General features: G+C 41.0%; 5 protein-coding genes across 6 annotated transcripts; 2 read left to right on the plus strand and 3 right to left on the minus strand.

Annotated features, from left to right (window-relative positions):
- Positions 1–595: 595 nt before the first annotated feature.
- On the minus strand, positions 596–1,892 carry LOC139470258 (uncharacterized). 2 transcript variants are annotated; one of them, XM_071252604.1, is made up of 3 exons: positions 1,423–1,892; positions 1,092–1,324; positions 596–743 (listed from the first exon to the last, which is right to left on the minus strand). In XM_071252604.1, exons 1-3 carry the CDS (start codon positions 1,890–1,892, stop codon positions 733–735), a joined length of 714 nt encoding a protein of 237 aa, XP_071108705.1. In that variant the 3' UTR covers positions 596–732. The 2 variants fall into 2 exon arrangements, with proteins under 2 accessions (XP_071108705.1, XP_071108704.1); XM_071252603.1 differs by having other exon boundaries at positions 596–1,324.
- A 513-nt stretch (positions 1,893–2,405) lies between these two features.
- On the minus strand, positions 2,406–6,665 carry LOC139470466 (uncharacterized). Its single transcript, XM_071252875.1, has 3 exons — positions 3,752–6,665; positions 3,018–3,508; positions 2,406–2,807 (listed from the first exon to the last, which is right to left on the minus strand). Exons 1-3 carry the CDS (start codon positions 6,663–6,665, stop codon positions 2,406–2,408), a joined length of 3,807 nt encoding a protein of 1,268 aa, XP_071108976.1.
- A 10,964-nt stretch (positions 6,666–17,629) lies between these two features.
- On the plus strand, positions 17,630–92,650 carry LOC139470267 (mediator of RNA polymerase II transcription subunit 1-like). Its single transcript, XM_071252614.1, has 15 exons — positions 17,630–17,888; positions 29,027–29,139; positions 59,949–60,027; positions 63,921–64,108; positions 70,011–70,039; positions 70,579–70,650; positions 74,913–74,987; positions 76,210–76,277; positions 77,421–77,507; positions 80,640–80,751; positions 81,876–82,000; positions 82,724–82,824; positions 83,559–83,751; positions 84,492–84,693; positions 85,895–92,650. The coding sequence occupies exons 1-15, from the start codon at positions 17,834–17,836 to the stop codon at positions 90,741–90,743; spliced, it is 6,348 nt and encodes a 2,115-aa protein (XP_071108715.1). The 5' UTR covers positions 17,630–17,833; the 3' UTR covers positions 90,744–92,650.
- Positions 92,651–107,724: 15,074 nt separating this feature from the next.
- Positions 107,725–126,365, minus strand: LOC139470080 (biorientation of chromosomes in cell division protein 1-like 1). The gene is made up of 12 exons (XM_071252370.1): positions 126,218–126,365; positions 125,467–125,621; positions 124,948–125,133; positions 122,576–122,623; positions 121,663–121,720; positions 120,795–120,865; positions 118,439–118,463; positions 116,539–116,806; positions 115,775–115,934; positions 113,250–113,404; positions 109,184–111,892; positions 107,725–109,081 (listed from the first exon to the last, which is right to left on the minus strand). Exons 1-12 carry the CDS (start codon positions 126,246–126,248, stop codon positions 107,977–107,979), a joined length of 4,971 nt encoding a protein of 1,656 aa, XP_071108471.1. The 5' UTR covers positions 126,249–126,365; the 3' UTR covers positions 107,725–107,976.
- A 2,356-nt stretch (positions 126,366–128,721) lies between these two features.
- Positions 128,722–130,924, plus strand: LOC139470079 (WD repeat-containing protein 74-like). The gene has a single exon (XM_071252369.1). It carries the CDS (start codon positions 128,728–128,730, stop codon positions 129,913–129,915), a length of 1,188 nt encoding a protein of 395 aa, XP_071108470.1. The 5' UTR covers positions 128,722–128,727; the 3' UTR covers positions 129,916–130,924.
- The last annotated feature ends 12,287 nt before the right edge of the window (positions 130,925–143,211 follow it).

Here is a 143,211-nt window from a genome sequence, read left to right on the forward strand (position 1 = left end):
TCGCCTTTTCAGACACCCACTCGGAATCAGTGACATCTCGGGAGGATGACATGGCATTCATAGAACGTCTTTGCTCCATGATGACGGTGACTTCACTGAAAGAAGGTCTGAGGGTTCGCCTGCTTTTATGAAACTCTCCACCCTACTCCCTTCCACGGAAGGTCATGACCTTAGCTTCCACCTCCTCCACCTCATCATGTGACGTCATCCTGTGTTTGGGTTGACGGACACACGGCATGATTCGTGACACGATCCATGACATGACATGGTACACGGGGAGGGGGTGTGGGGATCGATGCGTACTGGAATGACCGACACCAGGCAGCTGATCTTTCAAGCATGGCCTTTCTCTTTTATCTATTTTTTATTTTAATTTTACACTTGGGTGTGCACTGACATGACAGATGCACAGACAGACAGACGGACAGACAACGTCAACGACATCTCAACTCAACCTCTACCCTCGGTTCGGCACTCTATTGGAGTTGAGATCAATCAAGACACAAAGAGTCAGTTCAATCAATCACTGTTTAATCATGAAAAAAACCAATCACAACCAGATACAATGGAAATACGAAAAGTCAATGGAGGAGGGAGTGCTTTGCATGTCCCTACAACAACCACAACAACAACAACAATAACGCGACAACGTTTTCCTCTTCCATCTTCAAGCCCATAAGAGGTGGTCCTCCCTCAACCCTGTGAGAGGTCCATCCGTTCAACACGTACAGTCTATGGTCTCCCTGAAACAGACATGACACATCACTTGATCACGGTTGCAGCTTACGTGTTGACAAGTTCTTCGAGTGAAGAGGAGGATCACCATAAGATGTGATCCTCAGCAGATGTGATAGGCATGTCATCATGTGTCATTATGCGGTCATAGGTCAACATACTACAAGTACAGTCTATGAGCTCCAGACCACAGGTATGACACATCACTTGCCCGCTGTTGCAACTGATGTATCTTAACATGTTGTTGTGTCGGCAAATACGACATCCGCGTTGTAGGGGAGTGAGTTGAGCTTCTCCATAAGGATCCAGGTCAACGTCGTTGTCATCTTCATTATCATCGCAAACCAGGGGCGTACCTGAGGAGTAGACATGAACATCTTCCGGGGATGTTGGTGACCAAGAAGCCTCAAGCAGGGGGAGCGTGTCCAGATCCATGGAAGGGAGAGTGGCCAGCTTGAGCGCTTCATGATCCTCACGGTCACCCGTCGCCATCGTCACAGCAGGGGCATTCGGTGAATAGGTGGGCTCCCGAGGGGTTTGTTCCCACCACTGTTCTAGCACGCCCTGGACTGAACTGACATCAGGGGTCCTGTCAATCATAGGACAGAGTCCATTTATCATAGGAATAGGTCATGAATATGAATCACATCAAGAATGACTGAGACAAAGAAGAGCAAGGGTACTTACAGCTGTTCTTGAGGAGAGATCTTCAGAGATAATTTCTTCCGTGATCGTCTTTTTGCAGGTGTTGCAGGTTTCAAAAAGGATGTCCCCATCGTTTCGATGTCTGTGGTCGCTGCAGCCGTTGTTGCTGTTGCTGCTGTGGTGGTGGTGGTGGTGGTGGGTGTTGCTGCTGATGTGGGGATCACAACGACTGTGGGTTTGCTTGTCTTTTTCTTCTGGATCTTCTTTATCGTCTTCTCCGATGTACCTTTCTCGGGTTCAGTCAGCTTCCTCATCTTTGAACGTATCTGTTCGCACATCAGGTTGTCGCCCTTCGCACGTAACTTGGCGTACGCGTCGTCGGTCTTCATCTTTAAACACAGCAAGTCGTACACTTCACCCCACAGTTCAGCAGTCATGTCACCGTTCCCATCTCCACTGCTTCCTTGGCCACTCGTGTCGCTTCGTGTCTTGTCATTCAACCGTTTCGACATGATGTTGTCCGGATGTTCTGTTCGTTGTTGTTGTTGTTGTTGTTTCTTTCCAAGTCTTCACGGAGGTGCGTCAACACTTGATGGTACTCTCTCCAAACACGTGTTTCTTCCAGATAAAACGCCAACAACCAACACAACGTGAGGAACATCAATCAGAGGGGGACGATGTGGTTGCTTGGTCCGTTCAGTGAAAAGTGATGACCGGAGAGCATCGGTCGTATTAAAAGCCACGGAGGTCCTGCTTTCTGATTGGTCCGTTCCGGTGTCTGGTCTGAGTCTCCATTTTTCCAAACTGGACCGACCCTTGTGTTTCTTTTCCATAGGGTTAGGCTTGTAGCGTGAGAGAGAAAGCACAACCTCGGTTCGACCAATCAGAGCCCACCATGGCTCGAGCACGGTCTCTGATTGGTCGACAACCCAGGCTTCGGATTGGTCCGATTTCGATCCGTTTTTTTTTTTTTTTCTGTCGGGGTTCATGTCGATTCAGTTTCGATCCCCTTGTCATGCAAAAAATTATAGAAAGTCGTCTCTGTACCCAAAGGGGAGCGTGTCTACAGGTAGGCCTGTGGTGTCGTCGTAGACGACACGTCGCTTGTCGTACACGGTACGATAGTCTTTTCGGGTGGGACGGGTCACGAGTGCGTTTTCGTGCCGAGGTCCTTTTCGAATGATCTGATGAGGGTAATCCAAACTGATTTTCTCTTCCTCCTCTTTCCCAGACCGTTGTCCCAGTATCAGTCCTTTCATGGTGTCAAAGTTGAGATGGCGTTGGTTTCGGTAATTCAAAGTGAACCCTCGCACTTTGCAGGTCGTGCGCGTTCCATCGGGTCTGGGGTTCATTAACTCATAGCCATAGTTTTTGGGACCTCCTGACACAAACGTCTTGATGGTGTTTCCGTCCAGTTCATCCGTAAACTCACCCAACGAATGACCCAGCTCTGGATTCGCGTCGTGGGGTCGATGAATGTAAATGACACTGTCCGTGTCAAAGTACAAGACCCTGCGGCCCACCAGGGCAAGGGTCTCGTACAGCTTGAGACGTGCTTGGGCGGTGACCCAAGCAGCGATGGCGACATTGAAATGAGAATGAGGGGTTTGGAATTCTTTCTGCTGGGTATAGGTCACTTCCACCATGTGTTCGTTGACAACGGTCACATCCTCGATGGTATTGCGGTCATCCCTCCACAAGGCAAAGTACTGTGCAGGATCGTTCATATAGACGTTCTGACTGTAGTCTACCCGTTGCCCAAACTTGCCCCAGAGCGAATTCAGTTGCATCTTGGCAATCGTGCGGCGTCCTGGATTTTTTTCGATGCGGTCCTTGTCCAACCGAATGCCTTCTTTGTCGTAGATCTCCTGGATGTAAGCGTCGTGATCCGTACATCCTTCGGGGTATCCGCTGGCTTCGAGCTTCTCCTTGAAATGCCGATCGATGTAAGTGTCAAAGAGTCCCACTTGCTGGGTGTCGGGGTCATGCTGTGCAAAGGTGTCAAAATGCCAAACGTCGTAGATCTGAAGCACCCGGTAGTCATACTTCTTCACGGCTTCCTGGAGTTCTACGGTGGCGTACGTCCCCACCCATGACCTCTCTTCGTCCGTGTGCTCGCAGGGGAAGTCTGACCGGGTATCGGCACACGTACGGCACAAAGGACAGAGCAGTTTGCCACCCGATCTGTAAGGCAGTAGCGGATGGTAGAGTCGTTTCGGGGGTAGGACACGGCATTGGATCAGGCCTTTCAGTTCAAACAACGTGTCCACAGGGGGTTGATGGAGAAGGGTCGGGTGTCCCGTGGGAAACGCTCCGGTCTTACAAATGTAGGGATAAAGGGAACAAATATCGATGTACTTGATGGTTTCACCTTCTTGGGCTTCGTAGCATAATCGCGTGGCATTGGTGCGTCCTCCATAGAAGGCGTCGCGAGGGTTGAGCGGCCCGGGGACGTGACGACAGTGGGGTCCCTGCAAGAAAGCACGTAGAGCGGAGTCCTCCCGTTGCATTTTCGTAAACTCGTGCTCCCACAGGGCGACGACCCGTTTCACCTCAGGGTGTTGACTCAAGAGACTCAAGCGGTAGTGGGTGTCATTGTAACGGGCTCCCAACGACGTGCCCAGGACGGGATGCGGTTCTCCACGTCGGGTCTTGTGACAGGTCTTGCACCCATGCCAGAAACAGCCCAGGAATTCGTAGACGGTGCCTGTCGCTGGATCGTACCCATCCACGCTGTACCGATGTTGGCCCTCTCCACAGGTGAACTCTTTTTCACCGCCATTCCTGGCGTGCTGGAGGTGCAGATGGGGGTCCCTTTCCATCAGAGAGTGGAGCCAGTGCATACAGGCCTGGGAATAGTTTCTCTTGGGTTGGTAGCCTTGAGGTGGAAGAATGGCGATGGTATTGGGTTTCAGGTCGTGTTTTCGGAAGGATTTCATGGTGAACGCAGCAGCTGTCATCACTTCCACAAAGGGATCCATGCCCACCGAGTGGATGGCGTTCTGTCGGAAGTCGGCGCATCCCCGTCTCAAAATGTCCACATCGCTCTGGCAGTAAGCTAAAAGTTCTTCTTGTAAGTCGAACAAGGCTCCTTCTTGCACTTTTTGGGTATGCCACTGGAGGAAGGCTGAGCGTTCCGCGGGAGACATGCCATCGGGATCGTACGTGACGGCTGGTGGATAGGGACCTCTGTAGGTCTGATTGACTCTCGTATTGAAAAAGTGTGGAAAGTACCCTTTCTTCATTTCTTTCAGCCCAAAGCTCTTGGGAAAGGCTTTCAGGGGGTAAGGGATGAAATTTAAGCTGTCTTCGAAACACAGCCGTCCCAGGGTCATCTGCAAAATTTGTTGGCCATGTCGAATCTTGGTGGGGAGTGTCACCAGGAGGGGGGACAGGCCCTTCAGGATTAAGTGTAAATCATAGGATCGTGCATTGTGGGCCATCACATAAATGCGATCCTCCTTCGGGACTGTATGGCAGGAGGTGTTCTTGTTCTTTGGCTTCTTTGTATTCTTCACTTCCAAGACCTCTTCCACCTCCTCCACCTCTTCCGTCTCCTCCGCCTCCTGCTGGGGTGATGCATGCCGTTGACGTTTGGTAGCGTCCTTTCTTGAGGGGGTGTCATTCCGTTTTCTTTTTTTCCCCAGGGGGGCTGTTGTCCCCTTGCGTGTGCTGCCCTCCTCTTCCTCCGGGTTGGGCTTCTTCTTGGGTATTTCACACAACGTGGTCAACCACACACACACATCATGTCGCGTGGTGGGCCCTCGAAACACGATCTCACGGCTGGGACCATACCCTTCTTCTCTCCATGGGCAGTGTTCGCACAAGTTCTTGCTCACTTCACTGATGCATCGTCCACATCCTAGTTGCACCACGCACAAATTTGGAATGTGCTCCCCCGTGTCTTGCATGCATTCAAAATCGTAGAAGACGTATTGGACGTCGTCTCGTACGTGATGTTGTTCCTCTTCCCCCTCCTTCTCCGTTTCCTCTCCCCCCTCCCCCTCCCCCTCCCCCTCCTCCTCCTCCACCTCGTTTTCTTCACGGAGAGGCGTCATGTAACAGCGATGGTCTGGGGTCATGGGTTCTCGGCACACCAAGCAGGGATGTTCTTCGTCGAAGCACTCGTGGTGAACCATGGGGGTCTCCAAGACGCGGACCAGCTGAAAACAGTTCGGGCACCTGTGAATCGATTGACAGGCGCTGGGTTTTCCCTCTGACGGTGACTGGAGATGCCGGGTGTAACACGTTGGATTGGGGAACCAACCTTGACATGTCAAGCAAGGGATCCCGAGCTCTTCCTGGGGTCCGCAATAGCTAGAGTAGAAGCAGCGGTAACAGCGGTATTCCTTGGTGCAGGGATGTTTTTCGGGATGGTCGTAACGTTTGTCGCAGCGTTCGCAGTAATGGACAGAGCCATAAAAAGCGGACATGGAAGTGATGACATCGTAGTGCTGATCATGATGGTATAAATGCAGCACCCTGGCGTGAGGTGGAGCCTCATCACACTTGTACAACAGTCTCTGACCCACCTCTTGACTGTAGACTTTCAGTTGATAATGCAGGAGGGTCAAGGCCCGTCCCACGCGTGCGAGGTCGTCCAGCCCCCGACAGGGACCTTCAGGCAGGCCAAGGCGTCGAAACAAGGCCCGTGCCCGTAGGCCTTGAACGTCGACGCGATTCGTTCTCGTCAGTCTCACTAACTGGGCTTCCCATGCTGGGGTCAGAGGATGGGGTTTGTGGGCATAATGCTGTGCCACCACCAGGGCCCGTGCCAAACAGGATTGATCTTCGTTCTTGATCCGTACGATGCACTTTTTGCGTGTTAAAAAAGCTTCGAGTCCAATCACGTTTTTCAGCCGGGGAGCACCACTGCCCGATCCTAACCTGTCGGGATCTGCGACGTGTACTAAAGTCACATCCATGGTGGCATCGATGTTCAGGTCTTTGTTGGACTGTTGGACTTTTTCCACGGCCTGCAAAATATCTGGCCCATGGAGATCTTCAAAACGTCGAAAGGGAATCCGTATGGGGGTGTTCAAAGCGGGATGATCGATACCTAGACCAATACGATCTCCCTTCTGACCTGACATCTGTTCATAAAAGTCATCGATCACCCTGTCAAATAAAGCTGGCAGTTCCAGGGGGGCGCGTTCCGGTGGTACGGTGTCCAAGTAGTCTGGGTTGAAAGTCAAACGATAGGTATGATTAGCAGTTCTTAACCGTCTGGAGCGGGTGGTATCTTTCCTCTCCAAACGATAGGGCGTACTTTGGTTGCTCGTCATGATAGCGATGTGTGTCTGATGAACGCCTGTACTCTAAGAGGGTCTGAACGTCTGATGGATGGATGGACAACCCTTCCCCAAAACAGGATCGAAATCGGACCAATCCGAAGCCTGGATTGTCGACCAATCAGAACACAGCCTCGACCAATCAGAACACAGCACCCGACCCGAGTTGTGCTTTCTCTCCCATGGTAAAATCCATTTCCTATGGAAAAGAAACACAGGGGTCGGGTCGTTTTGGAAAACCGAGGTGCAGGCCAGGCCCCGAAACGAACCAATCGGTGCGTTGCGTTTTGGACCAACCAGGAAGCAGCCCATTTCGATCCGGTTCTTCCCCCATAAAACAAGAGTGGATTCGAATGGGTCAGTGTCACTTGTAAAATTGATGTGATAAAATCAAGAATGGCTGAAACAAAGAAGAGTGGTACGACGACGACGACGCGTGGCGAAGATGTGGGAATGGAGGGTACAGATACTCGTGGATGTTGGAGTAAGAGTCATGCCGAGGAGGCGGTGTCACTGCTCAGTCAAACGCCATCGCACTATTATCTGCGCTTTGAAAGAAGGCTCGCTTCGTTTGAGACGTGGCCCACGCAAATGTATCAGACTGCTGAAGAGATGGCTCATGCGGGCTTTGTCTACACTCAGGGTGCCGATGGTGTGTGCTGTTTCCAATGTGGTGTGCGGCTGAGACAATGGGCACCCCACGACAATCCTTGGGCGGCACATCACAAGTGGTCCCCAGACTGCGATTACCTCAAGCTAACCGGGCTGGTGAAACACCAGAAGCAACTACAACTACACTATCTCTGCGAAGAGAAACAGAGGTACACGAATGACGTAGCAGAGCCGGCTGCCTAGGAGGACGACGTTTCCCGTGTCCTGCGTTCCCGTTCAAGTTCCCGTTCCAGTTCCCCGTTCAAGTTCCCGTTCCAGTTCCCCGTTCAAGTTCCCGTTCCAGTTCCCGTTCAAGTTCCCGTTTGTCTACTGCTGTTGTTGTGTATGGTTCAATCTGTTTCCGCTTCCTGTTTCCTACAAGCTTTTCTTTTTTTTGGACCCTACAAGTGGTGTCACGGTGGTCACCCCGATGACATACCCAGATGACAGCAAGTACCCCTTCGACGATCCTTGTCTTGTCATAAGCTTGGACATGATGATTCTTCTTGGACAGCAGCAGAAAAGTTTTCTTCTTCCCCAAAACGGCCCTTTTCAGGGCCACCCATCTCACCCAAAAGACAACTTTCTACCTTTGCTTTGCCAAACAATGACAATCCAAAACAAAGAACCCACACCCTCCCCTAGGCCTCTTGGAGGCACACGTCTAAAAATAAAATAAATAGATATAAATATAAATATATCAATAGAGACACGTGGTACACTACGTGTGCATGGAGACACGAGTCAAACATCACGTGTGCATGAAAACACGTGTTGCAGTACGTCTGTCGACTTACACGGGTGTCAACACCTCGGTATCCTTAAATAATCATAATAATAATAATTTGAAGACACACACACACACAGGACACCACGTTTTGCCTGACCACACGCTATTCTATGCATCAACGTCAACGTCTGTTTGAAGACATACCCACACACACACACACACACACATACCCACACACACACACGCACACATGACATTCCGATTGGCATGGGAGTGACACACACGTACATCATGTAGACATTCCCACGTTCATGTCTACCTATGAAGGTCCACCTTCCTTTAGCATTCAGACGACCGTCTACCTCAAAAAAATACCAAGGCTACCCAAGAAGAAAAAAACCGGATCGAAAACGGACCAATCCGAAGCCTGGGTTGTCGACCAATCAGAAGCGGCGCTCGGACCAGGTGGGGCTCTGATTGGTCGAACCGGGGTTGTGCTTTCTCTCCCATGGTAAAATCCATTTCCTATGGAAAAGAAACACAGGGGTCGGTCCGTTTTGGAAAACCGAGGTGCTGACCAGGCCCCGGAACGAACCAATCGGAGCTGCGGCCTGGCGAACCAACCAGGAGGGTGGGTGTCAGTACCTCTCCTATAAAACAACAGTGGATTCGAGTGGGTCAGTGTCACTTGTAAAATTGATTCATCATGATGAGCAGCAGCAACAGCAACAGCAACAACATCAAGTCTGAAAACTGGGATTTAGAAATCGCCACAGTGAAACAACCTTTGCCCGGGTGGAAAGAAGCATCACCACCACCACCATGGTCTCCAGCATGGCAATGCGACAGATGCCAAGGGGGCCTGCCTGTGTACGCCCTTGGCACAAGGGCACGGGATGGAACATTTCAATGTGTGTACTGTAAGACCATCCTCAAGGACACCTACGTGCGTCGGTTAACGCACACCAGTAGGTGTCCTGTCAGACGTCAAATGAAAGTCCACCCGTGCCTTTGCACCATGGCGTGCACATGCATGTAAATATCAAAACGGCCCTTTTCAGGGCCACCCATCTCTCCCGAAAGACAACTTTCCTCCTTTGCTTTGACGACCCTCCCACCCACCCACCCACACCATGAACCCGTCTCCTCCTCCTCCTTTCCTTCCTCCCTCCCTTCACCACCACCACCCTCCCTCCCTCCCTCCACCACCGCCACCCCCTGGAGGCGCGCGCCACCGGACACGGAAGCGCCACCCTCTTGGAGGCGCGCGCCTCCGGACACGGAAGCGACGGCCTCTTGGAGGCGCGCGCCTCCGGACACGGAAGCGACGCCCTCTTGGAGGCGCACGCCACCGGACACGGAAGCGACGCCCTCTTGGAGGCGCACGCCACCGGAAACGGAAGCGACGCCATCTTGGAGGCGCACGCGCAGAGTCCCATCATGCACTGCGCAGGTCACGTGACCGGAAACGGATGTGCCGCCATCTTGGTTCCAGAATCCTGAGTGGTTCCAGAATCCTGAGGGGGTTCCATACAGAGGTCCACAACTACTGTTCTATATCAGCAAATGACCTGACCACCCGGTCCATTTTGTCGCCTTTTACGACCTGCATATAGGTTGCGGGGGACTTATTCTAACCAGAAATCCCACGGGGTGACATCATTATACAGATGTTTACTACGTAGAGACCTTTATAAACATCTGATGCATTTACAGAATGATTCCCGGTTATAATAAACCCCCAGCAGCCCGGTTGGTCATAAACAGGCGACTTAGTGGATCGGGTGGTCAAGCACGGTGAGATGACTGACATCCTAGCATACATCACATCCTGCACGGGTGGCCCAGTCGTCTAAGGCGCAGCGATTCGCTGTGCAGAGTTGCGTCCCTTGGGCACGCCAGAAACCTATGATTGTGGGTTTGAATCCCGGTTGGCCCCGATTATGTTTCTAGGTTTGTCAGCACCATACCCATGCTCGTGGGTTTCATCGAAGTGGTAAACGTCTGAGACCTGCATCACTTCGGGCTTTCATCCCACATTAAGCTGACACGCCGTGATATAACTGTAATACTGTTAAAAGTGGCGTTAAACCCAACTAACTCACTCCTAATATCAATCACTGGATTGTCTGGACCAGTCTCGATTATTTCGGATAGATGGAATGATTGGAGAGCATACATCATAAACATACAAACAATTAAAGTTTTACCAAAATTAATGCTCTAAAGATTACATGAACATACTTTGAATGCCTAATACAAGTTGAAATTTCGATGGATTGAGTGTAGTAATTTAGATCTTTGTACAGTAAAATAATTACATAGACTGACGGACAAAAGAAAGTATACACCCATGTTTGGTGGTGGGTAAAAATGAACCAAACAAGAAATGCACATTCGATGGTGATGTCATGTCAATGAATATCTCACAACAGGGGCCAGCCGAGTAACGTTTTGATAAAGTTTGCAATGTTTTGTTCAAATCCAAATTTAAAGTTCTTTTGCCTGGCAGTTTACAAAAAAATATTTTTAAGAGGCGACTAACGGGATCGGGTTCGCTGACTTGATTGATGCATGTCATTGTATCCCATTTGCGTGGACCGAAGCTCACTGGATTGTCTAGTCCAGACCCGATTATTTACAGACCGCCGTCATATTGCTGGAATATTGCCGAGTGCAGCGTTGAACAACAAATAAACTAACAATAAATAAATAAATATGATTGTCTTCTCCAATATCACCTGTGTTACAAAGTGGAAACGTCCTTAATAACATTTAGAGGAATATCAATCCATGTCATGTCGACGGAGTACGGAAATAGAAGAGACTGATACGACTGTAATTACTTTAGTTAATAAATTAATCCGATAAACAAGCGCCACGCGGTTGCATCGTTTATGACGGTAGACTGGCGAATGTTCATGCGTGAGATTAGCTTCAGCGGCAACACGGCTTTGAAGTCGCCATAAACTTTACATGGCGCTCGTAAACATGTCTGTGTCAAACGCTCATCTGTGTATCAATCCCACAAAATGTTCAAACCCGTTTCGGGGGCAGGGGTGACCCAGTCGTCTAAGGCGCCGCGATTCGCTGTGCAGAGTTGCATCCCTTGAAAACGCCAGAAACCTATGTTTGTGGGTTCGAATCCCGGTTCGCCCCGATTATGTTTCTTGGATTTTCAGCACCATACCCGTGCTCGTGGGTTTCACCGAAGCGGTAAACGTCTTAGACCTGTATCACCTCGGGCTTTCTTCCTACATTAAGCTGACACGCCGTGATATGACTGGAATAATGTTAAAAGCGGCGTTAAACCCAGCTCACTCACTCAAATTTAATTTTCATGTTCATATTTACTTAGCGACCACGCTGTGACAGGGTAGGTTAACGTTCTGGAAAACAGGTAATATTGATTCAGAGAGGTCAATTGAAATGGGGCTAACGTCGCATTCGAGTGAGTGAGTATGGTTTAGCAATATTCCAGCAATATCACGGTGGGGAACACCAGAAATGGGCTTCACACATTGTACCCATGTCGGGAATCGAACCTGGGTCTTCGGCGTGACGAGCGAACGCTTTAACCACTAGGCTACCCGACTGCCCCGTCGCGTTCAAGATAATTGCACTTATATCATGGCGTGCATGCTTAGTCTGGTCCCACTCAACCACGTGAGAGCCCTTCGCAGAAACACATCAAGATCACATGCACGTTCAACATCACTTGTTAGGCTATAAAAACTTATAGACTTGGGTTTTCATTTGCAATCTTACAATCTTACAGCAAGCGAACAGCGAAAACATGCCACGAATGACAGAAGCCCAACACAAAAACACCATCGGCCGACATCAAACAGGTGAAACATCTTTGGCCGCCGCCAGGTTTTACCATATAGCAGCAAGCACCATTACAAAAATGCAGGAACCATTATCAGACACACGGGTGAACACATGACCTTCCCAGATCCGGTCGACCACGTACCACTAGTAGAGCACAGGACAGATTCATACGGTTACGTCAGTGACACCTAATGTTCCAGTGTACATTGTTTGATGTCAGTGACACCTAATGTTCCAGTGTTTGTCGTCAGTGACACCTAATGTTCCAGTGTTTGACGTCAGTGACACCTAATGTTCCAGTGTTTGTCGTCAGTGACAACTAATGTTCCAGAGTACATTGTTTGTCGCCAGTGACGCCTTATGTTCCAGTGTTTGTCGTCAGTGACACTTAATGTTCTAGTGTTTGACGTCAGCGACATCTAATGTTCCAGTGTTTGACGTCAGCGACATCTAATGTTCCAGTGTTTATCGTCATTGACACCTCATGTTCTAGTATTTGTCGTCATTGACACCTAATGCTCTAGTGTTTGTCGTCATTGACACCTAATGTTCCAGTGTTTGTCGCCAGTGACACCTAATGTTCTAGTGTTTGACGTCAGCGACATCTAATGTTCCAGTGTTTGACGTCAGCGACATCTAATGTTCCAGTGTTTATCGTCATTGACACCTCATGTTCTAGTATTTGTCGTCATTGACACCTAATGCTCTAGTGTTTGTCGTCATTGACACCTAATGTTCCAGTGTTTGTCGCCAGTGACACCTAATGTTCCAGTGTTTGTCGTCAGTGACACCTAATGCTCCAGTGTTTGTCGCCAGTGACACCTACTGTTCCAGTGTTTGTCGTCAGTGACACCTAATGCTCCAGTGTTTGACGTCAGCGACACCTACTGTTCCAGTGTTTGTCGCCAGCGACACCTAATGTTCCAGTGTTTGTCGCCAGTGACACCTAATGTTCCAGTGTTTGTCGCCAGTGACACCTAATGTTCCAGTGTTTGTCGCCAGTGACACCTAATGTTCCAGTGTTTGACGTCAGTTACACCTAATGTTCCAGTGTTTGTCGCCAGTGACACCTAATGTTCCAGTGTTTGTCGCCAGTGACACCTAATGTTCCAGTGTTTGTCGCCAGTGACACCTATAATGTCCCAAATTTTGTCGTCAGTGACGCAGTTTGTCAGGAACAGCTATGATGGGATCATATTGTGTGTGTGATGTGTATATTGTGTGTGTGATGTGTATATTGTGTGTGCTGTGTATATTGTGTGTGCGCTGTGTATATTGTGTGTGTGCTGTGTATATTGTGTTTGTGCTGTGTATATTGTGTGTGTGCTGTGTATATTGTGTGTGTGATGTGTATATTGTGTGTGTGCTGTGTATATTGTGTGTGCTGTGTATATTGTGTGTGTGCTGTGCATATTGTGTGTGTGCTGTGTATATGGTGTGTGTGCTGTGTATATGGTGTGTGTGATGTGTATATTGTGTGTGTTCTGTGTATATGTGTGTGTGTTGTGTGTGTTGTGCATATTGTGTGTGCTGTGTGTATTGTGTGTGTGCTGTGTATATGGTGTGTGTGCTGTGTATATGGTGTGTGTGCTGTGTATATTGTGTGTGTGCTGTGCATATTGTGTGTGTGCTGTGTATATTGTTTGTGTGCTGTGTATATGGTGTGTGTGCTGTGTATATTGTGTGTGTACTTTGTATATTGTGTGTGTGCTCGTATGTGTTGTGTATATTGTGTGTGTGTATGTGTGTTGTGTGTGCTCTGTGTGCTGTGCATATTGTGTGTGTGCTGTGTATATTGTGTTTGTGATGTGTATATTGTGCGTGTGCTGTGTGTGTTGTGTATATCGTGTGTGTACTGTGTATATTGTGTGTGTGCTCCGTATGTGTTGTGTATATTGTGTGTGTGAGTGTTGTTTTTGCTCTGTGTGCTGTGCATATTGTGTGTGTGCTGTGTATATTGTGTTTGTGAGTGTTGTTTCTGCTCTGTGTGCTGTGCATATTGTGTGTGTGCTGTGTATATTGTGTTTGTGATGTGTATATTGTGTGTGTGCTGTGTGTGTTGTGTATATCGTGTGTGTACTGTGTATATTGTGTGTGTGCTCTGTATGTGTTGTGTATATTGTGTGTGTGAGTGTTGTTTGTGCTCTGTGTGCTGTGCATATTGTGTGTGTGATGTGTATATTGTGTTTGTGATGTGTATATTGTGTGTGTGCTGTGTGTGTTGTGTATATCGTGTGTGTGCTCCGTATGTGTTGTGTATATTGTGTGTGTTGTGTATATTGTGTGTGTTGTGTGTGTGCTGTGTATACTGTGTATATATTTTGTGTGTGCTGTGTATATTGTGTGTGGATGTTGTGTGTGTTGTGTATATTGTGTATGCGCTGTGTATATTGTGTGTATGATGTGTATATTGTGTATGTTGTGTGCTGGCTGTGTACATTGTGTGTGTGCTGTATATACTGTGTGTGGTGTGTATATATTGTGTGTTGTGTGTGTTGTGTGTGTGCTGTGTATATTGTGTATGTGTGGATGTTGTGTATATTGTGTGTGCTGTGTATATTATATGTTTGAGTGTTGTGTGTGCTGTGTATATTGTGTGTGTGCTGTGAATAGTGTGTGTTGTGTGTATGCTGTGTGTGTGCTGTGTATATTGTGCGTTTCCGTGTGTGTTGTGTGTGTGCTTCGTATTTTGTGTGTGTAAATGTGTGTTGTGCGTGTGTACTGTGTTTCGAGGTGTGTTGTGTATATTGAGTGTGTGATTGTTGTGTGTGCTGTCCATATTGTATGTGCTGTGTGTAGCGTGCGTATTCTGCGTGTGCTGTGTATATATTGTGTGTGCTGTGTATTTGGTGTATGTACTGTCTATATTTTGTATGTAGCGTGCGTACTCTGTGTGTGCTGTGTATGTGAGTGTGTGCTGTTTATATTGTGTATGTGCTCTGTATATTGTGTGTGTATATATTGTGTGTCATGTGTATATTGTGTGTGCTGTGTGTGCTCTTTATATTGAGTATGTGCTGTGTATATTGTGTGTGTATCATATATTGTGTGTCATGAGTATATTTTGTGTGTTGCGTGTGCTGTATGTTTTGAGAATGTGCTGTGTATATTGTGTGTATATAGTGTGTGTCGTGTGTATATTGTGTGTGTTGAGTGTATGCTGTGTGTATTGTGCTTGTGTGTTGTGTTTCGATGTGTGTTGTGCATATTGTATGTGTGCTGTGTATATTGAGTGTGTCATTGTTGTATGTGTTGTGCATATTGTATGTGTTGTGTGCTGGCTGTGTGCATTGTGTATATTTTGTATGTCATGTGTGTGTGCTGTGTATATTGTGTATGTGCTGTCTGTATTGTGTGTGTGTACTGTGTATATTGTGTGTGCTGTGTATACTGTTTGTGCTGTGCGTGTGTGCTATGAGTGCTCTCTGTGTGTGCTGTGTGTATTGTGTGTGTGCTGTGTACATAGAGTGTATGAGTGTTATCTGTACTGTGTGCATTCTGTGTGTATTGTGTGCGTACTGCGTATATTGTGTGTGTGTGTGTGGTTGTTTGTGTGTGTTGTGTATATAGTGTGCGTGGTGTGTGTGTGTTCTGTTTATATTATGTGTCGTATGTATGTGTTGTGTATATTGTGGTGTGGTGTTTATACTGTGTGTGCTGTATGTTGTGCTGTGTGTTTTAAGTGTGCTGTGTATATTGTGGTGTTTTGTGTATATTGTGGTGTTTTGTGTATATTGTGTGTGTCATGTGTGTGTGCTGTGTATATGGTGTATGTGCTGTGTATACTGTTTGTGCTGTGTGCATGTCCTCTGTGCTCTGTGTGTGTGTGTGTGTGTGCTGTGTGTATTGTGTTTCTGTACTGTGCATATTGTGTGTTTCTGTGTGTATTGAGTGTTTGAGTGTTGTGTGTGCTGTGTGTATTGTGTGTGTACTGTGTATATTTTGTGTGTCATATTTGTGCGCTGTGTATATGGTGTATGTGCTGTCTATATTGTGTGTGTGTACTCTGTATATTGTGTGTGTTGTGTATACTGTTTGTGCTCTGTGTGTGTACTGTGTGTCAATTGTGTGCGTAATGTGTGTTTCTGTGTGTATTTTGTGTGTGTGCTCTGTACATTGAGTGTGTGGTTGTGTGTGTTTTGTATATTGTGTGTGTGTGATGGGTATATTGTGCGTGTGTGTGTATTGTCTGCATGCTGTGTGTATTGTGTGTGTGTACTGTGTACATTGTGTGTTGTGTGTGTGCTGTGTATAGTGTGTGCGTGCTGTGTATAGTGTGTGTATATTGTGTATATTGTGTGCGTGCTGTGTATATTGTGTGTATATTGTGTATATTGTGTGTGTGCTGTGTATATTGGGTGTGTGCTGTGTATATTGTATGTGGTATGTATGTGCTGTGTATATTGTGGTGTGTTGTGTATACTGTGTGTGTTGTATGTGTTGGCTGTGTATATTATGGTGTGCTGTGTATATTGTGTCTGTTGTGTATATGGTGTGTGTCATGTGTGTGTGCTGTGTATATGGTGTGTGTGCTGTGTATACTGTTTGTGCTGTATGCGTGTCCTCTGTTTGCTGTGTGTGTGTGCTGTGTGTATTGTGTTTCTGTGCTGTGCATATCGTGTGTTTCTGCGTGTGCTGTGTGTATTGTGTGTGTTGTGTATATTGAGTGTGTGACTGTTGTGTGTCCTGCGTGTTTTGTGTGTGCTGTGCGCATGGTGTGTGTATTGTGTGTATTTTTTGTGTCTGTGTATCCTGTGTGTGAGTGTTGGGTGTGTTGTGTATATTGTGTGTGTGCTGTGTATATTGTATGTTTGTGTGTGCTGTCTGTGTGCTGTGTATATTGGGTGGGTGCTGTGAATATTGTGTGTGAGAGTGCTTTGTATATTGTGTGTGTGAGTGAGTGTTGCGTGTGTGCTGTGTATATATTGTGTGTGTTGTGTGATGTGTATTCAGTGTATGTGCTATGTACACTGTGTGTGTGTGTGTGCATGCTGTGTGTTCTGTGTATATTGTTTGTGCTGTATATATTGTGTTTGTGCTGTGTATATTGTGAGTGCTGTATATATTGTGTTTGTTCTGTGTATATTGTGTGTGTTTGCGTCCGTGCGTTTCAGTCAAGGACACAAATTAGCCACACATATTTTCTCTTTGACCATGAAATTGCCTCAGGGCTCATAACTATCTTTGTTCATTCATTTTGATTCATATTTTATTTATGAACCAAAATTGTTTCCGGAAATGTCTTTGACTGGAGAAACTATCCCGGAACATGGATATATTTGTTTTCTAACTAAAACAAACGATGACACGAATAACAAAACAAACACTGACTACACCATGGGGTGCTGTACGTCTTGTCGATAGTATATAGCGGCGTGCACACAAATTTAAGAAAAAATATGTTCGTGTAAACGTTTCGCCACTAAACCTATGACTATGTTTGTACACAAATGTTGACGTGGAGGTATGTTTACTACATTGGAACAATCATATATAGACAGATCACAATGGTCTTTCAGTGTCCGTAAAGATATTTGTGATTCTGAGTAAATTTAGAAATAGATGTGACATTTATTTTGTCTTAGTCAGCAAAACGACGTTTCGATCGATTTCATTGTAAACGCAGAAGAAGGGACGTAACTGTGTACGTTTTACTGTCACTGACAGGTATTTAGATAGTTGTTCGGGAAATAGTGTCTCAGTGCCCGATGACGTCAGAGCGACCCAGCCAGTGACCCCGGCGACCGGGGATTGAAGTGCGTTTGTACACCAGTGGAGTTTTTCTTCCTGGGAATTTGCAGAGATCGTGCAATGGATTCATTAAATTTACCGATCACTTAACTGCATATTCGACTAATGAAATGTGAAGTTTACAGTTGCAATGCCTTGGAATATTGTTGGTTTTGAAGGCAGTGCGTGCCTGTAGGCTTGTTGTACTGGATCCAAGATGGCAGATCCAACGGGGATATTTCCCGTTAGTTTGGAGCAAAATAAACCCGAAGGTAAAGTTGCACGACCATATTACATGCAAAGTCATCCTATTTTGCCTAAATCAGTTTGTAAGCTTTCCTGGCTTTCAATTCTAAGAAATCTCATTCGATTATATATGTGACAATGAGAAACTACATCAAAATTTTCCATTTTCTTCAGTCAATGAGTAATTTACATCTGTCAAGTTTTAATTATTCACACTAGTGCTATGTTTTTTTATAAATAGATTGCTTGTTTTTGTTTATGTAGTTCTATTCATCACTCTCAGTGTGATCACATTAAGCCCTGTGTTACTCCAGCTACAATGTGTGAGAGTTTGTAAGATATCTTCCATATGTTGATTTCAGAGGCTAAAAATATTCAGGTGAATGTACATTGCAATGATACGTTTTGAAATAGACTTGATGTAATGATATTTACAAAAGTTTTCAGACACCAAAACAAAGATGGCATCTGCAGAAAGTGGAGTTGAACCAACACTCTTTATTATTTTAAGAAGGGTGTCTTACATTTGTGGATTAAGTTTCAGCTTGCCTCTTCTGGGTCAGGCTTTATGTAGGTCAGAGCTAGCTTGCACCTAGCAAATATTATTTTCTCACAGATCACATACACTTGCAAGCATGATGGATAACCATTCGAAACTCGAAGTAAAGTGTGTTGTTGTTTGTGCAAGTTAAGCTTCTAAATTTCATTTTGAGCCTCAGAAAAATTGTATGACAGTTAATCTCAGAAGCATCACAGCGGTGTACCCATTGACATTATAAAAGGGGTCATGGACAAATTGTACATTCCTGTCTTTGCATGTTTTATCAATTCTTTTGTATTTGGTGAATTTTTTGCAGTATTTTTCATTCAATTGAATGTGCAAAGCTGTGCTGATAATGTGTATGGGAATAATGTTAATGAATAATATTATCTCCCCTGATGAGAGGTCAAGAGGTTAATGTGAAAGTATGTAAACAAACTGACAACATGGCCGAGACTTGGGTTATGAAAAACTCTGGGCTATTGTTAGGATATATAAAGGAGTTACCTCAGAAATTCAACAAATTCCATCAGTGAGTCATTGCGAAAGTTTATCTTTTGAGTATCTTTGCAATGATTTGAGGATTATTTCTTTGTGCACGGGATTATTGCTTAGACCAGCTGATATGATATTAAGGTGACACAAGTATTATGCTCTATAGTCTGTTAAACTGAGTATTGTTTATCATTGGTTGTCAACTTTTCATACGTTTCATGGACTGAAAATCAGATGTAAAGATATTTGATAATTTGTATTGTTTTCACATTCCAAAAACATGAAGAATAATTGCCTTGTTGATATAAATTACCGGCATCCTATTTATTTAAAGTTTCCTCAGCATTGCTTCGCAACATATTTGCGAAGACATGATCCTTTTTATGTTGTTGTTAAAATGCAGATGTTAAAGAAAGTTTTTGTTGTGTATCCACTTTGTTGCCATGGTTACCTAAAGGAAGTATAATGTTTACATATTTTGATAATATTTTCTGTATTGGTAATAATTGAAACCTTTTTTCCACTTTGGAGATGCACTAATCCATCAGGCTAAATAAAAGTTTTGTGTTTAAAGTAACCAACCTGACCCATTGTTTCACATGCAACCCAAATGTTTTAATCACAGCTGGAAGCAGCCATAAAGAAACCCATATATTATTTTCGGAAACAAATTAGTTATTTCCGCATATATAATTGTATGTTTTTTATGTACGAGTGAGAGAAACATTGCAACAGCAACCTACCTTTTGACCCATACACCTTTTGTCTGTGTTAAGCTTGCTAAAGCAGCATCCATTAAATTTGATGGGGAGGGATTTGTTTTCAGACTTATCTATTTTTTTCCTAGCTGTATTAAACAAACAGCTGTAGATCCTGTGTCAGCTGTCTATCCAGCCAGGCTAGTCAAACTGTCACTAGTCTGAAGCCAGCCATCAGTCAGACTGTTTTGTAGGGCGGTGGGGTAGCCTAGTGGTTAAAGCGTTCGCTCGTCACGCCGAAGGCCCGTGTTCTATTCCCCACATGGGTACAATGTGTGAAGCCCTTTTATGGTGTTCCCTGTCATGATATTCCTGGAATATTGTTAAAAGAAGCGTAAAACTCACTCAAATTGTTTTGTAAAGTCAATCTGTAATCAGATAATGAACTGTATGTTAAGCTGACTTAAGGCTAAAAGTAAAATCAGGTGGAAATTGGCCCTTTCAATTGACCTATTTTTTTTCAATTTGTTTTATTTTATTTACGTGGTAATGGTATATGAATTATTCGTGTGTTCTAACATTTTTCTGTGGAAATCTGAAAATCACTTTGTTTTAAATTCAGCGAAGAGCAATCTGCAACTAAAGCCATTAGTCTGAAACCAGTGTCTTGTATCTTCATATTTTTCTTTCTATATGTTAAACTGTGAGACTGACTAGACTTCATCATAAACATTTTACGCATGGCAGCATATTTAAATAGCCTCTTGAAGAACTAAACTAGAAATCTAAAAAAAACATTTCTCACCAACCAACCTTGATTTTTGACAAAATAATCTGTTATCCAAGAAAACAATGTGCAAAGGTTGCTGAGCACGTCCTGGTACACAAATCATTACATAGTCTAATGTTATCACCAACATAACATTATATATAATCACCATATCCATGACAGTACATCATAACTCAGCTTTATTACCTTATCATTGGAGTCAGTAGAATGATCCTGATATAAATCAAGGTATGGGTTTCATATGATATTAACAATACAGTCCTTTGAATAATGAGGTTTGTATTGATTAATCGTAATTTTCTCAGAATGGAGACAGCACGGAATTGCTGGTTACATGTTTGCTGTAGTTTGTGTGAAATACACACCTGCGTTGATACACTGCTATTTTCCGATCATATTGTTAATGATTCTTGTACTTTGTTTACTCAATGTACTAAGGGTACTAAGACAGATGGGGAGTTAATGTACTAGCCTGACAACTATTTACCACTACCCAACTAGAGCCCGTGGGCATGTTTAGGTTTTTCACAAGGTCCATTAATACTAAAACAAGTCTGTGACTTGAGTTTAGTCCAAGGTTAGCTAATACAGTGGTCCCTCGCTACAACGCTACCAATGGGGTCCAAATAATTGGTGGGCGTTATAGACGATGAGTCCATATGATAACACTAAATTCTACTAAAAGTGATGCAAGGGTCCCTATTCGGGTTAGTAGACTCAAATGTTTTTGACTGCAAAACCAGTAGCCACCTGCTTGTGTAGAGATGATATGTGTCAGTTGGGTGGATCGATGCTCTTAACTTCAATCAGTGGATTGTCTGGTCCAGAATCGATTATTTACAGACCACCGTCATTTAGCTGGAATATTGCTGAGTGCGGCGTTAAACAACAAACAAACATTATATGTAGAATAAACATTTGTATTGCAATGTGAAGCATGAAATTACCAGTGCATCTGTTTGAGCAAAACAACCAACTCATTATGATGAGGATGATGAAGACATGCCGATACTAATCTCCATTCTATTATCATAAATACCCTGGGCTCATTTGCAACAATTATTTTAGCCTTGTTCAAATGACACCATGCTGTAGCTGTCCAGTCGAATTACGCTCATGAATGACAGGAATTCTGTGCTTGGCTAATGATGATGGAGATGTCCAGGGTTCGAAATTAACATGAGTCTGTGCATCAGAGACTAGTAAAATTCAGGAAAGACTAGTGACATTTTCTTGTGGACTACCAGTTTTACCTTAAAGTAGATGGTGTCTCTGAAGCAGGTCAGTTTTTTTAGTGAAAATAAAAAGTTCATTTCCTCTACACTGGACAATGTTTGGGTTTTGGGTATTAGAAATGTTCAATCCGTGGCTCCCTGAATCGGAAAGTGTTAAAAGTAATGTAGGAAAATTCCTTGAATATCATACTGCATTTCAAGCACTGCTTTATGCAAGTATCTGGGTTAGAATAGGTCCCAATACCTCATGCTTGATGTCAATATACATACCTGGGTTAGAATAGGTACCAATACCTAATGCTTGATGTCAGTACATGTACCTGGGTTAGAATAGGTCCCAATACCTAATGCTTGATGTCAATATACATACCTGGGTTAGAATAGGTCCCAATACCTCATGCTTGATGCCAATACATGTACCTGGGTTAGAATAGGTCCCAATACCTCATGCTTGATGTTATTATACATACCTGGGTTAGAATAGGTACCAATACCTCATGCTTGATGCCAATACATGTACCTGGGTTAGAATAGGTCCCAATACCTAATGCTTGATGTCAATATACATACCTGGGTTAGAATAGGTACCAATACCTAATGCTTGATGTCAATATACATACCTGGGTTAGAATAGGTCCCAATACCTCATGCTTGATGCCAATACATGTACCTGGGTTAGAATAGGTCCCAATACCTCATGCTTGATGTCAATATACATACCTGGGTTAGAATAGGTACCAATACCTAATGCTTGATGTCAATATACATACCTGGGTTAGAATAGGTCCCAATACCTCATGCTTGATGCCAATACATGTACCTGGGTTAGAATAGGTCCCAATACCTCATGCTTGATGTCAATATACATACCTGGGTTAGAATAGGTACCAATACCTAATGCTTGATGTCAATATATGTACCTGGGTTAGAATAGGTCCCAATACCTCATGCTTGATCTACAATTTTGGGTTTGAATAAGTCCCTAGTAGCTTATGCTTGGTGTAAATATGCCAGTCAGAAGATTGCTAAACCATCTCATGCTTGATGTTAAGATTTGACTGAAATGTTGATTTTTGCTGGCTGATTATGTCATTGGAATTGTTGCTCATGCTATCAGTCATTGGTTTAGCCTTGACTCAAGTATGTACATCCTGCCTTGATATAGCTGGAATATTGCTGGCTGCGGCACAAAACTACATACACTCTTCTACATTTGTAGTTTTTGAAAAGTCTCCTAGCTCACGTAAGTAAAAAGGGCCGTGGGTTGGTCTAGTGGTTAAAGCGTTCTGTTGTCACGCTGAAGACCCGGGTTCTATTAGCCACATGGGTACAGTGTGTGAAGCCATTTCTGGTGTCCCCAGCTGTGATATTGCTGGAATATTGCTAAAAAGGGGCGTAAATTCCAACTCGCACACAAGTAAAAGATAAGGTAGCCTGACAAATGTTAACAATTTGACTAGCTCTCATAAACTTTCACATTAAGTTTGTTGGAGCTAGCAAATTCCAAACCTAGTCGGTAAACATTTCTTACATGGTCCAGTAGGCACAGCTAGTATTTGTCGTAATGTTTAAACTTCATCTGCTGGAAATGATGCTTTAGGACAGGTTCAGACTGATTTTGTTCTTCATTGTTTGCTGTAAACTCATACTTCAAAGATACAGGAACCCGTTTTGTAGGTGCATTTTGTAATTGGAATACATTTTATCATAAAGACAGCGTGAAATACTCTGTGTAAGTTGCCTCATGCTATGATGCTATATGACATTCCAATTAGGTAGACAGAGTAAATAGAAATCAGGTGGTATTCATTGGATTAAGATCAGATCCGGGGTAGAATAGGTACCATGCACTTTATTTACACCTTATACGGTAAAGCAAGAGAGGAAAATAGATACAATTCAACATAAAATAATGCACCGCCGTCGTATAGCTGGAGACCCGTGAAGATGCGGGCTAGAATTGGTCTTCAGCACCCTGGCTTGCCCTAACTTGTCGTAAGAGGAGACTAATGGGATCGGATGGTCAGACTCCCTGACTTGGTTGATGCATGTCATCGTATCTCAATTGTGTGAATCAATGCTCATAATGTCAATCACTTGATTGTCTGGTGCAGACTCGATTATTTACAGACAGCTGTCATACAGTTGGAATATTGCTGAGTGTGGCGTTAAACAACAAACAAACAAACAAAGAACAAAAGGAAAGGAAAGGATACAGATCCTAGATGTGTAATCATACTACTCAAAAGAAGTTTAAGAACACCCGATTCTTTCATTTTGCTACAGTTGATATGTGACCCGTGAAGATTCCGGGGTAGAATAGGTCTTCAGCAACTCATGCCTGCCGTAAAAGGCAACTATGCTTGTCTGAAAAGGCCGGGATCGGGTGGTCAGGCTCGCTGACATGGTTGATGAATGTCATCGATCCCAATTGCGTGGATCGATGCTCATGATATCAATCACTGGATTGTCTGGTCCAGACTTGATTATTTACAGACCCCCGCCATATAGCTGTAATATTGCTGAGCGCAGCATAAAACAACAAACAAACAAACAAAAAACATTTGATATGTCATACCATGATAGATTAACTATAGTACTGTGAAAGAATTGAGTGTTCTTTAACTTCTTTTGAGTAGTATATATACATCTGTCAGCAGTTGATGGAAAGTGTATCATAAGTTTTTTAGAGTTGTTGTGATGAAAAGTGCACAAACCTTTAGTTTGAGTGTGACCTGGATAATTATGTTGACAACTTCCTGCTGTAAACTGTTTGTGAAATTTCACATCCTGAATGTTTAAGTGTTTGTGTCTGTGTGTTTCATTTGGAAATGTGCCTCCATATTCTGTATAATTACCATCTTTACAGTTGGAGACTTTAGTTGCTGGTCCACAGTCTGAGTCAAGTAATGTTTATCTCGAACAAGTTTCCTAAGAGGAAGATGACAGAAAGGTTTTTAGGATTACTTTTGAAAGCTGATGAACCAAAGCCAACTAGTCCACAGTTGAAATCAGTCAGCTCTGTGTGAATTCCTGGTTAGAGTCATCTTCCCAAGGCAAGGGCGTTAACTGACTATAAAAGTCCTGTTCCCACCCTTACTGAACTAGGCTGGAATTTCCAGGTTTGATTGTAGCGCCACCAGTGGCTATAACAAGTTATGTCCCTTCTATGTCCCTCCTATTGACCAATCAGATTCCATCAAACAAAATGGCAGTGCCCAGTCAAAACGATCTGATTGATAATCAAGATCTATATTGTAAGATACTGTTCCCCCTCAGGGTGGATCTAATCACTTGAGCCCTTTGATTAAAAGCATTAAACGATTTGCAAAATATCTGTTGACGACGAGTTGCAGGTACACATGCTTTACAAATCCTGTAATAGACCGAAATCTGCACATTGTAATTCATGTTGTTTACGAATCGGATGTCTAGTTTGTTACAGGATTTTGACTGGATTATGAAAAAAACTCTTGAGTTCCAGCCTAGTTCGACAAGGGTGGGACCTGGACTTATGTAGTCACTAAAATTGTATAGGAAGATGGGTTAGAATTGGTACCCAACAACCCATGCTCCATCCTACAAGATGACTTAATTGAATGGGTGGTCAGACTCAGTGACTAGGGTTGATTGCCATCATCATCATGACCTGTTGTCATGGATTGTTGCTTGTGATATCAATCACTAGTTTGGCAGGTCTAAATGTATAGCTGGAATGCTGAGTGTGACACTATATAAAATAACAAACAGACATTATTTTTGATTGGTTGTGTTAATTATGGTATGAACATAATGAATATTTTGACAGAAAACCGTTAGTACTTTTTAGCTCTTGTAGTGAAAGTCGTACCACATTTTAAGCAGTTTGATTCTGTCATAATACTATTATATATGTATGTGATATGTAGGTCATTTTCATGACTGCTCATGACAGACATTCTTTAGAATGGGCTGACTACATTGCAGGCACACTCAAATGTCAAACAAGTTGCATGTAGGTGTCTGACGAGAGGACCAATAACTGTTTTTTAAGGTCATCTGGCTTAGCCATAGCAAACACAGTTGTTGAATAAATTCATATGAATGAAATTTGCAACAACCAAGTAGCATGCCTAGGATTCATTGTAAGAAATATTTAATCCATCTCCATATCGATGCACCTTGTGGAGATTCCGAGTTAGAACTGGTCCCCAGCTATGCTAGTCATAAGAGTGAGTGAGTTGGTTTTACGCCGCTTTAAGCAATGTTCCAGCATTATCACGGCGGGGACACCAGAAATGGACTTCACACATTGTACCCATGTCGGGAATCGAACCTGGGTCTTTGGCGTGACGAGCGAACGCTTTAACCACTAGGCTACCCGACCGCCCCTAGTCGTAAGAGGCAACAAAATGGATTGGGTGGTCAACTTGGTGATTTGGTTGATGGCGTGTCATCGTACCCCAAGGGTGGATCGTTGCTCACAATGTGAATCACTGGATAGTTTGGTCCAGATTATTTCCAGGCTGCTGTCATATAGCTGGAATACCTCTGAGTGACCTTCAACAACCAACAAATAATTTCTATGATTTATGCAGTCTGTGACTTTAGCCACAAGCTGGAGTCGAGTAATATTCTGTTTGGTATAGTCGGTAAGATCTGCTGGTAAATGCCATGATAACTGAAATCTGCTTAAGATGATGCTATAAGCCTGTTCAGGCTAGTGGACAACGGTTTTGGCACAGACTGTATCTTTATGCTATCATGTAAGTTGAGGTTCTGTGCTGTATACATGTGAATGTTAGGGCCCTATAAATCTTTATGTTCTAAGGTGATATTTTTGACAATCCTTTGATTTTCATTCTTGATTTTGAAACAGTATTTCACATGCTGGTCGTTCTGCACTCTAAGCATGGCTGTTTTCATGAATCATGTGGAACTATACAATCTACATTCTTGGCAGCTGTTGAGGATGTCTATTGTTATTCCCAGCAGACCCTGTCTAGACAGTCATGTCTATTGATAATATTGATCTATCATCTTTTTTGCTCAGTTTTTTATATATTTTGTTTCAAATCTTAGACCAGTGGTTTAGATGTAAACAAAATTACACATTCAAGTTTATTTATTTTGGGGGTTAGGCATAGATCTGTAGGATGAGAAAAGTACGATTTCAAATTCTCTGATTTTCGATTGGCATTTTTGTGAAATGTGACAGGATGGTAAATGTTTGATAGCATTTCTAGAACAAGTCTACTGCTTGGATAATTATTGACTTAGAATATTTGGGAGAACATTTACAATTTTGTATCAATTGTCTGAGTTAAGAAGTGAAAAAAATAATTTCTGAATTAATCTGTAAACCTATAAACTCAAATGTAGCCATAAAACATGTGTTTAGCGCATTGGGCCGTAATATGGTGTGAATTCAGCTTACAGTCTACAGGCAAAGCCTTTGAACATGTTGTATTGAGCATGGTATAAATGTTTCATATCCTGGTGCAAAGGTTAATTGCATGGTATTATATTTGGGCGTGTTGTGATACCCTGAGTGATAAAACACAATTGTGACGACGAAAACCCGAAGATAAGGTCTATATATGTTCACTCAAGTAAATCATGAATTTTCTCGATACACCAGGTCAGCATGACCTGGTCCGTCGACGGAGCTTACAACTTGTTTCTGCTTTGGTGAAGTTTCTTCAAATGGCCAATTTTCCCTGTGGACATTTTATTGAGGAGATGACACAGTTTCTGTGAGATTATTTGGCATGGCTAATGAGCTGGGGTGGTATTTGGCCAGTGCTACTTGTTGGATGTGCTCCCAACAGTGATAGTGTTTGCGGTGTTGTGTCTGCCTGGAGAGGGGAAGGCCGGTTGGTCGTTCACCGCCACGTCAAGTCGAAAGATGTTCAAAGAAGGTACTTGTTGTTACCCTGCCTGGCACTTAACATTAAGGGGATAAAAAGAATGGTCAGTCTGGAGTCTGTAGTACACTGTGTAGAGAAGTGTCTGTGAAGTCTGGTGTCGTATCACAGAGGGCTAGCAGTGTAAAACTGGCATCTGTTGGGACTAGTACAAGCAGCCACACACACATATGCATGCAGTTGCTATATGCATGCAGTTGCTATATGCATGCAGTTGCTATATGCATGTGCATTGCTGTAATAATCTGGACCTCAGGGTTTAACTGTAACCCCATTTCATTTCACCTCCACTAAGTGATATGGCAGAGTTGCGTCCCTTGGGCACGCCAGAAACCTATGATTGTGGGTTCGAATCCCAGTTGGCCCCGATTATGTTTCTAGGTTTGTCAGCACCATACCCATGCTCGTTTGTTTCACCGAAGTGGTAAACGTCCGAGACCTGCATCACTTCGGGCTTTCCTCCCACATTAAGCTGACACGCCGTGATATAACTGTAATACTGTTAAAAGCAGCGTTAACCCCAACTCACTCACTGATATGATAAGGGGACTGGTTGGAATATATCGTCCTCTTTATTGCTTGTAGTTAGTAGTGACCAAGTTCGATCAGGTGGCATGACAGTAGCCTGATCAATTGTGTATCTTTGACAGTGTGGGATGTAGCTCATATAAGCAATCACTGGTTTGTCTGACCCAGGCTGATCAGTTGGAATATATGCTGACTGTGCATATAACAAGAAAAAGCGCAAACATGCTATGAATGACATTGACATGTATTTAGTAACATTCTATTTGGTTTTATAAGCTCAGCTAATAACAGGAGGATTTTAAAAAGGGGGTGGGGGATGTGCATATACTGCCCAAGTATAACATGTAAGGTGTCTGAAAAAAAGTGTTATTATGTTAATTGTTATTCACTGGTGGATCCAGAGGTACAAGGTGGGGCTGGGATGGGCAACTCAGGTACTCTGGCCAGGCGGGTCCTGAAGACGCAGGTACCCACACGACTACTACACGTGATTAGTCACATGATATATTGTTCAATGACATTAACAATAAAACTTTATGGTTACACAAGTATAGCTAATGGTCACGTTTCTTTCTGACTATGCAAGCATTCGTTCTGACTTTTATATGTTCAAGTCAGGATAAGGATCTGTCATCTTCAGTGTATGCATAACCAGATCGTTTTTATATGTGTATCTAAATAGTTTTTGCCAGGGCACCAGTAAAACAATTCCCATTCGGACATTATGTACAAAACTCTTGAGACGGGTTCCCAGGTAGGGTCAGGCAATAGTGTGTCGGGTACCTGGGTAATAAATTTGGTCCCCAGTCCTAGTGCAAGGGGAAGCGCATTAATACACCCACCCACCCACCCCCACCCTCCTAGCCTAGGTAATTAGAAACAAAAGTTTTTTGCGCAGATTTATGTTTAGAAGCAAGTTTTGATGTACAAAAGTTGAATGTGTTTTGTAATTAATGTATGGTTTGTTTCAGGGGAACGGGACAAGCGCCGGCGTCTCACCACCCTCATGGAATCGCTCCGTAGCCGCACATCTCAACACAAGACATGGGTAGATTGTGTCAAGGCTGTGCGCACCGCCATATCGGTACGTGCTAAATACTCTTTTCTTCCTGCTGAATATTGCTGGAGACAACATTGCTTGATTACATTCACTGGTGTTCAGTTTTAGTTGACGTTAGTTTTTTACTTCAGGAAATATGACCTTTTCTTCAGGATGTGATATAGAGAAATTTTCAAAAATGCTATCTTAGCACTAAGATTGCCCTAAATCTATGCTACAGTATGGGAGTTACGATGGACTTAGTGCTAAGATCGCTTTATTGAATGGAGCCCTGTGCAGAGTTGCGTCCCTTGGGCATGCCAGAAACCTATGATTGTGGGTTCGAATCCCGGTTGGCCCCGATTATGTTTCTAGGTTTGTCAGCACCATACCCATGCTCATGGGTTTCACCGAAGTGGTAAACGTTTGAGACCTGCATCATTTCGGGCTTTCCTCCCACATTAAGCTGACACGCCGTGATATAACTGTAATACTGTTAAAAGCAGCGTTAACCCCAACTCACTCACTGATATGATAAGGGGACTGGTTGGAATATATCATCCTCTTTATTGCTTGTAGTTAAAGCGGCGTTAAAACTCACTCACTCACTCACTCACTCACTCACTCACTCACTGAAGCTTTTGCCATACAAAGCTGAAACACCCTGATAAAACTGAAAGGCTGTTTAAAGCAGTGTTAACTCCAACTCACACACGCACTAAATAGGGTTGGACACCATTGGTCATATCCAACTTGTTCGCAGCTCAATTCAGACAAGTGGTTTATGTAAAAAAAAACTAGATTTGAGATGAAAGAAACAAGTCCCTATAAATTTTCCCCGGCCTTCGACAAGTGGCCATGTCTATCCATGGTGTCATATGTTGCAGTGGGGCACTGCATGCCCTATAACAGGATCTTAGTGTGCAGTGCGTGGATAAGACAATGGTTTAGATACTTATGTTGCTGTCACATTTAATACATACAGTGGAGAGGGTGGCATGGGTCACAAGTCACAGACTATGAAAGTCAAGTTGCCATCCTTGTCGAACTAGGCTGGAATTTCCACTCTTGGCCATTAAAAGTTTTGTCCCTTCTGTGTCCCTCCTTTTGACCAATCAGATTCCACCTCTCACATCACTTGCATTTGCTTCAAACAAAATGGTGGCCCCCAGTCAAGATGATCTGATCGATGATCAAGATCTTATATATTGTGATAAAACGGGTCTTACATCGCGAAGTGCATCAAGTCACTTGAGCACGTTAAATAAAAATATGAAAAGATTTGGAAAATATCTGTTGACACCGAGTTGTCGGTGCACATGCTTTGCAAATCCTGCAATCGACCGAAATCTGCATGACAGTTTACGAACCGGATGTGGATTCTGTTACACAATTTTGATTGGACTATGCATAGACTCGAAAGACCAACCAAAATATAACTCCATCATTCCAGCCTAGTTTGGCAAGGGTGGAAACTGGACTTATAAGTCAGTTAACTCCCTTGCCTCAGGAAGATGGGGTCAAATGGATAAAGTTAACAACTGCTTCCAGTTCGACTTCTGTTTCGAACATTTCAATGTCATGAAACCACGAACGTCTATGTCCAAAGCTCAATGGACAAAGTCAGCATTTTCCATTGAATGATTTTGGTATATGAAAGTGTGTACCTTGCCTTATCATGTATATGTCAAGTATGGTTATGTTTGCTAACATGGATTTAGAATATATCTGCAAAGTGTTGACCCATAAATAACCATTAATATTTATTCTCATTCTCGAGCATACAATAGTTGTAGCGCTATGTACAGCAAAGCCCAGCCAGACCATGGATATCAGTCATATTCATATCCTAATTGTATGAATGATAGAGAACGACATACAAAATGTGGTGGCTATTACTGCTAAGAAGCCCTATGGGGATTCTTTGATGGAATGGTCCCCAGTTCCAAATCTTTCAAAGGAGTTGGGGCGGTCGGATAGCCTAGTGGTTAAAGCGTTCGCTCGTCACGCCGAAGACCTGGGTTCGAATCCCGACATGGGTACAATGTGTGGAGCCCATTTCTGGTGTCCCCAGCCGTGATATTGCTGGAATATTGCTAAAAGCGGCGTAAAATCATAATCGCTCACTCAGAGAGTTGGTCCCCAGTTCCAAATCTTTCGAAGGAGTTGGGGCGGTCGGATAGCCTAGTGGTTAAAGCGTTCGCTCGTCACGCCGAAGACCTGGGTTCGAATCCCGACATGGGTACAATGTGTGGAGCCCATTTCTGGTGTCCCCAGCCGTGATATTGCTGGAATATTGCTAAAAGCGGCGTAAAATCATACTCGCTCACTCAGAGAGTTGGTCCCCAGTTCCAAATCTTTCAAAGGAGTTGGGGCGGTCGGATAGCCTAGTGGTTAAAGCGTTCGCTCGTCACGCCGAAGACCTGGGTTCGAATCCCGACATGGGTACAATGTGTGGAGCCCATTTCTGGTGTCCCCAGCCGTGATATTGCTGGAATATTGCTAAAAGCGGCGTAAAATCATACTCGCTCACTCAGAGAGTTGGTCCCCAGTTCCAAATCTTTCAAAGGAGTTGGGGCGGTCGGATAGCCTAGTGGTTAAAGCGTTCGCTCGTCAAGCCGAAGACCCGGGTTCGAATCCCGACATGGGTACAATGTGTGGAGCCCATTTCTGGTGTCCCCCGCCGTGATATTGCTGGAATATTGCTAAAAGCGGCGTAAAATCATACTCGCTCACTCACACTCCAAAGGAGTTGACTAAATTGGATCAGGTGGTCGGGGACATTGTTCGTTGAATGTCATCATATGGTGAGGGATGTTGCTTAACACTTAATTCACAGGCTTGTCTGTACCAGATGGTAGTATTAACAGAGTGTGATATAGCCTGAATACTTAATGGACTATCCTGAATATGTTTCACAAGGTCACAAAGCAGTGTTGGAAATGAATGAGTTGGTCCTTGCTGCCTTGTCAAAATACAGGATTTCAGATTGGTTTGTTTCCCAGGACAATGATAGGTATCTAATGTCCCGAAGATATGTTTCCGAATTTCGTAATAATATAGAAGAATGTCTTATAAAAAGTTGATAAAATTATGAAAATGTGCTCTTGCCATTTGCCTCAAGCAAAATCAGAATAATACGTATGTCAAAGGATACAGATTTAGATGACTTCAGATTTTAATACTATATCTGAAAAAACTCAGGACCCTGTAATCCGCTTAATTCTAAACGCTTCTTTGACTTCGTTGTATATTATAAAAATTCAAAACTATTTTGTCTGCTTGTCCGAATCCAGCAAAGTGTGGATAGGATTTATGGATGGACAACTTCTTTATTAGAATTAAGAGCGACGTTTCGGTGTAGGTTCTGACACTGTTATCAAGCAAGTTGTTTGATAACGTTAGAACCTACACCGAAACATGTAATAATTGTAATAAAGAAGTTGTTCATCCATAAATCCTATCCTTCCTTTGTACTCCAACTTCTGAATGCCTATCAAAGAAGCGGAAGCAGTAAAGTTCAGTTATGGACTAGTGACGATTCCTCCTTGCAGACCGCCACTCTTACTATTTGGTAGGTGGCAGCTTGGTAGCAGATCATTTATGCTGACTTGTGGAAATAAGAATACAATTTTTAACCCTGGCATATGAATTGTCTGGAAGCAGTCAGCCAGGCAGGTAACTTGAATAATGATATTGCTGATTTTCCGTAGTCTCTGCAGCAGTGGAAACATATAGTGATAAGATATAGCCAAACCCTTAAAAAGGGCATATTTCTAGTTCTACTAGTCCTTATGATACCTTACCTATTGGGCAATTTGGCAATGACTACAGGACTAGTGCCAATTTCTAACGCTGCTCTGATGGTTTAGTCATCATGTTGTGGACTGATTCGTCCAGCCCATGATTTTGATCTTAAATGGTTGATTACTAGAACTAGAAGAACTGTGTTGTTCTCGTAGTATGTTTACCATGTTGAACTGTATATAGATCATTTGTACAAATTTAGAAAAAATCTTTTTCTTTCAATGAAACAGGCTACAAATTGGGGATGTAATCATATATCATGATACCATTCAATCAATCATTTTTGTAATGCTGATACCGTATTGGTACAAATTTATGAATATCAGTGTTAAATGAATAAATCGCTGCCACAGTAATGTATACGTTTGTTAGATTACCAAGATTATGATGGACAGTAACAGCAGAAAATTCAATTTTATGCATTTATTGAATCAGTCTGGTTCATATTTCGCATTAAGTTGATTAGTTGCAGGATTTCTTTTATCTATACAAATACAGAACAACTAATTTTATTATTAAGTGCTATATTGATACTAAGCTTTACAATCAATGAAATGGACTTGGCGTAAAAGGCGACTATGCTTGTCGTAAGAGGCTTCTAATGGGATCGGGTGGGATCGCTGACTTGGTTAATGCATGTCATCGTATCCCAATTGTGTGGATCGATGCTCATGTTGTCAATCACTGGATTGCCTGGTCCAGACCTGATTATTTACAGACCGCCATCATATAGCTGGAATATTGCCGAGCGCATCGTTAAACAACAAACAAATCAACAGAGAGGTGTGTACAATTAATGAAAGTATCCACCCTTCACAAACATATGACAAGCACCATACTGTGGAATTAGGACCAACCTGTCTTTTCTTCAACACTATGTAGTTTAATGTTGTGAGTCGACTTCACAAAGCTTCAACTGGTCTGTTGGCTTCATCTTCAGAAGATGTTTGTGTCAAAATTTGGCTATTATTAGCTGAGCTTTAATTTTAGAGAGACATATTTCTTGATTAAGTCACATCTATGAGCCTGTCGGTCAACAAAGTTTTAAGTCTACTCTCCTGAACTTGTTACATCTCTTTCTGAAATGTATTGTTATTAGTTGAGCGAGAAAATAATTGTAAATGGCTTGGTCTAAAGGCACAGACTACGTTTTTATATTAAACAAAAAGTTTTGAATTCTTTAGTATGACTGTATGTTATTTTCAAGCTGTCTTGTTCACTGGTAGGGATTTGTCAAGACCTACTCAGAGGCCGTTACTTGGCCCCAAGTTAACTGCAAATGGCAGTAAAAATTCCCAATTTTAAATACAAATTTCTCATTTCCTTGGAATTTAAGAAAATAAGAACACTTAAAAAATCCAATTTTGAAGCATATCACATGTTTTTTCCCCAATTTGCTTGCAAAAGTATTGAGTTGGGAATCCTGGTTAATTCCCCGACTGGATTTGTTTTTTATTTGGCCTGTAGTCATTCCCCTTAATGATGGAATCCTTCCCTTTAACATGACTGAGATTGTGTGTGAAATTGCGAATATTGTAGCAGAATGTTAAGACACATACTATTTTTATGCCAGTGTTCTGCTACAACCTGAGCTGTGTTGTAGCAGGGGTCAGGATGGGCCAGTCGTCTAAGGCGCCGAAGTTTGCTGTTGCTGGGGCAGGCCAGAAACTTAGGATCATGGGTTCGAATCAGAGTGTGGTTAACGTTTGAGACGTGCATCACTTCAGGCTTTCCTCCCACATTAAGCTGACATGCCGTTATACAACTAGAAGACTGTTCAAAGCAGCGTTAAACACAACTTATTCTAGTGTTTGAAATAAAAGGCTGCCCGTAGGCCCAGGGCAGGTAGATCTTGCTTTGGACATGTAGTTTCAAATTGTATGTATTCTTATGGCCTGCTGTGAATTTATGTGTTGATTTCTTCTCACAATAAAGTGCAGTTTTTCAAATGAGGGACTGAAAAGTTTAGTCAGTGTCTGCAGCTTTTGGTGAGGTGAAATGGTGTTTAACATCGCGTCCAAGATTATTGCACTTACATAGCGATGTGCATGCATGCATGTGTGTGTGTGTGTGTGTGTGTGTGGCTGCTTGTACTAATCTGGACTGATGCAGATTTATAGTGCTGGCATACTGAGATACCATGCTGCAGTTTAACATGAATATCCCACTCAGACACAGTATACTGACTCCGAGCCGACCAGTCTTTGTTTTAGCCCTTTAATGTCCAGCGCCAGACAGGGTAACAACAAGTACCAACTTTTAACGTCTTTTGGTATGATGCGTCCGGGGATCGAACCTCAGACCTTCCGCTCTTTGGGCGGACGCTCTACCTCTAGACCATGGAGGCGGTCTCTGCAGCTTCTAAAGTCTGTAGGTCCTGATGGCAGCCTGGGACTTTATTTTGTTTCAAACACTGACTCACTCACTCGCTGTGTTGTAGGTAGGAGTATATCTGGTGGGTGAGTCGTCTGGGGAAATGAACTTGTGTTTGTTGTGACGCAGAATGTATATTTCCATCATTCAGTCCGTCCCAGCCTCCATATTGCTGCAAGTTTCAGTCATTAGCCTTGTAAACATGACTGGCATCTTTAATGACATCCAGTGGAACCATGCTATTCTTGTCGCTTGCAAATAACATACTCATCATTCTTGGAACGTATTATCACAAATCATTTCATTAGCTAACGTTGGTACCGGAGGTTCGTACATGTCTGGAATTTTACCGGATTTTTTTTAAGGATCCTTGAAAAATACTTACAATATAGTTTCTTGGTTTGTTAAATGTCTAACATGGCACTAAGCAATAGTCCCAGACTTACATCTAGTCTCTGAAATTAACAATTTACAGATTAAAAACAGTTGTTAAACTATAGTTATAAATATAAGAGAAAGGAGCGAAAAGACTTTATTAATTTAAAGTGCCAAATATTAGACTTGCATGGGCTGTATTGGATATGTTTGTTTCAGGGTCTGTATGACAGACTACGACAGTCCAGTTATATATGACAGTGGTCTGTAAATAATTAAGTTCCAGACTAGAAAATCCCATGACTGACGACATCATGAACATCGATCCACACAAGTGGGATAACATGACAAGCAATCAACCAAGTCACTGTCTGATCACCCGATCCCTTTAGTGGCCTTTTTCGACAAACATTGGTTGCCATTGGTTGCTAGAATCATTCACAATATAGAAAAGAGATTTGTACTTAAAGTTTGGGAATTTCACAAAAAAACTCCCATAATAACTAGGCAAAAGTTGATTTGGAGTTTATATTTTAAGAAAATAAACATTATGCATGATTTTCACATTTATTTTCAAAGTTTACATAATTATTTCCTGTGATATTCTTGTTGTTTTGTTTAGTGGTGGTATTTGGGTTGTGTTCAGATCAAACAGTCACTAGTTAGACGTTATTCCCATGGCAATGGCAATGTGGAAAGATTATATATATCTCTCCGATAATCTAGTTCACTAGCCTGAAATGAACTATTGTCTAGTTGGATGAAACTTTGGGCCTACCCAGGTATTGGAGGAAGTTTGGAGCATAATACATTCTGATGATCCTGGTGTAACTTCAACAGGGAGTCCATAAAGCAAGGAAGCTTGACTACATGGAGGATGCTCAAAATCAATAATGATGCAACAAGACTCTTTAGATCAGCCGTTTTAATCATGTATGCTGGACCATGCATGGCAGGATTTGCACCTGTTGCTGGTTGAGCATGGATTTTTACTCATGGTTTCTCTGTACGCATTCGTGGCAAGGAAATATTCTATTTTCAGGATTAATTGAGGTTCTTTTGAAATAAACTAACAATCATGCTTTGAATTAAATTTTCCTTTTGACTAGACCGTTAAAAGTGATCTGCTAATGGCTGCGACAGAGTTGCCATCTACCTAATGGTAAAGGAGGCATTCCAGAAGGAATTGTCAGTTGTTACTTTAATTAAACTCAGACTAGTATTCTCAGTGTTCGAAATTAAGCAGGAAAATCTAGGGTGTCCTTGTCATTGCCCTTATGTTAAAAGTTGAAGATTTAGGTGTCCTATTATAATATAGTATTGTAGGTGTGAACCTCTAGGACACCAGGGACACTTAATTTGATCTTTGCAGACTTATGTTTGTGGATGGAAAAGATGGCCAAATCAAATAGGGTCTCTATTTTGGAAAAGATAAAACTCAATATATTGCACATTGAGTATATGTTTGAACAAAGTTGTCATGGTTGTCAGGGCTAGAAACTAAAGTTTTTGCCCACTAGTCCTTATAATGATAACATATAGCAAAACCCTTAAAATGGGCCAATTACTACTAGTCCTTAGGATACCTTTACTATTGGGCAGTTTGGTAAGGACTACAAGACTTGTGGCAATTTCTAACGCTGGTTGTATGGAAAAATGTTATTCGTAAGATATTTCTTGCCAGTAAGATACCTGTTCTTTTAAACCGTTGGAATTCCTTTAGAATTGGTTCCCAGTAACCTTTGCAAGTCATGAATAAGAAACTTTGAGTCTACTGGGCTGAACACCAGTTCTGTACGTCAACGTAGATTTTCAAGTAGTTTTTTGGACAATTATTAGCTGAGCTTACTTAGGACTAGTGGCTAAAGTCGCAGAATGTAAGAGTTGACTGAAATGGATAAGGTTGCCTGGCTCTGTGACATGACCAATAGTTCGTCATGGTGTCTTGAATGTGTTGTTCCTTGCTCATGCTGTACTTTCAGTCACTGGATTGTCTGGTCCATATTTGATCGTTTACTTGCCGTCTTTATGAAGCTGGATGTAAAACTGGTGTAAAACACCATTCGCTCCCTTAAATACTGGACTGAGTGGGTGGAATTCCCTTGTTAATGAACATGATGAAATGCACAAGGGGCATCTCAATCCTAATGAACCAATTTTGAGGTTGCTGAAATCTGGGAGACTATGATTCAACAAGCAGTCAGAAGCGGCATGGGAAAAGAATAGGAGAGGACTGGGTTTGTACAAGCATTGTGTCTGTTGAAGATGTCTTCAGACACCTTTCTTGTTGTGAAATCTTCTAGGCTACCTTCATTGTGTGCTGTAACAGCACTAAGCTCTCCAAGAAGAGGACTAGCCTCTGAAGCCAGGCTAATATTGATCTGTAAGTGGTGGTCTTGCTACATTGATCGGTGACTCATATCACGTGACCTTCACCTTGCTGCAGACTGACCACAACCTCAGCTGTTAGGGTTGACTGAAATCCGTTAATGACCTGCTACGTTGCAGAGCAATGTTCATAAAAGCTCCAGATCGGGTTCCATTGCTTTGTTGTTTGTGCTCTCACCAGAACAAATCTATTGAACTTGCAATTCACACATGTGGCCAGTTGTTGGTATGTCTGTAGAGTATTGATAGTTTATTCCCTATCAAAGTCACGAGCATGAACAAGCTGTATATTTTCACTGTAGTATTTACGTTACTTGAACCAGACAGTGCGGTCTTCAACCATGTTAGGTGGACATTCTGGTCATGATGGCATGTAACAACAGTAACTTCAAACCACAACCTGAGCCACTAGCCTCCTAGTCGTCTAAGGTGCTGCAATTCACTGTGCAAAGTTGCATCCTTGAGCACCCTAGAAACTTATGATTGTGGGTTTGAATCCCGGTTTCACCCATATGATGTTACAAAGTTTTAAGCACCATACTCGTGGGCTTCACCCAAGTGTGAAACGTCTGAGACTTGCATCACTTTAGGCTTTCCTCCCACACTAAGCTGACATGCAGTGATATACCTGGAATACTGTTCAAAGCGGCGTTAGACCAATCTCACTCACTCAAACCACGATCACTGTAAACCAGCATTTGTCATCTTGAATTGAACCAGCTTTATAACTGGAGTTAGTGAAAGCAGACTGTCATGTTGGCTTGTAAACAGCTTACAACTTTGATCTATCTTGGATAGCTTTCAAACTATATGTTCCTGTTTGCAAAAAGGAGTTGAAATCTAGGAGATTGCTGCTCCTGGGAAAAACATAGAGGGTTGCTTAACATGTTGAGCGTACTTGTTGACATGCCGATTAACATGCTATTTGTGGGAACATCTATCAAAGTCCTTCGCATGTCAATAGAACATTTAACCATGTTGATGTGTGACTATTAATATGTGATTGGTGTTTTCTACACTGTACAGGAAACAGAGTTAATGTTGCGGTTTATATATACTACTCAAAAGAAGTTAAAGAATGCCTGATTTATTTATATTACTATAGTTAATCTGTCTTGCCATGAGAAATTAACTATAGTAAAATGATTGATTGTTTGTTTGTTTGTTTGTTTGTTGTTTAAAGTCACAATTTAGTGATTGACATCATGAGCATCGATCCCAACATTGGGATATGATGACATGCATCAACCAAGTCAGCGAGCCTGACCACCCGATCCTGTTAGTCGCCTCCTACAACAATCATAGTCACATTTTGCAGCAAGCATGGGTTGCTGAAGACCTATTCTACCCGGATCTTCACAGGTCTATAGTAAAATGAAATATATTTATTTGTATATATCATTTGTGTAATATGTCTTACAGAGCTTTGACTTGTGAAGTTAAATTTCTCGTTCCATTTGTGGTACACAATTTTTAACATTCAAAATTGTATATATGATGATGTGGTTAATTGTGCCAAGACAGCTATAAAATTATCTGTAGGCTCCATTTTGTGCTTAATTTCCAACTTTAGGTGGATGACAAGGATCACTTTACTAATACATAGCTTTTACCTTTTGACCTAAAAGTCCATGTGAACGATGAAATGTTCATTTTAATCCCCAATTCATATTCATACTCCAGGATATTATATCCACTTAACTATGCAAGGATTTTCTGAAAACTCGTGAATTTTTCATGAAATGCCATATCTAATTACAACATTGATTTGCTGCATATTGGTAAAAATGAATTCTGACCTAGCTTAATTACGTTTTAAGCGTTTAAACAACGATTTGTTTTGCAGGTTCATGTATATAAATAGCTCTGAACTGTATTGCATCAAAGCAGTTTGTAGCAGTTATTAAGTAAATTGTAATATACAAGTGCAAAATGGTGTGTTTAGGTACAAGAACGATAAGATTTCAGTGCAAAGATTGGATATAATTACAAATGGAATAAATGTGTTTGGCAGACGCCCATCGTGAAGCATTTCAGTGTGTGTATCACGTCAGGCGCCCTTATCAAGTTGATGTACTTGGAAACTTGAGAAATTGCAAGTTATTAGCAATAATTTAAACTGGGAAGTGATATTGTTTATCAACCAGCTGTCGCTGTGTTGAAAGTTGCTGCGTATTGACATGTGGCTGACATAATGAAAAATGCCAAATGCTTTCAACCATGACCAACATTTATTGAAGAGAAATAATTATGTTGAACTCTTGTTAAATACAGTTTAATGTTTAATGTTATGGTTGTTGTTGTGGTCACTTGGTTGTAAGGGGGGGTAATCCAGTGCTTGTTTCATTCCTCTGTCGGGAAACACCAAAAATGGTGACACTTTTTTCACCGAAAAGGCTACAACTTTGGACAGGAGTAACTAGTTTGATTGGTGTAACTCCCCCTCTCATTCTCTAAGCATACAGCATGATACAGACTGACGATACTACTGGTATCACAATGCATCACAACAAATAGTAAGAAATGATGTATTCAACCCATCTTCAGCAACCCATGCTTGCCGTAAAAGGTGACTATGCTTGTCGTAAGAGGCGACTAACGGGATCGGGTGGACAGGCTAGCTGACTTGGTTGATGCATGGCATCGTATCCCAATTACGTGGATTGATGCTCATGATATTAATCACTGGATTGTCTGGTCCAGACACGATTATTTACAGACTGTTGTCATATAGCTGGAATATTGCTGAGTGCGGCTTTAAACAACAAACCAACCAACCAATCTCCATTCTATAATGATAAATACCCCCTTCTATAATGGTAAATGACCCTTTCTAAGATGATAACTGTCCTGAACCGTTCGCCAACGTACTACGAGTCTGATTCCTAATATTATGCTCTAAGAATAGTTGTCCTGTAAAGTTACTCTCATGAGCAAGAGAAAATCTGTTCGAAATTCCTGATAAAAGAGATGAGGTGTCACTTCCTTAATCAAGCTGTGGTAGAGAATGGGTCCAGTTTCTTTATTATGATAGACTGGAGATATGTAGTCTACTTGACTGTCCAGGGTGTGGTAAGACATGTTTTGGACTGCGCGTTGCTTCACTGAGCCATTGATTGGCAACTTTATTTACAATGTTGATTTCACTTTCTTGGGAAAAAACCTATGATGTACATGTATTTACCATGTTTACTGTTTTATACATTGACGGTTGTGAGTCATGTTCGTGCATTTTGTCACTTGCCTGAAACCAGGGGTAGAAATTAACATTTTTATCCACTAGTTCTTACAATGATAACATATAGCAAAACCCTTAAAAATGGCAAATTTCTACTAGTCCTTATACCTTAACTATTGGGCAGTTTGGTCAGGACTATAGGACTAGTGCCAATTTTTAAAGCTGCTGAAACACAGACTTTTTATGATGATGTAAGTTTAGTTAATGACATTGATGGGATGTATGGACTCGGTGTTCTAAACTGAGGGGCCCATTGGTATTAGAAATTGGCCCTACTCCTATAGTCCTTGCCAAACTGCCCAATAGTAATATATCATAAGGACTAGAGAATTTTTTCCTTTTTACAGGTTTTGCTATATGTTATCATTATTAGGACCAGTGGACTAAAACTGTTAGTTTCTATCACTGTCCTGTACCTTGGAGGTTTGCGTTGATAGTATATGAATGGAACAATGATACTACCATATTCTACATAAGCGCCCAGGGCACTCTCAAAATTAGAAATAGGGGGCTGTTATTAGAATAAAATTTTGGTGAAAAAAAAGAGTGAAAAGATCGTAAATGAAAATGATACAAAAGAAAAGTCTCTAGACACGACAGATATATTTTTCCAGAATTTAATTGCCCATGATATGGGGTGCATATAACACACGAGTGCGTATTATACACGAATGAATAAGTCTTGTGTACATTGATCAATTGGAAGAGGTGCTAATTTGGATTGTTCACCTGCCAGTATATTAGGAAATATCGCTGTGGGCGCTTATTAAAACGGGGCACTCATTACGTTGAATACGGTATTTGACTTTTAATAGAATATCCTGGTTTTGACCGAATGTGTTTCTGTTTGTGACGCTCATAGCTAAGTATTCAGCTCTTAACATTCTTATCTTGTTACCAATGACAGGAAAGAATGCACTATTAGTAACAACTTAATAATTCATCAAATATTTACACGCAAGGCTGTGCAAGTCTGGAATTCCACCAAGTGTGCCCAAATCTGATACTTTTGTTCCCAAATAACACTATCATGCAGAAAAAAGGAAATGATCTATTTAATTTGTGGATTAAGTAATGAAAAAACTTTAGTAAGGAACTTGTATCCTTTGAGCAAAGTTCACCTGATTGAAGGGCATGTGTGGGTCATGGTAGCCTTATCCTCATACCTTATGAATCTCATTCCAGCTATGATCCTTTGCTTATGATCTTAACGTGCAGTTTTGTCAACTGCCTCTGGTCTAGTGGATAGAGCGTCTGCCTGGAGAACGGCAGGTCAGTGGTTCGATCCCTGGTCGCGTCATAACACAAGACATTAAAAGATCATAGTTGTTTCCTTGCATAGCCGCTCGGTGTCGAGGGGATAATACAAGGATTGGTCAGCTTGGAGTAAGGGTACTGTGTCTGAGTGAGGTGATCGTATCAAACTGCAGCATGGTATCTCAGTGGGCTAGCACGATCAGTCTGGTATTAGTGTGGACTACATGCACGCAGGCACGCAGGCACGCAGGCACGCAGGCATGCAAACAGTCACACACACAGGCACGCACACATGCACACAGTCGCACAAGTACACACACACCACACACACACACACACACACACACACACACACACACACCCACACACACACGCATGCACACAGACACAAGCACACACACACAGATACACATTATGCAAGTCCCATAATCTTAAACACAATGTTAAACCCCATTTCCCCTCACTTATTGTAAGACTGATCTACTCAATGCCGTGACAGCTCCAGTTGATGTGATAAGTAAATACTTTTCACTTCCGTCTTCACAGTGGTGTAGGATCTCCACTGAAGGAAGAATGTTTGAACAGGCTTGTGTTGTGACTTGCTTCAGACTACACTCCCTCTCTCCTGTTCTGACTTGTCTTAGGCCCGTCTTTGTTGACCCACAAATATCCAAACATGTGACTTGAACACAAGCAAACAGCCGGCCTATAAATTGTCACCATCGCCAACATGTTGTCGCTGTTTCTTTTCACACTATATTCAACTCGGCCAGGTGGTAACATGGTCACTGATATTCAAATTTAAATGTTTTAATTCCCTTTTTCTATTCGGTTGCCATGACAATGTTCCAAGCTATTTCACAAGCTATGCATTGTCGGAGATATTATCCTTTTAAATTCAATTATGGCTGTATTTCATTGGCTGATTTTTTTAACATGCTTTGAGTGTAATCAGTTGTGAAAATAGATGATTAAATATGTTTAGAACATTTAAAAAAGACATATTGACTCAAATGCTATTGTGCATTTTTGTCACTGGTTTCAAGTTTAGATATGGGACCTTTATCAATATGATATTACAGCATTTAATTTGCAGCTTGTTTGTGGGATGTTGTACTGAGATGCTTTGATCATTTTTTTAAATGTTTTCCGGTTAAAATTCTTTCTGAAATTTACTTAGATTTGTGAATACATTGATGTCAAATATCAATATTCAAATCCATGTCCGCTGTTGTATTGCCTTGCTTACAACCAGGGATGCCATTTTTGAATCAACATGTCTAAATTCAGAGCTGTCTGTTTCACATATGAGCCAGCTGCTAACTGAGCAAGCAGATTTTTATGGAATATATTATTGATAAAACGCTGTACAAGCTTATATTTTAGGCTCTTATGGTTTGCTATATGGACGTGAACAAAGGGTTTGTGATGTTGTGTGTGTCCATATCAGCTTTCCAGAGCTGGTGTTGTCCAATTGATCAGTTTGTTGGTTTTTAGAATGATTTTTCATATAGTTAGAAATTTATTCAGCATGTTAGTGCATGGGTAAAAAATCTTTTTCTAAGGGTTAATGCCAATGGAGAAGGCCTCTGGAGACAAAATGGGGAAAATTATTTGTTTTCTATTTGGAAAGCATCTCGTCAAGAAAACACCTGATTGAAGGACATTGTTCTGAACCAGCGACAAGATTGACATGTTTTTTTCTCGTCAACCCATCATCTTTGAATAAAAACTCTGTTTATTTCCGCAATTTCCCTTTCAAAATCATTCATTTTCGCTTTCGAATTTGAGCGTCGGTAAAGAGTCGCTTTCAACTAAAATGATATATATAATTACCTCCCTTTAAAAACTAGTTTCCTGACCTGCCCGCAAACACACTTTCTATATATTTCTTCAACAGACAGTTGCCAAATATGCCGTATATTTATGATAATATAAAGGACGTGTATTTTGTTATTCTTACAACGAACGTATGAGATATGAAACATGTTTTAGGTTTGAAAGTATCCTGTATATTGAGAACGATTGCGGATGATTTGGTATGATTGAAATATGTTCACGCCCGGTAGGACAAGCATTTCTTCACTTCTTTTTCACCCTCCACATGCTGCCATTGGTCAATACAAGCGGACAAGTGGATTTTTTGAGCCCTGTGAAACATCGAGAAATAGTTCTGAATTATATCCCGCTACCAGTCAGTACTATTACCATCAATGGTTTCTTACTGGTTCTCAGGGGCGGTGGGGTAGCCTAGTGTTTAAAGCGTTCGCTCGTCACGCCGAAGACCCGGGTTCGACTCCCGACATGGGTACAATGTGTTAAGCCCATTTCTGGTGTCCCCCGCCGTGATAATGCTGGAATATTGCTAAAAGCGGCGTAAAACCATACTCACTCACTCACTACTTGTTCTCAACACAATTTAGTTGTCTCGGACTAGCAGACTAGCATGAATTTCAAAGATCCCTAGACTTTGATAACTCTGTTCAGTTGTAGCCATTCACACACTGCTGAAAGTGTGACTTTGAACAGCATTCATTGTTTTGGTGTACACAATGAGATGAATTTAAATGTCAGTTTATGAATCACTTGACTCATCTCATGATATAGGTCATTTAACCTGAAATACTGAATAAATTATCCGAAATAAATTTCAGGGAATCCCTGAGATATTATGGGGAAAAGTATTATTTACAGGAATATTTTTATTTCCTTGAGAAATTATGATTAGAAATATTCATGTCTTCTTTCATAACAGTTTCATTTCCTGAATCTCTTTTGGAGAGTATGGATTTGGTATATAAATTACACTGGTTTTTGGTTATAAATTACATCTGAAATTATAAAATATCAGGTGGCAAATATTGTATTATTTTGTTGTTTGATGAAACTAAAACCAGCCAGTAGATTATGTTATTAAATAATTGCTTTTTGTTATTCTTAAAATCAGTAGATGGAATGAAGCTTCTGAAAGTTGTAAAACTAGTATATTCATGGACTTAATAAGCACTACCTTGCCGAGCTTCGGAAAATACTGAACCAAAGTGTTGACTGCTTGGCTCTGTTTAGATGCTCTACATCTGCAAATTGAATTTCTGAATGGTTCACTAGGCCTTCATATGTAACTTGAGATTGAAATAGTTAAGGCATAAAATGAAGTTGGAATTCTTGAACGAAATGACTCCTACACAAAGCTAGGAAAATATCAAAACTGGGTCTTGAAGTTGAACATAGATCATAAGCAATATTACCTCCCTTACAAGTATGCGTGCATCCAGAAATAGCCATGTGAAATGAGGTCACAGCCAGAATGGTGTATTATTGGGGTCTGCTGATTTCTCAATGCTCCAGAGAAGAGTAATTTTAGAAAGTTGTTTTTGTTGTAAAATTCATAGAAGCTGTACAGCATCGTCCAGCCCAGAGAGGAGACTTTGCCAGTGTTGCTGGGGAACTTGTGGCTTCCATTGCTCACTAATGACTGGGCTACAGGATTATAAACATAATCAGGGGAGTTTTGTGATGAAAATCAATGGGATTTCAATTACCAGGCTTCGTCTGATGACTCGCTATCGATTGTTTTTGTTGCTTGTTTGTCCAATGATTGGGTGGCTGCTCTAACATATTCAGATAACTGATGGCATCCAAATTTCACCAGACTTTCTGCTGTAAGAGATGTGATGGAGAATTGAGTAGAACACTATGGAGAGATTTTCAATTTTAGGATGTATTTTGTCAAAAGAAGGCATTGGCCAGCTTTAACATTCTGGCCCAATCTCAGTGAGAGGCTGATTTGCTGGCATAATTTAATATTTGAATTACCTGTTCATGAATTATTTTAACGTGTTTGAATTGACGAAATGATTGATGGCAGTGGTATGAAAATGCATGTGAATGTGCTTATGCATAAATGAAATATTGATTTTTTTCGATTTTCTATCATTTCCATTGAAATGACCCACCCAACTTTTCCCGTCACTTGATGTCTTATGAACTCAGGAACTAAGTGAACAGTCACTGTTCACGTCATTGGTCAAAGTCAAAAGGTCTTTATCATAAGATAGGCCCGTGGTGTTGTGGGTAGAGCAGCTGCCTGGACAGTGCAAGGTCGGTGGTTCGTTCTCCTGCCGCCTCGTCATGCCAAAAGACGTTAATAGATGTTACTCTGCCTGGGGCTCGGCATTAAGGGATAAAATATGACTACCATTTGCTTGGAGTCGTAGTTGGCTATCCACGTTAAACTGTGGCATGGTATCTCAGTGGGCTAGCACTGTAGAACCGGCATTCGTCCAGACTGGTGCAAGCAGACACACATGCACGCATGCATGCACACATGGATGCAGGCATGCATGCACATGACCATTTAAGTGTGGTCATAATCCCCATTTCACCTCACCTCACCTCACCTCACCTCAAATCACCCCACCTTATCATAAACTTCACATTGAAGATTTGGCGTACTTGCTATCACTGGCTATCAACTTCACGAACCAAACAAAATGTTTTACACTACTCTGAATTGATTTGTTTTACGTCTGTACCGTACGTCTGAAAAGGAAAATAAGAAATGAATGTAATTGCATGTGAATTATTTATCGTTTTGTGAAGAGACAAACAAATATGGTTGAGCTAGGATAGATCAGTAATAGATGCTTAAACAGGGTTTGGAGATTAATTTTCAATTTCTCTGTGATCTGGTAGTTGCCTCTGCCTCATGGTAAAAGTGCCAGTCCACCAAAACATATCACTAGACCTTCCACAAATGAAAAAAATACAAACTACCTTACTTTGCGAATGATCAGCTATGAATTTTACACTATCCAATGTTAACACATTGGTAAACAAGATATTTTCCAGAATTGATTTTGAGATGGTCCCTTGTTCAATGGAGAATGGCCATGCATGGCATTCCAGTGGCACCAACAAACCTACAGACATGACTCATAGTTCTCTGAATTATTAATACCTCACTGTGTGGTCCTCCTTAATTTCCTTTGATGCCAATTGCTGCTTGACAACTGCCATATTAGCCACAGCTTCCACTGATAAAAACATACTCCTGAAACTGTGAAAGCATTTATTATTTAAAGTGTGATTTGAAATGTCAATGAGTTTGGTATGATAAGTAGACAAACACCAGTAGGTCGATTTGGGGTGAAGATTAAAATTTATCATGGGGATCTATAGGACAAAATAATGCACAATCATCATAAATTTAAAACTGAAAAATGCCTTCTTGGTTGCGTAATCAATTGTCATTGACGAGAAGCTTTGTCTTGTTTGAAATTAATATTATACCCCCAACATAAAAGGGTGGGGATATATAGTTATACCAAGGAATTCCGACCTATAACTTGAAAACTGCTACATAGATTCTTTTCAAACTTGGTGTACACATTTTATACCTGTAGGAGAGGTACAGTGTGGAGTTTGATTTCAATATTTGGATATTCTGAGAGAGAAAAAACCCAGCTTTTTTTCATTTTTTTACTTTGAATTTATTTACTTAAGCATTTGTGTGACCTTTAACATGAAGACTATTGCATGGATTGTTTACAGTTTTAGGGAACAGTTTCCATACTAATAGAAGACGTGCAGTACAAAGTTTTGTTTTTGAATATGAATGCTTGAATATGTTTTTTACTTCAACATTTGTGCGACCTTTAACTTGAAAACTACTTCCTGGATTCTTCTTCAATTGGGGTACAGTTTATACTGATAGGAGAGGTGCAGTGAGAAGTTAAACATACAGCTATTTTTCATTTTGCTCTCAGAATTCTTTTACTGAAGCATTTGTGCGACTTGTAATTAAAATACTACTTAGTGGATTCTTTTCAAACCAGACTTTTCTTTTAGTCGAGGTGAAGTGCTAATTTGTTTTTTTATATGTGTACTTCTGAAAAAAATCTATGATTTTTGTCATGTTTTGAACATAGATGATTTTTTTAATTCAACATTTGTGCGACCTATAACTCCTACTTCTTCGATTCCCGTGTCGGGAATCGAACCCAGACGCTTTATCCACTTGGCTACCCGACTGCCCAGTGCATCTAAGTGTTCGAAACATGAAAGTCCTTGAGTCCTCAGGCCAATTGAGTAGATCAATGCCCATGATGTCACTCACTGGTTTGTCTGGTCCAGACTTGATTATTTACAGAGCGCCGTCACATAGCTGAAATATTGCTGAGTGTGGAGTTAAACAAACAAACAATAATTTTAAAGGTAGAATTTCAAGCATTGTTTTTTGGGGGGTATATGTTATCACTATCACTATTCGGACTAGTAGACTATCTTGGTTAATTTCTATCCTGGACACCTCTTTGTTAAATTTTATTTTAGACTTCCCAGGGGCTTCCCCATTGATGTTGAAGTAGTCTGTCAGTATTCACATCCTGTTAGTCTTGTGAAAAAAATGTATGAAGTATATGTCTTCTCACAATGTCCAATGGAAAATCGGCATATTGTGTAGACTTCACAATGAAACAATTGTTCCCATACGTTTGCTTCTGCATGATGGGAGGGACACAACATGGAAAGATGGGTCCTTTCTTGGCTTGCTTGGGTTTTTAAATCATGAGACTGAATTCTTGTTAATATGTGCAGTGTAGTGTTTGAAAAGTTTTTAGATTCTTTTTCAATATGGTTATGTATTTTATTATTTGAACTCTCTTCAATGTCAGTGATTGAATTTAATTTCACACTTGATCAAAAATGCCTTTCCGTATCAGTATAAATCATGATTTTTATCATGTGCCTATAAATGGCTTTGACCTAACATGGCAACGAACGACCCCTGTGTGTACAGCTATTTGTCACAGGCACATTTTATACAATATGGACAGAGACCCTGTGATAAACCTCATGTAGAGCTCTTGTAAAAAAGCGGTTTGACAATCCTTCTCGAGGGTGTTAATCAGGCCAGCTGTTTTACCAACCTTGCTTGTACAAGGAGAATTTGTCTGCCTTATCTCTGTTGCTTGACCTAAGAGCATTGGGTACTTGAACCAGTCTATAATCAATAGTCCCAGGTCTGTTCTGTCAGGTATATTCTAGCCTATCACTAGAATCAGACACCTGCTCACCTATGTTAGAAACTACCTCTGGCTTGCTAGCTTGTGTATAGAGATATTTGTAGAGGGACATTAATTTTTTTATGGCCACTGATCGAACTGGCAAGTTCTGAATTGATAGATTTTCTGAGACTTTCCTTGTACCATAAACCTGTCTGTTTTATCGTGAGCTTAAGTTAATAATTTTTTTTTTTTTAATTGCAAAAACTAGTTTTAGCTAAACCAGATATTAGTTCAGGACTATTCTGATTCTACCAGTTTTGATATTTTGTTTTGCTGATGCTGAAAAGTTGTTAATAAACAACATACTTGTTGTTCAAGTTCTGCCTTGTCCACAAAACATTTTTTTTATAATACTTCATGACAAGGCATGGTAGCTAAGGAGGATTCTTATCACTAAGACTGTGGTATTTTGAAGTGAAATAGGTCCCCAGTATCTCATGCTTGTCATAAGAGCTGACTATTGAGGATTGGCTGGTTACAGAATGCGACATTGGTCCCTGTTCCACAAAGCAATCTTAGCGCTAAGATGATCTTATCTCCCATACTTTATCACAGACTAACTACAGCTGTAGCTCAACTATTGCTTTGTGGAACAGAGACCTGGCTAGTGGCCCTGATGGCATGGATCATGGCAAAGGTTTTAAACCTCGGGATTGTCTTGTCAAAACATTTATTTCCAGGCTTGATATAACTTGAATAGTGCTGATTGGGGCATAAAACAATATTCCCTCTCCCTTCTGAATCCCCAGGAAAATCTATTTTTGCTTCATGATGAATCCACAGAATGCTGTTTTGAAAAGGTGATGGAAATTGATTTTTCGAAAGGTCAAGAGTTTCTCAAAATATATGAGAGTTGGAGTTCGGAGATGAAACTTGGGAACAGAATGGAACTAAATGTATTATTAGTGTAGGAGATAATCACTATCTTTCTGAGCTGCATTGAATGTCTCAATCCCCTGATGCTTCCTGTTACGGCATATGATAATTTCTTACTGCTTTTTATGACATGGAAATGGGTAATTGTGATTGAGAGGAAAAATATTTCTTGAAGTCTTTTGACCAAAATAGGGTCTGTAGGCTCTGTCATGTTTCAGCATAAATATCAAAGTTACTGCAAGTTTTCTATAGAAATATTGATGTCCCGGTTATGTTTCCCAAAGGATTTGCTTATATTTCAAGTGATAATGGGATGACCACATATGTCAGTGGTATTAATCTGTAACTGTAAGGGAAGTTCTTATTCAGTCTAAGTGTCTCATATGGACAAAAGAAATCTGATTTTATGTTATGTCTTGAAAGATGCTCTCAGTTAATTCCTGAAGATATGGCTCATAGACCTTATCTATAAAGAGGTAAATTGGTTCTCATTGCAGGTATGTGAGCTTTCTTTATGGCTGTTTTCCGATTTCATTCCAATCCAATGTGGAGTCTGTTCATCGTTAAGTATGAATTATTGGTTTCTTTCCTTCATGCGGACAAGGTCTTCTTTTGTGTAGGACATGGATGGACCTGCATGTATTGGGTGACTGGACTTGCATGTCACAAGCTTTCAAAGTTCTTGCTAGTCTTCTTTCCTGCGACTACTAAACACTATGCAGAGGACAACAGATATCTGATGATAGAAGTGTTCATTGACAAGGAGCATTTGAGGGCTCTAATTCTGAAGCAGTCTTAAGTGTTTAAATGTTGCTACAAATTGGAACTGAATCATGCTGACTGAAAATGTTAAGTAGAGAGTCATTGAAATAATCTTCTGGATTAGCTTTTTAGAAAATGAATTTTGAAGGCTGTGCCATAATAGACCTAGGTTTGATTTGTCAAATAACTATTTTGTTAAAGTTCCATATATTGCTAAACATTGCAACAGAAATGCATGACAATTTGTATGTTGTGTCATGATGTGATCAGACTCTGGGCGTGTTTTCTTTCACAAACAATAATGATGATAGGAATGTTGCTTGGCGTGTGTGGAAAAAGTGAAATATTGGTTTTATTAACTGTAATTCATACATACCACAAATTAAAAGCCCCAAGACATCCTTATGGATATTTTATGAAGGTTGTATGAATTCCTGACAATGATGGTAGGCAAGGTAAACCAGGAAATATGTGGTCGGATGGCTTCATAAAATTCATAGGCCTACGCAGTCTGTGTCCGCCAGCCCAAATTGGCTCTTGGCATCATTTACATTAGATTTTAGTATTTCTTGACTTTTATCAGCTGAGCTTATAAGACTGAACAGAATTTTACTAGATTTAGGCTTTGGTCTGGTAGCTAAAGCCGCAGACTGCCTACTGAATGTGGACTATATGATATAGATGCATATGAGCATCCTTTTAAAGGAAAATAACCCACATGGAATGAATATCATTGTTAACTTTTAAGTTGAAGGCATTTTCATGTTCATATTTTGAGGCGTCATCTCAGATACTCAGAATGCTCATTTCATCAATGATTGATTGGATTTCGTTTCTGACTTGGGAAGTGATCAAGTGTGTGGTTACTTGAATGAATTTATTATTTGTAGGAAGTGATGAGATGTCAAGAATCTCTCACAATGTTCCTGGGCGATGATGACATTAAATTATTGCATTATTGATTTATTGTTAATTACATAAAGGATACAGAGAAAGACTGCTCAATATGTAGTAAGCTTGTTCAGTTCTATATCATCATCTATCGTAAATTGATTATCAATCTAAGATTTAAACCAATTACCAGTTTGGAAGTTTATACTACTTATCAGCCCCTGGGGGTGAATGGTTAGGATTTGTCCCTAGCAACCTATACTGATCATCACAGCTCACAGTACCAATCATTTGATTGTCTGGTCCAACAAACAAACACAACTACTTCCTAACTCAGGCTGTAGAATAATACTTCAGATGACAAATCAAGTAGAATATCAGTTTGTCTAAATGTACTACATTCCTAAGGCAATTAATAATTATGCTGATAGAATGTAATAATTATAAAAAGACTTTTTGAAAACATTCTTGACTTAACATTAATCAGCATAACCTCGAAGAAGTCTGTGACAGTTCTTTAATGGGAATTGCAGTGTTAAGTGAAGCCTACTTTGAAAATATGTTTAGACAGCCCCTGTCTTCTGTAAAATGTGCTAGGGATATTAGGCCTGAAAGAAAACATCCAGGTAGTGGAAGCCCTTGCAGTGGTGAAATGTGTATTACCGTATCCGACGTAATAAGCGCCCTGTCCTCATAAGCGCCCACAGCGATATTTGCTAATATATTGGGTAGTGAACAATCCCAATTATCACCCCTTCTGATTGATCAATGTTCACAAGGCTTATTTATTTGCGTACAATATGCACTCTTGTTTTATATGCACCGTTAATTATGGGCAATTAAATTCTAGAAAAATATATCTGTCGTACATAAACATTTCAGGCTGTCAGCATCAACCACGAAATTGATCTTTCAACTCTGTTTTTTTCTTCACCAAAATAATATTCTATTAAGAGCTCCCTATTTCTAATTTTGAGAGCGCCCTGGGCACTTATTACGTCAAATACGGTACTTGTTCAAGGGAGCCCTTAGATATGTACTCATGTGCCCACAGGCAACATGTTGGCAGTAGTAATGTGTCATTTACAAAAACAATGTGTCAACTGCTTGATTGAACACTGCAGAAGAAACCTTCAAAGTGAGGCTTTTCTGTCCTTCAGACATCTGTGTTGTAGTTTCTCTTGCACTAATAATGTTTATGAATTAGGTAAAAATAGACATCCAATCACACAACAGTCCCAAAAGTCCAATTACTGATACACTCACCAAACTGACCGCCTCCGTGGTCTAGCGTTAGAGAGACCATCCAGAGCGCGGTTTGATCCCTGGCCGTGTTATACCTAAAGACGTTAAAAGATGGTACTTGTTGGCGCTTGGCATTAAGGGCTAAAACAAGGACTCGTAGGCTGGGAGTCAGTATACTGTGTCCGAGTGGGGTATTCATGTTAAACTGCAGTATGGTATCTCAGTGAACTAGCACAGTAAATCGGCATCAGTCCGGACTAGTACAAGCAGCCACACATTCACACACACACATCAATGCACATCGCTATATACGTGCAATAATCTTGGACGTGATGTTAAACCCAATTTCACCTCACCTCACCTCACCTCACCTCACCTCACTCACCTCACCTCACTCACCTCACCTCACCTCACCTCACCTCACCTCACCTCACCTCACCATTTGCTGCCCATGGCCTTTCCACTAGAATGTTGGCTGCCTCTTTGGTGTAGTGGATAGAGTGTCTGCCCGTGGAGTGGAGGGTCGGTTCAATCCCCAACAACGTCGTCCCAAATGACGTTTAAGGATGGCACTTGTTACTCTGAATGGTGCTGGTTGGTTAGGAGTCAGTATGATGTGCCTGTGTGGGATATTCATTCTTATAACTGAGGCATGGTATCTGAGTGGGCTATCACTATTAAACCGGGCTGGCAATACATTAGTCTGGACTATTACAAGCAACTACACGCACATCGCTATATAAGTGCAAGGCGACTCTGCTTGTGGTAAGAGGCGACTAATGGGATCGGGTGGTCAGGCTTGCTGACTTGGTTGATGCATGGCATCGTATCCCAATAGCCTGGATCGATGCTCATGATGTCAATTACTGGATTGTCTGGTCCAGACTTGATTATTTACAGGCTACCGCCATAAAGCTGGAATATTGCTGAGTGCGGCGTTTAACTAGAAACAAACAAACAATGTAAGTGCAATAATCTAAACGCAACGTTAAGCCCCTTTTCACCTCATCTCACCTGTACTGGAACTAATCATCCTACACACAGAGATTTATCAGTCCAGCCTCCACCCAATCCCTCCAGTGACATGTCCAGCTGTACGACCAGCCCATTGACTCCTAAGGACAGTCACGAGGGAACTTGTAAGCTAATTTCCATGCTTCTCCAAATGAGAAAGAAAGAAATCAATCTCCATCGCATGGCTTCCAATCCAAATTAGTCCTAGCTAGGGTGAGATGACTGTCTTCTTCCAGTGTTGCAGATGCTAGGCTCAACTCTGGTTAGTCCAGGAGATGCCTAGGGAAATTAATTTGACCATACTTTCACAGCTCTAGTTTGCATCCTCTGCTGCCCTTGAAAAAAGTAAATTAATCTAAGGGAGGTAATTCTGATTTAGTGCCTGATAAGTTGATCGTGACATTTTGAGCAGTAGTTTCCTCAAGACTGATTTCAAGTGGGTTTCTAACCATGTACTGTTTGTAGATTGCTGGAAGGGGAACTTGAATCATTTGAGATCCTGCTGTTTTTTTGCTTGAGTGACATTTCCAAATATAACAAGGAGAGAATTCTTCATCTGTAAACATCTAGCATGTCAACAAGAAAGACAAGCATTTTTTTATCATCATTTTTATCTGTTAGTCAGTTGATGAGGTTAAGAGGATTTTGAAATGTTGTTTTGACAAGTCAAAATGAACATTGTGGTTTTCTTTGGCAGTATGTGTTGATTAATATGTGATAATTTGATTTAACAGCGTTAGAAATTGGCACTATTCCCTTAGTCCTTGCAAAACTGCCCAATAGTTAAGGTATCATTAGGACTAGTAGAAATTTGCCATTTATAAGGGTTTTGCTGTATATCAGTGTCTGCTCTGGCTTCAATTTTCTTGGGGTCACTTGGACCCCTTCATCATAAAATTAGGGGTCCCAAACAAAAATGGAGGGGTCCAGTTTATAGCATTATAACATAACATTAACATCAGAACACAGTGGTTGTGAAAAATAAGAAATCTTTTCGCAACTGCAAAATATCAACAAACAGGCAAAGTGAGAGAAAGATTCACATCAGGGCACATCCTGCTCTCATAACCAAGAGGTTTTACATTAAGGGACAAACAATTTCTTTACAGGGACATTTGATATTAATGAATATTATAACACAAAATTATCCATGTTAATATCTAACTTGGTATATGAAAAGGCAGTACACGGGTCAGCCATTGGTAAGGGGTCATTGTGACAGACATTTGTGAATGTTTTTACCGAGATCTACCAATGATTTGTAATTCTTGATATAACTCACAAGAGATTGAATTATTTTCAGCTTGATAAGTCTGTTGTAGAATAACTAAATATTCAGAGTCCGCTAAATAAAAACAATGCTTACATCATTGTACATTCAAGTGTTCGCATTCATTCTTTATCATATACAGTATCGCGGTATTGATAAATCACAACCTGTCGACTGTTTACTTTTGCAAATCTAAGCACGATATATTTCATCGCATGATCGAATACAGGACTCGTTGCGGTATGTCACGGCTACTTGTACACACGTTAACTTTTTTTATGACAGTTCCTGGGATGTTTTTGAAGTGGAATTACCCCTTCCTCCATTCAAAATTGATTAGAAAAAGAACCCATTTGTTCAAACGAAGTTCCTTGACCAAACCTCGGTCGTATGCAAAATTCAAAACAGGAAGTGATATACCATATAATCCACACAGCCTTACTTACTGCGGTAAGATTCACCAATGACAGGTACTTTGTTTAACAAGTCGGTAAAGAAAATCAGCATCAATCAATCCAATGAACAACAAACATTTTGTGAATCACATATTTAACAAGTTTGTAAGCGTGCCCCACTACTATCCATTATAAATTAACTACCGCTATAGCATAGCGTATCATCCTACACGGTCGCTCGATTTCGCGGGTCACTGTTACCACGTTCTGAAGTATACCCTTGATGTGCCTGGCTATTTTTAGTTTGACACAAGGTCAGGATATTTTCGACCAATCAGCAAGCTAAATTAATTACGACTATATCCGACTTGCTTAATATGTGGCACTTGATTGGCTGAAGCAAAGCTACGGACCATACCGAAAATTAACCGACAATAGATATAGGTCAAGAAACCGGTTTGGGTATTTGTCATAAAAAGGGAGAGAATAATGAAACTGGTTTGGTTTAGCAAACGGAAGTGTTAATCAACATGCTTCGCTGTCTTGTTTGGCAACAAATACCTTTATGCAAAGATGTACGTCTTTGATTTACGATAACAGTGTCAATTCGATATGAAATTAATATAGCCCCAGTCACTGCGTCCACGAGACCCACACATGTTACGCAGGTGCGTTCAAACTTATTTTTGTGCGTCCAAGACTCAAAAACGCGCTCTTCAGCCAACACTGGTATATGTTATCATTATAAGAAGTAGTGAACCAAAAAGTTAGTTTCTACCACTGTTTAAATAAATAATGTTGGTAATATTATGTATTATGTTTATCTTTGGTCGCCTGATCGCCAAGTTCCATCACTGAGGCATGCGAGACTCCAATGTTCATAGGTTCAAATCTCTGATTATGATCTTGTTTGTCAGCTCCATACCCGTGCTTGTCAGTTTTACAAAGTTGGTTAACATCTAAAACCTACATCACTTCCCATGTTAAGTTGACATGCAGTGATATGATTGAAATAAAACGGCTTAATGCCCAACTCCTTCAAACGTCTACTCCGTGGGGATTCTCGGTGAGAATATAGGTCCCCAGCAACCTATGCTAGTCGTCAGAGGCGACCAAATGCATGGGTGGTCCGGTTTGATGACATGCTTGATATCTTGGGTTCATACCCCAAGTCGGCTCCCATTTCTATCACTGGATTATCTGGTCCTGACTCGATTATTGACAAGCCAGGGTTAGAAACTAACAGTTTTTGTCCACTAGTCCTTACAATGATAACATATAGCAAAACCTTTAAAATGGGCCAATTTCTACTAGTCCTTAGGATACCTTTACTATTGGGCAGTTTGGTAGGGACTATAGGACTAGTGCCAGTTTCTAACACTGCAAGCCAATGTCATATAGGTGGAATATTACCCTCAGTGGTATGAAACCATACGCACTCATATTGAGCAGTCTTTGACTTTTGCTGCCAAAGTCTGACTAAACAACCTTTTCCTTCTTCCTAGCTTAGCTAATAATAGGATATAGTTAAACTGATATGTCTACTAAAAATGATACCAAAGAAAACTTCTTTACGCAAATATGTTTGCCAGATGGGGTGTCCTATCTACAGGTTTGTGATACTACTGTGAAACTTTTGTTTTTTTGTATGAAATACAGGCCACTTGAAACTGGGACATCAACAGATCCTAGATCTTTATCGGAAATCCACTTAATTCAGGTCATTAACAAACGTAATATACACATCTGCCTGCTATTTCCGAATCAGTATCGACATAAAGAGTACAGGGTGTCAACTGTATGATTTGAGTTGTGTCATCTGTCAGTAATGGCTTCTAGCCTTCCCAAACACTAGGATAAGCATCTCTTGGTCATGGTTGGCTGGACATCACATACAGGACTTTCTGCCTCTGATTGTTGTGGCTGGTTGTGTTGACGAGAGGGCAAGGTGTAGCTGGTGCTTGATGACGCTCTCGCTGTTGCACTTTAGCTGTGGATTGAGTTTGTTTGCACACACTGCATGCATTGGCAACTCGCTCTGCATACGAATGCAGAGAAAGCATAGAACAGCTCTCGGCGTTGTCACACTTGGCTTGTGTTGGAGGTATTATTACAGTGTGAACTTAAATATGAGCACAACTTTTGTTTATGGTCGACGAATGAATAACAAGGTGCTTAAACACCTGGCTAATTTCATTTTAATTCCGTACCATGTTAGTTTGTGGTGCATCGCTTGGGTAAATTGCAATGAGCTGATAGAGATGTTCAGTATTGTATTTCTAGAAGGGTTTATTTGCTTTTTTCAGAAGCTTAATTTTAATCTCCAAGTCTCATTTCTTGTTGCACAGTTAAGGATGCCATCATTTTATGATATCCAATACTTTCAAAATCTACGTACTGTATATGCTACAGATGGAATGTTTGAGCAATAAATAATCTGAAGTTGAAACCACCTTTCACTGTCAGCAGGGTTAAAAATTAACTTTATTTTCAATAGTCTTCAAAAATTGTATGATGCACAGATAACGTCTACTAAATGGTCAAAGTGGTCGTCCACAAGGAAATGTCACAACCCTTCCTGAATATCTCCGACTTACAGACTTATGTTAATTTCGAGCCCTGGCCGTGTAGTGGTGTACGTCTTGAGTGATTATTATTTCTGCATTTAACTGCCATGGGTGATGAGTAATATACTAGTACCTGCCTTAACTCTGAAGCAACATACAGAATGAAAATCTTGGCTGTTGATTTTGCTTGCTTGTTAAAGAACTGTTCAGGATGAACTAATCTACCAGGCTAACCAGTATTATATAGTGTAATTGCTGCTGCAGTATAAATTATAATTGTGTTTTAAAATACCCAGTACTATGATGATTGTAAAAATGTCATCAACAGTCGTCACGCCCTGTGTCGAGTGACATCAGCATATCCAGTGCACAGGGAAGTTTAACGATATCTCTGTTGTAGATCAGTGTCAGTGTCGCCTCAGAGGGAATATTTATGGTAATTGGCCTGTACGTCCCTTACATTGGGTTAAATACCTATTTGGTCGAAGCAGGTGGCTCCAACAGATACCAGAGGTGTTACGATTATCAACTTTTTGCTGCATTGTCATACAGACCCTGAAACAGATATACCGTATCCTATAGCCCATGCAAATCTATGATGTTTGAAGATACAGGTTAGAATTGGCCTTCAGCAACCATTGGCGTAAGAGGCAATTAACGGGATTGGAACGTCAGGCTCGCTGACTTGGTTTGATGCATGTTGTTGTATCCCAAATGCGTAAATCGAAGCTCATGATGTCAATCATTGCATTGTCTGGTCCAGACTTGAATATTTGCAGACCGTCCTAATATAAGTGGCATATTGCTGAGTGGCATTAAATAACAAACAAACAAACAAACCTTACTCAAAGATAACATACGGGTTACACAAAGGTGATAGTTTGGGTGTGTTTGCAAACCTTGTTGATAGTGCTTAGAATTCCTTACTTTGAAGTGCTGATGGGCCAAGTTCAAAGTGGAATGGCACTGTTAAAATAAATAGCACATGCTCATCATGCTAAGGATCCACTTAGAAATTATATATTTTGTAAAATAGCAATACCCTGTGAAGATTGTTATGATGTGAAGCCAGTGATAAATGAATTATTACTGTTAAACTGGACAAACACATGATAATCATGTGAACATGCTTAATGAACAGAATTTCAAATACATATTTGTGTTTTCACTCAGAAGTATCATTTTTGGATATCTACATCTCAAAGGGCACACTTAAATGTCCTTGAGTGTTCTGTGGTATGCTTGAGAAGAACAACATTTCTTTTATCGGTGTCATTTGTTTGGAGTGTACATCAGTTGTGAATCTAATGCTTGCCCTCTGTGTTGCAGGACAAACGACACCAACCAGACGCTCTGGACAAAGGTCACCTGCAACGATGCCTTGACTCACTGCAGAGAGCTATCAAAGGTAGGCATGAAGACAGATCATTGTGTAATGAAGAAATCATGAGAATCTGTTGATCCTGGAAGAAGAGTCCATGTCCTGATTGATATGGTATTTTTCTATAATTTTGTGTAATGACCTATAGTAAGGTCAGTTTTACTGATTCAGAAGCAACTGCATCAACAATAGCCTGATGTAATCATAAAACTTGAATATTTGCTGAACTTGCGACTATTTTGATAATGTGTTCTATTGATTGAAGCTTATGAACTCCTTCCTAAATCTGGTGTCAGTTGTGAATGTTTTTTACCTGTCTGTAATTCTCTTAAAACTTGAATATTTGCTAAACTTGCGACTATATTGATAATGTGTTATTTTGATTGAATCATATGAACTCCTTCATAAATCTGGAGTCAGTTGTGTAAGATTCTTACCTATCTGTAAATCTGTCTATGGTGTTAATAGTCATTGCAGAAGTATTGCATGATCTGTCAAGTGACAGCCCGAAGTATTTTGTGTCTTACATGGGTTTGCTGGTATGTGGGGCAGTGCATCTTCCCAAAGCAAGGGAGTTAACTGTCTATAAAAGTTCAGTTTCCATCCTTGCAGATAAAAAAGCTGGAGTTTGTGACATATTTTTGGTTGGACTAATGAGTCCTGTAAAAATTTGTGGAATGAAATCAACAGATTTCGGTCGATAGCGGGATTTGTGAAGTATGTGTTGTGTCAACTGGCCATCGACAAATATTTTCCAAAATCTTTTCATGTTTTGCAATCAATTTGCTCAAGTGATTTGATGCACTTCTTGAAGACCCGTTTTAACATCTTGACTGCGTGCAGTCTTTTTGTTTGAAGCAAATTCAAGTGATATGCGAGGTAGAATCTGATTGGCCAATAGGAGCGACATAGAAGGAACATAAGTCATAATCGCCACTGGTGCCCTTACCATTAAGCCACAAAATTCCAGACCGGGGTGGAACCAGGTCTTTTAAAGTCCCAAGCCCTGGGGATATAGGGACCCTGGGGTATCCTAGCTAGGTATGCATTTTCATTGTGTTGAAGGTTGTGAATATTGAAAGTGACATAAAACCATATATACTTGCTCCCTGGTATATATTAGCAGGGATAGACCTGAAGACAGAGAGGCTTCGTGTTCACTTGAATATTCATGGCTCTTATGGCTTCTGGATAAAATGGTGAGCCAGATTTCAGAAATATAGAGCCAGGGAACCCATGTTTCTCAGACATGAAATGGGGCTTCTTGTGTTCTGGGGTCAGTGCACCGTCGGCCCTGATAATCTGAAGCACTGAGTGAGAATTTTTGAAAACTCCTTTGGTTCAGCTGAATATGTGCAGATTCGTATTTACCATATTTATCCTATCAAGCGCCCAGCTCCAATCAGTGCCCCCTCTCCAACTTCCAGACCAATCTGTAAGTAATCTTTATAAGTGCCACCTATAAGACTGAAGATTTGCATGACAGTCCATATTTCTTGTCCATATTAAACTATTTTTACAGAAAACAGCTGTGCAGAATGGAGGTATAATTGCCTTTTAACTAAACTATTATCAAAAAGTTCAACGGGTCGATCTCTGTTTGCTTGTTTGTTGTTTAATGCCGCACTCAGCAATATTCCAGCTATATGACGGCGGTCTGTAAATAATCGAGTCTGGACCAGACAAACCAGTGATTAATATCACGAGCATCGATCCATGCAATAGGGACCGATGACATGCATCAGCCAGATCCCCTCAGTCTCTGAAAAATTTATCTTGTGTATAGTTTTAAGAAGCACCCCTGTAAATTTTGTAAGTGTCCAAGGCAATTATTATGCTGAATACGGTAGTACATATTTGGGTCAATAACTTGTCCTCCAATCTTGAACAAGGGCATCCATCCATGGGTAATGAATGTTGTAAATTTCTTTGGCACTGTGACGTAAACAAGAGGAAAATATGCAAAGCTGACCATCAACACATGCGTTGAGTAATATCTGTCTCTGAGAGGATATTCCAATGACAAAAATGAAAGAGGGGTCTGCTGGTATTTGAGTCGAGGAACCACTTAAATCCTAAGATTTTGACATTTATGGCTGTGACTAGGATCCCTTGACTTTGATGCTAGATTTAGAGCACAGTGTCGGGTCAGATCTTACTAACTGATGCTATACTGTGTAGTCTGCTGCTCCACATTACAGCAGTAGGTCAGTGGGGCACAATTGTGTCATGTTAGGTATAGATTATGATGACAACAGCTAGCCTCATAGAGAATGTATACAGTGGCAGTCATTATTGATATTTACTGTATGTGAATAGGGGGTTGTGGGTAAGCAAATAGAGCCATCTGTGAACAAATCAATAAAAGAAGAGGTGTGATTAATATCGATGCTATGGTCTGGAAATTGTTCATTATTTCCAGTCCCATAGATAAACTATGATAAGTACCGTATTCGACGTAATAAGCGCCCACGGCGATATTTTTCAATATATCGGCTAGTGAACAATCCCAATTAGCACCCTTCCGACTGATCAATGTACACAATTCGTGTACATTTATTCGTGTACACTCGTGTGTTATATGCACCCTTAATTACGGGCAATTAAATTCTGGAAAAATATATCTGTCGTGTATAATACGCACAGACTTTTCTTTCGTATCATTTCAGGCTGTATCATTTACGATCTTTCGACTCTTTCACCAAAATTATATTCTAATAAGAGCCCCCTATTTCTAATTTTGAGAGCGCCCTGGGTGCTTATTACGTCGAATACGGTATATTTCTCTGTGTCATGATACCCATAGCTGATTGTCTATGATGTTTATGATTGGGGGAAGGGGTTGGGGACCTCGAACTTTCATCCTATGGCACCGTATAAAAGTTGAATTTATGGCCCATACTTGCCTATAATGTTCCATATATTGTGTGAACATGAAGCCAAAGGCCCATAAAAAAACCTCTCATATTTACTCACTGTATAATAGTGAAAATACAACAAATGCCCACCCCTTCTGCGCAACTATATGTTTTTTTAGGAAATATGGTATTTGAAACTAGGGACCCCTAAATGTCATGGCTACGACAAAAACTCCTAACTTCCATGTATAATTTTGAACATGGTAAATTCCTAGGGTTACTAGGATTTTTGGCTTTTAGGCGATGTCCTAACTGTTTAAAGGGGAAGTGTACACGCAAAAATCACTTTCTTGCTTTTTCTAAACAAAACGCAATTTTAGAATTAGTTAGTATCTGTGTTTGAAAATATACACTCATTTTTTTTCACAGTGAAAGTAGGAAGCTCACAATAGTGTGAAATTGAGATGCCGTTATGAGGCCTTCGTTTTACGAGCGAAATAGGCCTGAGTTATCCCCCTTAGATTATGACGTAATTGGTGCCAATTCAACTGGGTCCCTGTCTATTCTCAACGCAAAAGATATCAAGGACCAGTTTGCGGTAAAACAACATGGTCTACGACACACTCCGGCGCAGTGGTGACTCAGCATAACACAATTCTGGCTGGCATCTGAGATGCTAGAATCACAAAACTGTACCTACACCACGTGAAGCGGCTCTAACAAAGCATGATGACGTCATAATGTTTATCAATTGGCACCAATGACGTCATATTGCAAGGGACATAAGCCATGGTGTTTTTGTTATGGAAATAGAACACTTGGTAAATGTGAAAAATATAAATCGTTTTAGTGCAAAAAATATGTTAATTAAATATGATGTTTTTATATTTTTGTCTATGACACTTCTATGTTAACACTTTTAATGTGGAAAAAGTACAAGAAAAAAAGGTTCATTTCCGTGTGAACTTGCCCTTTAAGGTTTAAAGTTGCATCCCTGATGCTGGTGCCCCGGAGGAGCGTCTCCTCCCTCACCTGTTTCACCTTGTGTATGTGTTGTTTCAGTTATCAGCCAGCAGTCTCTGATTGAGAGGCTGGAGACAATAGCCAGACAGCTCAGCTTGAGTTCCAGCATCCAGCCTGGTCCAGAGCAGCACCTCATCATCTCCTCAGATATGTTCCATGTCCAGATCATCTTTGACAAGGGCGGAGGGGTCAAAGATGTCAAGGTCGCCCACGGAGGAGAAGCAAATGTAAGTTTCTGTTGTCATCGTACAGACCCTGTAGGGGCGGGCCTCAGTTAGAAAAAGGTCCCCAGCACCAGTGGCTTGTTGTAAGAGGCGACAAATGGATTGAGTGATCAGCTTCGGTTTATTCCAGGGCCCACTTGCACAAAGCGATCTTAGCGCTAAGATCATCGTAACTCCCATACTTTAACATAGGCTTACAATAATTGTAGTGCTAAGATCGCTTTGTGCAAGTGGGCCCAGATCGTCCTACTTGTCGTCCACTGGCTTGTCCATTATTTGCAGGCTGACATAATGTAGCTGTAATGTTGTTGAATGCAACATAGAGTTGCAGTGATAGAACTGAAAAATATTTAAATAGGCACAAAACCCAACTCACTCACTTTGCTGTATACTTTTGATCTCATGTTTTTTTTTTTTTCCCTGTTTGTTTTCCAAGGTGAGGCTCTTACCAATTTGGATGGTTGGGTAGCATAGTCGTTCGCTCGTTATGCCTAAGACCTGGTTGCGATTCCCGACATGGTTACAATGTGTGAAGCCCATTTCAGGTGTCCCCCGCCATGATATTGCTTGATTATTGCTAAAAGCGGCGTAAAACCATACCCACTCACTCACATGCCCGTTAACCTGAAACGATCTAGCTAGCATTAAACATATCCTTTTTGGTCATAGAAATGTCGTATTGCTAAAACTTTTTCTCTCTTAAAAGTCATGTGCATGCTGGCTTGAGACAATCATGTGCACGGGAGCCTCGATGGTGACTGGTCAACTGGTTCCAAAATTACCGACAATAGCGATCAGCTGCTCTGAAGTGCTACGCTTGGGGTTATTATTATATTAAATATTTTTAGTAAAAGCTGCAACTAAAATAACATGATATTGGAATATATTATAAAGAAATTGTTTCAGATACAATTTTTCCCGACCCTTCCATCAAAATACTTAAAAGTTATATCATTGGGTAAGTTGTAACCGAATCACCGGTAGATTCCAAGGAAAACGTGTGTACAGCTGATTGCTGTTTCCGGCTTAGTTTACGAGAAAATACATGTGGTAAAATTAATCCCTACATTTAAAAATAATGCCATGCAGAACAAAAATAAAATACAAAGTAAATCAACATGTCTAATGATTTTTTATCTCAAATTTCAAATTTGCACTGACCAAGTTTCTTTTCACCCGAGGGGCGGTCGGGTAGCCTTGTGGTTAAAGCGTTCGCTCGTCACACCGAAGACCCAGGTTCGATTCCTGACATGGGTACAATGTGTGAAGCCCATTTCTGGTGTCCCCCGCCGTGATATTGCTGGGATATTGCTAAAATCAGTGTAAAACTGTACTCACTCTCTCACTCTTTTCACCTGTTCGATTACAGGAATTATACTCAAGAAAATATCAGGGTTAGAAATTGGCACTAGTCCTATAGTCCTTGCCAAACGGCCCAATGGTAAAGGTATCACAAGGACTAGTAGAAAATTGCCATTTTTAAGGGTTTTGCCGTATGTTATCATAATAAGAACTAGTGGACGAAAACTGTTAGTTTCTAACGCTGAATAGCCATTTATAAGTAAGTGATCACATGTGGTATTCCAGACGCAAGTCAATTACATGGTGAAGTACTGGTATATTCTTCAAGCTTCTCCGGTCCACTGATGATAAAAGTCTAAGGCAGAGCGAACTTTACAATCAAATTAAGCTTCTTGTTTAATGATGTAGTAGTCTGCAGGGAACAGCATTGTCAACTGACCTAAAAGACTTTTGCTCACTTCGAAGTAACGTCAGGTTACTATGACAACAAGAAAATTGAAATTGTATGGCTGAATGAAGATTTCTTGTTTTAATGTGGGCGTTGTACATGAATCCCTCCAGAAAGGGGACATGGCCTCATGGCCTCGGGGTCTAGCAACATTGGCGATTAGTGGGTGTTTTTGTCAATGAGATCACAGGTGACAGCTTATGTCATCAGTCACAGGCCCTATCTGATTTATTGTCTCTGATGACAAGAAAGAAGTTGATATTTTCCTATTCTCAAGGATGTCGTGGAATGTCATGGAATATGCCTAGGAGGCAGAGGTTTGGATAGGGAGGATTCACCCTACTAGGATTACTAGATTATCACTCGAAGTCTCCATGGAACGGGAGCATATTTATAAATGGCTCCTCATTGTTCAATTATAGTAATAACTTGGTTAGAGATTGTGAATAGGTACTGCGTGCATAGGCTGTCATGGAAATACTTTTGTGCTTTAAACATGCAACCCAGTTGTTCACAGTTAGTTTTTGTAAAATGGAGTAGAGACTAGTAACCCTTCAAAGCCAAAGCTCAAATCTGTTTAGTTGGGTAGTGGATTTATGGGTGTTTGAGTATTTTTTAAGATGAAGTGCTTGAAAGATTTTTTTGTTTCCAAGGTATTAATCTACATGTATTATACTAGATACAGTTGGGGTTAACAGGTTTTGTTTCTGTTGAGTCAATTTGGTTGTCATTTTCAGTGGATATTCTGCAGCAAAGTTGGAAATTCTCTGAAATCTTTGAAAGTATCAAAGATACATATTTTGGTTAAATATAGACAGATGTCTAGTTTGGAATTTGTGTTATCTCGGTTTTCTAAATTACGTTACGGTAGTTCCAATCAATTCTGTCTTTAGAAAATTGCCCTCTTTCTACCCTTCTAATAAACGTGATAATTTGGAGAGATGATCAGAAACAGATAATTAGTTCTGCCAGATCATTCATCTTTCCGAAACCAAGGTATTTAACCAAGCTCATGCAGCCATCATAGCTGCAAAGATCAGACCTTTTTCAAACACCTTATGAATTTCCAGGAGGCAAAATTCCTGTCAAGAAAGAAGAAAAGTGTAGCTGATTGATAAACCTGGAGGTACAAGCATGGTTCTGGTCGATAAAATCAATATCAAAGTATTTTTTACCATTTCATCCAGGCGCCTCCTGGACCATGTATCTGATGAGAATCAAGACACTGAAATGTTTCTGTCTCAATTCTGATTAAATTCAGATAGAAATTCTTGACAAAGGGGGGTGGTATATCTGAAAGTGAGGTTTGGAATATTGATTATTTTCACATGGGCATCGCAAAGCCTTGTCCTTTGTTTATTGTAATTCTTACACTCAGCGTACGTAACTTTATTCCAGGTTGGTAACTGCATTGGGAATGGAAATTGTCTTGAAGCTGGCAGCAGGAATCAATTTTGTCAGCCTTCGTAGGGTTAGGTTTGGAGTCTTATCAAAATTCCATGTGGGTAATTGTTGTTTAGGATGGAAATAGGTTTGACATTTTGCTGGGGACTCTTCTCCCTAATCTTGCAAAATCGGAGGAATTAACCATCTTGAAGCAAACTAGTTTTGAAGTTAGTGTCATTGGAGTCTGAAGTTACTGACATTACATTCTGCTGATGCCAGATCCAAAGTCAAAATGTTTACGGAAATGTTGATGTATGACTGACACTGATTCTTTTTTGATAATATCTACAGCCGTTGTGTTGGTTATATACACTTAGGATGGGATTGTGGATTTCAACTTCTTTTATTCTTTCACTAACTTTCTTGATAAGGCAGTTTGTGACTTAAGCCACTTGTCAGAGGCAAGAGTCTAGTAACATTCTGTTCTATCTGTAAGGTCAGCTATTAGGAGTCCATATAATAACATTAAGATCTACTAAAAATGATGTTGAGCCTTGTTCTGGTTAGTAGACTCAAAAGTTATTGGCACAGAGGTACTGGTAAATGTGCTTTAAAGCAGGATTTGACAGCTATGCTATGCCGTTAGCTCGAGGCTAGTAGATCTTTGTAAGGACTAGTAAAAGCAAATGAAATGGTAGCCCAGCTGGCTAGTGTATTTTGCCACATTATTATTATGGACCTGTGAAGATCCGGGGAATAATGGGTCTTCAGCAACCCATACCTGCCGTAAAAGGTGACTATGCCTGTCGTAGGAGGCGACTAAAGGGATTGGGTGGTCAGCCTCGCTGACTTGGTTGAAGCATGTCATCGATCCCAATTGCGTAGATCGATGCTCATGATATCAATCACTGGATTGTCTGGTCCAGACTTGATTATTTACAGACTGCCGCCATATAAGTGGAATATTGCTGAGCGCAGCATAAAACAACAAACCAACCAACCATTATTATTATTATGATTGAGTGACACAACAAAATAAATGTTAATGTTTTTACACAATTGTTAAAAATATATTGTAAATAAAACTCACTGTATAACATCATAAAGCATGATCATTTTACAGTAATATCCTGATTCAATAAGCCACTAGACCTTGAGTCAGTGCAATATTAAATATCTAGCTGGCTTACTTTGTGAAAGAATAAAATAATCTTTGAATTGAAAGAATACAAAATTGCTTGATTAATTTACAAGTGACAAGTAATATCACAGTAGAAGAACAAGAAAGTATCTATGTTAATCCTGTCTACATTGATATTGATTTCTCATCATTGGCACTTGAAAAGATATGTAACTGCCTGCAGTTGATGAATTTTCTTATTTGATTGTGGATGTATGACTACTTTCAAATCATTGCAGATTTCAATCAAGAGAATAGGTTTTACTTAACTTGATTTATTGGAAAGACAATTATCAATATTTAAACATCTGCTTAGGCGATGTCAAGGTGTTGCTATGCACTTGCAAGAGGCACACAGCCAAGTTAATTCCCAGACAGTTTCTGCAGTAGAAGTTAACTTGACCTGCTGCAGCGTTTCAAGCTTAGAATTCTTCTTTTTTAATACAGGAATTATGCTCATTGAGAGTAAATGGGGTATTTCGGTAAAACTCCTGTTTTAAATGTCATTTTGATACTGTTTTATTGTTCTTATTATCTTTCTAGGGAAGTGCAACATACTGTTTTGTTGTTTTTGATGTCTATTGTGGAAATGTGTCCTTCTCCTCAAAATGTCACATATATAAATATTTTGAATAATGTGGTTTTGACGGTTTTCACTTGTCAGAAAATATTTATGTTTGCTTTGGCTTACACTGTACAACTTTTGAATCTAACATGTCTATTTTGAACTGGTTATTGACTTTATTGTCAAACTGGTCAGTAATAAGGACGTCCTCTTCCTCTGCTATTTGAGCTGTTTCCAGGAAAACACTCTCAACATTTTCTTATATATATGCCTCAAATTCATGTGTTCAAATTAGCTGATTTCATCAATGATTTATTGGTTTCAGTTTTCAACATAGCGATCAGTCATGAAATCTGTCTTAGATTACTTCCAATTGTATTCATTTAATTTAGAATAATGTCACAAGTTCGACAGAAGACAAGATTTTGAGGCCTGTTGCTATTGAAATGTTTTGTGGTCTGTCTGTGTTGAACAGTTAAGTAAAATATCATGGAAGAATTTTGCTATTTCTATTGTTATTTACATAAAGTATGCAAAGGAAAGGATGGACTGAACATATTTTTTTATCATGATTATGACCACTGATTGCAAACAAGGATCATTCTTGTAATTTTAGCCAGATACCAACACTACAAAAAATTAAGTTCATAGACATGTCATATTTAATATGCATAGGTCAGCAGGCAAGTCAGTGAATTTTGACAAGGTCAGTGGTTACAAACTGACAAATTTTATTACTAGCTACTCATTTCCAGACAACAACAAATATTGATGAAATTGGACGAAATTGAGGTTTGTTTTTACTGTATAAGTCGTGGCTTGATGTGTAATGATTGGAGTAGCCTCCCTTGGACATTTGGCCATAATTAGACATTGGCCATTGTTTTTCTCAGTTAAAACTAGCATGTTTTATATTTTCGTCTGAAAAACACCCAACCCTACACACTTGTGATTTTCCAAAATAAGCTTTTAATTAGTCCAGATACTTTAACATCAATTGATGTCATTCTTCTTTTCTTTTCAGAGTTGTCAAGAATTAGTGGAAGTATTAAGGTAAGTGTCAGGGAAAGAAAATGTTGTTTCGTTTTTTTCAAATTTGAATAATATGCTTAATAGTTAATTTGTCTTTAGCAAACAAAAAATACCGTATTCGACGTAATAAACGCCCCTCTCTAATAAGCGCCCACGGCGATTTTTGCTTATATTGGCTAATGAACAATCCCAATTAGCACCCTTCCGATTGAGCCATGTATACTTATTTATTCGTGTATTATACACACTCATGTGTTATATGCACCCTTAATTATGGGCAATTAAATTCTGGAAAATATATCTTTTCTTTTGTATCATTTCAGGCTGTCATCATAAACCACGAAATTTACGTTCTTTCCGCTCTGGTTTTTTTTTTCCTCACCAAAATTATGTTCTAATAAGATCCCCCTATTTCTAATTTTGAGAGCGCCCTGGGCGCTTATTACATTGAATACGGTATTACAACATGTCTTTTAAGAACAAAAACTATTTGAACACATTCATTAAAGTTTTAAAGTCATTAGTCTTACTCTTAACCCATGAAATGTTTTTTTATTCAGTCGGAGAGATTTTGCGGAGTTCGCATCCCACTTGGAAGGGTTACTGAAAATATATCAAATTGTTGGCGATAAGTAAGTATATGTTTCCCATAACTGTCTCGATAGTTCTGCCATCCTACCTTTTGTTGATTCATGGTGATACAATTCCCAATTTTAAAATGAACTTTGTCCTTACCCCCATGAGTAATCCAGTAGGGCTGGGACAGGTAACTCGGGTACCCGGGTCAGGTGGGTACTAAGTAGTACCCGGGTACACACGGGAATACCCGGACCTGTGGTCAGTCAGGTGATATATTGTTTAATGAAAAGTGTTTAAACTACAAGTCACTAATTTCTGCAGTTATTTCTGACTACTACGCCCATTCCTTCTGACTTTTATATGTTTGATTAAAAATAAAACTTCAGTGTACACACCAGATCGTTTTATACATGTATCTAAACACATTTTGCCAGGGCTACGGTCAAACGTTTCTCAATCGAACAGTCTCTACCTACCTCTTGAGACCTACAGTGGGTAGTGTCGGGTAATAGGGGGTGTGTACCCGGGTATTAAGTTTGGACTCGTCCCAGCCCCCAAATCCGGGTTAGATTAGGTCACCAGCATCACACAAGCAAACATACATCGTAAATGCCTTACTTTTTTGGCATGTACTATTACTACGCTGTACGTTCCATCATGGCGGAATAGCAGTGTATGCAAGAAACTGATGTTTGACTCCGAATGTACGTAAGTGCATAGAATTCATTTGACCATGCTGCATAAGTTCAATTTAATCCTACAAAACATTAGTCAGTAATTGATGTTGTTTCTTGTTCAAGCAATTCAGGCGTGAACCAAAGACTAAGGCAGATGTAATTACTGTAAATTATCTTTGAAATACATTCTGATGTTGTTAGTACTGCAGCTATGGTCTATTTGTACTCCAAATTAGTTTGAAGACCCCTTCTTATAGGGTGGTACACAGCGTTCAACGTACTTAGTGTTGTAACATTTCTGTATTTCCTCTATTAAATGCCCGTTTATATATTAATTTTGGCAAGCCATTGATCAAGTGTCTGTTAGAGTATCTATGTATAAGCAGTGTTAGAAACTGGCACTAGTCCTATAGTCCTTGTCATACTGCCCAGTAGTTAAGGTAGCATAAGGACATGTAGAAATTTGCCATTTTAAAGGGTTATGCTATATGTTTTCATTAGGACTAGTGGACTAAAACTGTTAGTTTCTAACATTGTATAAGAGGCCTAACAACTATTCTATATGTTGTTGACATGGTGGCCACTTATGACATCACCTATCCCAAACTCTGCAGTCACACAAAGGGTACATTTGCTGGAAACAGTGATTGTTAGTCGCAAACATATCACAGAAATAGAGATCCGACATGTAATAGAGGCTCGTCTTCTATTTTTACGACAAAGTGTTTGACCCGGCACCAATTGAGAGGCCAGCATGTAATGGAGGCCTGGCGTTTATTAGAGGAAATATGGTACTTTGTTTTGTCTAGGGATGTTTTGGAAGTGTAAATTCAGTGGTGTACTTGTTACAACATCTTGACCTCGTTCAAAACTGTGTGTAATTGGAAATGGTAATTTGGACGACTTTTTGTTTATTAATTGTCATAGTTAGCTTAAAGAGCTGAATGCTGTGCAGATAACTTGTTTTATGTGGTGCGTTAATCATTTCTGCCTGTAAATGTCCTACAGTTTAATTGCCGTGTTGGAAGCAGCGGGATGTTTGTTGTAGAGGCAGCGGATTTTGTCAGTGTTTGTATTTATCACTGAAGACACATTAGCTATAATATAGATAATTTAGACAAATACAATTATTTGAATTATAACACTAACATCAGCAGGGTATCAGGGTAGATTAAATACATCGTATGTTACCAGCAGGGCTTGCTCCTTTCAAAAGTTACTTTCCCTCCCTAAATGTTTGAGGCTGCAACAGCTACTCAGGGGGCTCTGAACATTTTTAGAACTCCTCACCCCTAAAACGATTTTTCCTGCACTCTAAGATTAAATGCTGGCTTCAATTTGCCTCATTTTGTTGCAATTTACGAGCAAATAAGGATGTTGTTGTACACAACATTACAAAATCGCCACCGGTTGTGTCATTCTACCTAAATGATGACCATTCCAAACAACCTCATCCTCATTAACAATTTTCATGGAAATTACATGATTCACGAGCAGTGTCCAATTTAAAAAAAATAAACGTAGGCAGAGAAGTGGTGAAATTTTGACTAGCTAGATGGGCCATCTACTTTACGCTTCATTAAGCCTTTCGTAATTTTAGCTGGTCATGGACCAATGAGCCAGCAGTTAATCGTGTGCCTCAAGTAAGAGGTGACACATACTTTAGTCATATGAAAAGTACAGTATCAACTGGTCTTGTAAAATGTCTTATGGTCTTATAAGATCCACTTGTACTCGTCCATAGACTTAGACAGTCAATTCCTGCAAATACCATAGCTCTGTAATATCATTGACATATTCCTATATTTTGGCTGTCATCACACTATAAAAATCTTTTAGATTTTCAACAGAAGTCATCTTCACCGTCAGCTAACCCAAATTAGTTGCGTGGATGATAGTTTTCCTCCACCACTGCATATACTGAGACTCATATCTACTGAAAGTAATGCGGAAATACCAGTTCGGGCAGGTAGATTCATATGCTTTTGACACAGACTGCAATATATCCCAACTATGACCAAAAAGTACATTTATGCTCCTTAGTGTTCCAAATAAAGAGGAGTTATTGCAGTTTACTGTTGTGGTATATGAATCCAGGGCCAGAAATGTGTATCCTTTGACATTGGTGTTATGACAAGGAGGAGCCACAGGATCTTTAAGAAGTCTTGGAGAGTAAATTATCATGGGATTAGACCCGTGAAGATTCCGGGGTAGAATAGGTCTTCAGCAACCCATGCTTGCTGTAAAAGGTGACTATGCTTGTCGTAAAAGGCGACTAACGGGATTGGGTGGTCAGGCTCGCTAACTTAGTTGATGCATGTCATTGATCCCAACTGGTGGAGCGATGCTCATGATATAAATCACTGGATTGTGTGGTCCAGACTCAATTATTTACAGACCGCTGTCATATAGCTGGAATATTGCTGAGTGCGGCGTTAAACAACAAACCAACCAACCAACCAACCAATCATGGGATAAAATTTTGTACTTAACTGCTATCCCGAGCTAGTTTTCTTAAAGTTGCACGGACACGACACGGTTTGAAATTAACATAAGTCTGCAACACTGAGTCTAGTAAAATTCAGCAAGGACTAGTGACCTTCCTTGTGGACTACCAGTACCACTGTTCGATGGCAACTTTGTAGGAAATCAATTTTGTACATGAAAATAATATTTATTTCTAATTTGGAAAGGCCTGGGCAAATATTTCAAACTCTTTCAGAGTGTTTGCTGTATCATCATTGTTTGGGTAGTATCTTTCCTGGACCCACTTGCACAAAGTGATCTTAGCGCTAAGATGATCGTAACTCCCATGCTTTAACATAGGCTTACAATAATCTTATCGCTAAGATCATTTTGTGCAAGTGGGCCCTGGGTATTTCATTCCCTTTAATTGTGTTGAAAATTTCAGGCTGCAAGCTATTTGCTTTTTTCTTAACCTTTTTGAAAAAAAATCCGTAGAATTAATGACTAAACCATTGCTTATAAATATAGTAATATCTGATTACTCTCTGTCATTTTGATGATTTACCCAGGACTGGCGAAGAGATGAAAAGGAGCATTTATCAGATAGGACAAACCCATTCAGTGTTGGCTATGGTTATATTTGGTTTCACGTCCAACACACTGATTTATGTTCTGAATACGGTACATGAAACTGCTGCAATGGACTTTTTTTTGCACATGCTGCACAAGGCTACAATTTATGATGATAATAAAATTATGGAACCTGATACGCCTCAAAACATATTGGGAAGGCCACAAATAACAGGACCACCTGGTCTGTATTGAGTTAGGAGGGCATCTATATTGTACAGCCTCAGACAAAACAAAGGGAGAAACACAATACGTTGAAAATTGACTATTTGGCAACTGATGTTGGAAGGGGATGCCAAATTGTAGTTTTTGTGGGAGTTTGCATGTCATCATGCCCTGTAGTGGAGATTGTTATTCATACAGTGTTTCTTGAGTGTGTGATCCAGGCTTGATAATTTACAGGCTTCCATCATACTGAGGGAATATGGCTAAATGTGGTGTTTCACAACCAGAAGCTAAACTCATTGAAATACCATTTGTACACAATTAATGAGAAAAGTTGAAACATTTTGATTTCAGTTTGTTTACATGTTTTGTTTCAGAAAAGTGAAAAGTAAAGCATTTCTGTCTCTACAATCTTTGGAATCAGATCTCAACCTTCTTGCCCAGTTACAAAGGTAAAGTCAACCTACATATACCGTATTCCACGTAATAAGCGCCCCGCTCTAATAAGCGCCCATGGCGATATTTGCAAATAATATATTGGCTAGTGAACAATCCCAATCAGCACCCCTTCCGATTGATAAATGTACAAAAGACTTATTTATTCGTGTATAATACGCACTCATGTGTTATATCACCCTTAATTATGGGCAATTAAATTCTTGAAAAATATATCTGTCGTATGTTAACATTTCAGGCTGTTAGCATAAACCACGAAATTTACGACCTTTCAACTCAAAATAATATTCTAATTAGTGCCCCCTATTTCTAATTTTGAGAGTGCCCTGGGTGCTTATTACGTTGAATACAGTACTACTCAAAGAAGTTAAAGAACACCCAATTTATTTGCAAAATAGCATTCAAATTGTGGGTGTTCTTTAACATGTTTTCAGTATAGTTATCACATGCTTATGTGTTAGATTATTCTATTCAAAATAATCCATGGATAAAACTTATTTAAGCAAGTATTCACCAGTTTTGTGTAATTTGCTTTTTCTATGTCATTTTTATTTGTTATGTGAAATGGATGAACGAGGACACAATGATTTTAAACTTGTAAGTGGTCCACTGTGAATGGCTTGAGGTAAAATAATTGGTGTCTTCATACAACAGATTCATCTGCAGGGGCTTCATTCTGATAGCCAGAATGTTTTGTTCTCGCTGTACGATAGATATAGTTGTAAAATGAGAAACTTTGAGTAAACTTCAACTATTTTCATGTTGATACATCGCAAGCCTCGTATGACAGACTTGCATACTTCTGGGGTTTTTTTTCTTCTTCGTGGACCACTTCCATTGTCTTGTAGACAGAGCTCCTGCCTGGAGAACGGAAGGTCGGGGGTTCAGTTCCCTGGCCGTGTCATTCCAAAAGATGTTTAAAGATAGTATTTGTTGTTACCCTGACTGGCGCCCTGCATAGGGGAATAAAACAAGGACTGGTCAGCTCGGAGTCAGTATACTGTGTCTGGGTTGGTCATTATGTTAAACTGCGGCATGGTATCTCCGTGGGTTAGCACTATTATAACGTCCATAGTCCGAACTGTTATAAGCAGATGCACGCATGCATGCACAACACTGTACAAGTGCAATAATCTTTAACACCACGTTAACCCCGATTTCAAATCACCTCACATATTTTGCATTCATTTTCTTACTGTCATGTGATTTTATTTACAGCTCTATCAATGGTGTTGGAAACTATATACACAAGTCCCCTCTAGGTATCCTGTTGCCAAGGAAGGGAGGTAAGCAGTACTGCATACTTGCTGTGTACTACAGAATGAGTGAGTTAGTGAGTATGTTGTTTTTTTGCTGCGTTCAGTGTTCAGCGTCCTCAAAATGGGTCTTATATACAGTCATATACGGTATACTTATGAGAACTGACCAGGGCCAATTTCTACTGGTCCTTATGATACCTTTACTATTGGGCAGTTTGATAAGGACTATCGGACTAGTGCCAGTTTCTAACGCTGCTTGCTTAAATGAATTGGCTGACCTGGTTCTCTGATGACATGAACAGTTCGTTCATACTTCAGTCACTTGTTTGTATGGTCCATACTTGATTATTTAGATGTGAAGCAATGGAAATATTTTTGACTGGGCATTAAACATCATTCACTCACTCATTCAGGCATAATTTGAATCCATTTGTTACCATTAGCTGAAAGAATTGCAGAGCCATAATACCATAATGTATATTGTCAAGGATGCTAATTTGAACAGATAATAATTTTCTTGTGTTTGTTACCCCAGTATGTCTTGAGATGTGGACAAAGATTTGACAGGAATGGTTGTTCAAAAACAATACTATAAGTGCAGGAGGTTGAATTGCAGATAATCAGGATCCCCATTTGACACTGAGATGCTATGTTACGGCATGTGAGGTGGTCATTGTGCTTAGTTGTCATTGTGAAGTGAGTGAGTGAGTGAGAGTGAATGAATATGGTTTTACGCCGCTTTTAGCAATATTCCAGCAATATCACGGCGGGGAACACCAGAAATTGGCTTCACACATTGTACCCATGTCGGGAATCGAACCTGGGTCTTCGGCGTGATGAGCGAACGCTTTAACCACTAGGCTACCCAACCGCCCCTCATTGTGAAATGAGGCCCATGGTTGTTTTAATTGAACCCATTCTTGCAATATATATATTATATAGTTTCATAATTCACCAAAATAGCCCTGAGGCAGATCATGTTGTCTGATTTTAAGCCAAGGGACAAAATACCTTCGTTTTGTTCTACTTAATGGAGACTAACAATCTTTTATGGATTGTAGTTTGAAATACTAAACTCTGAATTAATTATTAGTAATTTGAAATGTCAAACTTTTGTTTTTGTTTTACACAAAATGTTATTCTCAAAAATATAATCTCTTTTGTTTTCAGGTTTGCCAATGAAGCTAATTTATTTTGTATCGCCCTATGATCTACTAGACAAGAAGAGCAAGTCAGCCCACGCTATGACAGTGGAAGGTAGGCCAGTATACATCTAGCAACTCACTACAGATCTTGCATTGTATTCAGTATGCTACTGTACTGGTAGGAGGTCAGATACTAACAGTCAGGATGTGAACAGGTCTGACAAGGCCTTGGATGCTGATGTTGGCCATTAAAAAGCCTAAAAATGGATAATGTGCTTTGAAACTGTAATTTTCATACCTAGATACATTTTGAGTGAACTGACAAGAAACATATACATCTTTTCATAGTGTGAAAAAAACCTGTTTGATTTTGTTAAAAACCTCACAGAAAAGAACTTGTCCCTTTATATGGCCTGTAACTCGAGTTATCTCTCTTCCAACGGTCGGCCGCCGCTGTTGGAGTCAAATGTGCCAGAATCTAAAAGTTGAATGGAAGGGCAGAAAATATCTCACGTTTTCATATTGAGCCTCAAAAAAGCCTTATAGGGCCGTCACACCATGACGTTCTGGTCAGCGTTCTATGACGTTTGAGGAAACGTTGGTAGTCGCCCATGGTCGCTGGGATAGCGCCAGAAGAGCGTTGTGTGTACGCTAGTGAACGTCGGTGATCGCCGGGAATCGGCGGAGAACGCTGGTCCGGGAAAAAAAGTTTTGAACATGCACAAAAGTTCTCACTGAGACCAGCGATTTTCAACGTTTAATTTTAAATGCTGAAGAACGTTTAAGAACGTTCGTGGAACATTTTACTAACGTTCGCCGAGCATTGCACGCGTTCGGCTATCGTTAGTCAGTCGTTGCTCTAGCGTTACTTGGTTGTTACTAATCGTTCGCTTTGCATTGAACGACTCACTGGCGACCTGTCAACGACCGCTGAACGTCCCCTAGCGTAAAAATAACACGCCAGCAAGACGCTATTCTGTCGTTATTCACGCGTTAGTCACACGCTCAACACACTCGTCTAACGTTGACAAATCGTTCGTCGCACGCCAGTGGCACGTTAGCACACGCTAATTGTTTTCAGGGGTATCTTACTTGGTCGCTGTTACACGCTTCTCGTGCGTTAGACACACGCTAGACATGAGTTAGGCACACGTTAATCACACGCCAGATGTGTCATCCTCATTCTAGACCGCTCAAAAATTGAACGATTGAAATGTTCAGAGAACGTTGACCAGAACGTCATGGTGTGACGGCCCTTTAAAAATTACTGAAATTCTGTACAAATCCTGGAAGTGATTCTTTTTGAAAAACAAGCTTGACATATAGCTAGGGTTAGTCTGTGAGCATTTGGCTTTCCGGTAAGGCTTTCCTGAAAGTTATTTAGTGTAACGGAATTGGCTTGATGTGAAATGTTGGTTATTCATTTCGTTCAATGTAAAGGAATATCAGGGATTAACCTAGGTTTGTATATTTGGGAGTCCGGGGGACAGTCAGTATTGAAGTTCTGGGGTGCTAGGTATTACGATGGGAGTCCCTGGACCACTACAGTACCAACCAAAAATAGAATACACTGTATATCTAATAGTCTCTTGTGTTCAGTGGGACTTGCAGTGCACTTAAACTTGAATCATAAGAATTAGTGAGTAATACAAGGTTCTGTCGCTTTTTTGAACATCTGTGTTTTATCCTAGAGGCAACAACTCGTGAGTATCATGCCATTGTCATTGGTGAAAGCTAACTGCTCTAGACAGGGGTAATGCTGTTTGTTCCACCAGTCCTGTTGATTCCTTAACCATTAGGAGTGAAAACATCTTCCCGAGGCAAGGGAGGTAACTGTCCATAAAAGTCCAGTTTCCAACCTTACTGATCTAGGCAGGAATTTTATCTGACCTTACGATTCTATGCATAGTCCAATAAAAAATCGCTTAAAGAAATCTATATCTGGTTCGTAAACAACATGGCGAATGCTGTGCAGTTTATGGTTGATTGCAGGATTTGAAAAGCATGTGTATCGCCAACTTGTCGTCAACAGATATTTTCCAAATCTTTTCATGTTTTATTCAAAGCGCTCAAGTGATTTGATTCACTTCGCGAAGAAAGACCCGTATTATGATACAGATCTTCATTATCGTCTTGACGTCATTTTGTTTGAAGCAAATGCAAGTGAAATGAGAGAATCTGATTGGTGAATAGGATGGGCATATAAGGGACATAACTCATACTTGGCCCTGGTAGCCCTACAATCAAGCTGTGAAATTCGTGGCCAGTTCGGCAAAGGAGGAAACTGGACTTATATAGTCAGTTAACTCCCTTGCCCCGGGATGATGGAATAAAGAAAGCCCGAAAGAAGTTGAAATCTTTAATGTATCCCCTAAAACTATACTAGTTACACAGTTTCATAGTTTAACACACAAAGTCAGCATTAGAAATTGGCACTAGTCCTGTAGTTCTTACCAAGTAAAGGTATCCTAAGGACTAGTAGAAATTATTCCATTTTTAGGGTTTTGCTATATGTTATCATTATAAGGACTAGTGGCCAAAAAACATTTGTTTCTAACCCTGAAATTATGGATTAAGTTCATGTTATTTGTGAACATTTATTTCTAATTAACTGTGTTGTTTTAACACAACATTTCCATTCTAATTCCCTCATTTTGGAATACCTTAGCACCTGTTTCTGCACTGTCAACTATAGCACACAACTAACAAACTCATAACCACAGTCAATCATGAGGAACGTTCCACGTGCACATCAAGCCAAACTTTTTATGTTCATACCCGTGAAGATCCGGGGTAGAATAGATCTTCAGCAACCCATGCTTGCCGTAAAAGGCGACTATGCTTGTCGTAAGAGGCGACTAACGGGATCGGCTGGTCAGGCTTGCTGAGTTGGTTGATGCTAATGGCTAATGGCTAATGGCTAATGGATGGTCCAGATTGTATAGATTCAGTCGCGAAACTGTCTTTTGGAATAACCTGTGTTACGTGCTCGAGGCTGCATGATAAGAAAACACATTCCAACTTTCACTTTCCTAATCTGGTAAGCGGTGCTCTGATTGGTTGTATGAAAGTTTGTTGTTACAAGACCCATATTGGGATGTCCTCATATCTTTGTTAAGTGGTAGCGAGAACTAAGGTATTATTTTCATGATTGGATTCTCACAGGTACATGAACCCTACTGCAGTGAATAATGTATTAAAAAGGCTGAGGGTGTTGAATATAAGGGTTGTGTCTCTGTTTCAGCCATCACGGAGCACGGCCTGGGTCAAAGTGTGACCGTGTGTCTGGAGGCAGCCACACCCAACAAGCTGCAGACAATGCCTCTCATGACTGTTATCAACAGAGATGGGAAAGGGTGAGTTTACATGGATGGATGATTCTACAGAAATTGTGTTATTTGTGTTTGAATCAATAACTGCTCGTCCATTGAAGGTGCATGGGTTGTGCATCACTCCTCCTCCTCCCCATCTTCCTCACCCTCCTCACCCTTCATCCTACTCCTCCCTCTCCACATGCTCCTCCTCCTCCCCCATGCTCCTCCCTCCTCCACATGCTCCTCCCTCCTCCACATGCTCCTCCTGCCCCCTCATGCTCCTCCCCCTCCTCACACCTGTCATCCTACTCCTCCCTCTCCACATCCTACTCCTCCCTCTCCACATCCTACTCCTCCCTCTCCACATGCTCCTCCCCCCTCTCCAAATGCTCCTCCCCTCCTCACACCCTTCATCCTACTCCACCCTCTCCACATGCTTCACCCCCCTCCACATGCTCCTCCCCCTCCTCACACCCGTCATCCTACTCCACCCTCTCCACATGCTTCACCCCCCTCCACATGCTCCTCCCCTCCTCACACCCGTCATCCTACTCCTTCCTCTCCACATGCTCTTCCCCCCTCTCCACATGCTCCTCCTCCCTCTCCACATCCTACTCCTCCCTCTACACATCCTACTCCTCCCTCTCCACATGCTCCTCCCCCCTCTCCAAATGCTCCTCCCCTCCTCACACCCTTCATCCTATTCCACCCTCTCCACATGCTTCACCCCCCTCCACATGCTTCACCCCCCTCCACATGCTCCTCCCCTCCTCACACCCTTCATCCTACTCCACCCTCTCCACATGCTTCACCCCCCTCCACATGCTTCACCCCCCTCCACATGCTCCTCCCCTCCTCACACCCTTCATCCTACTCCTCCCTCTCCACATGCTTCACCCCCCTCCACATGCTCCTCCCCTCCTCACACCCGTCATCCTACTCCACCCTCTCCACATGCTTCACCCCCCTCCACATGCTCCTCCCCCTCCTCACACCCGTCATCCTACTCCTCTCTCTTCATCCTACTCCTCCCTGTCCACATGCCCCTCCTCCACATGCTCCTTTCAGGATCTGCCTCGGCTCTTAGATAACACTAGATAACAGCCACTGTTGTGACACACCCATGTGTCATCAGTCCATCTGTAATGGTACAATTGTTGTTTCAGCATCCCATCATTTCAAGGCCTGACCCATGTCAACAGTTTCACCTTCCCGGCCTGCTTTGTGCTGGAGCTGCCTGAGCCCATCCCTCTGGCACTGTCTATGATACAGAAGATACAGTCACATACAAGTCAGTATATTTCAGCAAGGGACGTTAGTTCATAATACTAACAATTGGTTTGCTGGCGTAGACATGATTATCTACATGCCACAGTGATATATATATTGCTGGAATATTGCTGACTGGCATTAAACAACAAACAGACAACCTCCTTTAGTAGCATCCGATGACAAATAAGGGAGTACTGATGTTCTATCATATCCCTGTTCCTAGGGATCACCTCTGTGGTCTTGTGAGGTTGGAAGGTCGGGGTTTTGATCCACTGTCTTAAATAACTGTTTCTATCACTGATGGTACTTGATGTTACCCTGCCTAGTGTGTGGCATTAAGGGGATAAGACAAGTACAGGTCATCCTACTGAATGGGAAGCTAAACCCAGTTAACCTCAGCTCCGTGTTGCAGAGCTTACTAGATTGATGGAAGTGTTACTTGGTCTTCCACTGTTCTTTATTCTATTGAGACTTCCTTATATTTGTGATCGCCTCATGGCCTAGTGGTAGAGCGTCCGCCGGAGAGAGCAGAAAGTCCAGGGTTCATTTCCCGGCCATGTCATACCAAAAGACATTAAAAGATAGAACGTGTTGTTAGCTTGTCTGGCGCAAGGTGTTAGGGGGCTAAAACAAGGACACACACACGTGCATACACATCACTAAATAAGTGCACTAATTTTGGATACGACGTTAAACCCCATTTCACCTCACCTCCTTATATTTTGTTTTTCTCTTATTGCAGATATAGACATTGAGAAAGGTGCCGAACCCAAACCACTGTTGTCCCTCATAATGGAAAAATATTCAAATGGAAAAACTCTCAATGAGACAGAGCTCTTTGTGGTAAGTTGTGTAGCTTGTTTTCATGGTATGACAAAGGACTTCCAAGAATATACAACAGCTATCCAAATTGAACATGAATTGCAGATTTGATATGAACACGGGGCATGGGTGGCCCAGTCGTCTAAGGTGCTGTTATTCACTGTGCAGAGTTGCATCCCTCAGACATGCCAGAATCCTATGATTAAGGGTTCGAATCCCTGTTCACCCCAATTATGTTTCTAGGTTCATGGTAATAAGATTTTTTTTTAAGCTCAGTGTATGTGTATTTTTGGGGCATGAAGTATTATTATTTTTTTCATATTCTTGGCTTTTTTTCTCATCAATCTAATCTAATAATTGACACATTAGCCTTGATATAATCTATTTGGAAGATGTAAATGTGTGTTGACTGTGATGAGATTGGCATCACATGAAGTCTGTCAGGACATTGATAATACTTGCTAGTTTCTTGTAGGGATGTTGGGATGTACATGACATGAAATCACACAGTGATAAAACTTGCTAGTTTCTTGTAGAATATACAATAGCTAGAGGAATTGTGATCTACATGACATGAAATCACACAGTGATAATACACGCTAGTTTCTTGTAGAATATACAATAGCTAGAGGAATTGGGATCTACTTGACAGTATTCAGGACTGCTGGTTAACACAAATGCTGACAATGTAGGAGACGTTGTGGGTGGACTTGTAATACTGTACTATTACACATAATCATGGTGTCTGTCTTCAGTCCTTGCCCGACCAGCAGCATGTGTACTTCATGAACAACGTGAACGGCAGCTCCCTGGACCAGCCTGGTGCGATGGTGTCCCGCATCCCGTTCACACATCCCATGAATGTTGCTCACATCCTCAGTCATCTACGCCAGCAGCTTGTCTTCAACACTGTCGTCAGTAGCTGCATCAGACCCAACTCCAAACAAGGTATGTTGGACACTGAGTTACATCCTCTGGAAACTAGGGTTGTTGATGAGGGACGAAGTTTACCATCGTTTACCTAGGTTCTGTGTTTGTCCAGGTGACCACTTGTCTTGTCTTTGTGATGGGTGTCACGAAGTTTACCATCGTTTACCTAGGTTCTCTGTTTGTCCAGGTGACCACTTGTCTTGTCTTTGTGATGGGTGTCACTAATGGGTGTCACCTTTTCGCAAACACCTGGTATCATCACTATTTGATAGTAATTCTTAAACACATGTTTCTGATGTAGTTGGAATCATTGAACAGATTCTGCTTTTAGCTTTTCTTATGATTATGGAGTGAGTATGGCTTTTTGCCGCTTTTAGCAATATTCCAGCAATATCACGGCGGGGCGACTCCAGAAATGAGCTTCACACATTGTACCCATGTTGGGAATCGAACCCGGGTCTTCGGCGTGACGAGGGAACGCTGTAACCGCCAGGCTACTCAACCGTCCCTTATGGTTTTGATGCTTTTATTTACTCCTATGCTTTGAGAACACTTACAATTTCAGCCTCAACAGAGATCCACAATCAATGATGACAGGCAATCAACCAGGTGCATTGTTCAAAATTAAGCATGAAAATCAAGGGGCCCATGTAATAAGCTTGTCATGTTTTTGAAATAGCGATTGCTGTTGTGATAGAGCTGACAACGATCTCCCTACCCACCACAATCCACTTCAGCTGTGCCACTTAATGTTTCAGATATGGCGAATGCTGTTGTGATAGAGCTGACGACGATCTCCCTCCAACAGATCTGTATAACCATGGAACACCCTGTATATGACTCCATGTTAAACGTGGAGCTAGATCTGGGCGATATCACCAGCCTCAAGTGTCGCCTATCTTCAGGGCACACGGACCAAGTTCTCTGTACTGATGACTTTGCTTCCAGGGTGTTCCAGAGGTAAGGGAGATAACTGTTGTATTGCTTTCTTAAAAATCACATTTTTGTAAGATAATATTTTAGAAAGTGATTAATATATTTTTCTTATTGTATTCTACCTTTTTTGTGACTTTTTAGGCTAATGACCTAATTACTTTCCGACCCTGTTATCTTGAATGTACCGATATCTCAAGCTTATATCCAGTCCTGACCTCCTCACGATAAAAATAAATATAAATTTGACCTCTTATCACAAATTCGAGATACAAAATACATAGCACTATCTCAAACCTTGGCCTTGGTTGGTTGTTTAACACTGCTCTCAGCAATATTCGAGGTGTTTGACAGCAGTCTGTAAAGAATCGAGACAATCCAGTGATTAATATCATGAGCTTCGACCTATGCAATTGGGATCAATGACATGCATCAACCAAGTCAGCGAGTCTGACCACCCAATCCCGTTAGTCGCCTCTAATGACAAGCAAGATGTGAGCAGTTCTCCTGGATACAGACTGTGGAATTCCAGAATGAAGTCCAAAACAGATCACTTGCAACATTGTCTAGTTTCATCCACTGAACTTCAGAAGCAATGGGCATTAAGAGCAAACAGACATCTGTCCCTGACTCTTTTTGTAAAAAATGTTATAGTTTGTTCATACCACGCACACCTCACTCAGCCAAAATGTAATACCTGTCCACCTGTACATCTGGCACAATTTTTATTGATTATTTCGTGTAAAATACATTTCCATTCGTCATCACACACACATGTTGCAGAGATGCCAACCATTACGCTTTGGGCACAATATTTACACTTTTGAACCTAAAATTACATTATTACCCATCCTCCCCCAAATATGATTTTGGACATTTTTTTCATGAATTATTTTCATGTACAAGATATCAAGGAGATCAAATGGATTGTTGCTCACAATATCATAATTTACAGGCCACCGTCATATAGCTGGAATATTGCTGAGTGTGGCGTTAAACTACTAGTCGCCTTTGCTTGTCATAAGGTGACTGACAAGCTTTTGGTGGTCAAGCATGGTTGATTGCATATCAGTGCCAATTTGTCTGGTCCAGATTTTATTACATAGAGGCCACTGTGATATGGCTGAAATATTGCTGACTTTGGACTTAGGAGAAGGAGAAATATATGTACAAGCAAATGCATGAGGATGGGTTTCAACATACTGTAAGATTTGTCATCTCTTTTCAGATGCCTGTCAATCCCAATCACTCTGAGGTCGATCATCAAGAAGGGTAGAGAGCAGCTGCAGAAGCTACTTGAAGAAAGGCTGGCAGCGATGAAGATGGCCTTATGGCAGCGCAACAACCGCCCCCAACCCACACAGACACCCAGTATACACTCCAGGGGGAGACAACCCGTGTTCGTGAACCCCGCCCTGTCCCAGGTGCCCCAGCAGATGGCTCCTATGCAGCAAATGCAACACCAAGTCTCTCATCACCATATGCCCCACCCTATGACTCACCAGATGTCCCATCACCACCATCATCAACTGCAACAGCAGCAGCAGCAACAGCATCAGCTGCAAGTCAACCAGCTGCCTCCACCTGCTCAAATGACCGACATGAGGGGTCAGATGCAAGATATGCGGGGACAGATGCAAGATATGCGCAGTACCATCGCTGACCTCCTCTCTCCCCCTTTGGACAAAATTGGCAATAATCCTCTGTTGGCTGGACTTCTCGACCAGGAACATGATGGCTCTAGTCAAGAAGTGAATGACAGTCCCATGTTGTCCAAACTCTTAGAAGATCAGACTACGGGAGCTGCTTCAACTGCAGCTGCCGCCGCTGCTGCTGCAGCAGCAGGTTCTATACCATTGGCAAATGCAACAAAACCATCAGCCCTTCATAAACGTGTGCGCAAAAGACGTTCTACTTCTGACCAGCTAGGTCGAAGTCCCAAACATAGACTGAGTGATGGTGAAGGAAATGATAAGATAACCACTATAGACTTAGACTCGAGCTGTAGTCCATTTGATTCTAGTTTACAAAGCAGTTCTGGCCTGCCCCCTGCACCAGGCCTGCAGTCCATTATTGACTTAACAGAAGACTCATTCGGGGAATCCAATCTGAAGAAGCTTGCAGATAGTATGGACAGTTTGATTCCTAAGGATCAAAAGCAAGCAACGGAAAATGAACTGTCAGCATTGTTGTCGGACGCGGATCCTGGGAGGAGTCTTTTATCCAAAAATTCATCGCCGGGTTCAAAAAACGAGAATGCCTCTACCTCTCTTGAGGATCTCCTCGCTGGGTCGGGAGAGGGAAACGAGGCTCTAGACCCAGCTTCTTCTCTTAGTAGTTCCTCTTCCAGTATAGCGTCAGATAAAAACAGTGGAAGAAATGCTGCTTTTTTAGGCTTTAAGTCCAGCAGTCCCAGGCAGGACTCCAAATCTCCCATCTCCTCGAGTTTTCACAAGGAAGTTTTTAGCCCTGACCGTGAAAGGTCTGATCCTCTACACAGTGCAATGTTTGATAGGACAGCGTTTGATCTTCCCGAGACCAAGTACTCTGTTAAGACACCTCCCATTAAGACTGAATCCAGTTCCTCAGATAGGAGGGAGATTACAGGTTTGTTTGAAAAATTTGAAAAGTTAAAAAATGAAAATGTGGAACCAATGTGTACAAGTATTGTGAAATCTGAGGAAGGGAAGGGGTTGAAGTTGAAGCTGCCTGCTTTGAGGCATAGTGATAGCCGCAGCGCACCTGCTGTGAGCATGGAATCTCTGTCAAGCAAAAGCCTTGGCAAACAGAGCAATGTGGGTACGTTTGACTTTAAGAGTGATGAGGATGAGGATGAACCTTTGCCAAGCCTCAGTGGTTCGGAGAGGCTAGCAGTATATGCAGCATCACCTACCAGGCTGCAGATTACTAACAAATCAAAAAACTCTTATGATACCTCCTCCCGTAGAAAGAGTGAAAAGTATAAAAGGAAAGAGAGCAAGTATGGCTCAAGTGGTGAATCTGTGAAGAGGAAGAGAGGGAAGGATGAATCGAAGAAGGAGAGAAAGAAGCGGAAGTTGGGTGAGAGTAACCAGTATTCTAGTGTGGCTGTGAATAAAACTGTATATCATGCTGCAACTGTGGAGAGTGATCAAAAGTCGGTCACCAAGTTGAAAATTAGAGTGTCAAAAGAGCCTTCTTTTAAGATTGAGGAGGACACCTCCAAGAAGTCCTCCAAACACTCATCCACTCCAGTGGTAGACAAGTTGATTGTCTCCAAACATGACTTGAAAGATCCAGACATAATTTCAAGCCATAAATCACAGTCATCCTCTCAAAAAAGTCTTCATCGCTCATCATCTTTATCTCAGAGATCAGCAAGTCCAAATCAATCTCAGGGTAATAGTGTTAGCAAGTCAGACCCTAAACTGGCAACTAAAACTACAATCCGACTCAAACCACTCAATATTCCTAACTCAGGATCTTCAGTAACTGTCCAGACTGACAAAAAGAGTCCTTCTACATTAAGCACCGCTAAAAATCTTACATCCACTAAAACATCAGTGTCTAATTCATCCCGACCTCAGGCACCAATAGTTTCAAAGGTATCTCTCTCACCCAGTCCAGTGAGGACACCAACGTCCTCCCCCTCCAAGCTTGCTTCCCAGTCGTCGGGCAAATCCAGTTCCTCTAAATCCCTCACATCCTCCAAATCCTCTTCCAGTCTACCAAAACCTCCCACATCACTCAGTTTGTCAAAAAACCCTGTGTCAAACCTTTCTAAGTCACCTTCAGCTTCAAATTCGCCAAAATCTGTCACCTCGACTTCAACCAAATCTTCAACACCCACCAGTAGTGCTAAAACTCCAACTACACCAGTCACTGCTAAAACTCCTTCAAGCTCGTCTAAAAGTCACTCATCCAGTCCAGCAAGGCCATCAAGTCAAAATCCAAAACTGTCCTCGTCTCAGACGATTAAATCCTCATCCTCATCCTCAGGATCACCTAAAACCAGCACCAGCTCATCCAAATCTTCAAGCTCTAATAGATCAGTCAGTAGCAGCTCAAACAAATCATCAAGCTCCTCCAAAACGCAAACATCAAGCTCTTCTCGGCCTCAGTCCAGCTCAACAAAATCTCAGAGTTCCGGCTTAACAAAATCTAGTAGCAGTAGCTCATCAAAGGATAAGAACGCTTCAAAAACCTCCAGTACGCCAAAATCCTCCAATGCTTCAAGTTCTAGCTCCAGCAAGAATTCATCTACCTCAGGCCCTTCCCTCCCGGCTGCCCTATCCATAGCTAGTTTCCTCCCCGATGCGCCCACAGCTAGTAGTGTGGCTAGTCTTCCCCCAATCCCCAAATTATCCTCCTCCTCCTCGAGCAGTGGAACTAGTCACAGCAGCAACACCAGTCAAGGCTCAGGAGCATCTAGCTCCAAGGATCTCTCCACCAATACATCAGGAGCTGCTCCCAACTCTGGGGGAACAAGTAACACCAGTGCTTCACACAGTTCTAAAGCCTCAGCAAGTACTTCCAGTGCTAATGTTACTAAAAGCTCTAGTGGCAGTGCTTCTGGGAATCCCAGTTCGAAAAGTAATTCCACTGTAAATAGCAAACCTGTTGAGTCCTCAAGTGCTTCAGAAGGTGCTGGTGGAAATGGTTCCGGCTCAGGATCGTCTGGTGATGCTGGTGCAAATAAAGGCAAACTGCCAGCTGCCAGATCGAGGAAGGGATCTTTGTCTGCTGTGATTGACAAGCTGACAAAATCCAGCACTACTGCAGTGCATGTCAGTACTATGACACCGGGGGAAGTGTTGGCCAAACAAGCTCGGGAGAAGGCTGAACAGGAGAACAGAGCTTTGGCTGAGCAAAGAGCCGCCCGCTCAGACCCTAAGGCTCAAGATCATGTGTTAAATAGTTCAAAGACAGAGCGAGAGAAAAGTGATACTGGTGACACGAATCGGAACCGGATGGATTCTCAAATCAAAAGGAATATGTCTGTGGGATCTTCAAATAAGGATTCGCCCAAAGTGTTGTCTTCTGTGAATAATAAAGTGAGTCGTAATGAAATGATAAAACTGGGGCAAAATTCGTCTCCACTAAACAAGGTGGTTACATCCGAAAACAATTCAGTGTCTTCTTCACCTAGGACCAACAGTCTAGGTTCCTCTAGATCTGTTGGGAGGGCCAGTCCTGTGAATAAGGAGGCCCTGAAAAATAGGGACAGCCCAGTGGGTCGGGCTAGCCCTGGAGGCAAGTCAAGCCCTGGGATTAAAGATAGTCCTGGTAGGCCAGGTGCTTCAACAAACTCTGTGCTTGATGGAAAGGATAAAGTCAATGCCTTTTCAAAGGATGATAATAAAAACAGAAGACAGTCCTTGGAGAGTGGGAGAAGTGGGTCTCCAGTGACAGGGAATAAACCTGTGGGAAATGTGTCAAATAATAAAAAATCTGAACTCTCAGATAAAGGCAGCATTAAAGGGGGGAGTGTCTCTCCTTTGACGATTCAGAATGTGCAAAATGTAGGTGTGGAGAAGCGAAGTCCTTCGCAAAAACATTGCACTTCGCCTCTTGTGTTCAACAATACTAAATTCAATGGAGAAAGTTCTAGAGAAAAGACTCCTAACAAGGAGGAGCGAGAAGCATTCAAAGTGCCGACGCCCAAAGCTTCCACTCCTGAGACTCGCGATATGGACGAGCTAGAGTGTTTGCCACGAAAAAAGCAACGAGTCAACAAGAACGTGTCCAGCCCTCATAGTGATGCAAGTAGTCCAGAAAATGGGCTTGTTATAGATTGTCCGGGGACGCCCAAGGTCAATAGCAACGGGCCGTCACCTATGCCAGTTCTTGAAAGTCCAGTTAAAGATACACCAGCTCCTCCTCCACCCACTGATGGTAAACCGACTCCTGTGAAATCCTCTACTGTGTCAAGTTCTCCTAAATCCAAAGTGCATCAGTCACCACGCCCCAGCCAAAGCCCTGCCGGGGTCAAGGTCACGAGTAATTCCGAGACCCCAGGGAGTGGGGATACCCGTCACTCCCCTTGTGAAATAGATGATGAACTCATGGATGAAGCTTTAATGGGCCTGAATAGCTGATGATTGTGTTTTAGGTTTTGGAAAAAAAAGGAAAACCACAAATTGTCCATTGTGACCGGTGGGGTCAGAACAGTAATAGGATATGACCCTACTGAATTTATTTAAGTCATTTATGGATTTCCTTACAGTTAAGAATGATTGTCAAAACTAGCCTAAACATTCCTAAACAAAAACTTTCATTTGGTAAGACTTGGAATGTTTTTGTAATTATAGATTATGTTAAACATACCTCTGTCACTGGGTTCTTCAAAAGATGGTTGATTGTCTTAAAACCAAAGATTTAAAGTTTTTGTTTAGAATATCCAGTTTTGACATTGTCCTATGAATTAATTCGATACAGTATGCCAACATTCAAGGTAGATTCTGAATTGTCAATTCATTTTACTTCTTCTATCGAGTCATGAAATAGGGAAAGGGATTTTTTGTCATCCAAAATACACCATGTACTCTGTCCTTCATGCTGGCATTGATACATTAAAAGAATCTTATTCAGTTCGGTGATTTTTAGACATGTTCCCTGGTCCATAAGGAATTGTTATTCTGTCTTTGCAGTAGTGAGATGTGGTTTTCTTTGTAAACCAAGATGTGATTAAAACTGACATGCAAAGCCAAAGTGGTGTCCTTCATGGAAATGGCACAGCTTCCAGACAAGCTGATACCTTTGCCAAAATCTCTTCCTGGTTTCTCATATTGTTTGAATGCGGTTATGGGCCACAAACTGATCGTAGTGCTAAGACTGGTCTAATCTCTATACATTAACATAGACTTCCATCTGTTGCAGCACTGGGATCACTCCCTGGTTCTTGAGTGTTTGGGGGCACGGGTGGCCCAGTCGTCTAAGGCGCCGCGATTCGCTGTGCAGAGTTGCGTCCCTTGGGCACGCCAGAAACCTATGATTGTGGGTTTGAATCCCGGTTGTCCCCGATTATGTTTCTAGGTTTGTCAGCACCATACCCGTGCTCGTGGGTTTCACCGAAGTGGTAAACGTCTGAGACCTGCATCACTTCGGGCTTTCCTCCCACATTAAGCTGACACGCCGCGATATAACTGGAATACTGTTAAAAGCGGCGTTAAACCCAACTCACTCACTCACTCTTGAGTGTTTGCTGAGGTCAGATCATCTTCAGGTGTGCACTGGTCTTTTGTTATAGAGGAGAAGGTGGTGCAGGGGAAAGGAAAATAACAGTCTTAGAGATTGAATCATCAAAGAAACTGGACACGAAATCGTACAAAGTATTGTTAGCCAAAAATTTAATTGAAGGTATTTTTGAGGGTTTAAATATTTTTTCAGTCAGACCTGGATTAAGTGACAAAATTTCCTCCCAAGTCTGTAGTTTGAGTACTGTCTTCCATGTTTTCATATGGAGACGGGCTAGATTTATTTTTATTTTTATTTAAGTATAACTGCATTGATGTTATCTGAAACTTCAGTTCAAAAAGCAAATATAGTTATGAGGTATTTTATTTACACCCCAACTATGGAGACTGTGTTACAAAGTGTGGATGGGGTTTAGACGAAATGAATAACAATACGTGTGATCCAGGACTGGCTGGCTGTTTGTTTCATTAAAACATGATGCCATATTAACGGCTGATACACGTGATGCAGGTTTTCTCGTGGAATGGTAAGTCAGATTGTGAAAAACGTTTGGAGGTCATACATTGTGTCATATAAAAGGATGGGGGCGGTCGGGTAGCCTAGTGGTTAAAGCCCTCGCTCATCTGCCGAAGACCCAGGTTCGATTTCTGACATGGGTACAAAGTGTGAAGCCCATTTCTGGTGTCCCCTGTCATGATATTGCTGGAATATAGCTAATAGCAGGGTAAAACCATACTCACTCACTCACTCATATTAAAGGATGAAAAATCTCTGAGAAGCAACATATCCCACAAACGCAGTCTTCTCCCCTAAGATACATGACCAGTGCCCAGTACTGAACAAGAGGTCTATCCCTACATTGTCTGCCCATCAGCTGACTGTTAATAATTTGTTATTCTTGTGTTGCTTTCTGAAGTCAAGACTTTGTATTAATTATTGTACTTGTTTCTTAGACACATCCACTTTCTCAGGGCAGTATCTCCATGTCTGTTGCTTGTCACTCTGTCTGTTAGTTGTACAAAATATAATGTTAACCTGTTGTCAGACCCAAAACCAGAGACTGTTTCTCTATTTACTCCTACGTGAAAAGCCAAAATCACAACATACTACGTAACCATGGGAATAGCAGCATTACTAGTGAAGATTTGAGCTCACCTGGGCTATAAGTCTAGTTGTGGTTATGTCATGGCCTGTTTGTCCGATGTTGCCGTCGATATTAAGATGAAACTTGGTTGTCACTTTGTCGTCATGCTGAAGGTGGTTCAGATATTTATTGTAAATCATGCAGGGTTAGAAATTGGCTCTAGTCCTATAGTTCTTACCAAACTGCCCAATGGTAAAGGTATCATAAGGACAAGAAGAAAATTGCCATTTTTAAGGGGTTTGCTTTATGTTATCATTATAAGGACTAGTGGATGAAAACTAATCAGCAAACATTAACACCTTGACTGTAGACTTTAAATTCCTTGATGTACCACGCTTGACGAGAAGTTAGTGTACAATAACATTGTATGTTATAAGCCTTGTTATTTGTGTCATTGTTTCGCCTAGGTACAGTGAACCTGACATGACAAAATACTCCAATATGTCTAGATAAAAATACGACACTTTAATGATGCTAGCAAGGAACATTATTGATTTCATGATAACAGTACTGTAAATTTAAGAAATGAAAAGTGAAACTTATTGAAGATTTAAACACTTTCTTCTCATGGGCCACAACTCCAAAAGGCTATGTCATGACTGACATTCATCGTTGCTTACTGTAGATGGTGTTGCAGAAGTAGTGTTAAGTTAGTCTTGACCAAAATGTAACTTGTAGCTGTATATACAATAACCAACAGTCATTTGTGTAAAACATTATCCAGGAATTTATCTAGGATTCTAAACTAAGTAGCCCTGGCAGGCAATTTTGGTAAAAAAATCATTTTTGGTTCAAAATTTGGATTTTGTAAAGTTCATATTTTCTAAATTCAGAGGTAGACCTGTTTGAATATGGTATTTTGAGATTGCATTCAATACAATAATATAAAACTAAACATTAAAAACTCTTCCTTTTTATTGATCCTGTTTTTCGGTGAAATACAGGTTACCTCTACAAAGCTATAAAATTAGTTATTAGTTATATATTAAAATACATATGAAAATTTTCAGTTCCAATTTGGAATTGTTACTGATCTTTGCTGTAGAAATGGGGCCGAATATTTGCTTCTAAGCAGGTCCAGATAAATCCCTGGTATGTTACAAAACTTGATAGCGACAAATGTTATAACATTAGTGTAATTATCTTCAGTGCAAGGGTTTTGGGTTACTTCTCCTTGAGCTTATCAGTTTGCCAATTTAATTATTCACAATTTCTTATAAGGGGAGATTACTCTATTGTATGGGTATTATATGGTTTAGTTTTCCACAAGTTAATTTCCTGATTTGATCATTCAATTTTTTTTGTAAGGGGAGATAATTTATTATTGTGGCTGTGTTTATCATAAGACACTGTTGACTGTGCATATTAAGTATTTTCAAGTAGTGAACTAGCAGTACTTGTGAAACAAAATTATTTATTTCCTCTTTGAGTTCAAAATATTTTGTCATTTTGAAAACTAAATTTGTTCCTGGTATTGATAATTCATGGCTGTCCTGAATGCTGTATTTATTGTCATGTGAATGTATTACGGTAGTACATGATAAGGTGAGCTACAGAGGCTTGGCATTATTTCTTCCTAGAGGGATAGTGATCTTGGAGTTCCCTCGTGTTCGGATAGTGTTGAACAATAGCAAAATCACAAGACAGAAATTAAATCATTGTAACCATTTCTAGTCGGCTTCGCTCACAAGACTCAGCAAGGTTATTGAAATCACATCAGAATCTTCCATACATACTTATATATTTAAGCTCCTTAGCGTTGCTCTTAAATATTGCTGCTCCCCTCTGCTAGGTGGCCAAAAACCATGCAATCTCATCACAGTGTTAGCCCTTGCGGTGCTCTTTACTGTCGCTGTCACCAGTCACAGCTCCCCACTGGGCTAGGCAGCCAACAACCCTGAGTGGAGCAAGCTCATCACAGTGTTAGCCCTTGTGGTGCTGTTTACTATCGCTGTCACCAGTCACAGCTCCCCACTGTGCTAGGCAGCCAACAAGCCTGAGTGGAGCAAGCTCATCACAGTGTTAGCCCTTGCGATGCTCTTGACTATCGCTGTCACCAGTCACAGCTCCTCACTGTGCTAGGCAGCCAACAACCCTGAGTGGAGCAAGCTCATCACAGTGTTAGCCCTTGTGGTGCTGTTTACTATCGCTGTCACCAGTCACAGCTCCCCACTGTGCTAGGCAGCCAACAAGCCTGAGTGGAGCAAGCTCATCACAGTGTTAGCCCTTGCGATGCTCTTGACTATCGCTGTCACCAGTCACAGCTCCTCACTGTGCTAGGCAGCCAACAACAATGCATGGAGCAAGCTCATCACAGTGTTAGCCCTTGTGGTGCTCTTGACTATCGCTGTCACCAGTCACAGCTCCCCACTCTACTAGGCAGCCAACAACAATGCATGGAGCAAGTGTTTGGCAGTGCTGTGTGAGGTTTGCGATGCTAGATTAAGCACCTCTATTGCAAGCACTGATGATAATGTAAGGGATGCTGCACTGGAGAACATTTTATAGGAGATAAAACCTGAGAAGGAAACCTTTCTCTTTTGTCTTTTAATGATATGCTGTCTGTCAGATTATGTGATTGAAGCTCAAGACGTTACCTCAACAAATGTATATGATCATAGCTGTATTCTTGTTCAACGGGACACAGTGCTGAATGGACTGGTATACAGGCACGCTGATGTCATGTTGGGCCCTCTACTTTGCATGGGGAGAGATAGTTGTGAAGTAAGATAATTGTATCGTATTCTTTCACAATGGCACATATTTTAAAATGACAAGATCCAAGTTCGCCACCTAAGACCTGTTTCACAATATGATCATTGTGCTGCAGTTTTAAGTCTATGTTAAAGTATGGGAGTTACAACATTTGTATTGCTAAGATCAACTTGTGAAACGAGACCTTGGATTTCAGTAACTGTTTGGTTACAATTTCTGTCCAGTCAATATGACTGAAATATTTCCTCAGATAAGACTATTCAATATTATTTGATGTAAGAATTCAGGAAAACTGATCACTGATTACAAGGTAGACACAATTTTATGGATAACAACTTCTTTAATACTGTAAAAAGCGACGTTTTGGTGTAGATCCTTATACCGTTGTCAAGCAAGACTGAATGAGGGACATAGAAGAGAATATATATGGTGGGTGGAGGATTAACAGTAACAACAATTGCATATATGAGTGGGATAACATGAGTAAGTGTTGACAACAGAAGGATAATACTGTCACAACACGATGGACAGAGAACACTTACTCATGTTATTGCACTCATGTATGCAATTGTTGTTACTGTTAATCCTCTACTGTTAATCTTCCACCTACTATATATATTCTGTACTAAGTCCCTCATTCAATCTTGCTTGACAACTGTATAAGGATCTATACCAAAGTGTCGCTTTTTACAGTATTAAAGAAGTTGTTATCCATAAAATTGTGTCTACCTTGTCATCCGTCAACTTCTAAGTAATGCCTATCAAACAATTGATCACTGATTATTTTAAGGCATTGCTAGGTATTGCTCAGTCCCATGAGTTGACTAGTGTAGGGCATATTGGGGCAGCACGGAAGAGATTCAACAGTACAATGCATATTATATATTTCTGTGATAATACAGCTTGTCAGTTTAACTTATACACTGCTTTGCTTGTTGGCTTATTTAGTAAGTTTTTCTGCTAATACCTTAAGCAGTTGTGTCCTTAATTACTGATTATGGAAAATGATTTTTTGCATGACACTCACCATCTGATGTTTTACATAAGTTTCTCATAATTACTCCTCCTGTTTATTTGGAGATGATATTGCTGTTTGCTTAAGTCATGTTGGTCTGTTTCATTGATACATCTCAAGTTGAGACTATTCTGAAAATATTCCTATTTTCTGCTTGTCACTGGTTCCATAGCCTGAAATGGTTTGCTAACTGTATTTGTTACATCCTCATCCCACCCCATTCTGTGGAAATGTTGCTTACCAGGGCTGCTCTGTAGCTGTTGCTGATGTTGTTAATTTGGTGCTGCAATTAGAGGTGTGATGAAACATGTCACAACAGCATCTGTGGTGTTTCATGGTACAACATCATACCATGGTACTTAAATGCATGGTGGTGTCTTGTACAACATTGTGCAACATGGTACCATGGTACATGCAGGTGTAGCTTGGTACAACATTGTACCATGGTACATAAATGCATGGTGGTGTCTTGTACAACATTGTGCAACATGGTACTATGGTACATGCAGGTGTAGCCTGGTACAACGTCGTACCATGGTACATGAATGCTTGGTGGTTTCTTGTACAACATTGTACAACATGGTACATGCAGGTGTTGCCTGGTACAACATTGTATAACAGAACTTTTATCTTTGATAATTTTGTTTTGGATTTTAACTTCGATTCAACCCAGAAAAACTTTTCGTAATTATTTTTGTCTTGCCTCCTGTTATTCATTATTAGCTTCTTAGAAATCGGTAAATCATTAAATCAAATTGGTCTGAGCTGATGTTGAAGATTTCAAGGACATTTAGGTTGGAACCAGAAGCATAGTTATAGATTTTAACAAGCTATTATTAGGTTATCAGCACAGCCTGCGGTGCCTTCTTCTGCATGATTTGTGGAGGTTCATTGTGTCCATCACAATGAAGCCATGTGATGTATCATCCTTTTGTCAGCTTCATCCCAAGAACTCATTGACTAGATGTAATGTTTCATTGCTATTGATCAGCGATAAGGCCAGACCAAAGTTTCTGTTATGTAGATGAAGCGATCGTACATTTTCAAGCCCAACAATAATATTGTGGTCTGGTCTAAGTTTCAAATATATGTTTCATCATTATAACTCAAACGGCATGACACTTGATATTTTCTATCTTTGAAGACCCAAATGGTGCAATACATTTTTATTTTGCCAGCCGTTGCTTTGATCTAGCTCGTCCGAAATCGGGTAGTATTTCGTGTCCATGATTATAGCTGATTAAAGATCAACATGAGATTAATTATTGCAACTTTCAACGATCGTGATTGCCAATGTAAGCTGGAAAATTTGATGATTACATGGTGAAAGGAAGACCCACTAGATATACTTTCAGTTGGCTAATTGTGCTCTCTATTGCTATGCAAGAAATACAATGATGACATTACGATAACTTCATGTTTTTGATACTGCTTGATCTTCTTATACCACTCAAAATAAGTTAAGGACTAGCTGGTTCTGTCATATTGCTATAGTTAATCTGTTATGCCATCACAGATGAAGTATAGTAATATGAAAGCGTTCGGTGGTCCTTACATTCGAGTAGTATAGATTGCCCTGTTTCTACAATTGACTGCTTCTGGCAATGTTAAACGCTGCCTCTTTTTGTACATAGTGTGTGTGATAAAATCTGATGTTTAAGCCCATTTTGACTTGGGTAAGGTATTGAAACATCCACAAAAACAGTGACATTAGACAAGAGTTGTCTAGTTTCTGTCCTAAGATAAACACTTCGGGATGTTTGAAAGAGGAACCGTGAGGTTAACGAACATGCATTTGGGGAATGTTCTGGTAGGATATTTAAGGGTGTCAAACCATAATAAGATACCTCTAAAATAGGCGTGTCTTCGCTATATTGAATATTTACACAGGTTTTTTTTGAAAATGTGGTATTGTATGCTCAGAATGGTTAGATATCAGATTTCATCATTTTTGTGAAGTGTCATCGATCTGTGAAGTAGAGAATGTTTGAAAATGAACTTCCATCTTGGCAAGTCATTTACGATAGGGGAACATTTTAAGGAAGCTTGTGATAATTCTGAAAACTTAAATCCTGGTAGATGCTTACATTGTCTGGAAAGACCTGGATCCCTACTGACAATTTGAAAATATACATTCGCAAAGTTGGAATTTGATTTTTCTCTATTTCTTTGAATTAAAATGCAAACTGTTGCTATGTACACTTTTCAGAGAATGATGTGAAAAGGTAGACGACATAATGATCTATGAGTTGTTGCTTTGAATTTTCAGACTATACCAAGTCACAAGTTCAAAGGAAATGGGCACCTGTAATTGTGACAGCCAAATATTGTGTTTTGAAAACTTGCCACATGGTAACGATAGGGGTGTTGATGATGTGATACACATTGCGATGGGACATATATAGCTACTTGACACTGACAGTGAATGCAGGAAGCGTTCAAGGTGTATTCAACTGGATGTGGACAAGTTTAGGCTCTTTTCAAAGTGTAAGCAGCATCTAAGGTCCCATGACTAGCTGTGCAGAGTAAACTCCCTTTGATACCAGGATCAGCTGGTCTTTGGTTCAAATCCCAGTTTACAATAACCTGTTATTCAGCACGTCTGTGTAAGTTTCGCAAGGAGCAATGGTCCATAATCCATTTGATCGTAAGGTCGAAGAGACCACTGGTGAACACTGAGGTAATTTATTTGGAGATAACATTAATGATAACTGTTAGAACTATCAAGGCTTACTGCACCAGAGGATAGTTTTTATTAAGTTGGTGAATGTACCACAGGATAGTCCAGTATGTATCAAGTCAGTGACTGTACCACAGGATAGTCCAGTATGTATCAAGTCAGTGACTGTACCACAGGATAGTCAAGTATGTATCAAGTCAGTGACTGTACCACAGGATAGTCAAGTATGTATCAAGTAAGCGACTACCACAGGATAGTCAAGTATGTATCAAGTCAGTGACTGTACCACAGGATGGTCGAGTATGTATCAAGTAAGCGACTACCACAGGATAGTCCAGTATGTATCAAGTCAGTGACTGTACCACAGGATAGTCCAGTATGTATCAAGTAAGCGACTACCACAGGATAGTCCAGTATGTATCAAGTCAGTGACTGTACCATAGGATAGTCCAGTATGTATCAAGTAAGCGACTACCACCGGATAGTCCAGTATGTATCAAGTCAGTGACTGTACCACAGGATAGTCCAGTATGTATCAAGTAAGCGACTACCACAGGATAGTCCAGTATGTATCAAGTCAGTGACTGTACCACAGGATAGTCCAGTATGTATCAAGTAAGCGACTACCACAGGATAGTCAAGTATGTATCAAGTCAGTGACTGTACCACAGGATAGTCGAGTATGTATCAAGTAAGCGACTACCACAGGATAGCTAATTCTGTCATATCAGCGACTGTGTATCACTGTATCATTACCCCTTATCGTTGATGCCGACATTTGCGGAGCGTAGTTGTTGTTTTTCTGGTGACTGCGAGTGTGGCCGTACATGTATTTTTACATGACTATTACCTGTATTGTTACAGCTGGAGTAGACTGTAGATATGCCATCATGTTTTATGGATCTGCATTGGCCAAAGGTTTTGTAGATTATTGAAGTTATTTATGTTGATTGTACATACTGTAAGTAGTAGTGACTATCGAGTTATGATAAAGATATACACATATACATATATATATATATATTATGATACAAGCGCATAGCATGAACTCCATTCCTGTTGTTTGCAGCCTACAATGTCAACGGTTGTCGCGCCCAAGTGTTGGCAGGGATAACAACTGCAATCACTGATGTTCACATAATCGGTTTGAATGATATGTCATTGTCTCATTGCAGAACTTTGTGTTCAAAGTTCATCGTCATAGCCATTAAAACCAAAACCTCTCAAAATGAATCTGGTGTTGTGTTCTTTATGGATAATGCTGGAGTTAGGGTCAGAAGAAGTTCCCAGGCAGTGATGTGAGGTGATTTGGAAAAACCCGTGAAGATTCTGGGAAGAATAGGTCTTCAGCAACCCATGCTTGTCATAAAAGGCGACTATGCTTGTCATAAGAGATGACTAACAGGATTGGGTGATCAGGCTCGCTGACTTGGTTGATGCATGGCATTGTATCCCAGACTCGATTATTTACAGACCGTCGTCATATGGCTGGAATATTGCTGAGTGCGGCGTTAAAAACACGGCTGGGGATCAAACCCCTCAACCTTGCGCTCCAGGCAGATTCTCTATCCACTGGAAGATGGAGGTAGTCCCTTGCTGTAAGTGGAACTATCTATCAGATGAGGGCCATCAGGCTCACTGACTTGGTGTATTGTGTGTCATACTCCAACAGCATGGGCAAGGACTGGATTCTCTGGTCCAAATTCCTGACAAAATCTGTGCATTTAAATATTTAGAATATATGTTAGAAGTGCAGATAAGAACTCCAAGATCAAACATTTCAAACTTCAGTTTGCTGGACAATTGCACTTCAAAAACCCACCTAAACATTTGGCTTACATAAGTGACCAGAAAAATTATCGAAAAACGTTATGATCTGCAGAGCTAGCACTATACAGGGATGAAATGGATATTTTCCTTTTCAGCCAAAGCTTCTTTGCAATGGAGTGTGGTCCATAATTTGTGGGTGTTTAGGAGGGGGGTGGGGTGAAGCCATGAGATTTTGACAAATTTGTTGTCACTAAAATTTGTAAGATTCTCACCCCTGAATATGTTAAATGTTCACAATAATGTTAAATGTCAGTTGCACATGATAAGCAAAGATACAAAAAAAATCTGCAAAAGTCATACGATTTTGAATTGCAGTAAAGTTTTGTTCTGTATTTGGATTGTGCTTCATAGGGTTGTGTAACCTGAAGTGAGTTGGTCTTCACAATGTAAGTCTTCAGTTATATCCACACATCAGGAGTGATGCATTTACCACCTTGATCACACCCATCAGGACCGTCTTCCCAAGGCAAGTGTGTCCACTAGCCTATATCAAAGCCTAGTTTCTACCCTTGCCACATCAAGGCCATTTTCTTGGCTTGACCCTGGCGCCACCTCGCATAGATCCAGAGAAGGAAAATGCAATATCCAATCAAATTGCTGTTATCTCTTATAGCTTCACAAAGATGGCGACTACCACAGGCAACGACTTAGTCGATCAGATAATGAAAACATTTGCAAGTTCATTCCTGACACAAAAACAGGCAATTGTTGAGGGGTTTAAAAGATGACCAAGACGTATTAATGTCAACAAAGACAGGCAGTGGTAAATCACTTTTATACGAAGGTGTACCAGTCATATTTAGCACAGGAAAGTGGGCTTGATCTGGCAAGGGTTGAAACAACCACATCAGCGAGCCTGACCACCCGATTCCGTTAGTCTCCTCTTACGACAAGCACAGGTTGCTGAAGATCTATTCTACCCCGAATCTTCACGGGTCAAGTGTGGCATTTTGAAAAAAAATAATACAGCTCCTACAAAGTCAACAACCAAACAAATGAGTAGTTCAGATAGATTATGTTTATTTTTGGCCTTTATGACTTATACGGATAGACAACATATTCATCAACAACACACACTGACTTTACAATGATTATATTATCAATATTTCTGTGAATCATATTACTTTATGTACACATTTGATGACAATAATACTGAAAACATTGAAACCCAGAGAGTGCAAGGTCATGTTTAAAAATTCAAGAGAATCACATATGCTAATGACTTACCGCTGAAATAAAAGGAAAGCTGTTAAAGAGAATACATTCAATATTTCAAATACTGTCACTGCGGTATTGGCAGCATGACAAGAACATCTTTACAAAACCCTAAATGTGATTTCAAACAATTTTTGCAATATTAAATTCTGTCACCATCGCTGCATTGAACTTTTATACTGGTTATAGCTAGTGTGATGGCTTAATGTGGGAGGAAAGCCTGAGATCTCAGATGAAACCCATGAGCACGGGTATGGTGAGCAGATTTTTCAAGCAATATCACGGCAGGGGACACCAGAAATGGGCTTCATACATTGCACCCATGTGGAGGCTCAAACCCGGGTCTCCAGCCTGACGAGCGAACACTTTAACCACCAGGCTACCCCATGCCCTTACAGGTTTGTTTGTTTGTTTGTTTGTTTGTTGTTTAACGCCGCACTCAGCAGTATTCCAGCTATATGACAGCGGTCTGTAAATAATTGAATCTGGACCAGACAATCCAGTGACTGACATCATGAGCATCGATCCACACAATTGGGATAAGATGACATGCATTAACCAAGTCAGCGAGCCTGACCACCCGATCCCGTTAGTCGCCTCTTACGACAAGCATAGTCGCCTTTTACAGCAAGAATGTGTTGCTGAAGACCTATTCTATACCGGATCTTCACGGGACAGAGCCAGAGTGAGAGAGTATGGTCATATGCCATCTTGAGCAGTACTCCAGCCATCACTACAGTGCACCACATGGAGAATCAAACCCAGGCCTTCAGCGTGATGAATTCACACTTCAACCATTAGACTACCCCACTATTAGGAAGAATGAAAACAAATGTGTTTTTATTAAAAACTAGTTATCACTGTTTTCTCAGAAAACAACAAAAACAACTTTTAAATCTTTCAAATTAATATGTTCAGCTACTGCCGATACTGACTGGGTAAAACAATGGAGAATCTGTGAACTCTGAACACCTCCTTCTGAAACAGTTCTATCTCCATCTAGTCAAGAGATTATCATCAATTTCCTCTTAAAACAAGGGATATCATGAGGGATATATAAACAATTGCTGCCATTTTGAATATAGTCTTGACAAAAACATACACAATCATCCAATCTCTACAATTAAATTCCATGGGGACAATGGCGTTTCATAAGTTAATAAGCTATGAAAATATCAAAATAATTCCTTTTAACCAGCAAATTTTTTATACATACTTCCGAAACAACGGTCAACCAAATTAATGAACAATAACAATATTTTCACACGTTCTTGATTCAAAATTTGAAAACGGAACAAAAGAAAATTCTGGAATGCCGAGATTCTATGGCAGTACTTCCCAGGTCTAAGGAAAGTATCTTCCGTTTGAAATGTTTATCAAATTGAAGCGCAAGACAGACGATTAAGATGGAATAAGTTTAACAGCCCATAACTGTTGTTCAGAATACCCTGTGTTAAGGTTTTCTAGGGGGCATGATTAGAAAACACATGGTAGGCGATGCACTAAATGGTTGGATGAAAGGTCGTTTTGACGTGACCCGTAATGGATGTCCTCAGATCTTTGTTTAATGGTAGCAAGCACAAAGATCTGTTGTTAATGAGAATGTGAAACTTAAAAAAAAAAAAAAAAATATTAACACAAATTGGTCTGGCTGATGTAAGTATTATTAAACAATATTTGCCTTATCAAATATAAAAATAAAAAAAATCACAAAAAGTATGTTGAACTGAGACAGATTAGTTGTGTTTCCAAATTCTGAAATATGCAAAAAGACAAAACATAACATGTGAAGCGTTCAGGTAGTAATTCTGTCAGGTAAGTGGGCTAAAACAAACCACTTTCTGGCCAAACTTTGTTCAGAGACACCTGATTTGTTTAACACCATATTGATTAGGCCATCTAATACTAGCTTCCAGGAAACTATATTAACCCTGAATATACAACGATAACATATTCAGTGGCTATATCAGAATCATAAACAATGACAACAAGATTCCATAAGGAAAACAAAATTATAAAATTATTCATAAAATAAATATTTTTCTAACTAAAAATAGAGCCATGAGCTTAGAAGCTCAACTGACATTGTTGGTCTTGCAAATTGTTTCTAATTTCTAAAATATTAAATGATTACATTTAAAATCATTTGAACTAAAATTTTATCCAGCATTTATTGGTAAGCACTGAAGTGTTTCATGTTGTGTGACTTTGAGAGTATTGTCCTCAAATCATTGACTGTCTTATCCAATGGCTACAATCACCAATGCTTCAACAAGCTTTATGAACATTTAGTTCATTTGAGCTCAAAATGTATTCCCTCTTTAGTGATCAGTTAAATAAATATTTACCAATGACTAACGTGATGGAATGATAATGCACTCAAAATATTTCATAGACTGCAGAATTTCAAATAAATGAAGATATTGCACTGTAATAATGAAAAATAACTTCAGGATTTAACCGAACAGTGTCAATTGGCACACTTAGTTTTGACAAGTATGCCACCTGAATGATACAGAATAATGCAAATCATTTCTACTTCACGGTTGCCACTCCCTATGCAAACCAATAAAAATATCTCATGGCAGCAACTGATACTTCATTTTCCTGTGAAATGATAATTTCCATATATGACACACAATTCTAAGAAAAGCTATTGCCGATGACATATTTGTTCTGAGAAATCAAGAAGCGAAATAATTTTTTTCTTATTCCTATGCATGGGCAGTCCAATGTTCAATGCTATTATATATAGCATTGGCACATCTATAGTCTTAAAACCTTAAAGACAAGTCAGTTAAATCTCAACACAACCAGAAACAATATCCATGGACCACCTATCAAGCTGCATCTACCCGAGACAAGGGAGTTAACTGACTGTAAAAGTCCAGTTTCCTCCCTTGCCGAACTAGGCTGGGATTTCTGGGCTCAATCGTAGCTCCACCAGTGGCTGTTAAAAGTTATGCCTCTTCTTTGTCCCTCTTTTTGACCAAACAGATTCCACCTCTAATATCACTTGCATTTGCTTCAAAGAAAATGGCGGCGCACTGTCAAAACGATCTGATCGGTACTCAAGATCAACATTGTAATTAAATGAGTCTTACTTCATGAAATGTGTCAAATCAGGTGAGCACCTTCATTAAAAACATGAACAGATTTGGAAAATATTTGTTGATGCCGAGTTGGCGGTACACATGCTTTGCAAATCCTACAATCGATCGAAATCTGTATGGCAGTTTACGAACCGGATGTCGATTTCGTAACACGATTATGATTGGACTATGCGCAGACTTGTTAGTCCAGCAAAAATAAAACTCCATTATTATAGAAACATAATCTGGCCGAACATTGTTTCGAACTCACAATCATAGGTTTCTGGCGTGCCCAAGGGACGCAACTCTGCATAGTGGGCATTCATGCTCTCAAGCTTAAACAGAATGTGACGATCCTCATTAGTCAGCATCATGGGAACCAAGTCTATCCCAGAATCCCCCTGGCATTAGCACCGTCTCCTTAGGTCAAAGTTAAGGTATTCATTGGAGCCAACTCCATAATTGACGCCTAGTTTGGCAAGGGTGGAAGTTCATAGTAGTGAGTGAGTGAGTATGGTTTTACGCCGCTTTTAGCAATATTCCAGCAATATCATGGCGGAGGACACCAGAAATGGGCTTCACACATTGTACCCATGTCGGGAATCAAACCCGGGTCTTTGGCGAGACGAGCGAACCCTTTAACCACTAGGCTACCGACCGCCCCTCGGAAGTTTGTAGTAAGTTAATTCCCTTGCCTCAGGAAGATGATCAAGCTGTGGAAGATGATGGGATCCAGTCACTTATAACACTGTTACAAATGACAGACCGAAGTGAAAACACCTCCAGATTCAATACACATGTACACAGACCCAGTCAAACATCGCCACCTTGCTCTACTGAGCAAAATCATTAATTCATTCAAATTTCAATAGCAAAATATATACGAGATAATTAGACCAGGGTGCCATTGTACAAAGCGATCTTAGCACTAAGGTGATTGTAACTCCCATACCTTAACATAGACTTACAGCAGTCGAAGCGCTAGGGTTGTTTTGTACAATGACACTCTGGAATATAGGCTGTCCCGAAGATCACTGTTCCCCACATATTGTCTCCAGTATTCCAGCCACAAGTCACATTTCATACTTGTAAGATTTCACAACATTATATCAATATGCCAGTAAAAGTAATCTCTATAAAATTAATTAAAATACAAGAGCATAAAAATCAAACATAATGCTTATAACTCACTACTGGTAAATACATTTTCTCCAATATCAAATCGAACATATTTCTCCGCAATCTTTGACACAAGTGAAAATTCCTGAATACAGTTTTCTTGGCACTATGTCACAGTGTGGTCAAGCACGACAGCAAGGGAGCAGTCCAATAGTTGAATGTAGAATACATTTTCAGACATTCCACCAATCCAAGAAATCTAATTGCAAAATTCTTCTAAGAGCTTCTTTTGTCAAGCGAATCTAACTTTGCAATGATTCAGAGGTTGTTGTGAGGCAGAGCTGGAGATGTCAAATGAGCATCTTTTTTACACTTGTTTATACCTGTCTTGGCATTGCTGTCCATGCAGTGTAAAAATGTGAAAAATAGAGTGATTGAGTGAGTTGGGTTTAAGGCCGCTTTTAACATTATTCCATTCATATCGCGGTGTGTCAGCTTAATGTGAGAGGAAAGCCCAAAGTGATGCAGGTCTCAGACGTTTACCACTTTGCTGAAACCCACGAGCACGGGTATGGTGCTGACAAACCTAGAAACATAATGGAGGCGAACCGGGATTCGAACCCACAATCATCGGTTTCTGGCGTGCCCAAGGGATGCAACTCTGCACAGCAAATGTGAAAAATAGAGCTGTTATTTATTGATTTGAACTGTATATCACTGAAAAGTTTAATTGATTGAAAATCATGACCTTTTTACCGACACAACCCCAAAGTTAAGGAATTAAGATTTTATCGGACATCAAACTTTTGAACTGCTCCCTAAAAGTCAAAGTTCAAGAAAACAGGTTTCAGTCAGTTGAATAACAGCTTAACGAGAGTCGACATTCTGACTTATTTACAAAAGAGTTCAGATTTAGCCATTTCTGAGCACTTCTGATCCAAGTTTCCATGGATCTTAAAATGTTTTTGTTAGTAAATTTGGTTTAATGCCGCTTTTAACAATATCCCATTATATCATGGCGTGTTAGCTATATGTGGGAGGAAAGCCCTAAGTGATGCAGGTCTCAGGCGTTTACCACTTTGATGAAACCCACAAGCACAGGTTGGTGCTGACAAACCCAGAAACATAATCAGGGCAAACTGGGATTCGAACCCATGATCATAGGTTTCAGGTGTGACTAAGGGACACAACTATGCACAACGAATAGCAGTGCATTAGATGACTGGGCCACCCGTGCCCCCCCTAAAAAGTTTTATATGAGAAACATTCTGCAACAAATGGATATCATTTCTGTCCCTGATTAGTTCTAAGTTACCCACCAATCCTACTTCAACTTCCCTTTCGGAGACACCACTACAACTGTACTTGCAGCAGATATATTGATCCTGCGGGCTGGTTTGGGGGACTTTACAGGTTTAGATACATAACTCATATGAAATGTCTTCTTCGTACTCGAGGCTTTCTTCAACAGCCGTAACTTCCTACCCGACGAGTCCACAGACTTATTGTACTCTAAGCACAAACCATCATCCTTTGAAGTTGTTGCTCTAAACCTTTCGTGACCGGTATCCTGCCTTGACGCCTTCTGAGGACTTCGATAGTTAAAGTTATATACAATACCTTTGTCAACCGATTCATCACGGTTTAAATTTCGAGGAGATATTTTGCGTGACTTTTTGGGAGTTTCGTATGAATCGGAAGCTACTAAAGTCTTGTCTAAATCCTCATCCTCTTTCACAGTATCCAACTGTCTGTGGGGACTGCAGTATGGGCTCTTGTTCCTCATCCTTGGGGTGCCCACCTTGTTGCTGGGCAACACAAGGGGGGTACTGCAGGTCTGCCCGCTGAGCCTTCTCTCACAGGCAGTCTGGAGGAAGCTATCACAAGCTTCGCCCCAGGAAGAATTGGAAGCCTTGTCTGGAGAAGGGAAGAATTGGGGAAACCACAAATTGTCAATATCGTCTTCACCAAGATTTTTCTCAGAGTCGTTTCTGTGTTCGTCATCTTGGTCAGGTTCATCCATGACCCACTCTCGCGTAGAATCGTCGCTCATATCGACCTCGGACACTTCTTCGTAAGTCAAGTCTGATGGAAGTCTGGAATCGGATTCCTCCTTCTGGAAGCCGAGAAATGGTTGTGTGTCTCCCTCGCTCTCCAACAGTTTCGACATGCTTCTTTCACTGAGAATCAACCAACTACGATTTAGTTTTACCGTCTTTCTCCTCGAGCTTGGTTTTGATTGACGCCATTTTCTTTTGCCTCTCGTTTCCTTTTTCTTAGGTGATGAGCTTTTCCTTCTTTTAGGACTTTTCTCAGTGGACGTTGACCTAGATTTCTTTAGAGTCTCATTTGGAGAAGGTGGGACACTAGCACTGGCAGCATTTTCACCATATTCAAATGGCTTGTTTCGTGTTGACCTTGACCTTGACCTTGACCTTGGAGAGTCACTGATTTTGGAACACTTTCTTTCTGTTGACTTGTCTTCAGACATGTCCTGGTAAGATTCATCCGACTTCCTGGCTCTTCTTGACCTTGGAGAGTCACTGATTTTGGAACTCTTTCTTTCTGTTGACTTGTCTTCAGACATGTCCTGGTAAGATTCATCCGACTTCCTGGCTCTTCTTGACCTTGACGGCGAACAACACATCTCAGTATCACTAGTACGTGACCTTGACATCATGACCTTTTTCACAGGGGTCGTTTCAGGGACATATTTAACATCTTTTTCCCCTCTTCTGTCTTCACCATCACATACAGTCTCGTCCACCAAGTCGGACCTCAAACTTCTCCAATATCTCTCTCGCCTCCTGGGCGTTGTACAATAACCACTCTTTGGTGTGTCCACCTCTGTTCCACCCTCCTCCTCATTTTCAACGTCACCTTTTTTACAAAACTTTCCTCTCTTGGGAGTTTTCAACTCCAGTTCAACAGACTCAGGATTTTCCTTGACATCGTGGCAGAGGTCCTTCATAGAGTGTCTTGACCTTCGTCTGAACACAGGAGACTGAGACTCCCCCTGTTCGGGGATAGCATTCTTTCTTGGCGTTACATCAGATGTGATGGCAGAGGTACAGGAGTAGTCACTACAAGAGGTCTCATCCAGCTTCAACTTGCACAACTTTCTCCCCTTCTTCCGAGGACTTGACCGTACAACCTTCTTCCACTTCTTCCTCTTTGTGAAGACCACCGTCTCGTTATTACAAATCACCATCTCCCCTGCTGTGTCTGCCCTTAACGTTTTACCGTCAACTTTTGTCTTTTCTTGTGAAGGATTTGTATCTTTCCTCTTTACATCCAAATCTACCACAGTCCTGTGTTTTTTTCTTGGAGATGTTCGAGAACTGGTTGAAACTTCAGTCGGTTGGATTTTGTTATCTGGGTTTGGGGATGGTCTTAAAGCCTTTTTAGAGTTTGATCTTCCTTTTGTGGGGGAAAGTTCTATGCTATCTGCCTCGTTTTGTATGAAATCAGAATGTGTTTTTGAGCCATGTTTCTTCATATGCGGGGACCGAGATTTATGAGAATCGATGTCCTTACCACCAGGATTAGAACATTCCACATTCATGTCACTCTTGTTCTGAGCCACGAATTCCGCTCTCGAGTCTTTATGCTTCTTTTGTTTCGAATAAGATCTTTGTGCTTCTCTCCCATTACAATCTTTCACAGTCACTTCAGCTTGTGAACCCTTACCACAGTCACTATCTTTTCTCTTCTTTGAACGAGACCTTTGATCATCCTTTGCTTTAAACTCTTCGACATCTGCTTCATCGTCAGCTTGTGAACCCTTACCACGGTCCCTATCTTTTCTCTTCTTTGAACGAGACCTTTGATCATCCTTCTCTTTAAACTCTTCGACATCGGCTTCATCGTCAGCTTGTGAACCCTTACCATGGTCCCTATCTTTTCTCTTCTTTGAACGAGATCTTTGATCATCCTTCTCTTTAAACTCTTCGACATCTGCTTCATCGTCAGCTTGTGAACCCTTACCACAGTCCCTATCTTTTCTCTTCTTTGAACGAGATCTTTGTTCATCCACCTCTGTAGACTTTTCCACAATTACATCAGCTTCAACCTCAGAATCATTTCCACAGTCACGATATTTTCGTGGCTTGGAGCGAGATTTACATCTGTCTTTTGAGTCAGGATCATCTCCAACACGTCCCTGATCATCATAGGACACAACATGCTCGGATTCAAAATTAGAATCTTTCTGCTTGTTCATCCAAGACCTCCGGCGAGGGCTCCCAGCACTAGTCAGAGACAGCTGCGAGTCGGCAGACTCCATGTCCAGCTTGGAAATCACCACAACACTCTTACTGGACAATTCTATCACATTTTCTGCCCTCATTACAATGTCACTTAACGGACTCATGTTTTCTGTTTGAAATGATAGTCTGTTGCTTTTCCTGGGACTTGTTACTTTACTTTCAATATCAATGTCAAGGCGCTTCCTTGGACTGGACCGAGTGACCCTTGAATGTTCTCTGTCTGGCTTGTCCTTGACACATTTCTGTAGCTGTGAATGTACAATTTTATCACTCACTGCGTCGGTCCCACCCTTCTTACCATCAGGCCTGTTACATTTTGACGGTTTAGTCAGTACTGCTTCCCCCGACGTGGAATCACCCAATGGAGTCTGGTCTGACTGTCTGTGTCGTTTCTCCTCCTGCACTGGCGAACTGCTAGCACCAGATTTCCGTTTCCTGGATTCTTTTCCACCAGCCTCATCAAACCTGGATGATTTCTCACCATCTCTTATACCTGTGTTTGTGGAATGTCTTTTAAGAAAATCTTTCAAAGGCTGCAAGCTTGCTATTGGCGAGTCTCTAATGATCAATGTTTTTTCCGACCCGGATGCAGATTGTGACCGCCGCGGTGACCCATACAATCCCCTGGACCCCGACCGCCGTATCACAACAGCCGACGTGGACTCCAATTCACGACTTTCTCGACCGACTCTGGGAAAGCTACCAGATCGGGGTTTCCTAGGAGACGAGTGATGATGGTGCTGCCCGTCAAGGACAATCCCGAGTCTAGACTCACACGTTTCAACATTCTTGTTAAGTTTCGTTTTTTCAACAGTGACTTTTTCAATTTTTCGGTCATATTTAAGTCTCCTATTCATCTTGCGTTTTACTCTCAGTTGCTCCGGGGGGAGGTTTGAGGCTCCGCCCTTTTCACTTTGTTTTTCGGAGCATTCTTCAATCAACAAAACCTCTCCATCATCACAGGCTTGTGAGCTGCAACCGGAAAACATATGTCTGGTCAGAAGCAACAGCGATTATTTCATAAAACATAACTCACTTGGTTCTCAAGTAATATTATTATCAGGGATGATCAGGGATTGTTTGAAATGTTTACCAAAAGCTCACACCTGACACATGTTTGTTTTAAAAAACAAACAAACTTTATGCCCATCCTGTAACTGATTTGTTTGTTTTGGGTCTGTAGTTTATTGGTTGGTTTAAAAACACTTCGGCCCTAACTTCAAAGTAGGTGGTTGTTTTATTATACTGTAAATCTTGAAATTAAATGTGAGCGTGAATTAAATGCGAAAAATGCGAGTGGTCTTTGCTTGCATTAATTAACTTCGCATTTATGTCTCAAAATGACTATCAACAATATGATGACACCACTGCACATTTTGAATAGCGGAAATACCAACTTGAAACACAGTTTACTGAGCAGCAGATGTAACATGTATATAACAATTTATAGCTAAAATGGATAGAATTATCATTAAACCGCCCGCATGTTATCAGAAATGAGCAGGCCACTATAACTTGATAATGCCCTCATATTGCTTGACGACGGGCCATTATCACGCCCGTTGTTGTGTGACGTAATAGGATAGGGATAGGTGACGTCCCGTTCAATAGTGACGTCATCTGGTTTGTTCTATGACATTTCCATATTTGTAAAAGTGGGTCAGTGACATTCGTGTTGATTGTAGTAAATGTTTCAAAACCGATATTGTTGCTTCTTTTTATTTAATAACAAATTTCATCTATTTTAGCTATAATAACGGTAACGCTATTTTTCAGGGCATTATCATTTGCAGAAACCCTCGGTCTTTTCAACTGCCCTCCTTCGTCGGGCAGTTAATGGAAGACCTCAGGCTTCTGCAAATGATAATGCCCTGAAAAATAGCGTTACCCTTATAGTCATTCAACTTCTAAGTAATGCCTATCATACAATTTAAAGTGATTCAAAGAATAGGAATTACACAAGGGGCATTTTCTGTTTGACTGAATTAAGGTAAGAGTATGTATCATTCCACTGGGGATGGGCCGTGTGGGGGGAGTCGCTATCATATTGAGTCGCATTTTTGTCTAGGGGTCAGTAGTCGTATTAATTTGGAGACTCATTAATTTCAAGATTAAAAGCATTTAATTTCAACTTTCAGCCAGATCAGTGTTGCTTTTTCACTTTTTCAGTCAACCAACACAAATTTGTCCTACTAGGGATTACTGTTCATTCCTTCAGCTGTTCCAGAGAAGAAATCTAAATTTACAAACACCATAAAAGATCACAGGATTTTCTACTGTCCCATCCAGTCAAAAAGAGAATTGTATTATTCTATACTACTTCACGTACTCTTTGTTTCTGTTGGCAGCCTTTTGCACGCAGTGTCGGAGCAGGATCCGCTGTAGAAATGAGACCGTGTTGGGGCCTTGGTGGATCAGTGTATCTATGCAGTCAAAATTCTTCTTGTTCCGTGCAAAGTTCTTGTGTTGAAGTCCTCTCATATGCTGTGGACAAAAATAGAATAACATGATACCACAGTGATTCCGGTGTTTACGCTGTATCCTGGAATGAGGGAATGTTGTTTAATGCCACATCCGGTAAATATTTAAGCTATATCATGGCGGTATATGATCAAGTGATCAAGGCAAACCCCATTGTCCCGAGGCAAGAAAGTTAACTGACTTTAATAGTCCAGCTTCTACCCTTGCCCAACTAGGCTGGAATTTCTGGGCTCGATCGTAGCGTCACCAGTGGCTATTTCGAATTATGTCCCTTCCAAGTCCACACAACTGACCAATCAGGTTCCACCTCTCACATCACTTGCATTTGCTTCAAATAAAATGGCGGCGCCCAGTCAAGATGATCTCATCGATAAGAAAGATCTTTATTGTAATAAAATGGATTTTACCTCACAAAGGGCATCACTTGAGCACCTTGATTTAAAACATGAACAGATTTGGAAAATATTTGTCGATGCTCTGCAAATCCTGCAAATTCGGCAAGGCTGTGTCATGTTGTTAATGAACCACATGCCGATATTGTTATGGGAGTTTGATTGGTCTTTGCACAGACTCGCTAGTCCAGCAATAATATAACTCCATTATTCCCCCCCCGAGTTCAGCAAGGGTGGAAACTGGACTTTTAAGCTCAGTTAATTCCCTTGCCTCGGGAAGATGGGCAAACTAGTGGATGCAGGTCTCTGACTTTTACCACTTTGATGAAACCCATGGTTTCTGACAAACCTAGAAACATTGTTTCGAACCCACAGCCGTTGGTTTCTGGCGTGCCCAAGCTACTCATCTTCCTGAGGCAAGAGCGTTAACTGACTTTACAAGCCCAGTTTCCACCCTTACCGAACTAGGCTGGAATTCCTGGGCTCGATCGTAGCGCCACCAGTGGCTATTACCAGTTATGTCCATTCTATGCCTTTCCCATATGGACCAATCAGATTCCACCTCTCGTATCACATGCATTTGCTTCAAACAAAATTGTGGCGCCCAGTCAAGATGATCTGATCGACCATCAAGATCTATTTTGTGATAAAACGGTTCTTACTTCGCAAAGAACATCAAATCACATGAGCACCTTGATTAAAAACATGAAAAGATTTGGAAAATATCTGTTGACAACCTTGCCTCGGGAAGATGGGCAAACTAGTGGATGCAGGTCTCTGACTTTTACCACTTTGATGAAACCCATGGTTTCTGACAAACCTAGAAACATTGTTTCGAACCCACAGCCGTTGGTTTCTGGCGTGCCCAAGCTACTCATCTTCCTGAGGCAAGAGCGTTAACTGACTTTACAAGCCCAGTTTCCACCCTTACCGAACTAGGCTGGAATTCCTGGGCTCGATCGTAGCGCCACCAGTGGCTATTACCAGTTATGTCCATTCTATGCCTTTCCCATATGGACCAATCAGATTCCACCTCTCGTATCACATGCATTTGCTTCAAACAAAATTGTGGCGCCCAGTCAAGATGATCTGATCGACCATCAAGATCTATTTTGTGATAAAACGGTTCTTACTTCGCAAAGAACATCAAATCACATGAGCACCTTGATTAAAAACATGAAAAGATTTGGAAAATATCTGTTGACAACGAGTTGGCGATACACATGCTTTGCAAATCCTGCAATCGACCGAACTCTGCATGACAGTTTACGAACCAGATTTCAATTTTGGTGCGCAATTTTGATTGGACTATGCCTACACTCATTAGCCCAGCCAAAATGTAACTCCATAATCCCAGCCTAGCTCGGCAAGGGTGGAAACTGGACTTTTATAGTGAAAGGGAAGATGATGGTACTCAACTCTGCACAGTTGGCACGAATGTTACGATCCTCATTTGTTGGCACTATGCAAACCAAGCCTATCCCAGAATCCCTCTGGCATTAGCACCGTCTCCTTAGGCCAAAGTTATGGTATTTGTAGGAGTTGCTGAGTTTGGTTTTATGCCGCTTTGAACAGTTTGTTTGTTTGTTAGTTGTTTACCGCCGCACTCAGCAATATTTCAGCTATATGAGGGCAGTCTGTAAAATAATCGAATCTGGACCAGAAAATCAAGTGATTGACATCATGAGCATCTATCCCTGCAATTGGGATCGATGACATGCATCAACCAAGTCAGCAACCTGACCACCCGATCCCATTAGTCGCCTCTTACGACAAGCATAGTCGCCTTTAACGGCAAGCATGGGTTGATGAAGACCTATTCTACCCTGGATCTTCACGGGCGTGGTTCATGAAGACATAATATTAGGTTGCATTTTACAATAATAGGTTGCACTTGTGCATTTCTTTCACATAGCTAAATTGAGCCTGATATGTTTACAACACATAAACAAAATATAAACACAAATAACATCCAGCTTACTTTATCCACATCATCGTATTTTTCTTTGCAACATTCGCAGTATCCCTTCCGCTTGTTCTCCCGCTTCCGTCGCTCTCGCTCTCGCTTGATCTCCCCGGCTGTCACGATCGGCACACCAAACATCTTGCAGTTACTGGGCTCGTCTAGCTTAGCCGTCTTACTGGAAGTAGTCGAGTTTCCATTCAACTAAAAGTACTTATACATATATTAGGTCACTTATATACATGACAGTCTTCACAGGGACAGAAATTAACTTTGATTTGTTTGCTTGCTATTTAACGCCGCACTCAGCAATAATCCACCTATATGATGGAAGCAGAGCAATAAAATTTAAATAAAAATTCTTTGCTACAGACTGATCAGAAGAATGGCTTTGATTGATGAATGGTTTGCATGGTGAGAAATTCTACAACACATCGAAAGTCGATTCTGTGGTGTAGTGGATAGGGGCCTGTATGAGAGTTGAAGTTCGATCTCTCGTGTATGTGTATGTGTGGGTGTGTGTGTGCGTGTGCGTGTGCATGTGCGTGTGTGTGCGTGCATATGGAAGAAAAGCCTCAAGTAATGCAGTTCTTACAAGCAGTTAAACACACAAACATGGGCACAGTGATGGCAAACCAAGAAAAACATAACCAGGGGGTATCTGGGATTCGAACCCATGCCCAAAGGATTCTTGCACACCAAAACGATGAAGGTCTGACCAGCAAATCCTGAAAAAATCTGTGTGTCCATGAACACTTGTGGAATCCAGTACCTACACCCACCTCTGTGACTTAACCTGTTGGGCCCCGGACAGATCATCTCTCTGGGCTTGTGGGGTCCCTGGGGACAGGACGTTCCCCACCCCCACCGCCTCCTCCCGGTCACCCCTCTCCGAGTTCTGAGGCCTCCCTAGAGCCCGCCCATCAAACGGGCAAGTTCCTTGTGGTGTCTCCGTGTTGAAGTGAGGCCATGTCTTCAACTGTTGCATGATGGGACGATAGTGACAACTCTCCGCCTCAAACTTTACGTAGGGAGTCTTCAATCTTTGAACTGCAAGGACGCACATGAAATGACAGATTAACAAAAGTAATATGAAAGGATCGAGGATGTCCTTAACTTATTTTGAGTAGTATATGTTAAGGCATCCCATGGACTAGTTGGACTTTTTCAGCAGCATCCTTATATGTCATCCTTATTTGGGCTTGTTTATGTTACAGGTTAATTTCTGCTGCTGCTACAAAAATTTCAACAGGCTTAAACAATGTGTAATTGAGCAAGTTTGGTTTACAGACGTTGAGTATTTCAGTACTATCACAGTGTGTAAGCTTGATGGAGGTGAGGTGAGTTGAGTTGAGTTGAGTTGAGTTGAGGTGAGGTGAGGTGAGGTGAGGTGAGGTGAGGTGAGGTGAGTTGAGTTGAGGTGAGGTGAGGTGAGGTGAGGTGAGGTGAAATTGGGTTTAACGTCGCGTCCAAGATTATTGCACTTATATAGCAACGTGCATGTACGTTTGTGTGTTTGTGTGGCTGCTTGTACTAGTCCGGACTGATGCCGATTTATAGTGCTAGCTCACTGAGATATCATGCCGCAGTTTAACATGAATACCCCACTCAGACACAGTATACTGACTCCGAGCCGACCAGTCCTTGTTTTAGCCCCTTAATGCCGAGCGCCAGACAGGGCAACAACAAGTACCATCTTTTAACGTCTTTTGGTATGACGAGGACGGGGATCGAACCCCGGACCTTCCGCTCTCCAGGCGGACGCTCTACCACTAGACCACGGAGGCGGTCTAAGCTTGATGGAAGAGTATTGCCCCAAGTGATAGGCACAAGGCGTTTGCCATTTCAGGACTTTATCTGGACATGCTCGGAGGTCGGTATTTGTCCCAAGTCAGTAAAAGTTCCCAAATTGGAGTAAGAATATTAATAACTTCCCATGTCACGTTCAGATTCATGTTATGGCTTCGTATAGCTGACTTGTATTTCACTGGTACCAGGAAGAACAAAGACAAGGCTTCAATGCTCTGTTTAACATTATCAAACAGAAAGCAATGTAAAATAGCTCTAAAATTAGGAAAATTGTAAAAATTCCCAAATTTTGAATTCGTTCCCAATTTGCCTGATAAGGGCAAGCGTGGAATCCTGGACAGATCCCTGCATTTTGGTATGGTGCTGACAAACCATAAACATAATCAGAGCAAATCTTGGATCTGAAAAAAAAATGTTATGTTTTTGGCATGCCTATAGGGGCTAAACTCTACACAACGAATTCAGCATTTGAAGCTTGTATGAGTCCCGTAGTCCTTGCCAAACTGCCTAATAGTTAAGGTATCATAAGGACTAGCAGAAAATTTGCTATTTTGAAAGGTGTTGCTATCTGTTATCAATTTAAGGACTAGTGGACTAAAAATGTTAGGTTTCTACCACTGTGAATTGCTGTAGACAAGTGGGTCACCCAGGATCCCTTAACAATATACAAACACAGTGAAGAATTGCTGTAGACAAGTGGGTCACCCAGTATGCCTAAACAATATACAAACACAGAATTGCTGTGGACAAGCGGGTCACCCAGTATGCCTAAACAATATACAAACACAGAATTGCTGTAGACAAGTGGGTCACCCAGTATGCCTAAACAAGGCACAAACACAAGACACAACTGAGGATGATGAATAAACTCACTTTTGGTGCCCCTTCTTCTTGTTTCCTGTGAAACACAAGTGAAGGATTTCATGTTACTTCATCCAGAGCAAATACCAGACATGCAATGAACTAAAACCTCAGAAACATACATCAGGGATGTGAGCAGGTACTCCCCCCAAAAAGAGGAAAACTCTAGTGGGATTTGGGAGCATCCCACCCCACCCCCACCCCCAATCAAGAAGTTTTTAAACAATTGATTGCATTTTAAGCAATTTCGTGCAGTCTGGACAACATTTACACCAAGAAATATAATAAGTCAAAGGCAAAAGTCAATGGCAAATAAACAAAGATAGTGCAAGTATTCATGATAGAAGACATATGTCTGAAAAGGGCATAAAGGATGCTGAAAGCTCTGATTGAAAACAGGACAATCCGCGCAACGGTTGTCTGGAATCACGATTATATTTTTCGGCGTAATTTTTAAAAATCTTTGATTATATCTTTACAAGGAAGATGATTTTTTCCAAGGACTTCTGTTTTAAAAAACATGATTTTCCGCATTTCCGAGGAGATTTCACGGATATATGGCGAAATTCTGTGAAGAGTACATGGAAGAGAAAACATCAGGCACTCGACACTACCTGTGATACAATTTCCCAGTGTCAAAAATGTCCACTGGGCCTGTGAAAATTTCTTGATAGTGTCAAGAGGAAACTGAGTTGTCTCCCTTGCAATGCATGAGTGAATTGGGACTTCACTTGGATCTATCTATTTTCGAGTTTGAGGAATTCTTAACAATACCCCATATGGTACAAGACATGAACACAGAGATCGTGGGCTGGATAAGTGTGTCATAATCACAAGCTTCACTTGATTTCCAAGAATAAGACTGATGTCATATCCACAACAACATCCACATGCTCAGAAGCCTTAACCCTATTAGGGCACGTGAAGATCCGGGGTAGAATAGGTCTTAAGCAACCCATGCTTGCCGTAAAAGCCGACTAATGGGATTGGGTAGTCAGGCTTGCTGACTTGGTTGATGCATGACATCAATCCGTCATCAATTGCGTGGGTCGATGCGCTTGATATTTATCACTGGATTGTCTGGTCGAGACTCAATTATTTACAGACCGCCGTCATATAGCTGGAATATTGCTGAGTGCGGGGTTAAACAACAAACAAATTATGTATGCGGACCTTATAATGATGTGGGCGTTGAATAATGATCTCACTGATTTTATTCTAATTTTTTTCATTCTGTTAATACAGACTTGTTTAAGAGTAGCAAACAGAGTTAAATTCAATGTGAATTATTTGGTGATGTTTTGTGTTGTGGACGATTTTTTGTGTAGGCGTTAGCAAAAAATTATACCAAGTCAGCAAAACCATCGGGTCTTCCTTGTCTTGAGCCCAACTTATACGCCAGAATTTATGTGACGCTTCAATCACTTATAAAAATCTTAACATTATTCCGACACGTTCTGGTAACTTCTTCATTGTTTTTCACGTCACAGAATTCCAGCTATATGACGGCGGTCTGTATATAATCGAGTCGGGGCCAGACAATCCAGTGATTGACATCATGAGCATCGAGCCACGCAATTGGAATACGATGACATGCATCAACCAAGTCAGCGAGCCTGACCACCCGATCCCGTTAGTCGCCTCTTACGACAAGCATAGTCGCCTGTTACAGCAAGCATGGGTAGCTGAAGACCTATTCTACCCCGGATCTTCAAGGATCACACTACATAAACAAGCATACAAACTCCTATTGCCGCCATGACCATAACGCGAGATGCACAGTAAAGCACAGCGCATATAAAGGGAAGTAACTGTGTGCTGTATTGGGTTGCATTGTTTTTAAGTATTAGGATTATTTCATTTTTTGGAAAATGGAAATAAAAACGAAACATGCGGCGGACCTTATAATGCGGGCGGTGCCTGAGAACAGAGCCTTATAGATGGGGATTCCAATGTTAGACTGAGGAAAATCAACCACGGACACTCGGACCTTTACACATATACCTTATAAAAGTTATAAAAGATGTCGGTTGCACTAACATACAACCTATAGTGTTGATAAATGTAATGATTCAGACAGCTATACTTTTTAGCATCCCATGGGACATTTTAGATTATCTGTTTATTCAGTTTGTAATCATATCTAGGAAACAATATTTTGTTGAGAATCAAAGCTAAAATACAGGTCCCAGCAACCTATGCTTGTAAGAGGCGACATGGGTCAGATGGTCAGGCTGGTGACTTGGTCGACTGTGTGTCATGTATCCAAATTGTGTGGACTGAAGCAGAATGCCGTCATATAGCTGGAATACTGTTTAGTGTAGTGTTAAACAACAAAGAAAGAAAGAAATTGTAAATCCTTTTGTACCTGTTTGTTGGAAGTTGAAACTGGTGCCGGTTTTATTTTGCGAATCTCTTTATCTAGCCATGTTATAGCTCCTGGAAGGGAAGAGAGACGATCATTAAACACATCCTGAGAGAGTGAGTGAGCGAATATGGTATTACGCCGCTTTTAGCAATATTCCGGCAATATCATGGCAGGGGGCACCAGAAATATGCTTCACACATTGTACCCATGTTGGGAATTGAACTGGGTCTTCGGCGTGACAAGCAAACGCTTTAACCACTCGGCTACCCGACCGCCCCTCCTGAGAGCGACCTGCACCAGTCATAATGATCATAATCATGGTAATGTATGATGTTCTGGAGTTTCTTAGAATTGAGAGAGAATTCCAGTGAAAAGATATAAAACTAAATGATCTTATATTGAAAGATAAGTAATATTATCATGATGCACAGTATTGTCTAATGTGGCAGAAGCATGTTTCCTATGCCACATTAATTCATTTAGATTGAGCTTGGTGAATCATCTTGTAACTACAATGGAATGTCCACAAAAAAGAGATCTTCTTTGCTTAGGAAAAACTTCAATCAGAAAATATTGCAAATTATCCTCCGCTGGTCAACAAAAGTAGCATGGTTGCCAACAGACAATTCAGGTTGCAACTTTGAGGCTAGTCTGTTATACAGACCCTGATATATCCATTACAGCCCATGCAAGTCTATAATGTTTGGCAAGTCTAGATAACAGCAGTATCTGAATATGAAGAAAGTCTCTGGGCTCCTTTTTACTATATTTTATAACTATAATTTAACAATTGTTTTTTCTGTAACGTATGTTCATTTCAGAGGCTAGATGTCAGTCTACTTCAAGGCCTGTTACCATAGTTACCTACCATTTAGGGACACAATTTTGATACCCATTTTCTTTGCCGTGTCTGCAACGCTGGTTTGCTGTGCAAGAAATGAAAACAATTATCACAGTGAAAAACATCAACTGGAGTATCAAAGGCTCAGAAATTCACATTTGTGGGATGATCTAACATTGCTGGGATGCTATGAACACTAATCAGCTCCAGAAGGCTGAAGATTCAGATACAGTTAGTATCATGTTGATCATGGGACAAGACACATTGTTAACCATGTTTACTTACCATAGGTTTAGGTGAGGAGAGGTGAAATGGGGTTAAACGTTGCGTCCAAGATTATTGCACTTATATAGCGACGTGCATGTACATGTGTGTGTTTGTGTGGCTGCTTGTACTAGTCCGGACTGATGCCGATTTATAGTGCTAGCTCACTGAGATACCATGCCGCAGTTTAACATGAATACCCCACTCAGACACAGTATACTGACTCCGAGTCGACCAGTCCTTGTTTTAGCCCCTTAATGCCGAGCGCCAGACAGGGTAACAACAAGTACCATCTTTTAACGTCTTTTGGTATGACGCGGCTGGGGATCGAACCCCGGACCTTCCGCTCTCCGGGGGGACGCTCTACCACTAGACCACGGAGGTGGTCTCCGCCACGTTAAGGGCCCTGTCTGATAGGCGCTCCGACCAACTTCTAGACTAACATGTAAGTAATCCTGAAGATTCCACCTTATCAGCATGGTCAGAGCAATTGAAATACAGAAATTTCAAAGATTTTCAGACAAAACAAAACTTCTGAAAATATTCGCAAATGTGGCCCCTGTTTCAAACATATAACAAACCTAACATGATCTAATATTTTCTTAAAACATATTGCTTCCAGGTTATAACAGTGACATATGTCATGCAAGATTTGGAAAAAATCAAAACAACTTACTGAGCTTTTGTTCTTTGCAATCTGAAGAATGGCCTTTCCCCTGGTCACCTGTAAATAAGGAGAGAAATACTGTCAATCCTTGAACAAATGCTGAGGTAACTGATGCACTAAACGAAATAAATGTCTGTCTTGAACATGTTGAATAACAGTGAACTCCAAACTATCAATCTGTTACCTTAGGAATTTTGTTTTTTGTTTAACGCTGCACTCAGCAATATTCCAGCTTTATAACGGCGGTCTGTGAATAATCAAGTCGGGACCAGACACTCCAGTGATTGACCTCATGAACATCGATCCACGCAATTGGGATATGATGACATGCATCAACCAATTCAGCAAGCCTGACCACCCAATCCTGTTAGTCGCCTCTTACGACAAGCATAGTCGCCTTTCATGGCACGCACGGGTTGCTGAAGACCTATTCTACCCCGGATCTTCACGGAGTGTTTCATGTTGATGCTCGAAATTAAACCTAAGATTCCTGGGGTCAATGTAAAAAATCTAACCCTCAAAGCTAAAGAATTATGGGAAGCCTGAAGTTATGCATGTCTCAGATGCAGCGTTACAAATTGGCACTAGTCCTATTATCCTTGCCAAACTGCCCAATGGTTAAGGTATCATAAGGACCAGTAGAAATTTGCACTTTTTAAGGGATTTGCTATATGTTGTCATTAAAAGTACTAGTGGACTAAAACTATTAGTTTCTATCGCTGAGGTGTCTTCCACTTCGGTGAAACCTACGAACTCGGGTATGGTGTTGACAAACCTAGAAACATAATCAGGGTGAACCGGGATTTGAACATATGATCATAGGACATGCCCAAGGGACCGAACTCATGTCCCCAAAGAATTAGGGAGCTCCTAGATTCCAATGGATTCCAATAAGACCTAAAGGGCTCCAGACCCCCATTAAATTTGCACACTAGTTGATCTAGCATGATCTAGTGACCCTTCAAATAGCTTGTTGTAATAAAGAAGTTGTTCATCCCTACATCTTATCCTTACCTTCAAATAGAAATCAGGAAAATGTTGTGCTGAAGTCTTTTAGTTTCTGCCATTAGCATGAGTAGCAATGATCAGGGTTATGACACAGGCTGTTTGATTTTATGTTTAATTTTGAACACCACATTCATCCTTCATGTTGGGTAGTGATCATCTTCTTTGGGTGTTCAATATATTTCTTCTCTTTTGGGCTCAGTTTATTGGCTATTGTAAACCGAAGAGTAGACTTTTAAAAAAATGATTTTACTTCTATGCTGTTTAATTAGCAGCCCCAAGTGAGTCACATGTGTTATGACCCGTGAAGATCCGGGGTAGAATAGGTCTTCATTAACCATGCTTGCCGTAAGAGGCGACAAGTGGGATTGGGTGGTCAGGCTTGCTGACTTGGTTGATGCATGTCAACGATCCCAAATGCGTGGATTGATGTCAATGATGTCAATCACTGGATTGTCTGGTCCAGACTCGATTATTTACAGACTGCCGTCATATAGCTGGAATATTGCTGAATGCGGGGTTAAACAACAAACAAACAAATCACATGTCATATAACCACATAACAGTGCTACATGGCTAAGTTACAATAAGCGGAAAGTTGCACATCTTTGCATTATTCATGGCAGTAGAGTCCACGTACACAAGACGCCTCCAGTAAGTCAGTAAGAAAAGATATGTGAAGACCTACATGTGCATAGGCTGAAAAAGCTACTTGGCGTAATTACGCACAGTGTTGTTATATGATAAATCAAATCAAATATGTTCATGCGTACTTGTACTCACAAACAAATTAATTGGATAATGGTCATTTAGTTTTCATATTTTAGGCAATTACACAGCTTATTGCTTATCTGGGCCCACTTGCAAAAAAAGCAATCTTAGCGCTAAGATGATCTTAACTTCCATACTTTAACAGAGGCTTACAATAGTCGTAGCTAAGATCGCTTTGTGCACGTGGGCCCTGGAGCTCTGCTTCGAGTAAAGAATATTTCCAGAATAAATAATTACCATATTCGACGTAATAAGCGCCCATGGTGATATTTGCTAATATATTGGCTAGTGAACAATCCCAATTAGCACCTCTTCCGATTGATCAATGTAAACAAGACTTATTTATTTGTGTATAATACTCACTCATGTGTTATATGCACCCTTAATTATGGGCAAATGAATTCTGGAAAAATATATCTGTCGTGTATGATACGCACAGACTTTTCTTATGTATCATTTCAGGTACACAAACGTAGAAATTTACGATCTTTCAACTCTGTTTTTCTTTCACCAAAATTATATTCTAATCAGAGCCTCCTATTTCTAATTTTGAGAGGGACCTGGACGCTTATTACGTCGAATACGGTAACGTGAATTGGCCTCACAGTTTCCTTCTTAGCTTCAATAGCAGTCGGTGATGGAGACTGCCCCATGCTGAAGGGACTAGGCGTGGACTGGAAGGCAGGACTGTCCGGCCGGTCTTGACCCTTCTCCCCTTTCTTCTGACCACTGGCTGGAGCATTGCTGGATATGACGTAGTTCACATCTTTGATGAGAAACTTCTCAATAGTCTGAAGTGGATGAACATCGACATGAAAGGATATTAAACACTGAGAGTTGGAATCAGTGAGTGAGTGAGTATGGTTTTACGCCGCTTTTAGCAATATTCCAGCAATATCACGGCGGGGGACACCAGAAATGGCCTTCACACATTGTACCCATGTCGGGAATCGAACACGGGTCTTCGGCGTGATGAGCGAACGCTTTCACCAGGAGGCTACCCGACCGCCCCCAATTATATGTAGCTAAATTATTTCTGAGTGTGACCTTAAACAAACTGACTACATCTGGGCCTGACACTAGTTGTTGAAGTATGTATGAAGACAGGAAGTTAGTTGGCTCACCCCTCCAAGCTGCTTAAGTTTCTCCTCAAGACTCCTGGATTGGCGAACATCTTTCACATCAAGATACACTATTTTCCCTGAAAGTGGCAAGTTACTTGTCTTCTTATCAAACTCCAGTTTCCGCTTCCCTTTGTTGGAACTATAACTTGTACTAGCTGTGGAAACAAAATGCTAACATTAAAATCACAGTTACAAAAGCAGTGCTGTAACGTAAGCATAAAAATCAAGGTCGATTTGTCAAATGTAAATTTAAAGATGAAGGAGGTCCCTGGATTCAAATAGCACAGAAGACCACAGACTGCTACTTTTGAATACAGCATGAACATGACACAAAAAATATTGGTCCAACTAAAAGAGATATTGAATGTGGATTGTAAAGAATGTAGCTCTTGCCTTTTATGAATTTGATTTATAATTCTGTCAAACACCATTGTGTCGAAGTTGAAGAGATGTACGTAAACACTTTGAGTTATTTGAGGTTTGACACAATCGAAAACTGATAACTAAAGAAGGAATATGCAGAAATCGAGTTTATACTTCGAGACATCAAAGTTTCACACTACTGTGAATGACTATAGTTAAAATGAGAGTTAAATAATCAGTTTGATGCACATCAATATTTATTTCAATTCTCATGACACAAGGATAGGCTAATAATAATATTATTTAAAATAAACATGAAGTTTGGTTTATTTTGATTTTCATAGTTGCCATGGATACAGATAATGGAAAAATATATTATAATAATTACGTTTATGCTTGTCACCATCTTTTTGCTTCATTCTTCAAGTGCGCATTCGTTTCGTTGTATTCTTTTGAATCATCTCATTCATTAGGCCTACATTTGACACACACCCCCAGGTCCTGTTTATCCTTCCACAGGGCTAGTAACACTTGTAATCCTCGTAATGTCCATCACAGTAGTTGTATATCCGGGTACTGGTCAATACAAAATCCATTTTGATAATCAGAACATCCGTGGTATTGATATTCCTATAAATATATAACACATAAGGCTCAGTGTTGCTGAACTGGCCGTCAGTGTGATGAAATGTGTGGAGTTCCCTCGAATATTATGCAGACGTCGTTTTAGAAAACAATCAGCTGTTCATGTTGATTACCGAAGGAAATCATTGTTGTAACCGCCAAAACATGGTTAAACAAATAGGTAGATACTAAACTATTATCATAGTGGATTTGGTTCACAGCGTGATTTGATGAACTGAGTAAATCCCAAAGTTGAGCCAAGTTTGTGTTCCCGCTTTCCGGCTACAATGTCCGCAGTCAAGTTTTTCGACGAGTTGATTGGGTAAAAATTAGGTTGAGTCGAAATTGCCAACTCCTAAACGAAATAGGCTGACGCTTCATATGGATGAAGGGTATGTCTTTTAAAGCATTTAAAGCAATTTATTTCTTGTCTGGCGATTTTGCTGTGCCAGAATATCAAGATACAGGAAGCAAAAATACTAGTTTCAAAATAAGTAAGTTTGTAACCTTGTAAGGGGCCTGGTCATTAGGGACCTGGTCGGGGGTGGGTGGGGTGAGAGTGAGAGGGGTGGGGTGGGTTGGGTTGGTTGGGTTGGGGTCGTGGTGGGGGCGGGAAGGATTTGATCATAAAACATATGGCAGCTACTACTGCCTGAACCAGGATCGCTTAATTACAGGCCGCATTCAAAGCTGGGGTGTGTGTCACAATGTACCTATGTTGGGAATCGAACCCGGGTCTTCGGCGTGACGAGCTAACGCTTTAACCACTAGGCTACCCGACCGCCCCCTAGAGACAATAGTCACATGTTTTGAAGAAAATATGGACCCAGATTTTAGGAAAAAAAAATAACACAAATCCGTATAGAGATTGATATCTAATCTGGACTCATAACTATGTCACACGGTCTTCCAAACTGTCCAACTTTAATCCGTTTCAGCTTAGAGGCAATTTATTCTTCAATATTATTCCAAACAAGCCGCGTATGATGCATAAGCAAAGTAATTAGTCATGATAATTAATTCCAGTCCAGTAATCAGGGCATTTACTTGTCATAATGAAACTGGTTATACATCTTTAAGTTATCATGGACATTATCACTAAAATAGCATTTTCACAACATGTATATTAAGAAAACGCCAGCATATATATCTATCTTTATTTTTGATTGGTATTTTGTACGGGAGAGGTCTATATAGGCTTTCACACTTGTAATACCACCGTTAAAACCACTATCATCAATAACCCTCACTTCTCCTGAATTATTGTTTTTGTAAACACCAAACCAATTTGGATCCATCACCAATCCTAACTTGTCCAGTATGTGACCCGTGAAGATTCGAGGTAGAATAGGTCTTAAGCAACCCATGCTTGTCGTAAGAGGCGACTAACGGGATCGGGTGGCCAGGCTCGCTGACTTGGTTGATGCATGTCACCGTATTCCAGTTGCGTCGATCAATGCCCATGATGTCAATCACTGCGGTACGGTATCTCAGTGAGCTGGCACTATAAATCGCACACGCACACACACGCATACACACGTACACACACACACACACACACACACACACGCACGCACGCACACACACGTCGCTATTTCAGTGCAATAATCTTAGACGCGACGTTAAACCTCATTTCACCTCACCTCACCTGGCCGATAAGGCTTTTGAAGTGACAATTGTTAAAACTACTAATTGTAAAACAAACAAAATAACAATTGATATTGTCAAATTGGAGGTAAGGCTTTCATGTAACAATTGTATGCATAGATAACCAAAATTTATTTGCATTCATTTTCTCCAAAACATGTCACCATTTTCTCATTTTGGGGTCATTCTCTCCAAATTGTCCGGGGCTATTTTTGCAAGAGGCCATTTCTCCTGCTCCCAAACAAACTATATATACTACCACTGGCACTCTTTCTAATACTGCTACTACTGTTATTGTTGCTTCGTCTACTTTATTTCAATGTTACTGCTAGTGTGACTACTTCTAGTTTCAATAGTCCTACTGCTCCTGTCATATTACAAACGCTGCTTTTACTTTTCCTACTGCTACTACTACCACTACTACGAGTGAAAACAGGACGCCGAATCCATTAATATAATTTATTACAGTTTACTCCAAAAATAAGTCCAGAGCAGAATGCAATTTGAATATTTAACTTCGGGAAACTGTGTACATTAATATGTTTGCTCAGTTCGTTTCAACTTCTATGTGTATGTTTTATACTAACTCTGCTGTTGTCAACTTCCGGTTTAACACGATGAAATAAAATGGCGGCGCCCATGTACAACGTGTTTGTGGGAGCTGAAACAGGTTTATTGAAAGGCATTACCTTGAAAAAGTCACAGTGGAACAACCTGAATTCTCTTGCAAGTGCTGATAAAGAGAAAGAAATATGCGCCATATGTTGGGATAATACAGACGAGTCGAAAGTATGTTTGGGTTTGAAAAACAGACAGGTGCTTGTTTATGATGTTGAAAATCAATCACTTGAAGACGAAATTCACACATTGGACGGAGGCAGTGGGAAATTTCGTGCTATAGCAAAAGTTGAAGGCAACTATTTGACAGCCGTGGAATCGGGTTTAGTCAAACTCTGGGACGATGACGACAAGAAAACCATCGAAATTGAAGCAGGGAAAGATTTGTTTTGCATGGAGCAAAAGCCACAAACTCCCAATATCATCGCTACTGGGGGAAAAGAAAATGAACTCAAACTTTGGGATCTTCAGAAACATTCCGAACCAATATTCAAAGCAAAGAATGTGAAAAATGACTGGTTAAATCTGAGAGTTCCAGTTTGGGTAATGGGTGTACAGTTCCTTCCAGGAAGCGATAAGATTGTCACCTCAACAGGTCATCACCAGGTCAGAGTGTATGACCCTCAGAGTTCACAGCGTAGACCTGTCCTTGACATTGAAGTGGACGAATATCCTCTCACAGCAATGTCATTGCGCCATGATCGAGACAATCAAGTCCTCGTTGGCAACACACAGGGAAAGATGGCATTGGTTGATTTGAGGAATGGGAAAGTTGTGCAAGTTTATAAAGGTTTTGCTGGAGGTATACGAGATATCAAATGTCATCCCACGAAACCCCTTGTTGCATCTTGTGGTTTGGATAGGCATTTACGAATACATGACATCGATTCTAGGGAAATGGTCAACAAATTGTATCTGAAGTCAAGGCTGAACTGTCTCCTCTTTTCTTCAAGAGACGGAGAAAATGTCATGGAAAATAAGAATCAGGTTCATGATGAAGTTGATGTAGAGTCGGGTATTGAATCAGAAGAAGATGAGGATGTTTGGGAGAATCTTGAACTTGTGAAAACCAGGACTGTGAAAAAGAATGAGAAAGAAATTGTTGTCAAAGAAGATAAAGTTGATAGAAAGAAGAAAAAGAGAAAGAAATTGGATAAACAGAAAGAGGTTCCCACAACCAAGAAGAAACGTAAATGATGCAGAAAGATATTAACCATACCGTGAACTAAAAACACATTTGGGTGTCAAACATTTAAAGACTATAATAGCATACAGAAACATGTAAACATGAAATGAAAATTGCCACCAAGATTAACAATGGTGCCAGTAGGTTTTTTTCATCATGTTCACAGAACATCTGAACATCAAATTGCTATGTACAAAACGAAATAAATGTATGCTTAGTGTAGCCTCAGTTATGTTCAGTTTCAATCAATCTCTCTTATTTTGACTTGGGTGCCAAAGTTTCCGATTAAATTATACATGTTATATGTAAAAGAATACAATTCTTACACAAACATGTCAAAGGCCTTTAAACAATCTTACGTGGCCGCTTTTTATAAGTGTATCACTTTATGACAGAGAAAGACATTTTTGACTGGTCAGATGATCATCTGTGGCAATGTTACCATGGTTACTGAATCAAATATAGCTGTTCTCATCTGTAATTTTTTTTATGAAGTTGCACATTGAATACTGTATACCAGTAACCATGGTAACTGCAGTATGTGGGAACCATGTATTCACTACCACTATGAGGTGATGGATACCTGCAGGGCCTAGCGCTGGGATGGAGTAAACTTTTTGTTTTGATTGGTTTTCTCCACTAGTATGTGTGGGATTATGGGGAAAATATCGACCTACTTCGGACAACCAAGTGCTGCTCAATACTTTTCATGTTGCATGTTTTGATGTATGAGTGAGTGAGTTTGAAACTTTTAGCGATAATCCAGCAATACTATGGCTGGGGACACCAGAAATGGGCTTCACACATTGTCCCCTGGGGAATCGAACCTGGGCATTCGGAGTGACGAGTGGACGCTTTAACCACAGGCTACACCACTGCCCATTGATGTATGGAAATATAACAGTAAAACATTTTGGGTCAGTCTTGTGACTTGACTTCAGTTGTTTCTCATGTATCACTGAGGGAGAAATATATTGTTATTGACAATGTTGAGAGCATCCTACCAATACAGTTACTATGTGTAGATTGAATATTTTGTGAAAAACAATGAATAAATACACATAAGGAATCATTGATGAGAATTGTCTTGTTTCTTCATGTGGGGGCATAGGGGGCCCAGTCATTTAAGGCACCGCGATTCGCTGTGCAGAGTTGCATCCCTTGGGCACGCCAGAAACCTATGATCGTGGGTTTGAATCCCGGTTCGCCCCAATTATGTTTCTAGGTTTGTCAGCACCATACCCGTGCTCCTGGGTTTCACCGAAGTGGTAAACGTCTGAGACCTGCATCACTTCGGGCTTTCCTCCCTCATTAAGCTGACACGCCGCGATGTTACTGTAATACTGTTAAAAGCGGTGTTAAACCCAACTCACTCACTGTTTCTTCATGTGAGACTATCGTATACTCATGAATATCTTACCCCAATGCCTTGACTACAGGTCTTGCTCATACCCAAAGATATGGCATTGAGATTACCTCCCTTGGCAGTGAGCTGTCTACTGGTACCTCAAATTGGTGTGCTGAAGACGTAGGCTAACTGTCTCGGATGTGACATGCCTGGATATGTCAGGAGTTTGTGTCACTTTCTACACTTTGCAGGCGACATGAATGAAGATGTAATATTGCTGATCACATGGTTTAGATGTAATATTGCTGATTACATGGTTTAGATGTAATATTGCTGATCACATGGTTTAGATGTAATATTGCTGATAACATGGTTTAGATGTAATATTGCTGATCACATGGTTTAGATGTAATATTGCTGATCACATGGTTTAGATGTAATATTGCTGATTACATGGTTTAGATGTAATATTGCTGATCACATGGTTTAGATGTAATATTGCTGACCACATGGTTTAGATGTAATATTGCTGATCACATGGTTTAGATGTAATATTGCTGATAACATGGTTTAGATGTAATATTGCTGATCACATGGTTTAGATGTAATATTGCTGATCACAAGGTTTAGATGTAATATTGCTGATCACATGGTTTAGATGTAATATTGCTGATAACATGGTTTAGATGTAATATTGCTGATCACATGGTTTAGATGTAATATTGCTGATCACATGGTTTAGATGTAATATTGCTGATCACATGGTTTAGATGTAATATTGCTGATAACATGGTTTAGATGTAATATTGCTGATCACAAGGTTTAGATGTAATATTGCTGATCACATGGTTTAGATGTAATATTGCTGACCACAATGTTGTTACCCTGTCTGGCGCTCGGCATTAAGGGGCTAAAGCAAGGACTGGTCGGCTCGGAGTCAGTATACTGCGTTTGAGTGGGGTATTCATGTTAAACTGCGCAATGGTATCACAGTGGGCTAGCACTATAAATCAGTCCGGTCTAGAACAAGCAGCCACACACACATCGCTATATAAGTGCAATAATCTTGGACGCGACGTTAAACCCAATTTCACCTCACCTCACCTCACATGATTTAGATGTAATATTCCTGATCACAGAGTTTAGATGTAATATTGCTGACCACATGGTTTAGATGTAACATTGCTAACCACATGGTTTAGATGTGACATTGCTGACCACATGGTTTAGATGTAATATTGCTGACCACATGGTTTAGATGTGACATTGCTGACCACATGGTTTAGATGTAACATTGCTGACCACATGGTTTAGATGTAATATTGCTGACCACATGGTTTAGATGTGATATTGCTGACCACATGGTTTAGATGTGATATTGCTGACCACATGGTTTAGATGTGAAATTGCTGACCACATGGTTTAGATGTGACATTGCTGATCACATGGTTTAGATGTGATATTGCTGACCACATGGTTTAGATGTGATATTGCTGACCACATGGTTTAGATGTAATATTGCTGATCATATGGTTTAGATGTAACATTGCGGATCACATGGTTTAGATGTAATATTGCTGATCACATGGTTTAGATGTAATATTGCCGATCGCAGGGTTTAGATGTAATACTGCTGATCACATGGTTTAGATGTGATGTTGCTGATCACATGGTTTAGATGTAATATTGCTGATCACATGGTTTAGATGTAATATTGCTGATCACATGGTTTAGATGTAATATTGCTGATCACATGGTTTAGATGTAATATTGCTGATCACAAGGTTTAGATGTAATATTGCTGATCACATGGTTTAGATGTAATATTGCTGACCACAATGTTGTTACCCTGTCTGGCGCTCGGCATTAAGGGGCTAAAGCAAGGACTGGTCGGCTCGGAGTCAGTATACTGTGTTTGAGTGGGGTATTCATGTTAAACTGCGCAATGGTATCACAGTGGGCTAGCACTATAAATCAGTCCGGTCTAGAACAAGCAGCCACACACACACGTGTGCATGCACATCGCTATATAAGTGCAATAATCTTGGACGCGACGTTAAACCCAATTTCACCTCACCTCACCTCACATGATTTAGATGTAATATTCCTGATCACAGAGTTTAGATGAAATATTGCTGACCACAGGGTTTAGATGTAACATTGCTGACCACATGGTTTAGATGTGATATTGCTGACCACATGGTTTAGATGTGATATTGCTGACCACATGGTTTAGATGTGATATTGCTGACCACATGGTTAAGATGTGATATTGCTGACCACATGTTTTAGATGTGATATTGCTGACCACATGGTTTAGATGTGATATTGCTGACCACATGGTTTAGATGTGATATTGCTGACCACATGGTTTAGATGTGATATTGCTGACCACATGGTTTAGATGTGATGTTGCTAATCGCATGGTTTAGATGTGATATTGCTGACCACATTGTTTAGATGTGATATTGCTGACCACATGGTTTAGATGTGATATTGCTGACCACATGGTTTAGATGTGATACTGCTGACCGCATGGTTTAGATGTTATATTGCTGACCACATGGTTTAGATGTGATATTGCTGACCACATAGTTTAGATGTGATATTGCTGACCACATGGTTTAGATGTGATATTGCTGATTACATGGTTTAGATGTGATATTGCTGACCACATGGTTTAGATGTGATGTTGCTAATCGCATGGTTTAGATGTGATATTGCTGATCACAGGGTTTAGATGTGATATAGTTTAGATGTAGAATAGGTCTTCAGCAACCCATGCTTGACGTAAAAGGCGACTATGCTTCTCGTAAGAGGCGACTAACGGGATCGGGTGGTCAGGCTCGTTGACTTGGTTGATGCATGTCATCGTATTCCAATTGCGTGGCTCGATGCTCATGATGTCAATCATTGGATTGTCTGGCCCCGACTCGATTATATACAGACCCCGACATATAGCTGGAATTCTGTGACGTGAAAAACAATGAAGAAGTTACCAGAACATGGTGGAATCGTTTCAAGACTTGTAGAAGTGATTGAAGCGTCGCATAAAATCTGGCGTATAAGTTGGACACAAGACAACGAAGACCCGACGGTTTTGCTGACTTCGTATAATTTTTTGCTAACGCCTACACAAAAAATGTTAATCGTCCACAACACAAAACATCATCGAATAATTCTTATTGAAGTTAACTCTGTATGCTACTCTTTAAACAAATCTGTATTAACAGAATGAAATAATTAGAATTAAATCAGTGAGATCATTATTCAATAGTCACAGAGTTCCCCTGGATAGCATTCGTGACGAACTCGTGTTATTCCGCGACAAGCCGAATAGCGCTTACGGAAAGGAACGAGTGGTGACGAATGCCTGGATAGGTTTATATTCGGATACGAACAATCGGCGACCGTGTGCTTCAAAGTCGCTTTATCGACCCGATATTATAGTATATGTAGTTTTTCGACAGCTCTTGTCTATTTTAAGGTACGTACAAGTTAAGTTTATAATGGTCGGTTGTTATGAGTTGCGCCCCTCAGGCATGGCAGGATCCGCTGGTTGTAGGTTAAGATCCTAGATTCGCCCCGATTTGTGATCGTTATATAAATATGATTGTCAACAGGGATGTTGGATCCCTAGTACTCCACGTTTTCTCCCGCAGGGATGTCGGAGTAGCCCCCTTGTACTCAACGTGTCTCCCGCAGGGATGTCGGAGTAGCCCCCTGGTACTCCACGTGTGTCTCCCGCAGGGATGTCGGAGTAGATCCCTTGTACTCCACGTGTGTCTCCTGCAGGGATGTCGGAGTAGCCCCCTTGTACCCCACGTGTGTCTCCCGCAGGGATGTTCGGAGTAGATCCCGAGTACTCCACGTGTGTCTCCCGCAGGGATGTTCGGAGTAGATCCCTTGTACTCCACGTGTGTCTCCCGCAGGGATGTCGGAGTAGATCCCTTGTACTCCACGTGTGTCTCCCGTAGGGATGTCGGAGTAGATCCCTTGTACTCCACGTGTGTCTTCTGCAGGGATGTCTGAGTAGATCCCGAGTACTCCACGTGTGTCTTCCGCAGGGATGTCGGAGTAGATCCCTTGTACTCCACGTGTGTCTTCCGCAGAGATGGGAGAAGTAGCCCCCAAGTACTCTACGTGTCTCCCGCAGGGATGTCGGAGTAGCCCCCTTGTACTCCACGTGTGTCTCCCTTAGGGATGTTCTGAGTAGATCCCTTGTACTCCACGTGTGTCTCCCTTAGGGATGTCGGAGTAGATCCCTTGTACTCCACGTGTGTCTCCCGTAGGGATGTCGGAGTAGATCCCTTGTACTCCACGTGTGTCTTCTGCAGGGATGTCTGAGTAGATCCCGAGTACTCCACGTGTGTCTTCCGCAGGGATGTCTGAGTAGATCCCTTGTACTCCACGTGTGTCTTCTGCAGGGATGTCTGAGTAGATCCCAAGTACTCCACGTGGGACGTCAGAATGTGTCGCCAGCTATCTCAGTATAATCAGATGTACTTCGATATCAGGTGTCCTGTCGCCGTCAAGATCTGACAACACCTCCATTGGAGATTTCGTCTTATAAAGTTCCTCATATTCCAATCACGTGTTTAAGGTACAAGTAAATTTTAGAAGTATGATGTCTGATTTCCTAATAGACAAATATGTGTCTACTTTACACCCAGTACCGCACTGTGACCTTCCCCCAGGGACTTCTTACGTGAATACGTCCCCAGTACGTAGTGATTACGGAATACGTACCCAGTACGTAGTGATTACGGAATACGTCCCCAGTAAGTAGTGATTACTTAATACGTCCCCAGTAAGTAGTGATTACAGAACACGTCCGCAATACGTAGTGATTACGGTACACGTCCCAAGTACGTAGTGATTACGGAATACGTCCCCAGCACGTAGTGATTAAGTAGCACGTCCCCAGTACGTAGTAATCACGGAATACATCCCCAGTAAGTAGTGATTACGGACTACGTCCCCAGTACGTAGTGATTACAGAACACGTACCAAGTACGTAATGATTACAGAACACGTACCAAGTACGTAGTGATTACGGAATACGTCCCCAGTACGTAGTGATTACGGAATACGTCCCCAGTACGTAGTGATTACGGATTACGTCCTCAGTGAGACATCCTTGTCGTTAGCGCCGAGTGAAATAGGAATAGTTCGACACGATACATGTGTGGTTAATGCATCGTTAATACTGTCAACAATATCAGTTTATCCCGTCAAATCGATTATGTATATAGCTGAAATATTAGCAGAAACTGACGTGTCTTGTCTGTGTGGATAGTGTTGCTGTAAATGATGTTTGCTTTATTGTATTCTGTTAACAGTTTCACAGACAATTCTCATAGAACATGCTGAGTTGGACGTCACTAAAATTGGTCGATATGTCGTTTGGATTTGTTATTGAAGGAATGACACATTTTCCTTTTGTCTTGGAGGATCGATACAGCTTTGGCTATATAATACTCTAATATTGATTCATATTTTTAAAATTCCAGTTGCAATTAATTCCAATCTGTTTGAGTATGAAACTGTTTTGATGTTTTTCCTGAAATAAAACCACCAAGCCATTGCTTTAGCCTTCCGCCATCATGGTATTAAGCTGTGTCAATGTTTCAAGCCACGGAGGTGCCGATCCTATGTGTCAAATACTCTCTTCTCTTAAATAGTTCTAAGAAACATGCTTCTAAGCTCGTTCAGGGGTTCGTGTGTGGTGTACTTTAGAATATTACTTTTTAATGTTCGAGAGTGCTTAGACCTTTACTGGAAGTGTCTGTGGGGGAAGCATATTGAGTCAGACCGGAAGCGGAAGTGGACATTCATTCAACACCACATCAGCCCATGATTAGATAGCAGTTTTGTCTACTTGGTCAATGCTTGTTCCTAAAATAGAACATAAAACATGTTCGCATGACTGCCAAAGTCTTGCCAGCATGATGATAAGGAGTTATCTACCTTTGATATGACGGATGCACTGGTTACGTCTTTCTTCGAGATTACGTTCACTGGAATACAATGCAGTGTACTTTATCTGTTAGTGTCGATATTAGCTTAAGATGTCTCTGGGATCTGTCGATAAACTGTGTATCCGGATTAGTGAGGTTCGGAATAACGAGGTTTCATTGTATACCCCAGATGGGTGAGTGAGCGAGTGAGTGAATGGGTTGTTACAGGTCGGTAGGTTGATGAAAACAAAATAAATATTAAAATTTGAAACAGGTTTTTGTATTTAATTTCTTGCTTGATTCGTCATAATTCGTTGCGTTTTGAAGTTTTTAAGATGCATTTTCATCATGTTTTTATTATAGTATTGTAAATAAATTATTTATAATGATCAATTAACAGTAAATGACTCTTTAAATGAACCTATTTCTGGTAGGCTTGCTTTTAAAAACGGGCGGTCGGGTAGCTAGTGGTTAAAGCGTTCGCTCGTCACGCCGAAGACCCGGGTTCGATTCCCGACATGGGTACAATGTGTGAAGCCCATTTCTAGTGTCCCCGCCGTGATATTTCTGGAATATTGCTAAAAGCGGCGTAAAACCAAACTCACCCACTCACTCACTTTTAAAAACAAGAGAATTTTCTATTTCAATTTTTTGTACTAGGCGCATTCGTAAACCAAGTTTTAAAAAAGTCGGCGAAATAAAACGAGATATAAGTGTTGTTGCTGACAGTACATTCAGTAAGTAAAGCTTCTTGCCCGTCCGTGTATAGCTCCCTCCGTGGTAGTATCGCCTTATCTGTGATTCATCAGATTTATATCTCCCTCCATTTCCTCGCTGTAATGGAAAAACAATCGGAAAATAATTCTCTCCGTGATGTATCCCCTTTAAAAAATATATGCCCCTTTTTATGGTTATAAAATTGGTTTCAAGTAAATCGGAATTGGCGATTTGAACGTGTTCCCGGAAAACCTTTTGCGGCTATAAAATGAGGCATACAATAAACAGTAATTGACTTGTTCCTTTTGCACGGCAGGGTCACCTCGACCTGGTTATGTATATACAGTCGAACCTTGTCCCGACATCCTGGGGACACAGACTGAGTGTTCGACACAATCGATGATTCGACATATCCGATTTCAAAACAACGGGATTCGACTTTATATTTCACTATTTACACACTTATTTCTGTGAGGGATATACCGTCACGTGCCTTGTTGTATCTATGTCCCCGTGAAGATCCGGGTTGGACACAGGGTTGTTTGCCAAAACGATATTTTCCAAAATACCAAACATTTGTAAATTCACAAAATGCTTCATTGATATTGAAAGACACAGATTTATGCGCAGATGCACAGAAACGAATTTGTGATGTGGGCGCGGCGCTTAAAGGGCGGAAGTGTGTACGATCTATTTCTAACAGGCCATATTTGCAAACTTAATGAACGACGCATTAAACGTTTTTTTCCCCAGATATATATGCCAACATTCGTGATCCAGATCGTGTCTAGGTGAATATACATTTGTTTGCCAAGACTACAATTCCAAAGTAACATAAGCTAGCTCATGCAGATATACTACGTCTTGTAATGAAGTTGGACGCACGTCAATATCAATCACGTCGTTGATCCAGGAATATCAGGTTGTAGTCCTAATTGATTATCTGTGAGCTACATTCGTCCAATCCTCTTACACTCATACATCTACTGCTTGGGGATAACTACTTGGTACTGACAGACCAGGGGAAATAATCGGAATGAACCTGAGACTCGAACCAACAATCAACGAATCACGACTGACACACATTTAAACTGCGAAATGTACCTTCAATCACTTGCTCACCCGTGATCTAGCAATGACATTAGCAATACTGAACAGACAAAAGAAATGTTTAAGACCAAACCTGGCTTGTATTAATGTTGCTGAAAAACTCACATTTGCCCGACGCCAAAAATAGTCAGAAAAACACAAATCCTATAAAGCTGAAAGCTTTGTTTCTTTTGTTTTGTAACGTGATATGCTATTCTGACATTAAGTGCCCAAGGACGCCCAAGTTGATCCTTGAGTGGCGCCCAACTGATGACGCCATCTATCGTCACCCATCTCCTCTATACGCTGGCGTTGACACAAGTTCTCCTTGCTATATAAGCATCAAGGTTATGCCGTTACGCCAAAGGTCAAACGTTCTATATTTGCCCACAATCTCTTTTTTATCGTCGTCCCATTTCCTCAAAGACTCTCAGACGTTGTTGTTGTCTCCCTGTTTGAACAGCGATCCGTCAGCGACTGGTACAGACGGGTTGGATTACCAGGGATTAGGAAAATCCCATTAATCCACAACATTACCTCGAGTGAAATTGCCTGTGTCCTGTGAGTGGCGCACATGTTGTTATTAGGTCATTAAATAAGACGAAATAAACTCGCCGTTGGTGGTAAGGCTGGTTTGACAGAACTAGGCCAGTACTGGCAAGGTCCCCCTGTACAGTACACTGTGAGTGAAAGACAACGGATTGAAATCTTCCCTAGCTCAGACGACGACATGGGCTGACTTGTGGAAAATAGCGAGTGAGTGAGTGAGTTGGGTTTAACGCCGCTTTTAACATTATTTCAGTTATATGACGGCGTGTCAGCTTAATGTGTGAGGAAAGCCCGAAGTGATGTAGGTCTCAGACGTTTACCACTTCGGTAAAACCCACGAGCACGGGTATGGTGCTGACAAACCTAGAAACATAATTGGGGCGAACCGGGATTCGAACCCACAATCATAGGTTTCTGGGGTGCCCAAGGGATGCAACTCTGCACAGCTGTGGAAAATAGTATCGACACAGGGATTGTTCTCTCAGAAAGGTTGTTATGTCAATTGATCGTTCGATTTTCCCTGATTCATTTTCATTATTTTTCATTACACATGCTGGTTGTGATGCTGGGCGTCCAATCTCTGTAAAATTAGATTTTCCAATACGATATCTCTTATCTGAGGACACTACAGGACGACGGGCTGACTTTCAGCGTTGAAGCTTCTAAACTCTCGACACGTGGTAGCATGTGTTCTTGTGTTCAATGCACAGGTAACGAATCAGGTGAAGTTAAAAAATCAACGTTGGTCCCGGAGATAGGCAGCCTGACTGCTGGAAGTTTCTTGGTCTTCTGTCTTGTTCCACACTGAAGCACAAGTAGCAGATATTGTGTATCCATAGGCAAGTGACTTTGTCACCAAGTCGTGAATGGGTACCCGGTAGGATTAGAAGGAAACTGTTATCTTCTAGCGTCTCACAGGAGACTCAAGTTGGGTTGTATGTTCCCAAGGGAGCTGAGAACGAAAATCGATTACACTCTGATCCATTGGCCGGGGTAATAAAGTAACGCATTTGAGCATTTGGGTTGTGGATTTAGTGCATTATATATATAATGCACATAGTTACAAGTGCATGAAGTATTCGAAATTCCGAATCGTGGTGGTAGGGGAGAAAGTCATAAGTTTGAGGAAGCTGACATCTGATTGGCTCAAGAACCCACGTATTCTTCATTTAGATAAGGTGGTCAAAGGTCGCGCAGTATTCACCTGACACAACCTTCAATGAAAGCATCCGTCCGCAGATGCTCAAGCACCTCGCATCAGGGTAAACAACTTCTGATTTTAATGACAATGGTAGGCGTCCCTTATATCTTCAAGCGAAGGACGAGCATAAGATTTATTTGAATGAAAACAGCATTTTTATGCTGATGTTTGTGCCTCGAATCAATTTTGTATCAAGACTACTTTCTAAACACTGATATCTCTTGAGGTACTATTGATTGATATTTCCACACCTAACATGCAAGTGGGAGTTTAGTTGGTTCTCACTGATGAAGATAATTGCCCCAATTTCGTCTTTGTGATGGTTGTCTACATGCACCGATGAACGGAGCCAAATGCACAAAGGTGTGTTTGACAAGTACAACGGGTCCGTTTGAACCGCGTGGTAAGTAAACTACAACCAATCAGATCTAGTTAGCCTGACTTCTCAACGTGTTTGATTGGAGATGCGGCCATATATACCTAACTGACACCATACATAGGAATCCATGTTTGAACTGATAGCCCGATTGCCACATCTCGCTTCAGGTCTTGTTTGGTACTCTACACTATGTCAGAAAACACGACAAAATACTCAGAAGTACTTTGGTCCTGGAGTTGACAAATGAGGTATTGTCGATGAAGATCCGGTTAAAATTGGTCATGCTTCAGTTGTCAAAAGAGGCGATCGGGCCAAAGTCATGTTTAACAAGACTGGTATGATCCGAGATAACACGAGTGGTCACGAATGGACACAAATCTGCTTGTCCCGGAATTACACGATTGATCAGTTCCGGAATGCCACGAGTAGTCGCGAATGGAAACAATTCATCTTGTTCCGAAATGAGACGAGTAATCACGAATGGGCATCATTCTGATAATCCCGTATTGACACGAGTGGTCATGACTGGACAATTCTTCTTGTTCCGGAATGAGACGAATGGTCATGACTTGACAAGTGTTTTTTTTGTCAGAAATGAGACGAATGGTCACGAATAGATACAACTGTTCAAAGACCGCAAACGAGTGGTCAACAAGAATGGCATTCGTGACCAACTCGTGTTATTCCGGGACAACCGAATAGCGACGTGCCCCTCTCATGGCCATTTTTGCGACCGGGTTCCGTCTAAGCGCAAACGGGCATACCTAAAACAATTGTCAACTCGTTGCGTAATGGTTCACATATATTTCCCCATATATTATATATTTTTCAGATGCAATTTAAAGCACATCTGGACATGCGGAATTATACAGTATGATTGAATACATTTAACTGTTTTTTAGGGGTATTTGTTTAGATGCAAGACATATGTAAAATAAAAATTATTTCTGAGGAATTCTTTGACGAAGAACTTGAAATCATACGCGCATTCTCATTGGTTTGTCACACACAACATTCATCGATAGGGGGACGAGCCTTGCAGGTTAGGGAAAGGGGCGAGTGGTGACGAATGCAAGAATGGGCATAATTCTTAACATCACGGATTGACACGAGTGGTCACGAACGGTCTTTCTGGAAAACTGTTATGCTACCCGCCCGCTTTCGCGATATATCGCGATGTGTGAAATACTGGGTATTAAATCGTGTATGTGAACGAAGTACACACGACACTGGATGTAGTGCGAGCACATCGTGGGCTTACTACGAATATAACATGAGTTAAGTAGGATGTCAGTGCAATTTGTGTGTGCTTTTTTTGTGTTGTTTTGTTTGCTGTTTAACGCCGCACTCAGCAATATTCCAGCTGTATGGGGGCGGTCTGTAAATAATCAAGTCTGGACCCGACAATCCAGTGACTGACATCATGAATACCGATCCACACAATTGGGATATGATGACATGCATCAACCAAGTCAGAGAGCCTGATCACCCGATCCCGTTAGTAGCCTCTGACGACAAACGTAGTCGCCTCTTACGACAAGCACGACCAACAAATATTTAATTTATTGTGGCCTAAAGCTGACGGTGTTTTTTTGGGAAGTATCGTGTTGTGTTGTTACGAGTTCTGATAACCAGCGCTTGACGTGAGCGGTCGATGGCTACCTCTAGGATTTGATACCGTCCCTCCAACTCCCATGTCACTTTTCTCTGGAGGGGGCGCACGGGTGACCCAGTCGTCTAAGGCGCCGCGATTCGCTGTGCAGAGTTGCGTCCCTTAGGCACGCCAGAAACCTATGATTGTGGGTTCGAATCCCTGTTCTCACCGATTATGTTTCTAGGTTTGTCAGCACCATACCCGTGCTCCTGGGTTTCACCGAAGTGGTAAACGTGTGAGACCTGCATCACTTTGGGCTTTCCTTCCACATAAAGCTGACACGCTGTGATATAACTGGAATACTGTTGAAAGCGGCGTTAAACCCAACTCACTCACTAATCTCTGTAGACTGTCCATCACCGGTGAAATCTCAATTGCATCCACGCCGTCGTCACGGGACAAGTCTTCAC

The sequence above is a fragment of the Haliotis cracherodii genome, unplaced genomic scaffold, assembly GCF_022045235.1.
Source record: "Haliotis cracherodii isolate W230 unplaced genomic scaffold, xgHalCrac1.p SCAF_20, whole genome shotgun sequence".
In the NCBI taxonomy this organism is placed as follows: Eukaryota; Metazoa; Mollusca; class Gastropoda; order Lepetellida; family Haliotidae; genus Haliotis; species Haliotis cracherodii.

Bases quoted from the DNA above. Each gene is read 5' to 3' on its own strand.
- LOC139470079 (XM_071252369.1), top strand. From the start codon at position 128,728: ATGGCGGCGCCCATGTACAACGTGTTTGTGGGAGCTGAAACAGGTTTA.
- LOC139470267 (XM_071252614.1), top strand. From the start codon at position 17,834: ATGGCAGATCCAACGGGGATATTTCCCGTTAGTTTGGAGCAAAATAAA. The intron at 70,651-74,912 runs GTAAGTATATGT...GTTTTGTTTCAG, and splicing joins TATCAAATTGTTGGCGATAA to AAAAGTGAAAAGTAAAGCAT. The intron at 82,825-83,558 runs GTAAGTTGTGTA...GTCTGTCTTCAG, and splicing joins ATGAGACAGAGCTCTTTGTG to TCCTTGCCCGACCAGCAGCA.
- LOC139470466 (XM_071252875.1), bottom strand. From the start codon at position 6,665: ATGACGAGCAACCAAAGTACGCCCTATCGTTTGGAGAGGAAAGATACC. The intron at 3,509-3,751 runs GTGAAACCATCA...ATACCCGGTCAG, and splicing joins ATGCTACGAAGCCCAAGAAG to ACTTCCCCTGCGAGCACACG. The intron at 2,808-3,017 runs GTGACCTATACC...TCGTTGGGTGAG, and splicing joins TCAACGAACACATGGTGGAA to TTTACGGATGAACTGGACGG.
- LOC139470258 (XM_071252603.1), bottom strand. From the start codon at position 1,892: ATGTCGAAACGGTTGAATGACAAGACACGAAGCGACACGAGTGGCCAA. The intron at 1,325-1,422 runs GTAAGTACCCTT...TATGATTGACAG, and splicing joins ATCTCTCCTCAAGAACAGCT to GACCCCTGATGTCAGTTCAG.
- LOC139470080 (XM_071252370.1), bottom strand. From the start codon at position 126,248: ATGAAGCAAAAAGATGGTGACAAGCATAAAC. The intron at 125,622-126,217 runs GTAATTATTATA...TTGTTTCCACAG, and splicing joins AGATGGTGACAAGCATAAAC to CTAGTACAAGTTATAGTTCC. The intron at 115,935-116,538 runs GTGGGTGTAGGT...GACTACTTCCAG, and splicing joins CAACAGGTTAAGTCACAGAG to TAAGACGGCTAAGCTAGACG.